The 144,179-nt window shown below is 36.2% G+C and overlaps 1 protein-coding gene across 4 annotated transcripts; it reads left to right on the top strand.

Annotated features, from left to right (window-relative positions):
- The first annotated feature begins 56,516 nt into the window (after nt 1-56,516).
- Nucleotides 56,517-140,676, top strand: LOC122027823. Of its 4 annotated transcripts, XR_006124533.1 has the most exons (13): nt 56,518-57,011; nt 57,097-57,296; nt 57,397-57,457; nt 78,043-78,091; nt 91,051-91,105; nt 94,125-94,212; nt 94,696-94,814; nt 95,787-95,912; nt 119,719-119,812; nt 119,916-120,070; nt 127,968-128,184; nt 129,456-129,512; nt 140,651-140,676. XR_006124533.1 is itself a non-coding variant. In XM_042586832.1 (11 exons), the coding sequence occupies exons 1-11, from the start codon at nt 56,768-56,770 to the stop codon at nt 128,025-128,027; spliced, it is 1,239 nt and encodes a 412-aa protein (XP_042442766.1). In that variant the 5' UTR covers nt 56,517-56,767; the 3' UTR covers nt 128,028-128,342. The 4 variants fall into 4 exon arrangements, 3 of the variants coding, with proteins under 3 accessions (XP_042442766.1, XP_042442767.1, XP_042442765.1); XM_042586832.1 differs by lacking the exons at nt 129,456-129,512; nt 140,651-140,676 and having other exon boundaries at nt 56,517-57,011; nt 95,787-95,900; nt 127,968-128,342; XM_042586833.1 differs by lacking the exons at nt 127,968-128,184; nt 129,456-129,512; nt 140,651-140,676 and adding an exon at nt 127,274-127,611 and having other exon boundaries at nt 56,517-57,011.
- Nucleotides 140,677-144,179: the final 3,503 nt, after the last annotated feature.

Below are 144,179 nucleotides of genomic sequence, written 5' to 3'. Positions count from 1 at the left end.
TAACATAGTATGTGGTGTCACATGCAGAAGATGATGTTATCAGTACCTTATAAATTATAAACAGTAGCTCACGACCAAAATGGAAAGGAACAAACCATTAGAAGGTCGTAGTGTAATTAGGTATTAGTTTATCTTGACTATATAATTACACTAGTACACTCAGAGTGTATTGAGTAGGACCATTTGAGGTCGTTTCTTTTATACTGACTTTATAAAGGAACAAAGACCTCGGTTATTATGGAAGTGTGTGCTCTTAATCCTAATATAATAACAAGCACATATATTTGATATTTATTTCTTTAATTTATCAATGGGTGAGATTTAGTTCGATGAATCAACAAGCCCGATAAGTTGGGAAATGGTATCACTTATAGTGTGTGTTGTTGATTATAGAAGGAAACAGTGTCCTAGAGATACTAGGTTGATAATGTCCTCAAGAGGAGCTCATAAGGATTGTCATGTTAAACCCTGCAGGTGGACTTAGTCCGACATGACGATAAGGTTGAGTGGTACTACTCTTGGACTAAGATATTAATTAAATGAGTTGTCAGTAACTCACTTAATTAGTGGGCATTCGATATCTTAAACATAGGGAGACTAACACACTCATAATAAGAAGGAGCCCAAAAATGTAATTTGGGATTGGTGCGGTAGTTCAATAATAATTCTCTAGTGGAATGAATTATTATTGATAAAATTAAGTTGTGTGTTCGGGGCGAACACGGGATGCTTAATTTTATCGGGAGACCAAAACCAATTCCTCCTCTCGGTCCCTATCGTAGCCTCTTAATTATAGAGTACTATACCCATTTATACCCACCTTCTTACCCATCCTATAGGGGCCGGCCAAGCTAGCTTGGAGACCAAGCTAGGGCCGGCCATGGGTATGTTCATGGGTGAATTCATGTGGTCGTCCCTATTAAAATAAAAAGGAATTTTAATTTTAAAAATTTTCTTATGTGGATAATATAATTTAAAAGAGAGTTTAAAAATTTAAATCCTTCCTTTTATAAGATTCTACAAAAGATTAAGAGAAGAGTTAAAATCTCTTTCCTTATTTGTAGATTAAAAGGTTGATTTTAATTTTGGTAAAAACTTTCCTTTTAATTATATTCATGATTTAAAAGAAAGTTTAAAAATTAAAAATTCTTTTTATTAGTTTCTACAAAAGATTAAGAAAAGATTTAATATCTTTCCTTATTTGTAGATTGAAAGGAGATTTTAATTTTTAGAGATAACTTTCCTTTTTGGAAATAATCCACATGTTTAAAAGAAAGATTTTAATTTATAAAATTTCTTTTTATTAACCAATCATGAAGGGATTAAAATTATTGGAGAAATTTTTAAAAATTTCTAGAAACAAATTAGGAAGTTTTAATTTTTGTTTTAATTAAAACTTTCCTTGTTTTGGGGAGAAGAGTGGCCGGCCATTATAATTTGAAAAGAGAAAATTATTTTAATTAAATAAATTTTCCTTTTCAATGGCAAAAGAATTAAGGAAGTTTTTATTAAATTTTCCTTATTTGCCAAGACCAAGGATTATAAAAGAGGGGGTAGAGGAGGCTTCAAGGCTAACGACTCTATTCTTTTCCTTCCTCTCTTTTCTTCCTAGGTGTGGCCGGCCCTTCCCTTTCTTTTCTTCTCCATCTTGTGGCCGAACCTCTTCATGCTCTTGGAGTTTTAATTGGTGGCCGGATTCTAGCTTGGAAAAGAAGGAGAGAAAGTTTGCATCCCTTGGAGCTTGATTGGTGGAAAAAGTTCTTCATCCTTTGGAAGTTTGTGCTTGGCCGAAACTTGAAGGAAGAAGAAGAAGGTGCTAGGTGGTTCTCGTCTCGGAAGATCATTGCCCACACAATGTCCGAGATTAGAAGAGGAATACGGTAGAAGATCAAGAGGTTTTTCTACAAGGTATAACTAGTAATTTTTCTTTCCGCATCATGCTAGTTATTTATGAAAATAATACCAAATACAAGAGGCTTACGTTCTAGAATTTCGAATATGTTTTTCGATGTTGTGTTCTTTTGTTTTTTCTTTTCCTTGTGATTTGATTGTTCTTTTTGGTTAACCTAAAGTTATTTTAGGAAATTAAATATTAGATTTCTATAAAAGGTTTTGTCTAGTCGGTGGTGGTTGCTCGCATATCCAAGAAGGCCATGTGCCTCGCCACGTCAGTACTGGGAACCAATTATGGAAATTAATATTTAATGGAATTAATAACTTAAGGTGATTTGGGTCGAACGTGTTAAGTTCCGCAGGAGATCCAAGTCAAAACCTAAAAGAACAAATAGATTAAGTTTTGAATCAAACGTGTTAAGTTCCGCAGGCGATCCAAAATTTAATTTAAAAGAACACATGGTAGCTAGGAAAAGGTTCAGACCTTTGTACAAAATTTTTGTACAGTGGAACCTCTAGGTTTTCCGAGTAGCAACCAACACCTAGACCTAGCCTTCTAGCCTCCTCCATCAGCCTTGCGTCCCTCGGATGTCTCCCCATCCTTCACGTCTTGCCTTCTGGAGCTTCCTTCGGCCTTGTCCATATTGTCGGGTCTTCCTTTGCCAAGAGGCTCCTCACCTCCGGGGCTTCATCCATTGCCAAGTCACACTTGGACTTACGTTGCTAAGACTACATGCTTGGACTTACACCGCCAAGACTCATCCTTGGACTTTCCTCCTTTGCTAAGATCACACTTGGACTTTCCTTGTTGTACATGTATCCTGCACACTCACAATGCATATCAAATACAACAATAAACCTAACTTAAACCTTTGCCCAAACATCAAAACTTAGGGCACCTAGATTGCTCCAAAAATCTCCCCCTTTTTGATGTTTGGCAACCTGTTTAAGTTAGGGAAACATAAATGCAATACATATGCAAATAAATATGCAAATCAACTCATGCATAAATAATGGAACCTAAATCCCTAGGCTCCCCCTTCACCTAAGCTCCCTCATGAGCTAGGATTTTCCGCAAAGGTAAACTTCTCCCCCTTTGCCTAAACAATCGCTCCCCCTTCACCTAAGCTCCCCCTCGAGTTAGGATTTCTTGCAAAGGTGTATAGGTTTCCCACTTAAACCTAGACTTTTCCCCCTTTTCCATACATCAAAAAGAGCTCCAACAATATCCCAATTGTTGAAAACATGTCATCCAAATTGACCCTAAACTCATGTATTTATCCCCCATGGATCTCATACATTTAAACGATTTGACACGGTCAAGAATAACATTGAAAAACACTTTTAGGTTGATATCAGTTGACTGAACTAGGTACCAGTCGACTGACCCCTTCGATTTCTACTCACAGAACCTTCTGTGTTCGAAATACACTGTTACCAGTCGACTGGTATCGGAACCAGTCGACTGCCCTCATCAAAATGAGCTTACAGAGACATTCTGTGCTAAAAAATATTGTTACCAGTCGACTGGTACTCTTTTGGGGAAAAAATCAGCCTTTTATCCACTTTCAGAAATGCGCCAAAAATTCCATAGACCTCCAAAAAATCCCAAATTTTGTGGAGAGCTCTATCTTATCCATGTCTACTTGGGAAAAATATATATATAAATATATTTATCACAGATCCCAAGATTGACACAAAATTCAAAACTAGTTAAATGGTTCAATTGAATCTTGACCTAAAGTCCTAGTTTTGGCTTCCTCTTGATGTATCTGCCCATACTAAATCATAATGCATCCCTAGCATTATTTTATATGGCATATATATATCAAAAACTAATTTTCATGTAATATGAATCCAATTCATATTTCCATGCACGAATCATATCCCAATTGTGCCAACCCACTAGGTTAGAGGCTTAAGTCTGTCTCCTAACCACTTGGCACATTTGATAACCCATCTACCATGGGTCCCAGAGGCTCTTCCTAACATTAGGAATCTTAACCTTAGTTACCTCCCTTGGTGACTCATCCACTATGGCTAGGACACTTCGGTGCACCTCGGGTGACACTTGACCTACTAAATTCACCTTCTTAACCTTTGACACCTTGTCTTTGGTTAATTTCTTCTTGTCCTTAACCTTGGACACCTCATCCTTGCCATAATTATATGCCACCCTAGCATACTCCTTTTTATTGGCCTTGGATGACTCTCCCTTATCCTTGGTCACACCTCCCTTACCAATGTCATGTGCTACCTTAACACTTGACCTCCTTTTGGTCTTGGAGGGACCTAATTTGACATTTTTAGGTCTTTGACTACCCAAATACATGTCAAGTCCTTTAGGTCCAATAATGAACCTCTCTAGGACTTTCTCCATTTCCTCAAGCTTTGCCTTCAAGACTTGATTTTCTAATTCTAGGGTTCTAACCCTAAAGTCAACATGTCCACCTTGGACATGCCTAGACCTACCCACCTTCCTAGGCATATGTCTCCCTTTCTTGGGATTAATGCTTAGGTTTTCACCCACTTTCCTTCCCTTAGGCAAAGTGGTTTGGGTCTTATTAGGTCTACCCTTAGTGTATGATTTCTTAGGATTATCTACCATGTTAACCCTATTTCTATCATTATACCTAAATCAATGATTATGCTTAGGTAAATAATCTATATTATTTCTAACAAGCATATAAGAATTGGAGATTGGATTAAACTTCAAAATAGGGATTACCTTCCCTTTTACCTTTGAAGCTCCCCCTTGACTTGTGCTCCTCTTCTTTTCCCATTTCTTCAAGTGCGTCAATTTCTTGAGCTCTCCTCTCCTTGGGCACTTTGTGTGGTAGTGACCCCACTCACCACATGTAAAGCACCTAATGTGCTTCTTCTCCTTCTTCTTCCTACAACTCACATTAGTTTCTAAATTAACTTTAGTGAGTTTAGGGTTTACCTCCTTTACCTTTTTAAGCGAAGGACACCTACTCTTGTAATACCCCATCTTACCACACTCAAAGCATTTGATGTGATCCTTTGTGCTCTTCTTGGTAGTTGAGGTGGAGGGTTGAGCCTCCAAGATCTCCTCTTCCTTGGATTGCTCTTCTTCCTCTTCACTTGAAGATGTGGACGGTTCCACTTCTTCCTCCCTTGAAGATGTGGATGATACCTCCTCATCTTCCTTCTCCTCCTCGGATGTTGAACTTGTGTCAACATTCGATTGGTCCTTCTCTTCTTGGACCAATGAGCCCTTCTCCTTGGGTTCCTTCTCTTCTTGGATTTGTGTAGGATTCTCATGAAGCGCAATTACCTTTTCCCAAAGGTCACTTGCATTCTCATATTCACCTACATTCAATATCGCATTAGGAGGTAATAAATTAATTAAAATTCTAGTTACCTCCTTGTCCGTCTCCGATTACTCCCTTTGCTCATCGGTCCAATATCGACGCCAGAGACGTTTTCCCTTCTTGTCCGTTGGATCATTAAACGGTTCCTCCAACGCAATTCATTGGTTCCAATTCATTTGAAGCCACATCTCCATGCGCTTCCTCCAATAGTCGAAGTCCTCACGCTCGTATGGAGGTGGGATTCGGATGTCTCATCCGAGAGGTCCCTCCAACTCCATCTTCTTCCTCTAGCCGCTCTCTTGGTGATTAGTCCAACAAGAGCTCAACTTGGCTCTGATACCACTTGTTGGGACCTTGACGTCCGCTAGAGGGGGGTGAATAGCGTCTCACCCAAATCGATCGCTTCCTATAATGTTAGTGCACAGTAGAAATACAAAAACAAATACTAACAAGAGAAAGCAAACCTAACACGTTGATTTAACGTGGTTCGAAGATAAAGCTCCTACTCCATGGTTGTCCGTAAGGTGGACGATCCCGATCCGTCGGTGGATGACTCCCCGGAAAACCTTCGACTAGCTCAAGCTCCTTGTCGTTGGAGAAACCTCACCACAAACACTTGAATACAAGCACACCGATCATACGAGGGCTTGGGAGACTCTAATAGGCTTTAACCAAGTCTATTTCGTCAACCATGCCCAAGCACCTCGAGCTCTATTAAATAGAGCTCGAGAGGAAAACACTAAGCTGTTTTCCCGCTACCAGTCGACTGGTGTATACACCAGTCGACTGGTCCATGAAGTCGACCGTTACCCAACGTTCGACTACCAGTCAACTGCTACAGTGTACCAGTCGACTGCTACAGTGTACCAGTCGCTTGCTGCATTAACCAGTCGACTGCTACAGTGTCGCAACAGTACTGCTACCGTAAATCCTAAAACACATAGAATTTTGCCCTGAGTACAATCACTCAGCACTCGTCCTCGCCCGACCAACCTAGACCTAGCCTTCTAGCCTCCTCCATCAGTCTTGCGTCCCTCGGATGTCTCCCCATCCTTCACGTCTTGCCTTCTGGAGCTTCCTTCGGCCTTGTCCATATTGTCGGGTCTTCCTTTGCCAAGAGGCTCCTCACCTCCGGGGCTTCATCCATTGCCAAGTCACACTTGGACTTACGTTGCCAAGACTACATGCTTGGACTTACACCGCCAAGACTCATCCTTGGACTTTCCTCCTTTTCCAAGATCACACTTGAACTTTCCTTGTCGTACGTGTATCCTGCACACTCACAATGCATATCAAATACAACAATAAACCTAACTTAAACCTTTGCCCAAACATCAAAACTTAGGACACCTAGATTACTCCAACAGAAGAAGGGCTTGGGTAGTTCTCATCTCGGTAGATCATTGCCCACACAACGTCCGAGATAAGAAGAGGAATACGGTAGAAGATCTAGAGGTCGTTGCATACAAAGAAAGGTATAACTAGTAATTCTTTTCTGCATCATACTAGTTTTTCTTTGTATAAATTCCAAACACAAGAGGCTAGAGATTCTAGATTTTCGGATTAGATATTCGAAGTTGTGTTTCTTTTGTTTTGTTTTTCGAATTTGTGATTCGATTGTTCCTTTTGGTTAAATCTAGAGTTATATAAGGAAATTAAACATTAGATTTCTTTAAAAGCCTTTGTCTAGGCGGTGGTGGATGATCCCATACCCAAGAAGGACTAGTGCCTCTTCATGCAGTCCTGGAAGCCAATTTTAGAAATTAATATTTAATTGAATTTATAACATAGGTGGATTTGGATCAATAATGTTAAGCATCGTTTGCGATCCAAGTCTAAACCATTAAGAACAGATAAGTTAAATTTGGAATCAATAATGTTAAGTTCCGTTTACGATTCCGAATTTAATTTCTAAAGAACACAATAGGTTGTTAGGAAAGATTCAGGACTTGTATAAATTTTTATACAGTGGAACCGGTACGATCTTCCTAGGACCAACCAACAATTGGTATCAGAGCTAGGGTTTACCTCTGTGTGTTTGGTTTTCAGTTTAATTATGCATATGTCATACATAATTTAAGCAGGATAATAGTAGGATGTGCTAACTCTGTGGTTGCAGGCTCCAACTATTATGGCTTATAGATATTATGTGTGATTGGACCCTTGGGCATGTCAAGGGCATTTTTGTGTGTGCATAATTGTATGTATTAAATACAGCAGGAGCTATATTTGTTTTAGTATTTTACATTTTTGTTTCGATCTAGAATACATGTACATTCCTTTATGGAATATAGGATCGATATATGTAAAATTCTATTTTTGTCGCGGATCGTATCCTTGCAAGGCGTGGTGCTATTGGAGGACCAGAAGCGTAGTGGAAAAGGAAGCTCGATGGACCCAACGGCATGAACCCTAGGCTGGCAACACGTGAAGGACAGTGATGAAAAAGGTCATAATAGTTGAAAAATTAATTTCCATATTTATTGCTTTTATTTACTGTGGTGTGTGTGATATATGCTTGCTAGGTTAAAATTCCTCACCTTAAATAACTAAGTGGGAGAGGGATTTTAAATAAATTTCATGGTCTCCATTACTTGTTTGTAAGTGATACAACAAGCTTGTGTGTTGGCTCTGAGTGTCTCCCTCCACAATGGATGGGTTTGTTACGGATCACTAGATCAAACTTCCTTTATGGATGGTTATAGGAAATTATTTAGGTGCATGTGATCTTCTCCAACTGAAGGGGCACAATCCTATTTAATAGACTAAGTATCAAGCAATAGTACACACTTAGACGCATTCAATAGTATCCTCCCTAACGGAGTCACTGCTGTTGTTTTGCGTGACCAAAGGAAAACCAACTATTAATTTTATTTGTCATAAAGTTAGGATGACAAAATAAAATTAATGGGTAAAACCTCCTCTTATAAATGTTGAATTTGTATACATCCACACTAACGTGGCATGCAATATTCCCGGTGTTTAGAGGTGTTGGTAAATTTAAATAATATTAAGGAATCAATATTATTTTAAATTTAGAGTCTTGACCAAAGTTTATTTTGTGATTCTTAGGATGACTTTCAACCCACTGTCCATTATACTGAAAGAGAACAAACTTACTGGTCCAAACTACATAGATTGGAAAAGAAACCTGGATATTGTCCTAACTGCTGAAAGCTATAAGTTTATACTGACAGAGGTATGCCCTGATGCACCTAATAGTGATTCTAGTGAAAAGGAGATTGAGTATCATAAGAAATGGGTAAAGGCAGATGAGATGGCGCGGTGTTACATTTTGGCTTCGATGTCAAATGTATTGCAACATCAGCATTAGGACTTACCAATGACTTATGATATAATGAACAATCTCAAAGAACTCTTTGGACACCAGAGTCGGACTGCTAGGCAAGAGGCAATGAGAAAGTTAATGGCAGCCGCCATGTCAGAGGGGACACCCGTAAGGGATCATATCCTCAAGATGATGACTTATCTGAATGAAATACAAATCCTTGGAGGTGAAATCGATGGGGAAACCCAGGTCAATATTATTCTCCAAACGCTACCCAGAAGATTTGAGCAGTTTCGCCTGAACTATAACATGAACAAAAGGGAGTATACGTTGGCGAAACTTCTAACAGAACTAAAGGGAGCAGAAGGTATATTTCTTCATAGTTCTCAGATTCACTATGCTGAAAATGGTTCTACTTCTAAGTCGAAAGGCAAGAAGAAGAAGAAACAGGTTGTCTCAACAAAGAAGGTGAATAAATCTCTAGGTACAAGACCAAAAGCTGGAATGAAGAAGCCGAAAGGCAAGTACTTCATCTGCAAGTAGTTAGGACATTGGAAGGCGGACTGTCCTCGTATGAAAGAGAACAATAAAGGGGTTCCAGGAAACCCGACGACTATTTGAAGGAGAAATAACAGACTACATGGGCAATGCTACTAAGGTGGCGGCTGTTGCAATGGGAGACGTCTACTTATCTTTTGATAGAAATAGAAGTTTGGTTTTAAGAAATTATCTTTATATACCCAGTTTCAGAAAGAATTTAATTTCAGTTTCTAAACTGTATTTAGATGGATATTCTGTTTCTTTTAATAACAATGTGGTTATAAAGAGAAATAGAGTTATTATCTGTTCTGGTGCATTGGTTGGTAATTTATATACTTTAAATCCATTTCTCCTACAAAGCAACAAATGGAAATTAATAACACATCTTCTAATTCAAATAAGAGAAAGGAACTTTCAGGGATGAACCAAACATATCTTTGGCATCTAAGGCTTGGTCATATTAACTTAAGTAGGATTCAAAGGCTTATAGTCAATGGACTCTTTGTTAGAGTGTATACTAAAAGCCTAGCTTTTGTAAATATTTGTTTTTGAAATAAAAGAATCACATTGGTCAAATGTCTATATTTTATTTGTTAAGTGTAGTTGTTCAATTAATTTATATTGTAGATAACATGGTGTGTGGTGTCACACACAGAAGATCATGATATCAGTTCTTTTTAAATTAAAAATAGTTGCTCATGACTAAAATAGAAAAGAACAAACCATTAGAATAGTCGTAGTGTAATTAAGTATTAGTTTATCTTAACTAATAAATTACACTTGAGTGGGACCATTTTAGGTAAGTTTTTTTTATACTAACTTAGTAAAAGAACTAGACCTTAGTTATTAAAGAAGTGTGTGCTATTAATTCTAATATAATAACAAGCACATATATTTAGTATTTATTTCTTTAACTTATCAAAGGGTGAGATTTAGCTCGATAAATCAATAAGTCCGATAAGTTGGGAAATGATATTACTTATAGTGTGTGTTGTTGATTATAGAAGGAAACTGTGTCCTAATTATCTAGGTTGAGAATGTCCCCAAGAGGAGCTCATAAGGATTGTCATTTTAAACCCTGTAGGTGGACTTAGTCCGACATGACAATAAGGTTGAGTGGTACTACTCTTGGACTTAGATATTAATTAAGTGAGTTGTCAGTAACTTACTTAATTAGTGGACATTCGTTATCTTAAACATAGGGAGACTAACACACTCATGATAAGAAGGAGCCTATAATGTAATTTGGGATTGGTGCGGTAGTATAATAATAACTCTCTAGTGGAATGAGTTATTATTGATGAACTTGAGTTGTGTGTTCGGGGCGAACACGGGATACTCAAGCTCATCAGAAGACCAAAACCAATTTCTCCTCTAGGTCCCTGTCGTAGCCTCATAAAAGCCTCAAGTCTATCCAAATAAAAGCCCTTCTTGGTGTCCAAGAAGGAGGCCGACCCAAGGCTTGGTGACCAAGCAAGGGTCGAACACCATCTCCTCTTAAGGGGTTGGCCCTTTGCTTGGTGTCCAAGCAATGAAGGGCCGACCATAATTTATCAAATAAGGAGGGGTGTTTTAAATTTTTAAAATCTTCTCTTTGTAGAAAACTATAAGTTTTAAAAGAGAAATTTTAAAATATAAAACTTTCCATATTTGAATTAGGCCACATAGTTTAATAGAGAGTTTTAAAAGTTTTAAAACTTTCCTTTTTTAACCATCCTCATAGTTTTAGAAAAAAGGAAGAGAAGTTTTAAAATTAAAGTTTTCTATTTTTGCAACCATGTTAAAAAAGGAAATTTTTAGAAGAGAAGTTTTAAATTTTAAAACATGTTTTTAATTTTTAAAACTTTCCTTTTTTTAACATCCACTTTAGGAAAGAGAGCTTGTAAAATTTTATAAGAGGATTTCTTCTTTTATAAAATTTTATAAAATTTTTCTTCCCCTTGATGATGTGGTCGGCCACCCTTGCTTGGTGCCCAAGTAAGGGGCCCACCAAATTAAATCTCCAATCAATCCATGATTGGTGATTGATTCAATCAAGAGGAAAGAAAATGAAAAATAAAAGGGGAAAAGGAAAAACAAGAAGAAGATTTTAATTTTTGTAAAAAGTCTTTCCTTATTTGCCTTGGGCAAGTATTATAAAAGAAGGGGAGGAGAGGCCACATGAGATAACAATTCTTATTCTCTTGCTTGGTGATCCTCTTGTGGCGACCCTCTCTCCCTCTCTTCTCCCTTTGCTCTCTTTTGCTCCTTGGTAGTGGTGGCCGAATACTAGAAGGAGGAGAAGCTCTTTTGGGTGATGTTCATCTTGGAGGATCATCACCCACACGATGTCCAAGGCGAGGCGAGGAATATGGCAGAAGATCTCAAGGTTATTAACATACAAAGAGAAGGTATAATTAGCAATTGTTTTCTCCATCATGCTAGTTATTTTTCTTTGTAAGAATTCCAAACACAAGAGGCATTAGATTCTAGTTTTTCGAATTTATTTCAAAGTTGTGTTTTCTTTGTTTTGTTTTTTGAATTTGTGATTTGATTGTTCCTTTTGGTTAAACCTAGAGTTATATAAGGAAATTAAATATTAGCTTTCCTTAAAAGGCTTTGCCTAGGCGGTGGTGGATGCTCCCATACCCAAGAAGGTCATGTGCCTCGCCATGTAGTCCTGGAAGCCAATTTTGGAAATTAATATTTAATGGAATTTATAACATAGGTGGATTTGGATCAATAGAGTTAAGTTTCGCTTGCGATCCAAATCTAAACCATTAAGAATAGATAAGTTAAATTTGGAATCAATGATGTTAAGTTCCGTCTGCGATTCCTAATTTAACTTCTAAAGAACACAATAGGTTATTTAGGAAAGGTTCGACACTTGTACAAAATTTTTGTACAGTAGAACCAGTACGATCTTCCTAGGACTAACCAACAATTGGTATCAGAGCTAGGGTTTACCTCTGTGTGTTTTGGTTTTCAAATTAATTATGCACATGTCATACATAATTTAGGCAGGAGAATAGTAGGATGTGCTAACTTTGAGGTTGCAGGCTCCAACTATTATGGCATATAGATATTGTGTGTGATTGGACCCTTGGACATGTCAAGGGCATTATTTTGTGTGTGCATGAGTGTATGTATTAAATACAGCAGTAGTTGTATTAGTTTTAGAATTTTACTTTTTTGTTCGATCAAGAATATATATGTACATTCCTTTATGGAATATAAGATCGATATATGTAAAATTCTATTTTTGTCGCGGATCATATCTTTGTGAGGTGTGCTGCTATTGGAGGACCAGAGGCGCAGCGGAATAAGAAGCAAGATAGATGCGACAACTCGACCCGATGGCGGTGGCTAAAGATGGCAGCAGCTAGGGTTGGAGCATATTGAAGACAGTGATGGAAAAGGCCATAATAGTTGGAAAATTAATTTCCAAATTTATTGCTTTTATTTACTGTGATGTATATGTGCATGTAATATATGCTAGCATAGGTTAAAATTCCTCACCTTAAATAACTAAGTGGGAGAGAGATTTTTAAATAAATTTTACAGTCTCCATTACTGGTTTGTAAGTGATGCAACAAGCTTGCGTGTTGGCTCTGAGTGCCTCCCTCCACAACGGATGGGTTTGTTGTGGATCACTAGATCAAACTTCCTTTATGGATGGTTATAGGAAATTATTTAGGAGCATGTGATCTTCTCCAATTGAAGGGGCACAATCTTATTTAATGGACTAAGTATCAAGTAATGGTATACACTTAGACGCATTCAATAGTATCCTCCCCAACGGAGTCACTGCTATTGTTTTGCCTGACCAAAGTAAAACCAACTATTAATTTTATTTGTCATAAAGTTAGGATGACAAGATAATAAAATTAATGGATTACATCCTCCTCTTATAAATGTTGAATTTGTATACGCCCACACTAATGTGGCATGCAATATTCACAGTGTTTTGAGGTGTTGGTAAATTTGAAATAGTATTATTTGAGGAATCAATATTATTCTAAATTTAGAGTCCTGACCAAAATTTATTTTGTGTTTCTTAGGATGACTTTCAACCCACTGGCCTTTATACTGAAAGAGAATAGACTTACTGGTCCCAACTATATAGATTGGAAAAGAAACCTAGATATTGTCTTAACTGCTGAAAGCTATAAGTTTGTACTGTCAGAGGTATGCCCAAATACACCTAATAGTGATTCTACCCCAGAGGAGATTGAGTATCATAAGAAATGGGTAAAAGCATATGAGATGGCACGATGTTACATTTTGGCTTCAATGTCAAATGTACTGCAACATCAGCATTAAGATTTAACAACTGCTTATGATATATGAACAATCTCAAAGAACTCTTCGGGCACCAGAGTCGGACTGCTAGGCAAGAGGCAATGAGAAAGTTAATGACAGCCACCATGTCGGAAGGGACACCTATAAGGGATCATATCCTCAAAATGATGGCTTATCTGAATGAAATACAAGTCCTTGGAGGAGAAATCGATGGGGAAACCCAGCTCGATATAATTCTCCAAATGCTATCCAGAAGTTTTGAGCAGTTTTGCCTGAACTATAACATGAATAAAAGGGAGTATACGATGGCGAAACTTTTGACAGAACTACAGGCAACAGAAGGAATATTTCGTCACAGTTCTCAGATTCACTATGCTGAAAATGGTTCTACTTCTAAGTCGAAAGGCAAGAAGAAGAAGAAACAGGTCTTTTCAGCAAAGAAGATGAATAAACCGCAGGGTACAGGACAGAAAGCTGGAATGAAGAAGACGAAGGGCAAGTGCTTCATCTGCAAGCAGTCAGGATATTGGAAGGTGGACTATCCTCGTAGGAATCAGAACAATAAAGGTATATCTCATTCTCTAGTAGTTGACACATGTTTAACAGTGTTATCTACCAGCACCTAGTGTGTAGATACGGGAGCCACTTATCATGTCTGCAACCCTTTGCAGGGGTTCTAGGAAACCCGACGACTATTTGAATGAGAGATAACTGTCTACATGGGTAATGCTACTAAGGTGGCAGCTGTTGCAGTGGGAGACGTCTACTTATCTTTTGATAGGAATAGAAGTTTGGTTTTAAGAAATTGTCTTTATGTACCCAATTTTAGATAGAATTTAATTTCAGTTTCTAAACTCTATTTGGATGGATATTCTGTTTCTTTTAGTAACAATGTGGTTATAAAGAGAAATAAGGTTATTATCTGTTCTGGTGCATTGATTGACAATTTATATACTTTAAATCCAATTTCTCCCACAATGCAAAATATAAAAATTAATAACACATCTTCTAACTCTAATAAGAGAAAAGAACCTTCGGAAATGAACCAAACATATCTTTGGCATCATAGGCTTGGTCATATTAACTTAAGTAAGATTCAAAGGCTTGTAGCCGATGGACTCTTGGGTTCATTAGAGTTGGAAAACTTTCCAACCTGTGAATCTTGCTTGGAAGGTAAAATGACCAAGAGACCTTTTAAGACTAAGGGGTATAGAAACAAAGATGTGTTAAAACTGGTTCATTCTGATTTGTGTGGTCCTATGTCTATCCAGGCAAGAGGTGGTTATGAATATTTCGTCTCATTTATAGACGATTATTTAAGATACGAATACATTTACTTGATGCGCTGCAAGTCTGAATGCTTTGATAAGTTCAAAGAATATAGGGTTGATGTGGAGAAATGTCTTGGTAAAAGTATCAAGACACTACGGTCTGACCGTGGTGGTGAATACCTCTTTGGAGAGTTTAGGAATTACTTATCAGAAGTTGGGATTTAATCCAATCTACATACCCAAGAATCCAAGGAATAGGAATCTTATGGAAATGGTTAGATCGATGATGAGTTATTGAATTACCAGTCGTTTTGGGATTATACCTTAGAAACAAGGAAAGTACATTCGATTCGTAGTACCTTCTCTCTTCTACTCCCATGGAATTATGGAATGGGCGAAGCCTAGTTTGAATCATATCCGAATATGGGTAGTCATGTGCTAAAGGGAGATATCGACAAGTTGGAATCATGTCAAGTTTCTTATGGGATATCCTAAGGGAACGAAAGGTGGTTTATTTTATAATCCGAAAAATCAGAAGATCATTGTTAGCACCAATGCTCGATTTTTAAAAGATGATTATGTAATGAACCATAAGCTCATGAGTAAAATTGTTCTAGAAGAAGAGAGAGAGCGCCTACTTAAGTATTAAGAGATGATAAAGACAAGAGACTACAACATGATATAAACAAAGCGGGTGTCTCAATATGGGAGGGTTGTGAGACAACACGAGAGATTCATGTTTTTGGGAGAGTTTTGACTTGATCCCGGATAAACATGAACCGATCCGGACATATGACTAAGCACTCAAGATATATGTAGTATCTTGCAAAGGAATTTTGAAATAGAGTCTATGTATTCTATTAAGGTCTGGGAGCTTCAACGATGGTGTAAAAATCGTTGGATGCAAGTGGATCTATAAAAGGAAAAGAGGGATGGAAAGGTAGAAACCTTCAAAGTAAGGCTTGTTGCGAGAAAAAGAGAATCGATTATGAGGAGACTTTTCACGTAGCTATTCAAAAGTCTATCCGATACTCTTATCCATCATGCTCATATGGATTATGAGATTTGGCAATGGATGTCAAGACAATTTTCCTTAACGGAAGTCTTGAAGAAAATATTCATATGAAGCAACAGGGATTCATTGAAAAGGCAAAGAGCATCTAGTGTGTAAGCATAGGTCCATTTATGGACTAAAGTAAGCTTCAAGATCTTGGAACATCGTTTAACGAAGTCCAATCATATGGATTTATTCGAGTATGAGTCTAGTGTATACAAGAAGTATAACGAAAACGTGGCATTTCTTGTACTATCGAGATAATATTTTATTAATTGGTAACAATGTCAAAGTTTGTTACGAACGTGGTATTGTTATCCAAACATTTTGATATGAAGGACTTAGGAGAATGTGCACACATTCTTGGATCAAAGTCATAAGGGATCGCAAGAAAAGGATGTTGTCTCTATCTCAAGCTTCATATATATAATCCTTGCTCGTTTTGTCTAACTCCAGAGAAGGTTTCTACCTTTAGGCATGGAGTAGCCTTATCTAAAGAAATGTCTTAAGACATCAAAAGAGATAGAGATGAAGGCGCCATGCGCCTTTCTCTAATGTGCAATGGTCATGACACGACACGGCATTTATCTGGCATGGTTAGCGATATCGAGAAACCCTGGACAAGGACATTAGACTCATATATTGAAGTACCTAAGAAGGACTAGAGATTATATGCTAGTTTACCAAGCAGACGATTTGCTCCCTCAGAGGTTACACGATCGGATTTAATCGTAGGGACAACAAAGTCTACATCAGCCATGTGTTTACTTTAGGAGGTGGAGTCATGGTAGCGGAAATGCGTTTAAACTCAAGCAGCAAAACCATGGAAGTCGATATGTGCAGCCAGGCAGTGCAGGATAGGCAGAACTTATGGACTTAGATATGATTCCTCGGTTCATCACAATTTATTGTGATAATAGCGCACCGAAGGAACCACGAGCCCATAAGGAAAGTAAACATATAGAGCAGTACCCACGACAGACAATCGCCGAGAGAGAGAGTTATCGCAGAGATCGATCGACCAATAACGGATCCTTTCACTAAGGCCCTCGACAATCGATTTTGACGTGGGGATGAGGATGGTGGAATATGAGCAGATGTATGTAGCGATAGTCTAGTATAAGTGGGAGATTGTTAGAGTATACTAAAAGCCTAGCTTTTGTAAACATTTATTTTTGAAATAAAAGAATCACATTGGTCAAAATGTCTACATTTTATTTGTTAAGTGTAGTTGTTCAATTAATTTATATTGTAGATAACAAGGTGTGGTGTAACACAGAATATCAGTTCTTTATAAATTATAAACAGTTGCTCACGACTAAAATGGAAAGGAACAAACCATTAGAATAGTCGTAGTATAATTAGGTATTAGTTTATCTTGACTAATAAATTACACTAGTACACTCTAAGTGTATTGAGTATGACCATTTTAGGTAAGTTTTTTTTATACTAACTTAGTAAAAGAACTAGACCTTAGTTATTATGGAAGTGTGTGCTCTTAATCCTAATATAATAACAAGCACATATATTTAGTATTTATTTCTTTAACTTATCAAAGGGTGAGATTTAGCTCGATAAATCAATAAGTCCGATAAGTTGGGAAATGATATTACTTATAGTGTGTGTTGTTGATTATAGAAGGAAACTGTGTCCTAATTATCTAGGTTGAGAAAGTCCCCAAGAGGAGCTCATAAGGATTATCATGTTAAACCCTGCAGGTTGACTTAGTTCGACATGACAATAAGGTTGAGTGGTACTACTCTTGGACTTAGATATTAATTAAGTGAGTTGACAGTAACTTACTTAATTAGTGGACATTCGTTATCTTAAACATAGGGAGACTAACACACTCATGATAAGAAGGAGCCTATAATGTAATTTGGGATTGGTGCGGTAGTACAATAATAACTCTCTAGTGGAATGAGTTATTATTGATGAACTTGAGTTGTGTGTTCGGGGCGAACACGGGATACTCAAGCTCATCAGAAGGCCAAAACCAATTTCTCCTCTAGGTCCCTGTCGTAGCCTCATAAAAGCCTCAAGTCTATCCAAATAAAAGCCCTTCTTGGTGTCCAAGAAGGAGGCCGGCCCAAGGCTTGGTGACCAAGCAAGGGTCGAACACCATCTCCTCTTAAGGGGTTGGCCCTTTGCTTGGTGTCCAAGCAATGAAGGGCCGACAACAATTTATCAAATAAGGAGGGTGTTTTAAATTTTTAAAATCTTCTCTTTGTAGAAAACTATAAGTTTTAAAAGAGAAATTTTAAAATATAAAACTTTTCATATTTGAATTAGGTCACATGGTTTAATAGAGAGTTTTAAAAGTTTTAAAACTTTCCTTTTTTAACCATCCTCATAGTTTTAGAAAAAAGGAAGAGAAGTTTTAAAATTAAAGTTTTCTATTTTTGCAACCATGTTAAAAAAGGAAATTTTTAGAAGAGAAGTTTTAAATTTTAAAACATGTTTTTAATTTTTAAAACTTTCATTTTTTAACATCCACTTTAGGAAAGAGAGCTTGTAAAATTTTATAAGAGGATTTCTTCTTTTATAAAATTTTATTAAAATTTTCTTCTCCTTGATGATGTGGTTAAAAGGGAAAATAATCAAGAGGAAAGAAAAATAAAAATAAAAGGGGAAAAGGAAAAACAAGAGGAAGATTTTAATTTTTGTAAAAAGTCTTTCCTTATTTGCGTTGGGCAAGTATTATAAAAGAAGGGGAGGAGAAGCCACATGAGATAACAATTCTTATTCTCTCTTCTCTTCTGGTCTTCTCCTTTCTCCCTTGCTTTTCTCTCTTTGGTGGTGATGGTCGAATACTAGAAGGAGGAGAAGCTCTTTTGGGTGGTGTTCATCTTGGAGGATCGTCGCCCACACGACGTCAAAGGCGAGGCGAGGATTACGGCAGAAGATCTCGAGGTTTTTAGCATACAAAGAGAAGGTATAATTAGCAATTGTTTTCCGCATCATGCTAGTTATTTTTCTTTGTAAGAATTCCAAACACAAGAGGTATTAGATTCTAGTTTTTCAGATTTGTTTTGAAGTTGTGTTTTCTTTGTTTTGTTTTTCGAATTTGTGATTCGATTGTTCCTTTTGATTAAACCTAGAGTTATATAAGGAAATTAAATATTAACTTTCCTTAAAAGGCTTTGCCTAGGCGGTGGTGGATGCTCCCATACCCAAGAAGGCCATGTGCCTCGTCATGCAGTCCTGGAAGCCAAATTTGAAAATTAATATTTAATGGAATTTATAACATAGGTGGATTTGGATCAATAGTGTTAAGTTCCGCTTGCGATCCAAATCTAAACCATTAAGAACAGATAAGTTAAATTTGGAATCAATGATGTTAAGTTTCGTCTGTGATTCCTAATTTAACTTCTAAAGAACACAATAGGTTATTTAGGAAAGGTTCGACACTTGTACAAAATTTTTGTACAGTGGAACCAGTACGATCTTCCTAGGACTAACCAACACTCTTGGGTTCATTAGTGTTGGAAAATTTTCAACATGTGAATCCTGCTTGGAAGGTAAAATGACCAAGAGACCTTTTAAGGTCAAGGGGTATAGAGCGAAAGATGTGTTAGAACTAGTTCATTCTGATTTGTGTGGTCCTATGTCTATCCAGGAAAGTGGTGGTTATATTTTGTCTCTTTCATATACGATTATTCAAGATACGGATACATTTACTTGATGCTCCGCAAGTCTGAATGCTTTGATAAGTTCAAAGAATATAGGGTCGATGTGGAGAAACATCTTGGTAAAAGTATCAAGACACTACGGTCTGACCGTGATGGTGAATACCTCTTTAGAGAGTTTAGGAATTACTTATCAGAAGCCAGGATCCAATCTCAATTGTCTGCACCTGGCACACCCCAACAGAATGGTGTGGCAGAAAGAAGGAATAGGACTCTTATGGAAATGGTTAGATCGATGATGAGTTATTCAGAGTTACCAAATTCATTTTGGGGATATGCTTTGGAAACAGCAGTGTACATTCTGAATATGGTACCTTCTAAAATAGTTCCTTCCACTCCCATGGAATTATGGAATGGGCTAAGCCTAGTCTGAGTCATATCCGGATATGGGGTAGTCCAGCACATGTGTTGAAGGGAGATACTGACAAATTGGAATCACGTGCAGAAGTTTATTTGTTTATGGGATATCCTAAGGGAACGAAAGGTGCTTTGTTTTATAATCCTAAAAATCAAAAGATCATTGTTAGCACCAATGCTCGATTTCTAGATGAAGATTATGTAATGAACCACAAGCCCATAAGTGAAATTGTTCTAGAAGAAATTAGAGAGGACGCATCTACTTTATTACCAATAGTACAAGATGAACTACCACAAGAAACTGCAACACGTGCCACAAATGATGCACAGTTACAGACAGTGCCTGGTCGTAGTGGGAGCATTGTAAAACAACCTGAGAGATTCATGTTTTTGGGAGAGACTTCGGACTTGATCCCGGGTAAACATGAACCTGATCCCCGGACATATGACGAAGCACTCCAAGATAAAGATATTGTATCTTGGCAAAAGACGATGAATTCTGAATTAGAATCTATGTATTCTAATAAGGTCTGGGAGCTTGTAGAACCACCAAATGGTGTAAAAGCCGTTGGATGCAAGTGGATCTACAAAAGGAAAAGAGGGACAGACGGGAAGGTAGAAACCTTTAAAGCAAGGCTTGTTGCGAAAGGGTATACTCAAAAAAGAGCGAATCGATTATAAGGAGATTTTTTCACCAGTAGCTATGCTTAAGTCTATCCGGATACTCTTATCTATTACCGCTCATATGGATTATGAGGTATGACAAATGGATGTCAAGACAGCTTTCCTTAATGGAAGTCTTGAAGAAAATATCCATATGAAGCAACCAGAGGGGTTTATTGAAAAAGACAAAGAGTATCTAGTGTGCAAGCTCAATCGGTCCATTTATGAACTGAAGCAAGCTTCAAGATCTTGGAACATCCGGTTTAATGAAGTAATCCATTTATATGGATTTATTCAGTGTCCGAATGAGTCTTGTGTATACAAGAAGTGTAACGAAAACTTGGTGGTATTTCTTGTATTATATATAGATAACATTTTGTTAATTGGCAACAATGTCAAAGTGTTATCGGACGTAAGGGTATGATTGTCCAAACAATTCAATATGAAGGACTTAGGAGAATGTGCACACATTCTTGGGATCAAAGTCATAAGGGATCGCAAGAAAAGGATGTTGTGCCTATCTCAAGTTTTATATATAGATACAATCCTTGCTCGTTTTAGCATGCAAATCTCCAAGAAAGGTTTCTTACCTTTTAGGCATGGAGTAGCCTTATCTAAAGAGATGTCTCCGAAGACATCAAAGGAGATAGAGGACACGAAGGCAACTCCTTATGCTTCGGCTGTGGGAAGCCTAATGTATGCAATGATGTGCACGAGACCGGATATCTGCTTTGCTGTGGGCATGGTTATCAGATATCAAAGTAACCTTGGACAAGGACATTGGACTGCTGTAAATCATATATTGAAGTACCTGAGAAGGACTAGAGATTATAGGCAAGTTTACCAAGAAGATGATTTGCTCCCTGTGGGTTACACGGATTCAAACTTCCAATCAGATAGGGATAATAGTAAGTCTACATTAGGCTATGTGTTTACTTTAGGAGGTGGAGCTATTGCATGGAGGAGTGTTAAGCAGAAATACGTTTCAAACTCAACCATGGAAGTTGAGTATGTGGTAGCCTCTAAGGCAGCCAAAGAAGTTGTATGACTCAAGAACTTCCTAATGGACTTAGATGTGATTCCTGATTTGCCCAAAATCATCACAATTTATTGTGATAATAGCGGTGCAGTTTCAAACTCAAAGGAACCACGAGCCCATAAGGCAAGTAAATATATAGAGCGCAAGTACCACCAGATATGAGACATCGTCAAGCGAGGAGAAGTTATCGTCGCCAAGATTGCATCAGCAGATAACCTGGCAGATCCTTTCACTATGACCCTTTCAGCGAAAGCTTTTGATCGGCATGGAGATGGGATGGGATTCAGATGTATGGCAGCAGATATGGCAACTTAGTCTTTTAGTATAAGTGGGAGATTGTTAGAGTGTATACTAAAAGCTTAGCTTTTGTAAACATTTATTTTGAAATAAAGAATCACATTGGTCAAAAATGTCTGCATTTATGCTAAGTGTAGTTACTCAATTAATTTATATTGTAGATAACATGGTGTGTGGTGCCACACATAGAAGATCATGTTATCAGTTCTTTATAAATTATAAACAGGAGCTCGCAACTAAGATGGAAAGGATCAAACCATTGGAATAGTCGTAGTGTAATTAGGTATTAGTTTATCTTGACTAATAAATTACACTAGTACATTATAGTGTATTGAGCAGGACCATTTAAGGTAAGTTCTTTTTATACTGACTTAATAAAAGAACAAGACCTTTGTTATTATGGAAGTATGTGCTCTTAATCCTAATATAATAACAAGCACATATATTTAGTATTTATTTCTTTAACTTATCAAAGGGTTAGATTTAGCTCGATAAATCAAAAGACCCGATAAGTTGGGAAATGATATTACTTATAGTGTGTGTTGTTGATTATAGAAGGAAACTGTGTCCTAGTAATCAAGGTTAATAATGTCCCCAAGAGGAACTCATAAGGATTGTCATGTTAAACACTGCAGGTGGACTTAGTCCGACATGATGATAAGGTTGAGTGGTACTACTCTTGGACAAAGATATTAATTGAAGTGAGTTGTCAGTAACTCATTTAATTAGTGGGCATTCAACATCTTAAACACAGGGAGATTAACACACTCATAATAAGAATGAGCGCAAAATATAATTTGGGATTGGTGCGGTAGTTCAATAATAATTCTTTAGTGGTATGAATTATTATTGATGAAATTAAGTTGAGTGTTCAGGGCGAACACGGGAAGCTTAATTTCATCGGGAGACCAAAACCAATTTCTCCTCTCGGTCCCTATCGTAGCCGCCTATTTATAAAGAATTATACCCACCTATACCCACCTTTATACCCATCCTAAGATAGACAGCCAAGCAAGCTTGGAACCCAAGCTTAGGTCGGCCAAGCAAATAGGATGAGCCAAGTTGTGTTGCCGGCCTTAGCTTGAACCCAAGCTTGGTGTGGCCGGCCACATCAAGTTAAAAGGATTTTAATTTTTAAAAAATTTTCTTATGTGGATTCCATGGTTTTAAAATAGAGAGTTTAAAATTGTAAGTCTTTCTTTTTATAGCTTTCTACAAAGGATTAAGAAAAGATTTGATATCTTTTCTTATTTGTAGATTGAAAGAAAGATTTTAATTTTCAGAAAACTTTCCCTTTTTGTAACCATGTTCATGATTTAAAAGAGAGTTTTAAAATTATAAATTCTTCCTTTTATAAGTTTCTACAAAAGATTAAGAAAATATTTGATATCTTTCCTTATTTGTAGATTGAGAGGAAGATTTTAATTTTAAGATAACTTTCATTTTTGGAAATCATCCACATATTTTAATAGAGAGATTTTAATTTATAAAATTCCTTTTATAACCAATCATGAAGGGAAAAATTATTAGAGAGACCCGATAGGGTTAGGAACCTAGAGAAGGAGAATCAAGCTTTAAGGGAAAAGCCTGATAAGTTAAAACAATTCCTTAAGAGATTCAATATTGGATCTAAGGAATTAAGTATAGTGTTGGGTAGTCTAAGACCCAACAATGATAGATCAGGTTTGGGATACCGATCTAGTCCCTCCAAGGCCAAGGAGAGATCATATGCTAGGGTGGCAAATGATCATGGCAATGGAGAGTTTTCTAAGATTAAGGGAAAGTCTTATGCTAGGGTTGCATATGACTATAGCAAGGAGAAACCAATAAATGATAAGAGAAAGTCATTTAAAGGTAAGAAGAAGTTAACCAAGGACAACGTGTCCAAGGTTAAAAATGTTAGGTTTATAGGCCAAGTGTCATCGGAGGTGCACCGATATGACCTAGCGATTGTGGATGAGTCGCCTAGGGAGGTGGTTAAGGCTAAGAGCTCTAGGGGGAGCTCTAAGAGTCAAGTTAAGACCCATGACAAATGGATCTCAGGTGGATACTACTTGGGAGTCTAAAGGAGCCATGGAGTATGCCAAATGGTTTAAAGACGGACTTGAGTCTCAAACCTAGGGATTTGACATACATGATTTGTGTTTCATGCAAGAAATATGACATTTGGGGTCATATAGCATGATAATTGATTTTGGATGTATAGATGCCATATAAACCAATGCTAGGGATGCATTGCGGGTTGGTATGGGCAAATACATCGAGAGGAAGCCAAAACTAGGACTTTAGGTCAAGGTTCAATTGAACCATTTAGCTAGTTTTGGATTTTGTGTCAATCTTGGGATTGGTGATAGATACATTTTGTAATGTATTTTTTCCAAGTAGACATGGGTAAAATGGACCTCTCCATAAAATTTTGGGATCTTTGGAGGTCTGTGGAATTTCTAGTGCATTTCTGAAGTTGGCCAGAAAAGGTTAATTTTTTCAGAAATAGGGTACCAGTCGACTGGTGCAGATATCACTCGACTGGTAACAGTGTTTTTCAACCACAAAATACTTCTGTAAGGTTGTGTCGAAGGGGGCAGTAGATTAGTACTTGGGGCAGTCGACTGATGCCAGCCTGATAGTGTTTTTCAGCGTTGTTCTTGACCATGTCAACTCGTTTAGATGTATGAGATCCATGGGAGATAATGTTGGTTACTACTCGGAAAACCCAATGGCTCCACTGTACAAAAATTTTGTACGTGATCTGAACCTTTCCTAGCTACCATGTGTTCTTTTAAGTTAAACTTGTATCTCCTGCGGAACTTAACACGTTTGATTCCAAGTTTAACTTATATGTTCTTTTAGGTTTAGATTTAGATCTCCTGCGGAACTTAACACGTTTGATCCAAATCACCTAGGTTATAAATTCAATTAAATATTAGTTTCCAAAATTAGCTTCCAGTACTACATGGCGAGGCACTTGGCCTTCTTGGATATGGGAGCAACCACCACCGACTAGACAAAGCCTTTTAAGGAAAGTTAATATTTAATTTCCTTATATAACTCTAGGTTAACCAAAAGGAACAATCAAATCACAAGGAAAAAAGAAAAAGAACACAACATCGAAATTAAATTCGAAAAACAAGAATTGAATGCCTCTTGTATTTGGTATTTATACAAAGAAAAATTAACTAGCATGATGCGGAAATTAAATACTAGTTATACCTCTTCCTTGTATGCTAAAAACCTTGAGATCTTCTGCCGTATCCCTCGCCTCCTCTTAGACGTCGTGTGGGCGACGATCCTCCAAGATGAACACCACCCAGAGAGCTTCTCCTCCTTCTCTAGAATTCGGCCACCACCACCACAAAGGAGCAAAAGAGAGAAAAGGGAAGAGAGGGAGAGGGGCCGACCACTTGATGATCTCCAACAACACAATATCAATTGTTATGTTTTTCAAGGTCTCCCCTTCCCCCCTTTTATATTAGTTTCCCAACGGAAAATTATGGAAAGAGTTTTATAAAAAATTAGACTCATTCCTATTTCCTTTTAATTTTTTCTTTTTCTTTCCTTTTAATTAATCAATCCTAGATTGATTTATTAATTAAACAACTATTTGTTGATGTTTAATTATTTGACCGGCCCCTTGCATGGGCACCAAGCAAAGTGGCCGGCCACTTATTAAAAGGGAAAGAAAGAAAAAAAAATTATAAAATTTTAAAAGAAAAAAACTTCTAATAAAATTTTACAAACTCTTTTTTTTTATAATGTGGATATTAAAAGGAAAGTTTTAAAATTTAAAACCAAGTTTTAAAATTTAAAACATCTCTAATAATATTTTTTTTAAAAGAAAGTTTTATAAATTTTACAACTCTCTTTTAAAACCTTGTGGCCTAATTTAAATTAGGGAAATTTTATAAATTTTTAAAATCTCTCTTTTTACAAATTGTAAATATCTGAGGAAATTTAAAAATTCAAAAACAACCTTCTTAATTTAAATATTGCGGTCGGCCCCCTTGCCCAAGGCAAGGGCCGGCCACTTCTAGAGAATATGTGGCCGACCATTGCTTGGTCACCAAGCAATGAACCGACTCCTTCTTGGACACCAAGATAGGCTTTTCTTTAGATGGACTTGAGGCTTTATTGAGGCTACAATAGGGACCTAGAGGAGAAATTAGTTTTGGCCTTCCGATGAGCTTGAGTATCCCGTGATCGCCCCGAACACACAACTCAAGTTTATCGATAATAACTCATTCCACTAGAGAGTTGTTACCGCACTACCGCACCAATCCCAAATTACATTATGGGCTCCTTCTTATCATGAGTGTGTTAGTCTCCCTGTGTTTAAGATTACGAATGTCCACTAATTAAGTGAGTTACTGACAACTCATTTTATTAATATCTAGCTCCAAGAGTAGTACCACTCAACTTTATTGTCATGTTAGACTAAGTCCACCTGCAGGGTTTAACATGACAATCCTTATGAGCTCCTCTTGGGGACATTCTCAACCTAGATAACTAAGACACAGATTCCTTCTATAATCAACAACACATACTATAAATAATATCATTTCCCAACTTATCGGGTATATTGATTTTGATGGATCGAAAGCGCTAGAGGGGGGGTGAATAGCGCTCGTGGCTATTTCGTTTTTCGAAATCCGTAAATCGTACGTGAAACTAATAGAGTAATAAGAAGCAGAATAAAGACAGTCAAACACAGAGACACAGGGAATTACTTCGTTCGGAGCATAAGGCGACTCCTACTCGAAGGCCCGCGATCCTTGATCGCTTCCGGTGGGCAATAACTATAATATCGTGAATAAGTACAAGGAAATAAGTACAACTGGAATTGAAATAATACCGACAACAAAATAATAACTGAAGCTTTAGGTCGTCGGCGGCTGTAATAGCACTTTAGAGTCGTTTCTTGAGCAGCACACAGCAGAAGGAAAGCTTGTTGAATCGTTGTGTTGAAGCTGCACCTCAACCCTCTTTTTATATGACATTCAGGGCGCCTGGATCCTTTCCGGACGCCTGGAGTGTGACGTGGCCAACCAACCAGGATGCTCCATGTAAAGCCCGAAAAAATTCCCGAATTTATTTTAGAAATACCCTATGATTTTTCTAGATTTTTAGGATATTTTTACATAATTTTTGGAGTACCGGAAGTAGCAAAAACAAATAAGTCGCAAAATGGTTTACGCGGGAATCGAACCCGGGACCCATCGGAGCCTACGACTTATTATGTGTTCCGGAAACCAAGTGAACCCAGCAGGGCCGTGCTGAAAGGATAGGAAATCAAATATATTTATATTTGATTTGGGAGAAATAACTATTCGATATAAATAGAAAACTTAAGTGGGATTGGTTTATTTTTTTTTGTTTGGTATTTTCTCTCCTCAACGAAGCCTTTCTCTCCCTCTTCCGTTTCTTTCTCTCGGCGCAGCAAACAAAGCAAAGGAGACCTAGGGTTCCTTCCCTAGGATCGTGTGTTCACTTTCCGGCGACAACACCAGCACGAAGTCGGTTCTTCTCCGCGAGAGGAACGCGAGGACGTAAGCGGTTCGTCGAACGGAGCAGTTTTCCGGAAAACCTAGCGGATAGAATCGTAAGAAAACCTTACGATTGAGGTAAGAAACCCCTCACCTGCAGTATAATTGCTCTCGCTTGTTAGTTTTGGCGTTAGTTCAGTAGTTCTACAGTTTTCAGTTTTAGGGTGTGCTTTTAGTGCACACCAAGTATTCGGTAGAATGCCCAGTTCAGAAGGATGCACCAGTAGGCGTCCTAACAACATGTAAAATGTATTAGAAACATTTTATTCAGCTTATTATCAGTTATTACAGATATATGGATCAGATATCCATTGGGTGGGCTCCCACAGTAGCCTCTAGGTTCAGATAACCTAGCTCTAGGTTCAGATAACCTAGAACAGCAAAGTAAAATAAAACAGTATTTAGTACTTTACTTTTGTACTTGGATCAGATATCCATGGGCTGGACTCCCACAGCCGTCCCTAGGTTCAGATAACCTAGTAACCTGGATTCTAAACTTGCAATCCCGGGTCTCGTAGGGATGCGCCAGCAAGAAGTACAGATTGCTGTGCCACAGAAGATGTTTAGTATTTTCATCTATTATTATACATATAGTTTTCCAAATATGTAATCGGTGATGGAAACACTAACTTAGTTTTAGTTTTAGTTAATTATCTCGCTTAAGTTTCATGATTTGAGTTCATGACCAGTTAGATGTATATTGATCAACATGATAGTTTACAATTAGCTTTATTGCCATGATCAGTTTCTAGTCATATGTTGTATGTCATGCCATGTTGCCATGCTCAGTTCAGTTTTCAAACAGCATGATTTAAAACCATAATCGCATCGTTGCATGTTTTTGTGAGGTAGATGGTTTCTTACTAAGCTTCTTAGCTTACAGATGCTATTTTTCTTATACTGCAGATACCGGTAAAAGAAAAGTGGACTAGCGGAGGCTGGGGGGTGATGCTACAATGATGTGTGTGTGCAAGGGGTCTGGAATAAAGATCCTTGGGATCTATACGCTTTTATTTCAGTTCTAGTACTTAACATGTCTAGTTTTATGACTTAGTCTTGTTACTAGGTGTTATAGTTTAGTAAACTATGTCTTGTTTAGTTTATCATGTTTAGAACATTAGTATTTACATGCTAGAGTATTTTTCATGTATATAGAGCTTGTGTATGTGATTTTGGCACGCGTACCTTTGGAAATCGAAATTGATTTCATTTCGGACTATCGAACTTCGGGATTGAGACCCGATCCAAATTTTCTCCCCGGATCGGCCACCGAACCGATCCAGATGGATACAGAGCTCATCAGATCGACTTCACCGACCGACCCAAAGATCGGTAAGGCATCCCAGCGCCTCTGTGCCCGGATCGGTCGCAAACCGATCCAAACACACTGATCGGTTTCCCGATCGATCCCAGCACTGATCGACTCTTGACTCAAACCGATTCACAGGCGAGCCGAATCGCAAGCAAGTTGTTCAGGATCATAGAACCGGAAGTTAGCTTTGAGTTCTAGCTCAGACGGGAGGTCAAGTATCTTCCTTAGCATATATACCCCAACCGGAAAGGTCTTGAACCCTTCCTTATAACAGCATGGGTGTACCAGTTGTCAGTTTAACAGAGTCAGTTAGTGAAACTTTATTTTACCCAGTTTAGGGCACAGTACAGCACAGTAGCTTCAGTAGTTAATGTAGCGATCCGGCTCGCAGCTTAGTACCCAGGAGTTGGGGCGTTTACAGAGTGGTATCAGAGCAAGTTCCTTACTTCCTACACACACATCAGCATTGTGCCTACAGCTTCCAAGTAAGAACATCTCTCACTCAGTTTTGTTTTCAGCTTTCATATCAGTTATATGTGCTTTCGTGTTTGCTCTCATGTTGGTAGTTAATTAATTCATGTTTACAGTGATAGTATTTAACATGTTACCAGTAGTTAACTATAACATGATAGCCTAGTTATATATATGTGTTCTCTGCTATTTAGAAAATGGCACGAGGACGCCCAAAGTAAAGCATCGGCGAGTGAGCATGAGGCAGAGGCGCCTGCCTGCTGCACCTTACAAACGACTAGTGGCTCAAATGGATTAGCTAGTCGGCCAGCGGAGATAGCTTCCTTAAAGGCTAACCAGCAGACTACTCCCCACGCTCCAAGATCGAACCTCACGACTCCAAGAATCACAGAGGTTTCAACACCACTCCGAAGCATCACGATCCTAGTAGCCCCATGGGGCTAAGAGAGAAGCTTACCTTATCCATGGCAGAGAATTAAGCCCGAGAACTTCTCAAGCACCACGAACCATGGGATGCTCTATGGTTTAAAACACCGAAAGCACGATGGAGCTTCTAGATCGCCGGAGCACGAAAATGTGAAGTGTACTCTCCGCTTAACAGAGAGCGACGCATGTGGTGGAGCGGATTAAATCGAAGTGGCCAAGAAACCGTATGACATGGGTTAACTAGAAAGAATTCTTCGAGGAATTCTTTCACATGTCACGAACCAACACTATGACGAGTTTACGCAAATTCGCGTGGCAACCTATCGCTCTGAAGCCGGAAGAAATTCAACAGTTGGCCCTGCCGCTGGTCCTAACTAGTCAACGAGAAGAAGGAACGAGTACGGTTGATGTCGAAGATGCTCGGACCAGAGATCGCAATGAATGTGGCTGGTGGCGTTCATAGGCCACAAACCACAGAGGAGCTAGTGAGTAGTGCTCGATCACCGAGCACTATCAAGACAAAGATCACCCGCAGGCGAGTTTCCACAGAGCCCAAGGGACAAGTGGCCTCCTCGCAGCAGAAACAACAGGACATAGCTCCAACCTGGAAGGGGAAACGCAAGGCGAAGACCCAAAAGGAGGACCAGTGAAAACATTCCGGACATCCCAAGTGTGCTACTTGTGGGAAACATCATCCAGTGAGTTTGCCGCAAGGGTACGCGAGGTTGTTTTGAATGTGGATGTGAAGGGCACATGGCTAAGCGGTGCCGAACAAGAATTCCTCGCTTCCTCACCGATACAAGATGGAGCTCGAGCCGGTGCACATCGAGATGTATGCTTCCTTAGATGGTCCAATCAGCATCGGCAGATTAGAAGCCCCACGCCTATCACGAATGCCGTGATTTTCTCACCGACCGAGAGGACGTGGCAAATGCCTCGACAGCTGTCACAGTCGATCAAGATTTTACAAAGATAATGCAATGTTATTCGACATCGGGCAACCCACTCTTATGTATCCAGGGCGTTTGCTGAGAAATTAGCAACACCTCCAGAGGTACTCAATAGTCAGTTTCTGACAACACTACCCTCAGGAGACATTATGGCATCTACGCACTGGCTCAGAGCAGTGTCAGTCATTATAGCAGACAGAGAACTTTTTGGTGATCTGATAGTGCTAGAAATGACTGACTACGATGTCATCCTTGGAATGGATTTTCTAATCAGATACAGCGCTTCTATAGAGTGTCATAAACAGAAGGTCGTATTCCAACCTGAAGCAGGAGTACAGTTTGAGTACATGGGAAAACCAAAGAGAAAAGCCAGGAAGTTTCTCTCAGCGTTTAAAGCACAACAGCTATTGGATTCAGGATGCATGGGATTTTTAGCAAATGTAGTCAACACCAGCCAGGACAAGAACCAACACTATCGAGGTTCGAGTTTGTGACTACCAGCAGCCTTCCTCAAGAGCTACCAGCTTAGCACAGACGCAGGTGAGATTGAATTTGAGATAGAGCTTATTCCCACAAATCCAATTTCCAAGGCACTGCATCGCATGGCTCCAGCAGAAAGGAACTTCAGAGCAATTACAGGAGCTTCTTGACAAGGGTTTCATACGCCTAGTCACTCACCATGGGGAGCACCGTGTTGTTCATGAAGAAGAAGGATGGAAGCATGCGCCTGCATAGACTACCTTGAACCGGTCACAATTAAAAAAAGGTACCCTCTCCCGTGATAGATGACTGTTTGCCGACCATAAAGGGAGCCACGTTCTCTAAAATTGACCTCGGATCGGATATCACCGAGTTAGAGTCAAGAAAGGTGATATACCTAAAACAGCTTTCAGGCAGATACGGACATTATGAGTTCGTAGTCATGTCTTTGGTGTGACAAATGCTCCAGCTACTTTCATGGACCTCATGAACGTAGTATTCAGAGAATACTTAGACAAGTTTGTCATCGTGTTCATCGATGACATTCTTATCTATTCAGCACTCAGAGGACCATGAGCATCGAAGACGATTTCGCGATCCTTCAGGTAATGTCAGTACGCCAAATTCACGAAATGTGAATTTTGGCTGAGACCAGGTAGCCTTTCTAGGTCACATCATCTCCAAGGATGGTGTTATGGTAGATCCCAAGAAGGAAGAAGCTGAAGTAATCGGAAGAGACCTGAGAACGCTAGTGAAATCGAAGCTTCGGGATTAGCGCTACAGAAATTCAGAGGACTTCTCCAGATAGCCTCCCAGCCGTGACTCTCACCGGAAGAACAAGAAATTTCATGGGATGGAGAGGATCATGAGATGAATGCCAATAACTAAAACTGACCGACTGCTCGGTTCTATTTTAGCTATACCTAAAACATGATAGCTTGACATCTGAGGACGCCTAAATTGGGATTAGGAGCAGTGCTGATGCAAAAGGCAAGGTGATCGCTTATGCCTCCAGACAACTCAAGGATTATGAGAGGAATTATCCTACTCACGACCTTGAGCTTGCAGCAATGGTGTTCGCTCTCAAGATTTGGAGACATTATTTGTCACGAGCTCGCAGCAAGTATATACGAGATCATCAAAGTCTGAAATATTTCTTTACTCAAGGATCCGAATATGCGATAATGCAGATGGTTAGAGATGGTCAAGGATTATGACATAGATATCCTCTACCATCCAGGGAAAGCTAATAAGGTAGCAGACGCACTCAGCAGGAAGTCCAGTGCTACCTTATTATCTTTAGCAGCTATGTCACCACCCCTAAGGAAGGAAATTACAGCTTTTAGTCTCGAGCTTATAGTCGAGCAACTTTCCACTATGTCCTTAGCATCTACCTTGCTTGATGATATCCAGACAGCTCAGGAGCAGGATCCTGAAATCCAGAAAATCAAGCAAGGGTTAGCAGAATCAGAAGTAGAGTGTCCGCCAGTGGGGTAGTGTACTGTGGTGACAGACTTTGTGTTCCAGATCAGGAGGAACTATGAAAACAGATTCTAGACGAGGCTCACAGGACTCCCTATGCGATGCATCCTGGTTCCACCAAAATGTATCAGGATCTAAAGAAACGATTTTGGTGGCCTGGGATGAAGCGAGATGTCGCCAGATACGTCAGCATCTGTCTAACCTGTCAGAGGGTTAAGGCAGAACATCAGCGACCAGGAGGAGTTCTGCAGCCGATCCAGATTCCAGAATGGAAGTGGGAGGATATCTCTATGGACTTCATAATGGGATTACCCAGAACCACGAATGGTTTTGATGCCATCTGGGTAATAGTCGACAGGTTGACTAAATCAGCCCACTTCTTAGCTATCAGAATATCCTATTCCATGGAGTAGCTAGCTCAATTGTATCTCAAGGAGATTGTCAGGCTGCATGGAGTCCCACGAACCATTATATCAGACAGAGACAGCAGATTTACATCACACTGTTAGTTAGAGCCCTAGAGCCAATCATTTGATGATTATATAGACTCATGTATATCATATTCTTGTATATTAATAAAGGCATTTGTTTGGTTATTATACTTATTTATATTAGTGCCAAATAGACTAAGTATAATAGCATCCTTGAGTAGAAGGTTCATACCTATATCAATCGATTAGTTGAATCGATAGTGAGATGATATAGGGAACACTACTCTAAATCATTCCTAGTCGAGTATTAGCATTCAGGGACAATGTTAATACAATAAGACTAGCATGTAGGTCAGCTCGATGACTTGATCTCACAAGTCATGGATATAGAGATATCAAGCTGACACATGGGTATGCTTTAGAGAATGTATACTGAATGACCCGCAATGAGAAAGTATCATGGATCATTATATGAGTGTTATATACTTTCTCATGTGGCTATTAGTATGACTATTAGTCCTTAGACCTGAAGTCACCATGGATCCCTACATAAGGAGTTATGTACTTTAGTTCTATTAGCCACCTGAATCGTGGACTATAAAGGCGATTCATCGTATGTAACAAATTATGCGAGGGATGTGAGTGATGTAGATGGAATCTATCCTCCCATACGGAGCGACATCGGTATTCTTGATAGAGTGAGATCACTAAGTGCATGGTCATGCCCAAATAAGTCAACATTAGATGTTGAGCTCATTTGATCGAGAGTCTACTTGGTTCAAGATTTAGATTGATTAGAGGATGACACGGTCTATGCCTCATATTGATCAATCTAGATGTTTAGGATAGAAGGGCACTTGTCATTATTTTGTGAGTAGTCACAATTGGTAGTCAGTGCGATTATTCTCATTCTTGTAACTTCGGTAGTAATGATGTTGTTGCTATACCGCTCATTACTTATGCTCCTAAATGGGTTTAGGGCATTGCCAACGTTACAAGAACCTATAGGGTCACACACTTAGGACAATTAGATGGAGATTAGGTTCATATGATGAACCAAGAGGATTAGATTCATTTGATGAATCAAATTGGATTAAGAGTAATCCTAATTGGGCTAACTTGAGTTCGACTCAAGTTGATTCATGTATTTAATGAGTCTAATTTAGATTATGACTTATTAAATCAATTTAATTTATTGAATTAGATTCATTATATTAAGTTGGCTCGAATCAAATGGTTGGATTAGATCAACCATGGTAGAGATTGGGTCAAGTTTGACTTGACTAGAGATGGAAGACCAAAGGTCAATTTTGACTTGACCTTTTGCCACCTCATTGGTGAGTTGGCATTAGGTGGACTAATGATGATATTCCACATCATCATGGATGCCACCTCATGGAAGTTACAAAGCCATTTTCTTATTAACTTCACATTAATTGCAATTAATGGGGGGTTACTCTAGATGAAAGTGGCCGGCCACTTTGTGAATGTGTGTGAATTATTTTTCATTCACTTGTGTGCATCTTCTTCCTTCTTCCTCTCAAGCTCTCCCTCTCCCTCTCCTCCTTGCTTGGCCGAATCTCACCAAGGTGCTAGCACACCTTTGTGTGAGGTTTTCTCCACCTACGTGTCCGTGTGGATACTTATAGAGGACCAGCGCTTGACGGTCTAGAGATCCGGCAACTCCTTGGACGAGCGGGATAAGCGAAAGGCACGCTTCGAAGGTATAACCCTTATCTAGTGTAGATCTAAAGGTTTTACAAACTCGTACAAGAAAAGGTTTTTCGAAAAGTTTTGTTTACGAATCTTTGCAGGAGATCGGTTTTCGCGGCCCGAAGAACCCAACAGTGGTATCGAGCCACGTGCAAAGACTTGTACGAGTTCGTTTGTATTTTTATGAAAAATATACCTTCTGTAATTTTCTGTAAAATTGAGTTTTTAGAGTTTTTATGAGTAATTTTTCCGTAGAAGCGAAGCACAAGTGTCTTCGGCTACCGGAAAGTTTTCTTTTAAACGGCTTCGTTTTGCCCCAAATCCGTTTGGGACAGCGGGGTTGGGTGCCATTAGATCGCTTAGGAGCAACTCGCGATGGTTAGATCGCGGGTAGGGGTACTGCCCCTAACCCCGCAAGGGGATTTGCTCCGCGATTGCACCCGAAATCGCTAAAAACGAACTCGCCGGGAAGATTTTTTCGAAACAGCAATGTCTCGACCCAAATCGTTTTGGGATAGTGGGTTTAGGCGCTGTTGGATCGCAAAGGAACCCTCGCGATGGTTAGATCGCGGGTAGGGGCGCTGCGCCTGGGCCCCGCAAGCGATTGCGCCCGAAACCGCTAAACGGGACCGCCGGGAAATTTTATTCGTAAAAATTTTAAAAATTAATTTTAAAATTATAGAAAAATTATGAAAATATATAATTTTGAATTATATATTAATTTTTTGATAGTCATGGCCCAAAGCCCAATATGATTGGTTGTGTTGTAATTCATAATACGGCCTGCGTGCCGTTATGTGTTTGCGAGTGTTATGCGTCGTGCCTTCTCTTATTTTCTTGTTGTAAATTAGATTTAGACTCGAATGTAACTCGAGTTTCAAATTGTAATGTACAAATTGGAGCGGTGGAGGGTCCACACGAGACGGAGTTCCGAGGCGGGCACGAGCAACACAAGGTGGTCAAAGGGAGGAGCTTGGAGAAGCTGTTGACCCTAGGTTGATCTTCTCATTAGCTTGAGAAGATCGTAGTAGGGCCATGACTAAATCACAAATAGATTAATTAGTTAATTGCTTATGTATATGATGCATGTTTAATAAGTAATTAATTAATTAGTGTCTTACGATTAGATTAGATCTAAGTCGTGCACATGATGCACCCTTGCGATTAGATTAGATCTAAGTCATGCACAAGATGCATCCTTTTCGATTAGATTAGATCTCGATCGAACCAACTCTAATGCCTAACCGTGCCGTGATACCTATCACTACCTCGATCACATGTATTGTTGAATCTGCCAAAGCAGAGCAATACATATTATCTTGGTAGGGTACGGAGGGACAATCTTGGTCCCGCCTATCAATGCATGGGTGAATACAAACTCAATTAGATTGAGTATTCCTAGTTGCTCGGTTAGATCGAGTCAACTATAGGCATTCTTCCAACGGTTGGAAAAGATAGGTCAAAATCACATCTATATTAACTCTCGGGCGTATTAGCCAAAGCTAACTCGAGTTTTAATATAAATGCGGATATTGATTTTATAAACAAGAGTTGCATAGAGATGTAATTGGTAATCGTTACCTACCGATCATACTAAACCATGGGCGTATTAGCCAAAGCTAACTCAAGGGTTAGTATGATGTGGATCTTGTCCCACAAGAATTATAGAATTCAGTGGGAGCATCATTTAATTAAAGGCCTAATTAAATGATTTTAAAAGAATATGATATTTATTTCTGCAAATTTTCTGTTGTAGATAACCATGACGTCGAATATGAACTCTTTCTCCCTGCGTTCTGTCCTTAAGAAGAACAAGCTCAACGGAGCAAATTTCCTGGACTGGTACAGGAACCTGAGAATAGTTCTCACTCAGGAACGTAAACTGTACGTTCTGGAGCAGCCCATTCCGGAGGCTCCTCCTGCCACTGCCACGCGAGCTGACTGGGATGCTTACAAGAAGCATCAAGATGACGCATTAGCTGAGCTCAGATGAAGCATCAAGATACAGTTTTCCTCAGAGTAGCTCCCATGAAGGGAGTCATGCGTTTTGGGAAGAAGGGCAAGCTAGCTCCCAGATATGTGGGACCATACCTTATCACGAAGAGAGTGGGCAAGGTAGCATATGAGCTAGAGCTACCTCAGGAGATGTCAGCTGTCCACAACGTATTTCATGTCTACATGCTGAAGAAGCATATTCCAGACGCCACCCAGGTGATTGAGCCCTAGTTGGTACAGGTCCGTGATGATCTCAGCTATGACAGTCGGCCTATTCAGATAATAGACCGAGCAGTAAAGAAATTACGGAACAAGGAAGTACCATTAGTCAAAGTCAGCTGGCAAAATCACACAGCAGCAGAGGCGACTTGGGAGACATAGACCAGCATGAGACAGAAGTACCCAGAATTGTTTTAAGTTCGGGGACGAACTTTTTATAAGGTATGGGGGATTGTAAAGCCCGAAAAAATTCCCGAATTTATTTTAGAAATACCCTATGATTTTTCTATATTTTTAGGATATTTTTACATAATTTTTGGAGTACCGGAAGTAGCAAAAACAAATAAGTCGCAAAATGGTTTACGCGGGAATCGAACCCGGGACCCATCGGAGCCTACGACTTATTATGTGTTCCGGAAACCAAGTGAACCCAGCAGGGCCGTGCTGAAAGGATAGGAAATCAAATATATTTATATTTGATTTGGGAGAAATAACTATTCGATATAAATAGAAAACTTAAGTGGGATTGGTTTATTTTTTTTTTGTTTGGTATTTTCTCTCCCTCTTCCGTTTCTTTCTCTCGGCGCAGCAAACAAAGCAAAGGAGACCTAGGGTTCCTTCCCTAGGATCGTGTGTTCACTTTCCGGCGACAACACCAGCATGAAGTCGGTTCTTCTCCGCGAGAGGAACGCGAGGACGTAAGCGGTTCATCGAAATGATCGTAAGAAAACCTTGCGATTGAGGTAAGAAACCCCTCACCTACAGTATAATTGCTCTCGCTTGTTAGTTTTGGCGTTAGTTCAGTAGTTCTACAGTTTTCAGTTTTAGGGTGTGCTTTTAGTGCACACCAAGCATTCGGTAGAATGCCCAGTTCAGAAGGATGCACCAGTAGGCGTCCTAACAGCATGTAAGATGTATTAGAAACATTTTATTCAACTTATTATCAGTTATTACAGCTATATGGATCAGATATCCATTGGGTGGGCTCTCACAGTAGCCTCTAGGTTAAGATAACCTAGCTCTAGGTTCAGATAACCAGAAAAAAGTAAAATAAAACAAGATTCAAGATTTTACTTTTGTGGCACTTGGATCAGATATCCGGGCCGGACTCCCACGTCCCTACGCTCAGATAACCTAGTAACCTCGCTGGATTCGAACTTGCAATCCCGGTCTCAGAGGGATGCGTGCAATATGCTGTGGCTCAAAGAAGATGTTTAGTATTTTCATCTATTATTATACATATAGTTTTCCAAATATGTAATCAGTGATGGAAACACTAACTTAGTTTTAGTTTCAGTTAATTATCTCAGTTAAGTTTCATGATTTAAGTTCATGACCAGTTAGATGTATATGCATGATCAGTTCAGTATTTATGCTTAGTTCAGATACAGTATGCTATGCTCAGCTTGTTTGTATGTCATGATCAGTTCAGTACATGTTGTATGCCATGCCATGTTGCCATGCTCAGTTCAGTTTTCAAACAGCATGATTTAAAACCATAATCGCATTGTTGCATGTTTTAGTGAGGTAGATGGTTTCTTACTAAGCTTCTTAGCTTACAGATGCTATTTTTCTTATACTGTAGATACCGGTAAAAGAAAAGTGGAGGCTGGGGGCGATGTTACGATGATGTGTGTGTGCAAGGGGTCTGGAATAAAGATCCTTGGGATCTATACGCTTTTATTTCAGTTCTAGTACTTAACATGTCTAGTTTTAAGACTTAGTCTTGTTACTAGGTGTTATAGTTTAGTAAACTATGTCTTGTTTAGTTTATCATGTTTAGAACATTAGTATTTACATGCTAGAGTGTTTTTCATGTATATAGAGCTTGTGTATGTGATTTTGGCACGATCGCCGGAAATCGAAATTCGATTTCATTTATTATCGAACTGATCGGCCAGACCGATCCAAAGGTTATTCTTCTTCTCGATCGGCCACCGACCGATCCGGATGGATACAATAGCTCATCAGATTCCCTCGATCGGCCACCGACCGACCCAAAGATCGAATGTAAGGCATCCCAGTCCTCTAGGTGCTCGATCGGTCTTGCCGATCGATTCTGATCGGTCCGCACCGATCCAACAGGCATGTAACAAGTTCGCCAAGCCGTGGATCAACAGCTAGTTGGGAAGTTAGCTTGGAGTTCTAGCTTAGACGGGAGGTCAAGTATCTTCCTTAGCACATATACCCCAACCGGAAAGGTCTTGAACCCTTCCTTATAACAGCATGGGTGTACCAGTTGTCAGTTTAACAGAGTCAGTTAGTGAAACTTTATTTTACCCAGTTTAGGGCACAGTACAGCACAGTAGCTTCAGTAGTTAATGTAGCGCCCGGCTCACAACTTAGTACCCGGGAGTTGGGGTGTTACACAGTGGTATCAGAGCAAGTTCCTTACTTCCTACACACACATCAGCATTGTGCCTACAGCTTCCAAGTAAGAACATGTAACGACCACCCTTCTGAATAATACATTCTCTAAGAATGACCGTTACTTAACTACCAACTTTACTTAACCGATGTGATTCTCTCTACGGGGAACGCGTCCTCACCTACTCCCCTCAGGAGAGATTACCTGATGTCAGTCCGGTCCTCTAGACCGACTGGACTTTCCTCCTAGGGTTACCACCCCCTAGGACCTAAGGTTACCGCCCCTTAGGGTTTTTCTCCGCCTAGGGTTACCGCCCCTTAGGGTTTTCCTCCACCTAGGGTTACCGCCCCCTAGGACCTAAGGTTACCACCCCTTAGGATTTTCTATTTGCCTAACCGCAGCTAGGACTTTCCTGAAACACTTATTCAGCACGTTAGATCACCACAAACCTTAACTTTGAATCCTTTGCCATTATCAAAACTCAGGTTCGATCGTCGGATGCTCCCCGCACCAACAATCTCCCCCTTTTTGATTATGGCAATCGAAATTCAAAGTTAAGTAATAATATGCAGTAAGATGTAAAGAAAGACATGGCATTACAAACTCCCCCTTAATATAACCTCCCCTTTGGATTTATTGTTCTCTTTTGAATTTCTCTACTCTCCTCCTTTGCCATATATCAAAAAATAAGCTAGTTTTGAAAAAAAAAACTTAACTTTTCAAGATAAAACTTAGCAGAGTTTGTTTGAAAAACTTAGGTACGAGGCAAAAAAAAAGGTTTAAGAGAAAAGCAACATCTTAGAATTGGTTTTAATAGCAACATTTTTGAAAATTTGCTACGGAAAATAGTTTTAAAAAAACTTTAAACCATTGATTTTGCTTGAGGAGATTATTCTTTGTGCTATGTTAAATAAGAATTCAACTCTTTTTAACTTAGTGAATTTTGAGGAGTTTCCAAAAAAATTTCAATCAACTTCAGAAATTTTCGGTTTCAAAAATTTTCCAGCTTAAAAAATTTTCAAGGAAAATTTTCAACTTAAAGAAGTTAATTGCAGCTTAAAGAATTTTCAAACAGAATTTCAACTTAACGAATTTTCGAAAAGGTTTCAACTTAAGTAATTTTCTAACAAAATTCCAAAAAGAATTTTCAAATAGAAGAGATTTGAAAGTTTTAAGTTTGAAAAAGTTTTAAGTTTGAATTTCAACTGCTTAAGAGAAATGAGTTTCAAAGATACTTAAGGCAAAGGAGAAGCGTTAACTTTAGTGTTTAATAGTTTACAAATTTTGTTTTAGTAAGGTATCAGAGCCCTAAGGTCCAAGAATGAGTCAAGATTTGGTTTTGGTCAGGTATCAGAGCCCTTAAGTACAAGCATGCTTAAACTTTAATATTGCCTCTAGAGAACATCTTGCCAAATAGCTAAGTCTAGAGTGTAATTTAATTGAGTTTAGTTAAAGAGGATTTGATTGGGTACTTAGCTTAAAGGGGTTTTACATAAGGGCTTAGTTTTAAAGGTCAGGTTATAAAGTAATTTTAATTTTAACGCTAAAAAATAGCTTGAATTTTATAAATATGTCAAAAATAGTTTTTAATTTTCAAGTCAAAATTTTTTAAAGAAAAATTAATTTTTAAAACCGACTCAAAATCACTCCCCCTTAATTAATGCCTTAATAAATTTTTGAGTTCAGGAGTTCAAGCATGAGAGGTTAAAAAATTATTTTCCTAATTTTCCATCTCACTCATTCTAGATTAACAAGCATGTTTAGCATATGAGTGAGTGTGAGATGGAGTTTACTTTAATTTACAACATTGAAAATATCAGTTAGAATTCCAAATAGGTGACCATTACTTTGAAAATTTAAAAATTAATTGAGTTTAGAATTTCAAAGAATTTAATAACTTCTTAAAAGGGTTTTCAAATTAATTTTTCAGAGGATATTTCAAATGATTTTTCAAATAATTTTTGAAATAATTTTGAAATGATTAAGTTTTGAAATTAAGTTTTAAAATAATTTTAAAATGATTTTGAAAAGATTTTTCAAATAATTTTAAAAGAATTTTAAATAATTTTTAAAGATTTTGAACTGATTTTGAAAAGGTTTTTCAAATAATTTTTAAAAAAAAATTAGAAGATTTTGAACTGATTTTGAAGAGATTTTTCAAATAATTTTGAAAAGAAGTTTTAAAAATTTTGAACTGATTTTGAAGAGATTTTTCAAATAATTTTGAAAAGAAGTTTTAAAAGTTTTGAACAACTATCAGTTTGAATTTTTAAAATTCCTTAGTCATCTCACCCATCTAAATTTTCAATCATGGAATCCTATAATTGTTGTGAGATGAATTATGGTTGAATTTAAGGGTCTGGTTTAACTTTTTATTAGATTCAGGTTTAGCTTTGGGTTCAACAAGTAAGCATTCTTTGGATAAACTTCTGGGCTATGGTAAGTCACAAGGTACTCATTAAAGTAACCATGCCTTCGAGGTTTCCCAAATAGTCCTACCCATTGAGCTTAATACTAAACCTTGGTCTAACTAGTTAGGATCCATTTAACGGTAGCTTCGGTTAGTCAACGTACTATCATCCAAAAATTTCACCAGTACTGTGCTTCAAGTTAAAATTTAACCCTTTTTAATCTATCCTTATTTACCCATCCAGGTAATCTACTCTTGTTTACCCATTTCGGGTAGATTAAGTTCGGTTACCCTGTCGGGTAAATAGATTTCGGAGTTGCCACCTATTCTGGACCCTCCTACTATTTGATTAATAATTAATTTTAAATTTTTGAATTTAAATTTTAAATTTTAATTACAAATTTTGAGTTTGAATTTTAAATTTTAATTACGAATTTTGAATTTGAATTTTAAGTTTTAATTTGAATATGAATTTTAAGTTTTAATAATTAATTTCGAATTTGAATTTTTGAATTTTAGTTATTAATTTCGAATTTTGAATTTAATTTCGAATTTTGAATTTTGAATTCTAGTAACTAATTTCGAATTTTTAATTTTGAATTTTAGTAATTAATTTCGAATTTTGAATTTTAATAATTAATAATTAATAATTAATAATAAATTTCGAATTTTGAATTTTAATTTTAATAACTAATTTCGAATTTTGAATTTAATTTTTAATTTTTAATTTAATTTTGAATTTTTAATTGATTTTTTTTTTAATTTTGAATTTAATTTTGAATATTAATTTGAATTATGTTTTTAATATTGTTTTTCTATTAGCTCCCCCCTGGATCATAGCCTCGATATGGTCTATCAAGGTAATAGACTTGATCCTTGGGGACCCAATAGAGACCATTTCCAACTTGATTAACCAAGTTGGATTTTGGCACCCATGCTTGGACAATTTTTCTATTATTTCTATTAACTAGCGATAAATATGATCTGTATTTTGTTTTAGTTTTAAATCCAAGTCCAGTTCTGTTGTAAACGGCTCGCTGTTTTCCAAGAATCAGATCCAGATTCTTGGAGCCCAAGGTGAACCGTTCCAACGTGTCCTTGAGTTCTTTAATTTGAGCTTTCAACTTCAAATTTGAACTGACTCAGTTAAAGAGCTCGAGTCAGTCGCTTCCTTAAGGGTCGTTACCTCCTTTTGGAGCGACTTAACCCGGATGTTGGATTTAGCCAACTTTTTTACTAAGTAAGGTAATAATTCATGCAAGTTATCTAATTGAAATTCTGCGAGTAGTGAACTTACAGTGGGTTTTGGTCCTTCGGAAACGAATGCAGATTCGTGGCTTTGATCAGACTCAGTCTCGCTTGTACTGGTAGAGCGAGGAAGCTCGTCGGTTCTTCTTCGTCGGACCCGGATTCATCTGATGACTCGGACCATGTTGCCTTCAGTGCTTTCTTCGTCTTGCTTGTTCCTGCAAATAACGCAACACCTTCCTCGGCCGGAATAGTATTAGTCTGCTCAAATAATTTATTTATTAAAACATGCTTACCTATTTTCGTATCAAGAATACCTTCGTGTAGCTCAATCAGATTCTCCCACAGCTCCTTAGCGCTTGAAAATGGGCCGGCGTGATTCAGTTCCTTATTCGTTAAACCACACTGAAGTGTATACATTGCTTTTGCGTTTGCTTCTACCTTTTTGATGAGGTTTGCGTCCCAGTTCTCGTACGGAAGTGGCTTGCCGACTCTTCCAATCTCCTAAATCATCTCCGGAGAAGAGCGGTGGGCGAGCAGTATTGTAGCCTTCTTGATGGGCCATTAGAAAGACAATCTTGCAAAATAAACACAATAAAACTTGTTCCAAGACTTAGTCTTAGATTAGTAGTGCGTGAGAGAAAAAATAGTAATTCAGGAATTTTGAGAAAAAATAATAAAATATTATTAAAATAATATTAAAAAAGATTACTACAAATTTTTGAAAACGTAATATTTCGCTAATTCCAACCAATGGTGAAAAGATGAAAATTAATTTTTGAAAAACAGTTTTAGAGGGAAAAAACGAAAGGCGTAAGGTTATATTTTTAACCTATATAAACGACAAAGCCACGAAAAATGCTTGAATGGTGGTTGCACTAATTCAAAGCGACCCCGCTCTGATACCAATTGATGGATCGAAAGCGCTAGAGGGGGGGTGAATAGCGCTCGTGGCTATTTCATTTTTCAAAATATCGAACGTAAACTAATAGAGTAATAAGCAGAATAAAGAAAAGCAAACACAGAAGACGCAGATGATTTACTTCCTACTCCAAGGCCCGCGATCCTTGATCGCTTCCGGTGGGCAACAACTATAATATCGTGAATAAGTACAAGGAAATAAGTACAACTGGAATTGAAATAATACCGATAACAAAATAATAATCAAGCTTTAGGTCGCAGATCAGAATAACACTTTAGAGTCGTTTCACCAAGAAGAAAGCTTGTTGAATCGCTGTGTTGAAGCCGCACCTCAACCCTCTTTTATATGACATCTGTGGCGCCTGGATCCTTTCCGGCGCTGGAGTGACGTGCCAACCAACCAGATGCTCCACGTGGCGGGCGTCGCAGGGATAAAAGTTGTCGGGCCCGGACCACCTTTTTCCAAGAGGTTCTTCACCGCAAAACAAGGTTAGTCCGAGCAAATACCGCAAGACGTGTTAGAATCGATAAAACATTGAAGAATAACCGCGCCTGATCGTCCGAGTCTCGATTAATTTCTAACCGAAACCCTAGGTCGACCCGATGCCTACTGTTAGCGCATCCTCACCTACTCCCCTCAGGAGAGATTACCTGATGCCAGTCCGGTCCTCCAGACCGACTGGACTTTCCGCCTAGGGTTACCACCCCCTAGGACCTAAGGTTACCGCCCCTTAGGGTTTTTCTCCACCTAGAGTTACCGCCCCCTAGGATCTAAGGTTACCGCCCCTTGGGGTTTTCCTCCACCTAAGGTTACCGCCCCCTAGGACCTAAGGTTACCACCCCTTAGGATTTTCCCTTTGCCTAACCGCAGCTAGGACTTTCCTGAAACACTTATTCAGCACGTTAGATCACCACAAACCTTAACTTAACCTTCACTATAAGTAATATCATTTCTCAACTTATCGGGCATATTGATTTATCGAGCTAAACCTCACCCTTTGATAAGTCAAAGAAATAAATATTAAATATACATGCTTGTTATTATATTAGGATTAAGAGCACACACTTCCATAATAACTAAGGTCTAGTTCTTTTACTAAGTCAGTACAAAAAGAACTTACCTAAATGATCCTACTCAATACACTTAAAGTGTATCAGTGTAATTTATTAGTCAAGATAAACTAATACTTAATTACACTATGTCTATTCTGATGGTTTGTTCCTTTCCATCTTAGTCGTGAGCAACTGTTTATAATTTATAGAGAACCGACAACATGATCTTCTAAGTGTGACTCCACACTCCATGTTATCTACTATATAAATCAATTGAAAAATTACATTTAACAAATAAATGTAAACATTTGACCAATGTGATTCTTTATTTCAAAATAAATGTGTACAAAAGCTAAACTTTTAAGTATACACTCCAACAATCTCCCACTTATACTAAAAGTCTAAGCTGCCATATCTGTTGCCATACATCTGATTCTCATCCCGTTATCTGCTGATGCTATCTTAGCGACGACAAATTCTCCTCGCTTGATGATGTCTCGTATCAGGTGGTACTTGCGCTCTATATGCTTACTTGCCTTATGGGCTCATGGTTCCTTCGAGTTTGCAACTGCTCCACTATTATCACAATAAATTGTGACGATCTTGGGCAAACCAGGAATCACATCTAAGTCCATTAGAAAGTTCCTGAGCCATACTGCTACTCAGCTCCATGGTTGAGTCCGAGACGCATTTCTTAACACTCCTCCATGCAATGGCTCCACCTCCCAAAGTAAACACATAGTCCGATGTAGACTTATGTCCCTATCTCGATTGAAGTCCGAATCTGTAACCCATGTGAGTAAATCAGTAAACTAGCATATAATCTCTAGTCCTTCTCGGTACTTTAATATATGCTTTACTACAGCCAATGTCCTTGTCCATGGTTACTTTGATATCTAACCATGCCAAAACAGATATCGGTCTCGTACACAACATTGCATACATAAGGCTTCCAACAGCATAGCCTTCATGTCCTCAATCTCCTTTGATGTTTTTGGAGACATCTCTTTAGATAAAGCTACTCCATGCCTAAAAGGTAAGAAACCTTTCTTGGAGTTTTGCATGCTAAAACGAGCAAGGATTGTATCTATATATAAAGCTTGGGATATGCATAACATTCTTTTCTTGCGATCCCTTATAACTTTGATCCCAAGGATGTGTGCACATTCTCCTAAGTCCTTCATATCAAATTGTTTGGACAACCATACCCTTACGTCCGATAATACCTTGCCATTGTTGTCAATTAACAAAATATCATCTATGTATAGTACAAGAAATACCACCATGTTTCCGTTACACTTCTTGTATACACAAGACTCATCCAGACACTGAATAAATCCATATGACTGGATTACTTCATTAAACCGGATGTTCCAAGATCTTGAAGCTTGCTTCAGTCCATAAATGGACCGATTAAGCTTGCACACTAGATGCTCTTTTCCCTTTTCAATGAACCCTTCTGGTTGCTTCATATGGATGTTTTCTTCAAGACTTCCATTAAGGAAAGCTGTTTTGACATCCATTTGCCAAATCTCATAATCCATATGAGCGGCAATGGATAAGAGTGTCCAGATAGACTTAAGCATAGTTACCGGTGAAAAGGTCTCCTCATAATCGATTCCCTCTTTCTAAGTGTACCCCTTCACAACAAGCCTTGCTTTGAAGGTTTCTACTTTCCTATCTGTCCCTCTTTTCCTTTTACAGATCCACTTGCATCCAATGGCTTTTACACCATCAGGTGGTTCTACAAGCTCCCAGACCTTATTAGAATACATAGATTCTATTTCGGAATTCATTTCCTTTTGCCAAGATACTGCATCTATATCTTGGAGTGCTTCATCATATGTCCGGGGATCTAGTTCATGTTTGCCTTGGATCAAGTCCGAAGACTCACCCAAAAACATGTAGGCTGCTTTACAACCCTCCCACTACGACGAGGCACCGTCTGTGGTTGTGTATCATGTGTGACACGTGTTGCAGTTTCTTGTGGTACTGAAGTAGACGTGTCCTCTCTAAGTTCTTCTAGAACAATTTTACTACTGGGCTTGTGATCCATTATATAATGTTCTTCTAAAAACTGGGCGTTGGTGCTAACAATTATCTTCTGGTCTTTAGGACTATAAAATAAACCGCCTTTCGTTCCTCTGGGATACCCCACAAACATACGAACTTCTGTACGAGATTCTAACTTATCAGCATCTTGTTTCAGCACATGTGCTGGACTACCCCAAATCCGAATATGTCTTAGACTGGGCTTCCGCCCATTCCATAATTCTGTGGGAGTAGAAGATACTGATTTAGAAGGTACTAAGTTCAGAATGTGCGCTGCTGTTTCCAGAGCGTATCCCCAAAACGAATTTGGTAATTCTGAATAACTCATCATCGATCTAACCATCTCCATAAGAGTCATATTCCTTCGTTCTGCCACACCATTCTGTTGGGGTGTACAATTGGGATTGAATCCCGGCCTCTGATAAGTAATTCCTAAACTCTCCTAAGAGGTATTCGCCACCACGATCAGACCGTAGTGTCTTGATACTTTTACCTAGACGTTTCTCCACATCAGCCTTGTACTCTTTGAACTTATCAAAGCACTCAGACTTGCGGCGCATTAGGTAAATGTATCCATATCTTGAATAATCGTCTATAAAAGAGACAAAATATTCAAAGCCACCTCTAGCCTGGATAGACATAGGACCACACAAATCAGAATGAACCAATTCTAACGAATCTTTGGCTCTATACCCCTTGGCCTTAAAAGGTCTCTTGGTCATCTTACCTTCCAAGCAGGATTCACACGTTGGAAAGTTTTCCAACTCTAATGGACCCAAGAGTCCATCGGCTACAAGCCTTTGAATCCTATTTAAGTTAATATGACCAAGCCTTAGATGCTAAAGATGTGTTTGGTTCATTTCCGAAGGTTCTTTTCTCTTATTAGAGTTAGAAGATGTGTTATTAATTTCCATATTTTACTTTATGGGAGAAATTGGATTTAAAGTATATAAATTGTCAACCAATGCACCAGAACAGATAATCACTTTATTTCTCTTTATAACCACATTGTTACTAAAGGAAACTAAATATCCATCCAAATACAGTTTAGAAACTAAAATTAAATTCTTTCTAAAACTGGGTACATAAAGACAATTCCTTAAAACCAATTTCATATTCCTATCAAATGATAAGTAGACGTCTCCCACTGCAACAGCTGCCACCTTAGTAGCATTGCCCATGTAGACAGTTATCAAAGAATTGCAGACATGATCAGTGGCTCCCGTATCTACACACCAGGTGCTGGTAGATAACACCTATAAGCATGTTTCAACTACTAGAGTATGAGATATACCTTTATTGTTCTGTTTCCTACGAGGACAGTTCCAAATGCTTAAAGCACTTGCCCTTCTTCTTTATTCCAACTTTTGTCCGCACCTGAGGTTTATTCACCTTCTTTCGAGCCATTTTGTTTCTTCTTCTTCTTGCCTTCGCTTAGAAGTAGAACCATTTTCAAAGATAGTGAATTTGAGAATGTTGACGAACCTAAAGTTCTGTCAAAAGTTCCGCCAATGAATACATCCTTTTATTCATATTATAGTTCAGGCAAAATGCTCAAAACTTCTGGGCAGGATGATGTCGACCTAGGTTTCCCATCAATTTCTCCTCCAAGAACTTGTATTTCGCTTAAGTAAGCCATCATCTTGAGAATATGATCCCTCATGGGAGTCCCTCAGTCATGGTGGCTGTCATCATTGCCCGATTCTGATATCCGAAGAGTTCCTTGAGATTGTTCATTATATCATAGGCTGTTGGTAAGTCCTAATGCTGATGTTGCAATACATTTGACATCGAAGCCAAGATGTAACACTGCGCCATCTCATCAGCTTTTACCCATTTACTATGATACTGAATCTCCTCTGGGGTAGAATCATTGCTAGGTGTTTCTGGGCATTCCTCTGACAGTACAAACTTATAACCCTCAGCAGTTAAAACAATGTCCAGGTTTCTTTTCCAATCTATATAGTTGGGACCAGTAAGTCTGTTTTCTTTTAGAATAATAGCCAGTGGGTTGAAAGTCATCCTAAGAATCACAAAATAAATTTTGGTCAGAACTCTAAATTTAGAATAATATTGATTCCTCAAACAATACTATTTTAAATTAACCAACACCTTAAAACACCGTGAATTTTGTATGCCACGATAGTGTGGACGTATACAAATTCAACATTTGTAAAAGGATGGTATATCCCATTAATTTTATTATCTTGTCAACCTAACTTTTTGACAAATAAAATTAATAGTTGGTTTCCTTCGGTCACACAAATAATAGTAGTGACTCTGATGGGGAGGATACTATTAGACGTGCCTAAGTGTATACCATTACTTGACACTAAGTCCATTAATAAGATTGTGCCTCTTCCGATGGGGAAGATCACACGCTCTTAATTAATTTCCTATAGTCATCCGAAATGGAAGTTTGGTCTAGTAATCCGCAAACAAACTCATCCGATATGGAGGAAGGCACTCAGAGCCAACGCGCAAGTTTATTTGCATCACTTACAAACCAGTAATGGAGACCGTGGAATTCACTAAAACAAATCCCTCTCCCACTTAGTTATTTAAAGTGAGGAATTTTGATGATGCTAGCCTACTAAACATGTACACTAACATTCACACACAGCACAATATAAAAGTAATAAATAGAAAAACTAATTTTTAACTATTATGACTTTTATCTATTGTTGTCCTCCGTGTGTCGTCATCCCTAGCTGCTGCCATCTTTGGCCACTTGTCGCATCCATCTTGCTCCTTGTTCCACTGCGTCTCTGGTCCTTAAAAGGTTCCACGCCTTGCAAGATTCGATCCGCGACATAAATAGAATTTTACATTTTTCGATCCTATATTCCTCGAAGGAATGTACATGTAAACTAGATCGAACATAAAATAAAATTTACATCCATCGATCCTATATTCCATAAAAGGAATGTACATGTATCTAGATTAAAAAATAAAATCCTAATAAAACTAAATATAGCTCCTGCTGTATTTTATAATACAATCATGCACACATAATAAATGTCCTTGACATGTCCAAGGGTCCAATCACACACATAATAACTATAAGCCATAATAGTTGGATCCTACATCCACAAAGTTAGCACATCCTACTATTAACCTGCCTAAATTATGTATGACATGTGCATAATTAAACTAATACCAAATACACAGAGGCAAAACCCTAGCTCTGATACCAATTGTTGGTTGCTATTCGGAAAACCCAATGGCTCCACTGTACAAAAATTTTGTACGTGATCTGAACCTTTCCTAGCTACCATGTGTTCTTTTAAGTTAAACTTGTATCTCCTGCGGAACTTAACACGTTTGATTCCAAGTTTAACTTATATGTTCTTTTAGGTTTAGATTTAGATCTCCTGTGGAACTTAACACGTTTGATACAAATCACCTAGGTTATAAATTCAATTAAATATTAGTTTCCAAAATTAGCTTCCAGTACTGCATGGCGAGGCACTTGGCCTTCTTGGATATGGGAGCAACCACCATCGACTAGACAAAGCCTTTTAAGGAAAGTTAATATTTAATTTCCTTATATAACTCTAGGTTAACCAAAAGGAACAATCAAATCACAAGGAAAAAAGAAAAAGAACACAACATCGAAATTAAATTCAAAAAATAAGAATCGAATGCCTCTTGTATTTGGTATTTATACAAAGAAAAATTAACTAGTATGATGCGGAAATTAAATACTAGTTATACCTCTTTCTTGTATGCTAAAAACCTCGAGATCTTCTGCCGTATCCCTCGCCTCCTTTTAGACGTCGTGTGGGCGACGATTCTCCTCCTCCTCTTTCTCTAGAATTCGGCCACCACCACCACAAAAGAGCAAAAGAGAGCAAAGGGAAGAGAGGGAGAGGGGCCGACCACTTGATGATCTCCAACAACACAATATCAATTGTTATATTTTTCAAGGCCTCCCCTTCCCCCCTTTTATATTAGTTTCCCAACGGAAAATTATGGAAAGAGTTTTATAAAAAATTAGACTCATTCCTATTTCCTTTTAATTTTTTCTTTTTCTTTCCTTTTAATTAATCAATCCTAGATTGATTTATTAATTAAAAAACTATTTGTTGATGTTTAATTATTTGACCGGCCCCTTACTTGGGCACCAAGCAAGGTGGTCGACCACTTATTAAAAGGGAAAGAAAGAAAAAATTTTTTTATAAAATTTTAAAAGAAGAAAACTTCTAATAAAATTTTATAAACTCTCTTTTTTTCTAATGTGGATATTAAAAGGAAAGTTTTAAAATTTAAAATCAAGTTTTAAAATTTAAAACATCTCTAATAATATTTCTTTTTAAAAGAAAGTTTTATAAATTTTACAACTCTCTTTTAAAGCCTTGTGGCCTAATTTAAATTAGGAAAATTTTATAAATTTTTAAAATCTCTCTTTTTATAAATTGTAAATATCTGAGGAAATTTAAAAATTCAAAAACAACCTTCCTAATTTAAATATTGCGGTCGACCCCCTTGCCCAAGGCAAGGGTCGACCACTTCTAGAGAATATGTGGCCGGCCATTGCTTGGTCACCAAGCAATGAACCGACTCCTTCTTGGACACCAAGATAGACTTTTCTTTGGATGTACTTGAGGCTTTATTGAGGCTACAACAAGGACCTAGAGGAGAAATTGGTTTTGGCCTTCCGATGAGCTTGAGTATCCCGTGCTCGCCCCGAACACACAACTCAAGTTCATCGATAATAACTCATTCCACTAGAGAGTTATTACCGCACTACCGCACCAATCCCAAATTACATTATGGGCTCCTTCTTATCATGAGTGTATTAGTCTCCCTGTGTTTAAGATTACGAATGTCCACTAATTAAGTGAGTTACTGACAACTCATTTAATTAATATCTAGCTCCAAGAGTAGTACCACTCAACTTTATTGTCATGTTAGACTAGGTCCACTTGTAGGGTTTAACATGACAATCCTTATGAGCTCCTCTTGGGGACATTCTCAACCTAGATAACTAGGACATAGATTCCTTCTATAATCAACAACACATACTATAAGTAATATTATTTCTCAACTTATCGGGCATATTGATTTATCGAGCTAAACCTCACCCTTTGATAAGTCAAAGAAATAAATATTAAATATACATGCTTGTTATTATATTAGGATTAAGAGCACACACTTCCATAATAATTAAGGTCTAGTTCTTTTTACTAAGTCAGTACAAAAAGAACTTACCAAAATAATCCTACTCAATACACTTAAAGTGTATCAGTGTAATTTATTAGTCAAGATAAACTAATACTTAATTACACTACGTCTATTCTGATGGTTTGTTCCTTTCCATCTTAGTCGTGAGCAACTGTTTATAATTTATAGAGAACCGACAATATGATCTTCTAAGTGTGACTCCACACTCCATGTTATCTACTATATGAATCAATTGAACAATTACATTTAACAAATAAATGTAAACATTTGACCAATGTGATTCTTTATTTCAAAATAAATGTGTACAAAAGCTAAACTTTTAAGTATACACTCCAACAGATAAATACATGAGTTTAGGGTCTGTTTGGATGATAAGTTTTCAACAATTGAGATATTGTTGGAGAACTTTTTGGATGTTAGGCAAAGGGAGAGAAGTAAGGTTTAGTTAGGAAAACCTTAAGTGTCTTTACATAGAGGGAGCCTTGTGATTGGTTCTTAAATATCCCTGTGGTAAAATCCTAGCTCATTGGGGAGCTTAGGTGTAGGGGGAGCCTTGTGATAGGTTCCAATGCATGTTGCATTTTGTTTCGGCGGATTAAGTCCAAGTGTGTAGTCTTGGCATCGTAAGTCTATTGTATTAGCATGTTTATTTGCTATTTGTTTTCCCTAACTTAAATGAATTTCCAAACACCAAAAAGGGGGAGATTGTTGGAGCAATCCCAATGGTCTGTGTGACCATGTGCTCTGGTATTTGGGCAAAAGATTTAAGTTAGGTTTACCCTTGTTATTTGATATGTGTATGTGAGTGTGCAGGTTTGCCGGATACACATGTGACTCAGGTTGATGGCTTTGGGGCCGGTGAAGGATGACATTGGGGGTGAGCCGCGGGCTTGTATGCATCCGAGGGACTGTGGACAAGGCAGCAAGGACAAGGGCCTAGGAAAATGACTTCGAGGCATACGCGAATGATGGAATTGGGGACGAGCCGCGGGCTTAGATGCATCCGGGGGACGAGAGCCAAAGGAAGTAGGCTTGAAGGCAAAAGGTCAAAGCTGCGACGAAGAGTCAAGTGAGTCGTGAGGGTCCGAGTGCGAGAGAAATGTACTTGGGATGGGAAACCCTAGGTTTAGGGTTGTACCAGTCGACTGGTACTGGGACCAGTCAACTGGTGGTGAGCACAGAGAGCTTTTGTGCCCGAACGACAAGGCACCAATCGACTGGTGCAAGGACCAGTCGACTGGTAGAGAGCTGTTGGGTTGGCACCAATCGATTGATGCAAGGACCAGTCGACTGGTAACGGGCAAATCAGCTTGCTGATTTCTTCCAAGCTCTATAAGAAGGAGCTTGGGATGGCCGGCCAAGGTGACGAAATTAGACTTGGTTAAAGTCTAATTAGTAGTCACCAAAGTGCTCAAGGTTCTCTTGTGTCTAAGTGGTCTTGGTTGGTGTTGTGGTGAGATTTCTCCACCCACAAGGAATTGCTTGAGTAGCCAGAGTTTGTCGGGGGCTAATCCATTGAAGGATTGGGATCGTCCACCTTACAGACAGCGTGGAGTAGGAGCAAGTTATCTCCGAACTACGTAAACGAACGTGTTAGCGGTTTGCATTTCCTTTCTTAGTTTTAGTCTTTCTACTTGTTTTTTGTATTTCCGCTTGTGCACTAACATTGTAGAAAGAAGCGAGTATTTGGGGGCGCCGTTTATCCAACCCCCCTTCAAGCCGGTCACCGATCCTCCTACATTTATTTGTTTAGACTAACTCCTTTTTACGAGAATTCAAAAGTTGAAAAAAAGGAGTCCGGGCGCTCGGAGTCTGGGCGCTCAGACTAGTGTCACCTGGGCAGTCTGGGCACCCGGAGTTGGTCCAGGCACCCGGACCAAAAAAGTTATCCCGAAGCTGAGTTGGAGCATGACGGCTGGCCGAATCCACGTCAATGATCTAGGCTCTCGGAAGGGGTCTAGGCGTTCGGAAGTGGATAAACTTCGTGGATGAAGTTTCGACAAGAGAATGCTACGTCAGCAATAATCCAAGTGTCTAGACGGGTTCCAGGCACTCGGAATGGTCATATATAAGGGCCTTCAACCCGTAGTTTCAGAACATCAACTACTTGCTACTCCGAAAAGGCTCTGACGATACCGAAAGGTTGCTATGAAGTTTGAAGAATGAGAGATTCTAATTTCTTTTCTATTTGTCGATGACAACTAACTTTAGTTCTTGTACTCAATATTTATAATTAATTATTCAAACTGATAGTGATTGCCAAACGAAAGCGATCGACGATCGTGGGCCTTAGAGTAGGAGTCGTTACACGGCTTCGAACCAAGTAAAACCATCTGTGTTAACATTGTTTCCTCTTTTCTTTATTCCGTTGTGTAACTGTTTTTAACTCTCAATTTTTGACTAACGCTATACACTCCCCCCCCTCTAGCGACTTTATGATCCTATACACACTAATATAAAATCATTGAGCTATAGTTTGACAAACTTTATCCCTCTCATATTTTTCCCACTTCTCATTTAGTGTTGTTCATTTTCCTTTCAATCCTCCTTTTTTTAATAACAAATTCATCCATGGAACCAATTTGTCCAACTTCATCTCCATCTATTGATTCTAATGAAGAAGTAAACTTTCTTTTAGTTCTTTTTAAGAACCAAACAACTACACAGTAAAAAAATAGAGTTACATAATATAAAGAAACAAACAACTATACAGTAAAAAAAATAAAAAAAGAAAGGGAAAATGTTTAAAATTTTAAACAAGCAATGAAGTACTAAACCAAACAAAATAGACAGTCTTACATAGAAGGATTTTTTTTGCAACAAACACTTTAGCAACCTAGATGAGAAGAAATTTTTTGCAACGAAAAACAAAGATGATGCATTTAAAAGAAATCTAACCTATAAGCAAGCAGTCAATGATGTGATGATGATAATTGATGATGATAGTTGATAAATCTTCATTTGTTCACTTTAGCTAGCATTAAGTTTTCATATTTCAAAGGGTTTAAGATAGAGAAGATAAACGATTGTTGCTGTCGCTCTAGTGGAGCCTGCAGCTGGTGGCCATGGGCACTAGACCAGTGAGAGAATAGTGTGTGCCGTTCATATACGGGGCGAACTAGGTGTGGGCAAACTACTTGATAGGCCTTGTAAATAGAGCTATCAGATGGGTCAACTCATGACGGGGCGTGCCAACCCATGACTGGTCAGCCATTTAACGGGGCGAGTTGATCTTATCATCTTGGCAGGTTGGGAAATTTCCAATCCAACCCAACTTAAGACGGGTTGCGGGTTAGGCGGATCAACCCACGAGCCTAAAAAAAATATATAAATAAAATTATATATAAAAAATAAAAATTTTAAATTTGAATTACGAATTAGATGAGTCAAACTCATGATTTAGCACACAAATGTGATGATGTTAAATATCTTCATATTCAAAGTTCAGTTGGGGTGTGAACTTCACATTCTTTATTTGATAGTTTGTTTTTCTAAGTATTTGTTTTTCTTTCTTTTGACAATTGTTCTTTATTTGCATCATATGGTCCAACCTAAGTTAAAAGTTATGTGATCTATCAAAATTTACCTAACATTTATATTATAACAACTATAATTTCATAGTTATAGGGGTATTAAAAATAAACCTGACTCGAGTCTACTAAAAAATATTAGGTTAGTGTTGAGGTTTTTGAGTTCAGGTTGGATTTGGGGTTTTGGCTTGTGTTAGGATAAGATTGGATTTGAGTTGATATGTGACTGAATTTATGAATTGTTATTTTTTGGTGGGTTAAAGCAAAATTTAGTTTAAAAATTAAGATGCTTTATGTATATAATACAAAATGTTAGTACGATAATGATGAAATACTAAAATAAAAGTAAAAAGTTATAGGAAAATAGTAAAAAAAAGTCTTTTTTAATTGAGTCCAGTTTGGTTATTCGGGGCAGTCTGGTTATCCAAGTTTGAGTTTAGGATTTTTGAGTTATGTTCATGTTTGGATTTGGTTTAGGTTGAGATTTTTTGTAATATCCCCGCTTCAATCCGACCCACTCGAATTAACATTCTTACATAACTGCTACAACTATGTGACAGCTCAGTTGTAACAACTACTAAATCATAGCTGTCACAATTATGTAGTAACTATAACTACGTAGCATCTATAGATTCATAGCTGCTACAACACGCCTCCGATTTATGATTTAGACATGAAATATAAACAAAAAATAATAATGAGAATAGTGTAATAGAGAGTTGTTGGATAATTATATATAAGATGAGACATCTTTTTGATAAAAAAAAATAAAATGGAACCTCATCGCTACAAATAAAGGATGTTTTTTTTTTTTTTTTTTTGTATTATTATTTTTTAAAAATTAATATAGAATTGTAGTAATACTATACTATTTTTTTTTAAAATTAGTATAGAAGAATAATATTGTGATACATCATAATTTATTAATTTTTGTTTGAGATCGAAATGTGGTCAATTATCTGTTTAAAAAATAACCAGTCATAAGAAAGAAAAAAAATATTCCTAAAACATCGTTACCCCCGTCTTTTCTCAACTCCACGGCGATGTCAAGAGATTACCCAATCGATGAATTTTTGGGGTCGAGACTGACAAAAGGTGGCTACCAGTTTGGGCAGAGGCAGGGAAACCTTCCGCCGTTCCGGTACGCAAGGGGAGAATTTCGAAAGTGCGGGTCGAACTTTTGGGAGAAAGGAAGGTGCGTGGTCTGGAGATTTGCCAAACAAAAGCGATACTTGGAGTCGTAAACCAGGGCCGTGCAGCGGAGTGTTGGAATGGAAAGAACAGTTATAACAACTGATACTTCGTCGGAGATCACTGGTTCGACAACGTCACCGGGTGTTGCACCGGTCGTCCTCTCCGATGATCTGGTGGAGGAGCTCCTACGCTTCACTCTCTCCCTTACTGCTTCCGGGGCAATTGTCACCCTCCCCTTCTCCCTCTCACTCTCCCCTGACTACTGCTCCCACCTCCTGCAGCCTGAACCTTCCGCCCTTCTTCCGTTTCTGCATCCGTTTGGTATATAGGTGTTTAGTTTTCCCATTCCTGAGAAATAACCTTTATCTTTGCTGCTGATTAAAGCGAGATTTGTTACTTTGGCAAGACGGTGATGGGACTAGTGGTGTGCCGGCATATCCCTTGTACAAACACTTGGCGAGAGTGATACGAAGATGCATTGACTCAGGGAATTTCATCAGATCGTTGAGCAATGCTATGCCTTCCATTCCGCTAGAAGAAAAGACAAATCTGAAAGTGAATGAATGGAATAGCCTGATCTCGAACAAGGGATCGGAACTGACCAAGGTGAGCCATGATACTGCCATATTTTGATTTCTTGTCCTTGGTATCATTACCACTCTTATCTATCGGAATTGAATTTGTTCTATTTTGACATCATTTGCAGATGCTTAGCAATGTGGACTTCGAACTCCATGTTCAAGAACCTTTCTTCTCACAGCTGAGAGGTGGCTATTTCCTTTATCCCTCGTTCCTTTTTAAACATCCTTCCCAATTTGGCCAAAGCTGGATGTCTTCCTGAAAAAGCATATAGCTGATAATGCTATTGCACTATTTCTTGTTCCAAAGCATTTAACACCACTTCCTTATACTTTTTCTACATATGTATGTGATTCTATTGCATCAGTATATAACTGATTGTGTTTCTATTGGGATGATTGGCATGATCAAACTGTGATAATAAGCTTTGTCTCTCTTGTCAACTTATGAAGGTGATTTCTTAATGCTTATTAACTAGTACCAATTGTGGTATCATAAACTAAATTTAGAAACCCATGTACTTATCTCTGACACATGGGTGGCACAGTTTATGCTCTTTAAAGAATAAATTGTTCATCCTTTGAGTAAGAATCTCCATTCTTGTATAATTGGAATGACATACAAAATCTTTAGTTATTTTCTATAATTAGTCGTCCAGTTCCATGTATTCTTGTTGAATTGCTCCCAAGTCCCAACTCCCAACACATGTAACACTCCTTAACCAAAAACTACTTGTACTTTATTTATCATCACACATTTTGATGTGATAAAAAATTATGAATCTTTCACAAGTTTATACAATATCTATATGGAGTTCTCTTGTGTTGCTGAATATCTATGCTTTTATCCTTGTGGCTCTAGTGGTTTATTCGTGTCATGATTACAAGATAATGGTCAAACTAGTTATCCTAATGACATATGAAACATTATGATAGATTGCAATGGTATAATAGATCTTTTTCTATTTATATTTACTCAACAAAATAAGATTTAACTTTTCTCAACAATTAGGAAAGTTGTTCAGAAATTTTCTGTAGAATGGTAAGTTAGGCTTCCTTAAATTTTTTCAATACCAACAAGAGGAACTAGGAAAGTGGTAGGGGAAGTTCTGGCAAGGTTTTATTTAAGTTACTTGGAAGCAATGTGTGCCTTGTAGTTTAACTAGTAACTTTTCTCTTGCAATAATTTTTGAGTATCTAATGATAGATTTGTTAATAAACAGGAACCTAGGGAGTTATTTATAAATATTTTTACTATGATAATTATATAATAGATGGGGTGACCTAGATAATATATTGATTTTTTCACTCTATTATTTCACATGGTAGAGAGCTTTATAACATGCACTAATTCCTTCTTCTTTGGTAACTTCTCTAAACCTTATGTTTTTTGGTATTTAATTGCTTGCCCGTGACATCTTCAATAATTTATGTGCCATGTCTTATGTTGAACTCTACCTTGTTTTTGCACTCATTTGTGCTTAGGCTATATCTACTATCTTATGTGATCATACAAAATGGATGAATGCCATCTTATATCTTCTTTGCATAAATAATTTCTTTATCTTAATCATACGGTTACCTTGTTGCCCATTGACAAAACATCTAGGTGTCCTCTTCCAATAACCCTATGCTTCCTTCTCATCTGATTCTGTCTGAGAGATAAAGAGATGATGATGTGCTGGTGACGATGGCTTGATCGTTGACGAAGAGAAGACCTCCTCTGAGAGGGCAATTCCTTCAGATCCTGTGCACAGACGATCTAACAAGGCGTTAGTGACCAAAGACCAGGGAAAAGATCCCTGCAAGACCTTCCGATGCTCAAGTCAGTACGATCTTCGGCGAGTGAAATGAAGAACAATAGTGGATATGCGAGAGCGTAGGTTTCAGATGCAGATGATGCGTACCTTGTCAACGGAGAGGATCCCCTTTATATACCACCTCTCACAACCTCCGTGATCCTGAGATGATATCGTGCGTCGGAGTTTGTTAGATGATGGAAAAAGTACAATCTGGATAATATGCAGTAACAGTTCGAGGAATCTTTTTTGTACTCACAGATGTAACTTTTTTGCCGTTTATGACTTATACCCTTGATAAAATTGTCGAGGGAGTATGCCGTCATAACTAACCTCCGCAAGAAGTGTCCAAGGAATATTCCCTGATCCTGTTAAAATATTGTCACTTGTTTGCTGAGTATATTTCGGTCTATTTGTTTAGTTGATGTACTCTACGCTAAATATATCTCAGCCGGTCCTTAAGCCGACCTCTTTTATTGAACCATTCAGTTGCCTTCTGTATATTTCTTTGCCCTATGTCAGATTAAGCTGCTCAATTATGTTCTGTGCAACATTAATATACTTGCTGGAGAATGGTAGAGTGTATCAGGATCTTGGGAAATTCCTTTGATAATAACATATGTTGTGTTGCAATTCCATTCGGGCGATTGATAATAACATAAATATAACTGTCGTATGCCCGATCAATCTTTGCTTGATCGGGCATATGTGCACTTTGGTCGGATGTACCTAGAAAGATTTATGAAGCTAGGGGCATTAAGTCTGAATAGTTGGTCACATATATAAAGGCTAACAAGGCTGAGTACCTTTAACTTGGCCAGTCTTTATTTGGACGATCACACATATGGGACCTGATGAGGCTGAGCGCCTTTATCTCGGCCGACCTTTATCTGGCCGGTCACATATATGGGAATTGATGAGGTTAAGTGCCTTTAAGCCTACTAGTCTTTATCTAGTTGGTCACACATATAGTAATTGATAAGGCTGAGTGTCTTTAACCTAGTTGGGCTTTATCTAGCCAATCACACATATGGGAATTGATGAGGCTAAGTGCCTTTAACTCGGCCAGTCTTTATCTGACCAGTCACACATATGGGAATTGATGAGGTTAAGTGTTTTTAACCTGACCGATCTTTATTTGGTTGGTCACACATATAGGAATTGATGAGGTTAAGTTCCTTTAACCCGGTTGGTCTTTTTTGGCTTGCCACACATATGGGAATTGATGAGGTTAAGTGCCTTTAACCCATCCGATCTTTATCTGGCTGGTCACACATATGGGAATTTTGATGAGGTAGTGCCTCATCAATTTACTTAAACCAATTTAATTAGCCGCTATGTAAGACCTCCCTAAGATCCGGCCACCCTTGAGACATTATACTCCTTGGTTCGCTCGGCTTAACAACTGACCATCTTCCCCTGGCCGAATTAAAATTCGATATGGTTAACCCAAGGATTTTAACACTGGGGAATTGATCCAGGCCAAATGAGGGGATATTATTCCTTTTAGAGTAGGACTACCATGTCATCTTGACTTTGACCGCCACGCCTCCTTCTAGGTCCATCCGTCATACCCCGTATCATCATCCATCAAATTCAAAAACAACAAAAAGATGTCTCTTATTTTTTATTTTATTTTTTGATAGAAATGGGCCCTAGGACCATATCCCACTTATGTAATTATAGATACCACTCAACCATTTGCATGATTTTTCTCTTACTTAGTGGCCTCACTTGCCCATATATTGCATTCTTCTAGATTCCCTAGCCAACCCATTTTCCTCACCATTACATGCCAATCCATTGCTAACCATTGTCTTATTTCTTATATTCTCCTACTGGACATGCAAGTTTCCTTCTCCCCAAATCTTGCACAACTTTAGGTTGTTTGTTTGCACTAAGAAACTTGGAACCCCTTCACGCCATGAGATTTCCAACCTTTGCACGCTTCTTGTATCTAAGCATCAAGCACAAAAGTTGGGTTAACTATTTTCATGAAATGCTTGTGGATCCTGTTGGTGCAATTGACCAGTTTTGATATTTGTTTGATAATATGTTTATTGGAGAAAGTTGGTCTAGTTGGATACTAGCAAAGGGAAATGAATTGGTGAGAACTCTGAGTAGGTTAATGTTGGCAAGATGCTTGGCAAACAAGTGAGAAGTCCTGATAGGTCAATGACCTAGGTTAAGACAAAGTCTAGTTAGGTAAAGGTTGACACAAAGAGAAAGTCCAAGTAGATCAAGTTTGACCGGATACTTGGCAAGGGAAAAGTCCAGAATAAGGTTGATCAGATATTTAGCAAGGGTAAGATCCATTAAGATTGACTAGATGCTTAGCATGTTAAAGTTTAAGGTTGACTAGATGTATGGCAAAGGTAAAGATCAAGTAGGTTTAGGTTGACCGGATGCTTGACATAGGGAAAATTCTAGGGAGTAAATCCTAGGGAGTGAGAAGTCTCGGAAAATTGAACTTCAAGCAAGTGTGATCGAAATAAGGTTTTCGATAGACTGTGTGTGATCAACCATACTAATGTATTTGAGCGACCGAAGCATTATATTTTGCATTATTACTTTTATTATGCTAACTCAGTTTTACGGAAAATAAGATTTTCAATCGACCGAAGGTTTATAGAAAATAGGGTTTTTAATCGACTGAACAAGGAGGTCTGGTCGATCGATAATAAGAGATAATGTCGAGCTGGATAAGATCCTTCTGATGGAAAGGAGGGGTTCAGTCGACCGAACCCATATATTAGTCGACTGAACAAAAGGAAACTCTGATCAGATAAAGAGGAGATCTAGTTTGCAAAGGAAATGCTAGATTAGTTGATCGATAGGAAAGATTGGTCGACCGATCAAGCTGATTTCACGGCGTCTCGATTCGATTAGAGGATGCAAACTCGGACATCATTGAGGTTCGGTCGATCAATCAGAGGGATAGTCGACCAATAAAGGCAGAAATCAAGCACCGAATTTGCGGGATCGGATTTGGACCAGTCGACCAATTAGGGGGATTGGTCGACCGATAAAGTCCTATAAAAGCATCTCGAAGTAGAGACTCGACATTAATCATTCTATACTTGATAAAGCTCTCAGAGATTCTGCTTATGTGATCATGGAAGCGCTAGGAGTAGCGTGCAACTTTCAGGCCTTTTGGTCCAGATCGACACAAGTTTGTTTGTATAATTTATATTACACGCATCTCATTTTATTATTTGTGATTATATTCACTTTAAGAGGTTTCTTTGCCTCTGGAAGATTTCCGAAAAGGAGAAAAAGACTTATGTTGAGTACACATGTCTTGAATGTAGCACCCCTGAGGGTATAAACTAAGTAAATTCCTTTGTTTATTATCTCTCTTTTAGTTCCTTTATATTCTGCTGTGCATACTAACTTTGATAGAAAAGAAAGAAGAAAAGTGAGCGATGTTCGCCCCCTCTATCACACTTTTTCGTCCTACAATTGGTATTAGAGCCAGACGGGCTCATCATTGGACTAACTGGGTGAGGAGCAGGCTAGACGTATCTTAATTTTTGTTATTTTTTTCCTTTTAATTCATATAAAAGTGCAGAAAATGGAACACAAAAAAATGCTTGGGCGAAACATCTACGACTCTCCACATATGAGATGAACATGTTGGGTTTTTCGGGCCGCGAAAACCGCTTTTTCACGTTGCGGAAACCCCGAAACTCCCTAGCCAACGGATCCGTGCAAAGAAAATTTTTTCGAAAAACTACGAGTACGAGTTTACCTAGATCTACACTTAGATCTACAAAGGAAAAAGGTTATACCTTTGAAGCGAAGCCCTTCACAAGCCCGCAAGTCCAAGGTACGCCGGATCTTAAGATTGTCAACGTAGACAATCCTCTAGAAGTATCCACACGAACAAGATTTGTTCTCTAACACACAAGGATGGAGAAGAGAGCACCACAAGTGTGCTAGCACTTCCTAGGGCTCTCGGGTAGGATTTAAAAGGGAGAAAAGAGAGAAAATAAGAGGAATCTCATACACTCCTCTAAGTACCCTCCTTGTGAACTTTCACTCCACCCTTTCCTCTTGAAACTCAACTCACTCACCTTCTCCTTGCTTGGAACTCACGGCAACAGCAAAGGAGGAAGAAAACCCAAGGAAGAAGATGCAATAATAACCACACTTAATTGCCACAAAATGAAAACCCATATTTCAAAAATGTGGCCGGCACATTAAATGAAAATGGGATTTGTAACCTCCTTGATGACTTGGAGATGATGTGGCAAGGCTAGTCATGCCATGTAGGATACATCAAGTCAAACTTGATGTTTCAACTTCCCATTTGGTCAAGTCAAAATTGACCAACTTCCTTGTTGAGTTGAATCCAACCTTTGATTCAAGCCAATTTCAATCTAATGAATCTCAATTCATTAATATAAATTGACTCAATGAATCAAATTTAAATTAGACTCATTCAACAATTGAATCTAATTGAGTCTAACTCAATAAGTCTAATTTGAATTAATCCGAATCCAATCTTTGGTGCATCATACGAACCTAATCCAATCGGTTCATCATACGAACCTAATCTCCATCCATTCGTTCTTCACAGTGACCCTAACAGTTCTCATAACGCCGACAATGTTTCTAAACCCTTGTAAATATAAGCAACGGCCGCGATCTAGCAATACATCATCATACCCAAGTTACAAGAACGCCGAGATCCAACATCACCACGACTACTAATCACCTCTCCCACAATATACGACAAGTGTCCTTCTATCCTAGACATCTAGATCGATCAACGCGAGGCATGATCGCGTCATCCTCTAATCAATCTAAATCTCAAACTCCAAGTAGACTCACTCAATCAAACGAGCTCAATATCCTATATCGACTCATTTGGGCATACCACCACGCACTTGCGGTCTCACTCTATCAAGAATATCGATGTCACGGGAGGGATGATCCCATCTACATCACCACATCCCTCCGCATAATTGTTACATACCCAGAATCGCCTTTATAATCTACACATGACATTCGACGAAACCAAAGTACATAACTCCTTACGTATGAACCACGTGACTTCGTGTCTAAGGACTAGTCATATTAATACCATACGAGAAAGTATACGACACTCATATAACGATCCACGATACTTTCTCACGGGGTCATTCAAGATACATTCTCCAACGATACCCACGTGTCAACTCGACATCTCCATATCCACGATCCAGATCGAATCGAGTCGATTTCACACGCTAGTCTTATCAGAACATCGTCCCCGAACGTTAATACTGACTAGAACGACATTAAAGTAGTGTTCCCTATATCATCTCACCATCGATTCAACCAATCGATCGATATAGGTAAGAAGAACCTTCTACTCAAGGACGTTATTATACTTAGTTTATTCGCACAAATACAAGTAAGTATAATAACCAAAACCAAACGCCTTTATTTATATATATGATACAACAAGTCCAAAATACAATCATCAAACGATCGGCTTGGCTCTAGCTAACAATCTCCACCACTAACGATCGATACCAGGAGCTCTAAGCCCCAACGACCTCCAACGTCGACCATCACGCTCCTGCGCCAAAGCCTCGTCAAGGATGATCATAGTTAGCCTCTAGAGATGAATCTTCACATCTCTTCTCTCGACGATCTCTCGAACGAGCCGAGCGCCGTGTTCGGTCGTCAGCGAGCGAGGTTCCTTCGTGCTGTATAGCTTCTGTCAGTCTAAGAGCTCAATGGTCAAGAATGTTAGAACCACCCCAAGTTCGAACTCATGAATCCAACGCCACGCCTTTCACGCAAAGAATATACTCGGCCTCTATCGTAATCACCATCGCATGTCTCCGTCAACTCTTCCAACACAAGATCAAACATTTACGCAAACACGAACCTCGATCGCGATCGATAATCATCCCGGTTTGCCTAGAAGCCATAGAATCACCGTAACCCTAGCTCATCATCGCTCCATATATCAAGAAATATTTTTAGTCCTTCTTAAGTACTTAAGAATATTCTCGACCTCATCCAGGACTTTCACCGGATCCTCGATCGTCATACTCGCCTCAAGCATACGAGATATCGGTCGCCCAGTACAGATAAGACGATGCGATCCCATGATCGAGGCATAAGGATCGATCCACGCGGCTTCTTCCTCTAAGAGGGACCTCGAGTCTTAAAGACTCACGCCACGCGACATCAATCCGAAATCTTCGAGTTCGTACGGCAAACCAAGGAGTACTCATACAATATATGCCACGACTTAAGCCAAGCAACTCTCAGATCTATCTCTATAGATCCGATCCCTGTAACGCGGACGCCTCACCTAAGTCCTTCATCGAGAAGCAACTCCCAGCCAGGTCTTGACAAGCAGGGACGTCCTTCCCAACGAGTAGTACGTCATCCACATACAATACGAGGAAGACAACTATGCCCCTACAACCTTCAGACACAATGCTCATCTTCATTCTCGATGAAACCAAACTTCGTTGATTAATCATCGAATCAAGATTCCAACCGAGAAGCTTCGCTTTAGTCCATAAACGGACAGCCTACTCTACTAGTCCATGGATCTAAAACCTGTCGTGTCACACATCCTCGAGTAGGTTTCATTCGTAAACGTGGTTGACATCCATCCGCCATATCTCATAGTCACGGTAGGCGCAATAGCAAGCACGATCCGAACGGACTTAAACATCGCCATCGGAGAAAATGTTTCATCATAGTCAATACCATGAATCTGCTTGAAAACCAAGCGACCCTTATAGATAAGTCCATCCACGCCGCCTTTCTCTTAAAGACCCACTTACATCCAACGGGTTTTACCCTTCGGTGGATCAACCAAAGTCCATACTGGGTCGGTATACATGGATTCCATTTCAGATCTCACGGCTCTAACCATTTCTAATCGTCTCAGCCTCACCGACAGTGGTAGGCTCATCCTCGTGAGTACGTCATCACGGTCGACAAGAGAAATGAATATATCTCAGGTCGACGACGCCCTATCGCACCTGCGAAAAGGTTGTGCTACTTGAACCGGTTCCTCAACTCTTTGTAACAACATCATCCATAACACTTTGTGGTTCCAGCTCAACTTCCATCGAGGCTTCAGGCTATTGTTCGCATCTCGATCTTCTTCAAGATCGAACGCGCTCATTAGTCTTTCTAGAAACAAAGTCCCTTCTAGAAAGACTCTTCTCCCACAACTATCTTGGCTATCGAGGAACGTATAATATCCCTTAGTTTTTGGGATATCCAACGAATAAAGATCATCGATTCGGGTCCTAACTTATTCGAGACTCGACGTCGAACGTAAGCTCACAACCCCAAATCCTCTGAAAGACACCCGGCATCTCTCCCACCCATATCCTATACGGTGTCTTTATCACTGCTTGGACGGAACTCCCTGAGTATAAAAAGTGATGATATAATTTCTCAAAGGTACGCTGAAGATCCGCCTTCATCATGATCGCACTATATCTTATAGTACCATTCCTCCTTCTGATACACTATTCCACGCTGGTGTTCCAGAGGAGTGAGTCGGATTAATCCCACACCGCCCAGTAGTCACGAAACTCACGGCTAAGGTATTCTCCATCTCGATCCGATCAAGTATCTTAATACTTTCAAGTTCCTGGTTCATCAGTTCAATCTTCGAACTTTCAAAGGATTCTGACTTAGTCATCAAGCACATAACCATATCTGTCATCAAGAAATCTGATGACGATATAACCGCTTCTAGCAAATGACATCGAAAGGGCCACATACATCACTACGATAAGTCCCAACATATCACCGCCTTCGCTACGCCCACTAAAGGAGTCTTCGTCATCTTGCCTCGTAGAATGACTCGATATCTCATAATCGATCAAATAAAACGAGCCCAAAGAACCATCCTTACGGAGTCTGATGGCCTGTCATATACGACCACAGCGCGCAGGTAGGGTGTAGGTCGTGTTCACGTCATTCGACCAACCTCTGTATTTACATGTTATGATGACCTCAAGGTCAGAATATAGAGTCCGCTCATCGAAGACGACTACAATGATAACATATCGCTTAAATAGTATTTAACAATATTCGTCTTTATCAGAACGAAAATCCTTTCTCGTCCAAACAAGAAACTGAAATTATGTTCTTAGGGCAGATACATAACAACAATCATCTAATTCTAGTACAAGCCCGTGAGGGGAGATAGATAGTAGTTCGCAGTGAGAGAACCCGCTCCATCGCCACCGTAGGTTACTCACCCTTCGCTGTGCCACGCTATTTCTCTTCAGACATTAGTAAACGAAACGCGCACATCCCAGATCTAATACCCATAATAAGAAATGAGAGGTCGACTTTATAACACGTGTAGTAAATCTTATTTCTCTTCTTAAGATCTTCCAAGTATTCTTCGAGTTCCTCTTCCGCCGCTTGTCCTCGATATAGGTGACAAAGACGTTCAACTAGGCTAGCCATCAACCTCGCTGCTCAAGCTCGTGAGTTCACGGTCGCGAGCATAAGACAGACACATCTAACGCATCTCGATGCTTTAGAAGCATCTCGGTGCCGCCGCGGTGGGGCGGCAGAGGAGCCTCCATGGGGCCGCCCCAACGCATAGTTACGCTTCGCGTGAGAACTATTTCGTGTTCCCCGCATCATGAAATTTGCTCCATCGAGCTTGTCTTCTAAGATAACGCAGAGAAGTTCGTCGTTGTGTCGACGCCATGGAAATTCTACAATAAATAAATGCAGAAATAAATATCATATTCTTTAAATCATTTAATTAGGCCTTCAACTAACGACGCTCCCACTCAATTCTATAATTCATGGGGACAAGATACTAACCTCGAGTTAGCCACATACGCCCAAGATTTAGATGTACGATCTGAGTAACGATTACCAATTACATCTCTACGCAACTCTTGTTTATAGGATCATTATCCGCAGCTATAAGTTAGCTTTGCTAATACGCCCAAGAATTAATATAAATGTGATTTATGTCCTATCTTTCCAACCGTTGGAAGAATGCCTATAGTTGTACCCGATCCAACCGAGTTAACTAGTTACTCAATCTAATTAAGTTGACTCACCCATGCGCTGATAGGACCAAGATTGTCCTCCGCATCTCTACCAAGATAATACGTGTTGCTCGCCGCGATTCAACAACACATGTGATCGAGGTAGTGATAGGTATCACGGCATTAGAGTTGACGTGATTTAATTTAATCTAAACGCCGATGTTGTATCATATACTGATAGATCTAATCTAATCGATAGGGTGCATCTTGTACACGATGTAGATCTAATCTAATCGTAAGTGCATCTTGTGCACGATTTAGATCTAATCTTAATCGTTAGGCACTAATTAATTACTTAATTAAACACGCATCACATACACAAGTAATTAACTAAATTTTGTGATTATGTCATGCCTACCACGATCTTCTCAAGCCAACGAAGAAGATCGGATGGTCAACCCAAGGTCAACCTCAAGCTCCTTCCTTCGACCACCTCGTGTCGTTGCTCGCGCCTCCTCGGAACTCCCTCGAGGTGGGACCTTCCACCGCTCAAAATTTACATTACAATTTTGAAACTCGAGTTACATAGTCTAAATCTAATTTACAACCGTAAATATAAATAGGGAGGCACGACGCAGGTCGCGTATCAAATAGCACGACAATAAATTACTACGTACCGCAGTCGTATTATAAATTACAACACAAATCCAATCATATTGGGTCTTTTTGGGCCATGACTATCACAAAAATAATATATAATTCTAAATTATATATTTTTCATAATTTTCTATAATTTTTCATAATTTTTACAATTTTATGAGTAAATTTTTCCCGGCGGTCCCGATTAGCGATTTCGGGCGCAATCGCGGAGCAAATCCCCTTGCGGGGTTAGGGGCAGTTACTCGAGATCTAACTATCGCGAGTGCTCTAAGCGATCCTACAGTGCCTTAGCCCGCTGTCCCAAAACAGTTTTGGGTGAAATATTATAAAAATCTTCTCGGTAGTCGAAGCCTACAAGTGTCTAAACACTTGTGCTTCGCTTCTACGAGAAAAATACCCTTTAAAACTATAAAAATCATGAAATTACAGAAATTCACAGAATGTTTATTTTTCATAAAAATCAAAATAAACTCGTATTCGTCTTCGCACGTGGCTCTGATACCACTGTTGGGAGATCTACAAAGGAAAAAGGTTATACCTTTGAAGCGAAGCCCTTCGCAAGCCCGCAAGTCCAAGGTACGCCGGATCTCAAGATTGTCAACGTAGACAATCCTCTAGAAGTATCCACATGAACAAGATGTGTTCTCTAACACACAAGGATGGAGAAGAGAGCACCACAAGTGTGCTAGCACTTCCTAGGGCTCTCGGGTAGGATTTAAAAGGGAGAAAAGAGAGAAAATAAGAGGAATCTTATACACTCCTCTAAGTACCCTCCTTGTGAACTTTCACTCCACCCTTTCCTCTTGAAACTCAACTCACTCACCTTCTCCTTGCTTGGAACTCACGGCAACAGCAAAGGAGGAAGAAAACCCAAGGAAGAAGATGCAATAATAACCACACTTAATTGCCACAAAATGAAAACCCACATTTCAAAAATGTGGCCGGCCACACATGTAACTCCCATTCCATTTAATGTGGCCGACCACATTAAATGAAAATGGGATTTGTAACCTCCTTGATGACTTGGAGATGATGTGGCAAGGCTAGTCATGCCATGTAGGATGAGTCATCCTTCATGAAGTGGCAATACATCAAGTCAAACTTGATGTTTCAACTTCCCATTTGGTCAAGTCAAAATTGACCAATTTTTCTTCCTTGTTGAGTTGAATCCAACCTTTGATTCAAGTCAATTTCAATCTAATGAATCTCAATTCATTAATATAAATTGACTCAATGAATCAAATTTAAATTAGACTCATTCAACAATTGAATCTAATTTAGTCTAACTCAATAAGTCTAATTTGAATTAATCCGAATCCAATCTTTGGTGCATCATATGAACCTAATCCAATTGGTTCATCATATGAACCTAATCTCCATCCACTTGTTCATTGTGACCTAATAGGTTCTCAATGTTTCTAAACTCCTTGTAAACATAAGCATCGATGGCGACATCTAGCATACATCATCTTACCCAAGTTACAAGAATCGAGATCCAATATCATCTTGCGACTACTAATTGTGACTCCTCAATATACTGACAAGTGTCCTTCTATCCTAGACATCTAGATTGATCAATGTGATGCATATCCTCTAATCAATCTAAATCTTGAACCCAGTAGACTCACTCAATCAAACGAGCTCAATATCCTATATCGACTCATTGGCGTACAGCCACGCACTGGTCTCACTCTATCAAGAATATCGACCGCCCGCATTACATAAGGATAGATCCCATCTACATCACTCACATCCTCCTCGACAATGTTACATACCCAAGAATCGCCTTTATAGTCCCGCACAACGTGACGCCGAAACCAAAGTACATAACTCCTTACAGAAACCACTGGTGACTTCAGTAAGGACTAGTAGTCATACTAATAATCAATGAAAGTATATGACACTCATATAACGATCCATGATATTTTCTCACTGGTCATTCAAGATATTCTCCAACGTACCCATTGTCAACTCGACATTCCATATCCACGACTTGGAGATCGGTCATCGGACCACGTGCTAGTTTTATTGCATTAACATTGTCCCTGAATATTAATACTTGACTAGGAATGATTAAGAGTAGTGCTCCCTATCGATTGATATAGGTAAGAACCTTCTACTCAAGGACGTTATTATACTTAGTTTATTTGGCACAAATACAAGTAAGTATAATAACCAAAAATCAAATGTCTTTATTTATATAGAATATGATACAACAAGTCCAAAATACAATCATCAAATGATTGGCTCTAGGGCTCTAGCTTACAGAACAAATTCAATTTATGGAGGTCACAGATGGAATGGTTCATATTGAGTGATGACTTTGACAACTAGGCTACATTGAAGAAATCGTTGGCTAATTTAGAATCAAATGCTCTAGAGAGTACTTGAGTCTAGCAAATGCTCTAGAGAGTTAAAGAAGAAGGTGCAAGCTAATGTGAAGGCGATAATCACAATGAAATATATCTCGGCACCTGACCAACTCAAAATAAAATTGGTCCCTTTTAAAATGCCAAGGAACTTTGGAAGAAGCTCATTGAGCTTCATGAAGGTACGCGTGATTCAAGAATAGTTAAGTGATCTATTTTTGAGTAATTGCAAAATAAAGGAGAGAGAAACTATGAGTCAACTTCATGACCATTTAAGGAGATCTTAAAAGGATTCCATGCCATAGCAGAGAGTGTAGACAACTGTTATCTCATAAGGTATGCAATGTAAGCATATCCCCTTGCATAACTTTATAGTTATTTATGGTGGATGTGTATAAGGTGTCTAGGGACTTGTAAATTTAAGCTTCATGAACCAGCTAACCTTGTTCTTAAGGCGAAGGGATTATCTTTTGTTGTAGAAAAGAAGAAATTTTGAAAAAGGAGAACAAGGTACTTTCATCCAACATAGAGCGTGGAATATACTTATAGATATAAAGAAACAAACAAATTGATGGTATATCAAAGTCAAATATGATTTTGCTGTAATAGGAATGGACATTAAAAGATGGAGTGCTTGGAGATGCACGAACAAAAAGAGAAGACTAAGGAGAAGAAAACTTTAAAAGTCATGTGGGACGATTCTTCTTCATCATAATCCGTGGATGAAGAACTTTGTGAGGTAACCTGGAACATGACATTCATGGCCATTGATGATCAAGTATTAAGTGACGAGGAACAAACTTCATCAGGTGAAGAAGCATCATCTTCATGTGAAATGTGAAGAAGGGTCTTCACGAGTTGAAAAAGTTGAGAAAGAGAATGCTCTTTTGAAGTGGATAACTTGAAGTTCATCATTATTGAGTAAAAAGGGTGCCCAATGTGTAATGCTGGGTATAAGATTGAGCACCAACTTGAGGCAATTGACTAAGGTGTCAAAGAGGGAGTTGGTGAAGGGCATATCAAACATCCAATTTCACAAAGACAATTTGTGATGTTAAATCGGTAAGCAAGCTAAGGCTACCTATAAACGGAAAAATTTGGTAAACACTCCCATGCCTCTTGAATGATTACATTTAGATTTGTTTAATAGTCATAGAGTAGCTTTAATTAATGGTAATATATATTGCTTGGTAATTATAGATTTTTTGATTGCACTAGGTTTGTTTGGATGAATTTCATGAGAGATAAGGATGAAACCTTAGAACAAATAGTTAGTTACTGCAAAAGAGTAGAGAATGGGAAGAATCTTAAAATCAACCGGATCTAGAGTGTTTATAGTGGAGAATTCGAATTCTAGAACATCAAATTTAAAAAAAATTTACAAGGAAAGAGGATATAAGTATGAGTTTTCTTATCTAGAACACTTTCACAAAATGGGGTGGTGGATAGAAAAAATTAGTGTTCTAAATGGCGGTCGAGGAGGCCGCCTAGGCGTTGCCTAGGCGGGCGGCGAACATTAACTGCACCGCCTCAAGTTGAGGTGATGCTTTAGGCAGTAACTCACATTCTTCCACCACCGCCACGTCTGGAGTCTCCGCTGCTACCGTTTCGTCACTGCGACACATCCGGATGCATGACTTGGACCTGACGATGAGTTCGGATGCGTTGCGCGAGCCCGGACGCGGCTTTTGTGCCTTGTAACACGTTCGGACGCGTCTCGCAAGCCCAGACGTGTCGCCCGAGCTTGGCAACGGGCCGGAAGCATTGCTCGGGCCCAACGATAGGGCTCGACATGTTACTCAGGCCAATGACACGTCCAAACTCGTCGTGCGGTCTCGACGATATGTCAAACTCGTCGCCCATAAACAAATACACGAGTAAGTTGTAAGTTAGGGTTTAATTAAATTACTTTATGCTAATAATTTTAATCAACTCTTAACTATGATTAGGATAATTTAAAGACTTAATTAAAACCTAATAAATTATCCTATATATATATAATTATAATTTTTTTATTTTTAAATATTTAGATTAAATATTTAACTTTTAATTAATATATTTGATTAAAAGTAAATATTATAAAGAATACTGATTATTTATAATATGATGTATAAAAAAAGTAAAAAATATTCAATTGCCTAGGCACTGCCTAAGCGGTCCTTAGGGGTTACCCGTCACCGCCTGCCGCTATTTACAACACTAGAAAAAATACACTTCAACAAAATAGGGTGGTGGATAAAATCATGCTCTACAAGAGGTTGTTAGAAAAATGTTGAATGAATATTTACTTTCTAGCTACCTTTGGCCACAGACAATTGATATCTCTTGTTATGTTCAAAATAAGATTCTCTTGCATAGGTTTCTAAGAGAGATCCCTTATGAATTGTGATTAAGGTGTTTGGTTGTAAGATATATATTTTGAATTGAAAGGACTAGCCAAGAAAATTTTCAATTGAGGCTGATGAAGGAATCCTTGTTGGATATTCTTCATCTGGTAGGGTTTATAAAGTATACAATAAGAAGACCCTCAAGGTTGAGGAATCTTCTAATGTTGTATTTGATGAAAACCCCAAGCAATTCATTGATAAAGATATCAATGATAACTTGAAAAAGGAAATTTTCTTCGGACTTGAGAAATTAAATTTAGAAGACAATGTTCAAGGGGGAGTTAGGGGAGATTCGAATATCGAAAGAAGGGAAGAAGAAAATATTGAGAATGTGGACGACACATCTCAACCACCTAGGATACTTGGGATTAATCCTACTCACCCCATCAAACAAATTTAGAGAATATTTCTCAAGGAGTAAAAGGATTAGATCCTATTTTAGGAATTAAGCGATTGCTTTGATATCCCAAATTGAGCATAAAGCAATAGATGATGCATTGTTAGATCTGGATTGGGTATTAGTCATGTATGAAGAATTGACCTAATCGGACGCAAGTTTTAAATTTGGTTCCTAGACCTAAAAAAAAATAAATCAATTTTTTCAATATTAGATGAGTTTTTAGGATAAATAAGGGAACTATAGTTAGAAATAAAACTAGATTTGTTATAGTTTCAAAGTAAAAGGATTTAATTATGATGAGAGTTACGTATCTATAGCTTGTCTTGAATCCATTTGGATACTTTTAGTGTATGTCACCCACAAAATATTTAAACTATATCAAATGAATGTGAAATTAACATACTTAACTGATTTTATTAAGGAAGGAGTTTATGTAAAACAACCACCTAAACTTGAATGTTTGAATTTTTTAAATCATGTCTACAAATTTAAGAAAGCCTTGTTAGGGGAGGAAATCCTTCAGGAGGAGTAAACTAACTTGAGAATGTGAAACTTGAACCCCATTGATGCAATTAAGAGAGGGTAAATTCAATATTGAACTTAATTTGACTGGAGACCTACTCTTGCCAAATGAAGTATCATAGAGAGTTAAGTCTGACTTTTGATTATGGTTTAAAATCTCGTACCATGTTTGTCAAAACGATGGCAATGGTTGAAACTTTTCATTTTAGTAAATCATCGAAACTCGATACCATTAAGTACCAAGATTCAAAATCTCGAATTATGTTGTAGTTTTGATCTTTGTCTGGAAAGATATTATTCCAATATCGTTTTGATCTTTAATTGGAAAGATATTATTTTAGTATTGTGCCGATGCTTTGATGTATGGTGTCGGTGATAGATTGGAGGTTAAAGGAGGAAGATAATGAACCAAAGGAAAAGACATTGTCTGTGATAAGTGGTATCGAGTTTTGGTAATTTATCAGAATAATATGTTTCAACCATTTTGCTTGACATGATACAAGATTTAAATCAAGCTCGACGTAAAATCTTTCTTTTGTTTTATCTTTTTCCTTCAACTACAATCCATTGTCAATACCATGCGTCGAAACTTCGACACGACTTGAGATTTTGAACTTTGCTTTTGATTCTTATTTATAGTACTATTTGCGATGCTTTGATCAGGTAATTGCTATCATGGGAGATAATCTTCTAGGGGAGGACCACCTCTTGGCGGAACTAACATTAAAGGATGTTTCTTTTTTGAAGAATGCCAAAGGGGGAGAATTGAAGCTAAAAATCATTGTGATTTATATTGAATGGGGCAAATGAGATTATTAGAAAATCACCATTGATATTAACACTAGAATTGTTATTTACTCTTGATCATGATAATATTGTTTTATGATAGTTTTTATTAAGACTTAACTTAAAACGGTTGCTAAACATCAAAAAGCTGAAATTGTTGATGTAACATTTGTTTGCATGTAGTTTTGATGTTTGGGCAATGCTTAAGTTAGACAATGTTATTGGTCTCATATATATGTTAAGTGTGCAGGTGTAGGTAACCTTGACATTGTTTGCAGGTGCAACTATGGAAGTTCAAGGAAACGCTTGACATAAAAGAAGTCTAAGTAGGTACTTGGCACGGAAAAACTCAAGTAGATAGCACTTGGTATGAAGAAAGTCCAAGGATATTAAATGTTAAAAACTTGGCATGATGATATCCCAGTAGGTCGACAAGGATCGAATGCTAGGCAATGAAGTCCCAAAAAGTCAACGAGGATTGAATGCTAGGTAAGACGAAAGCAACGAGCTTTCTTAGAGCGGAGAAGCCCCAAAAGCTTGGAAAGCATCTTAGCACCAAGGTAAAACTTAGTGAGGAGAGTTTATGTGAACATATACCTCAGGGAATGAAGGAGATTAGAATTAGGCATAAAATTAGCTTTAGATGTGGCTCAAGTTAATGAGCATTGATGGGTCGATTAATTGACTTGTCTATAGTACTAGTTGACTAATGATCTAATAGTAATAAGGAATTTTATAGTTAAAGTTGATCGATGCGTCACACCTTGCTAATGTAATTTCTTACACTGCAAGAGGTATTCCACTCGATGACAATATGATAAAAGGAATCTAAGAACCATATAAACAAGATAACCAAAAAAAAAAGTCCTCAAATTTATTTATTTATATCATTTTTTTTATACAACAAAAACTATACCGATAAAACAGAAAATGAAACAGAACGTAAATACAACAAGACAAAACTCAAACCAAACTAGGACTCAACAAGTCGAGATCTTTGAGCAACTATGTACAAGTTGAAGCCAACTATAATATTTAAAGGGTGCCTATGCCTACAAAATTGGAGGTCAAAGGAAAGTAGACAGAAGCACAAATGGTTAAGTTGGTAATAAGAATGTGCATGAATTTTATCTTGTTTAAGAGGTTAAGTATAATAGATCTCAATCTCTTATTACAATTTTAAGTTCTCAAGTTATACATAAATGTATATTTATAATCATCTGACATTTTTATGTCGGAATTTATAATTATAAATTATCATCAATATATAGATAAATATCATCAATGTTCTAAAATTGATAAATTAACTAAGGTGTGAATCATGGGAGCCTGTGTCCTTAGAGTGTAATAACGTCATTTGACGTTTGACCTAAAAGCCTCCTTATCGATGGAATACGACATTATATTTTCATTAGAGGCATAAATAGACAGAAAGAATGTAAGCGTTTAATGGTTGATTCAAAAATTTGAGCTATACGTTCCATTTTCACCAAGGACACAAATAGGCATAAGAATGAAGTGCTTTTGAATCAAAAGTTTGAACTATACCTTCTATTACCCATGCATCACCATAGTGTTCTTTGGTTTAGTAGTGTTGGATTAGGATAAAATGGTATTGTTCACCTTGAGTATCAAAATTCTAATAGAAATAATTTTAAGAGTCTTGTAGATTAGTTAAGTTGATGGAGAGCCTTGGTGTAACGGTAAAGTTGTTATCGTGTGATCTAGGTCATGAGTTTGAGTCTCGGAAACAATCTCTTACAAAGCAGGATAAGATTGTGTACAATAGATCCCTTCCCAGGACCCCTCATTGGTGGGAGCTTCATGCACTGGGTTGTCTTTTTTTTTGTTTTTTTTTGTTTTTTTGTAGATTAGTTAAGTTCCTTGACTAATAGATAATCCTACATCAAATTTTTGTGTTCTATTACAAGGCAATATGACTTCTTAATAAGAAATTAAAAATGTTGAATGTAGTGGGTAGATCAATTGTAAGACATAAAATAAGGCTTATGACTCTTGTCACATCACACGTGGGCTTTGTTTGGCTTAAATACTAATGATGAACTGAATATTGATCTTGCTAAATAAATCCAGATATATTCTGATAAGTAGGCACTTTGTTCATAGGTTCTAATCTAATGTTTCATGACGATAAAATCATGTAGGAAGATTGCCATTTTGTGTTATATGAGGTGTAAGGAACTCATTACGTCTCTTGTTTGTACTAATAACCAGTTAATAGTTCTAATATCCAGTCTATAATATATTTGCTTAGTATTTGAGAGGTTTGGTGAATGATATGTCTGTAACAAGCTTAGATTTTTATTACTACAAATACCATAGAGTTTGCAGGAAGTGTACACTTGTGAATGTGGATAAACATGGATATTGTTCTGCAATATTCTTTATCTAATATAGTTTAGCTAGATACGTTGATAGACTGATATCCTGCCCATTATTCACATGAAATGAATGGTGGGAAAAGAACCTTGTTTCCAACCATAAATATATTGAACATGAATTGTTTGTTTGTATCCAATTGACTATAATCTTCATATTTCATGTGCAACTTTTATATTGAAGTCTAAAAACCACTGTCTTAACCATGTCTGATTTGCAGGATTCTGATATTTTGAAGTAAACTTTTTCATAAATTAATCCTTGTCATCCTACTAAGTTTTGTACTTAACGTATCTTTGATTCCTCTAATGTTTAATGTTCTTTTTGGTTTAGCTTTGTAATGCTAGAATCCTTTTTCCTGCTTTTCTTGGGATTTTTTTTTCATTCTTTTATGTTTGTGCTATTAAAGACTTTTTAATGTCAAACTAGTTATCCTATAACATAACATTGTGCAGATGGTTTGAAAACTGTTGAAGGAAGGTGTGCTCTAGGTCTTTATAATCGGTAAGATGTTTAATAAAGTTGCATGGATTGATTCAGCTTAGCTTGATACTTATTTATTTTCTGTTCTTGTATTATTTCTAATATGCTGTTCTGCTCCTATGACTACACCTTCATTTTTAGTCAGATAGTTTATTAGGAAATGGGAGGGGAGGGGGTTCAAGATTTATGGCATAGAGGTGGGAAAGTGTAACTTTATTCTAGAGGATGTTTAGATGTTGGTGTTCATATTTGGACTAAGGTTGGGGATCTTAAGGAAAACATGATATTGATGTGACAATAGATAAAACAAGAAGCCAGAGGAAGTTAGAATTAACTCCTCACAGGTTCATTGGACATGGCTGAATTGGAAACTAATTTTTGTAATCAAATGATTGAATAGGAACATGATGGATTGTATTCCTAGTAGACGGTTGTAAATTAATTTTTTTAATGAATTAGAAATTATTGTCCAAAATTATTTGAGTAATGGAGGTGTTAGAAGAGCTATGATACGCTCAAGGAAAAATCTCAATGAGATGCTCAAGGATAGACACATAAATTTAAAGCCCACCGTTTCACTTTTTGTGGGCCCCATCATTTTATGTGTCTATCCTTGAGCATTTCATTGAGATTCTTTCCTTGAGCATAAATTTTTCATATTAGAATATGTAAATATATAGGGGCATTTATGTAATTATGATGTATATCTTTCCTATAAAAAGACTAACTCGTGGTATCCAAGACACGAGATTTTGTTTTCCTTTTAACATGGTATTAGAGCCGAGTTAAAGCAAACCCTAATTTCCTAAGAAAATCCTAATTTTTCTATCGTCATCCTCCCCATCCCCGTTCCCTTTCTCCTGCGCGTTTGTGGCGCTGCTCCATCGCGCGGACCGCTGCCGGCGCTGTGTCCTCTCATTCCTGCCGCCTCCAAGGAGATCCAAGAAATCCGCCCTTCTTCACGCGCCGCCTCCACCGCTAGCTCGCGATTCTCCTCGCCGCGCTCTCCACCACCTCGCTCTCACAGCAGCAAAATCTCCCTCCCTTGCCGTGCCTCCCTCACCGCGACAAGCTCTCAAAGGCGCCGTCGAATCTAGCTAGGGTTCGCAGCGGTTCGTAAAATCTTCTCGCAATCTTCCTCCTCTCCCGGACCCACTGCGCCGCACGGCGCATCCTGCATTCCAGCCTACTCTCCGACATCATCAGCATCTTCTCTGGCGTCCATCAGTGTCGTCCACCCGTGGCCCGTCCATCAGCGCCATCCGAAGTCCTCAGCCTTTCTTCGTAGTTCTTTCCAAACTGATCAATGGCTACATTCGGCGTCCCAAAGCCAGATATTCTCAATCTTTACCAGCCACATCACTGCACCCCTTTCTTCCGAGCAGTTGGATGGTAAGAATTACATCTCTTGGCCCTCTCACATTAAGCTTTGGCTTGCTGGACAGAGTTATGAGACATCTTGTTGGAATCCCAGGGTAGTTTTGATGTGATCAAACAAGTTCAGTTAAGTCCTGTTGGGTTTAACCTTGTGTCTAAATGTACAAGAACTTAGGAGCACAGGAAGTTGAGAAAAAGACGCAGCTAGTGAGAAGGACGACATGGGAGAAAGCCGACGGGCTCGGTGTATCTAAGGGACGAGGTGCTGCGAAAGAGTACATGGGCGGACGAGAAGGAGGTGCACGGCGTTTCCGAGGGACGAGAAGCCGGAGTGGAAGGTTGCTCGAGAAGGCCGGAAGTTGGGTTCGGGTGAGCCCTATTCTAGATGGTTGAAATTACCCAAGCGTGTGGAACCGAAGCGGAAGACCTGGACCGAGTCGAGCAGCGGAGCAAAAGAAACAAACACAAAAGTCAACAGTGTTACTTTACTGGTTCGGGCGACCGTATCAGCCAGCCATTGCGTTTACTTTGGGCAATCATTATAATATCACAAACGAGTACAAATAAATAATTACAACTGAAAATTAAACGACATAACAACGAGTTAAGTTGAAGCTCAGGGTCGTTGGGGACTTGCACATGACTTAGGGTCATCTTTTAGCGAAGAGTGAGAAGGAACACTGAGAATTGATGATCTGAGCTGCTGGTCGAATACCCTATAAAGGCTATCGGAGGTGCCTCGAGTCCTTGAGGCGCCTACGAGCCGAGTCAGCCGCTGGATTAGAACTGAAATGGTCGAGCCTTATCGAGAGCGCCTTATATCACCTTGAAGGCGCCTCGAGCCTGCACGAGGCGCCCTCCGTCGCGCCCCGCCTCATACTCGCCAGAGCACTCCGGCGCCTCAGCGCGCCTTGGTTGTTCATCGTAATCTTGCTCCTTCTCCCTGCAAAACATGTTGACATACCAACCCAACCATATCCTGCAAACAAAGTTAGTATATACGATAAACATAATAATATAAAGTTTGTGATCGGATTGTCGGTTCGACTTTGGATTTAGACGGAAACCTAAGTCGAACCGACGCGCTTCTTCTCTTCTCTTAACACTTCCTTACTACTCCACTCAAGAGTATACGATGCGGTCCTGTCCTTGTGGACTTTTCAGCTAGGTTACCACCCCTAAGACCTAGGGTTACCACCCCGGATTTTTCACCACCTAGGGTTACCCACCCTAGAATCTAAGGTTACCCCTTAGATTTCCACCACCTAGGGTTACCATCCCACTAAGTCGCCCGCCTTAGGTTTTCCTCCACCTAGGATTACCACCCCTAGACCTGGGTTACCCTCTGGTTTTTCCACTTGCAACCGCATAGACTTTCCGCAAACTCATTCGGCGTATAGATAACAAATAACCTTAACTCACTTTGCCATTATCAAAACTAAGGTTCGATCGACTTATGATCTCCCTTTTTATTATGACAACTGAAATTCAAAATTAAGAAAAGAGATACAATAAAGAAATATTATAAAGCATCTCTAGCATAAGCATAAATTTGATAAACCCTTAATAGAAGTTTATAAAAACTCTCCCTTAATAAAAACTCCTCTGAATTTAAATTTTCGAATTTTCTTTGAATTTGAATTTGAATTGAATTTTATCTACTTTCCCCCTTTGCCATATATCAAATAAGCAAAAGAGTAAAGAAAAAAATGAGAAAATGATAAATGACCTTAGCTAGTTTTGAGAAATCTTATCTTTTCAGAAATAATTTTTATCTTATCTTTCAAAAAGAAAAATAGAGATTTTAAATAAGCACTTAGCTTTTAAAGAGGGATTTTTTTTTTTAGAAAAATAAAGGATTTTTAATAGAGGGTAACCATACGTTGATAAACACTTTTTCTTTTAGAGTTAATTTTCTTGTAAACCTTTTAGCTAAGTAAAAAGTTGTCATAAATTTTGAAAGCTTTTACCTAGTTAAGTTTGAAAGCTTTTTGAAGAATACTTAGTTATATTTGAAAAACTTTGAAAAGTGAAATTTAACTGCATAATTAAATTTGAAAAACTTTTTGAAAGTGAAATTTAAAAAGCTCTGAAAAGCACTTAGCATAAAAATTTTTCTTTTTAGAAATTACTGAAAAACTTTAGTTAAGAGATAATTATTTTAACTTGAAAGATAACTTAGTTAATTTTGAAGAACTTTAGAAAAATACTTAGTTAGATTTGAAAAGCTTTAAACACATAATTAAATTTGAGAAAACTTTTGAAAGAAACTAAATTTTTGACAAGCCTTTGAAGAATACTTTAAAATGATTTTGAAAAACACTTAATTTGAAAAACTTATAAAATTTTACCTAAGGCCATTTTTAAAAAAATTGTTCCTTTACACAAATTCCTAAATTCCAAACATGAGTAAAAAATATCACTTAAAACTTAATTTTCTTAGCCGTATACATGTACAATCAGTTTACACCTGAGCGTGACTTTCATGATGTCGATTATGTGTTGGTGATCCATTAGTTTCACTAAACTGGATAACAACTTAACTCACTTATGGTATATTTAATGCCGCACTTATGTCGATGTCAATGACAAGCATTCTTAAGTCCGGTGTAGCCACGTCTGTTCTAAATATTTGCGACACAAGCAAATTAATCCTAGTGTGTAGACTCAGTCTAGGAGTACATGATTTCAGTGTAGATCTTAATCAGCTAAACCATATTTTGAAATAACTAACAAAGTTTGGAATTTTGAAAATCATTTTCCTAGGATTTTAAAAACTAAAAGCAGACGTGCATAATTTAATGAACTTAGTATAAGTATAAATAAGTGCTAATCACCTAAACATAACAACAAGCAAAATAAATCCTCCATCAAGTAAGTATGGTATATTATAAAAAGTATAATCGCAGTATGATCAGAATCAAAAGTGCGTCACAAGAGGGGTGAAAGGGGCGTATATGCAACACTCGATTCTCCGGAGAAGTGATCTCGTCCGTAGTGTCTGACAGCCCAAGACGACCGTGATGTCGACTGAGGTCCGCTGAGGGGCAAGTCTATCCTCTCGATGGATAAGGAAGTGGACCACCTACAGGATGGATCGAGGCTCTCCAATCGATCGTGAGTGAACTCAAATAACTCTTCTCCCTCGGTGGACTAGCGTCTGGCCAGCCCCCCTCGCCTGGCTGTCGCGTCCTCATTGCACATGGCTCATTCACATCTGGCGGAGGCCCACCTCTGGACCTGAGCGCGTGATATCTATACGTCTTTAATCTAAACAAACTCATCATAATACGTAAGGAGAAATCGCCCGTCACATCTACGCCTCATCGCCGAGAAGATGTGAAGTCAACGTACGACGATAGGCTGGATGGACTACTCGGGATTGAAGACTAGCGCTGAATAATGTTATAGAACGTGCGACTGAATGCTATATCTGAGATGATGTCACGTATAAAAGAAGGAATGAGAGACGATCTTGACCGAGACGTGATGGAAATCTGTGCGGGACTCTATATCGTGATGTATGTCCCAGACTGAGACCTGAGACAGACCGAGTCGAGATTCCAGTGGTCCCCCTCCCCCTAAAAAAGAGTATGTATCTAGATAATGAGGGCTCGGCTAGTGCGTCCTGGGTATGCTAAGTTCTACTGACGTAATAAGGAGTAAGCGGATGCCCTTTCCACCACGTGGAATAGATCAATCATCAACCTCTCAGGTTGTTGTGGCGAACACACATAAATTGGTTTACCTACTCATGCGGATCCTAAACCCATCCGTGATGATAAGTGGTACAATAACGTCGAATGAGTTGACATTAATTAGTGAAAAAAGGTCTACTTAAGTATCTACATTTAATCACAGAGTATGAATGCTCAATGGAACTAAAACTATGCTACATAGTGGGGAATCTAGCATCGGCAGAAGGGGCAGTGCTCGATGTGGACGCAACATTGCGTCGTTTCCTAATTTTACCCATATAAGCATAAAATAGTAAAACAAGCACAACAAACATGTATAGGATGATTTAAAATAGATTAGGGTATACCTAGGAGGCATTGTTGGGTTTAGGTGAGGAAAACTTGGGTTGAAGGCGCCTTGGAAGGAAGAAATCGCCGGTTTGGTGCGTGGAAATCGCGAGCAGAAGACGAACAGAATTAGTTCTGTTCGCTGTAAATTTTGCGGTTGAAGGCGCCTTCAACGTTTTTGAAGGCACCTTAGAGGTGTTGTTTGAGGTGCCTCGGAGATGATCCGAGGCGCCTTAAAATGGGTCTGCGGGAGTTTTCCCGCCTTTCTTGAGGGCGCATCTCTTGTGTGGGAGGCCCCTGAGGTTTTCAAAGATTTTTTTTTAAAAAAAATTTTAAATAAGTTTTAAAAAGATTTTTAAATAAGTTTTAAAAAGATTTTTAAATGAGTTTTAAAAAGATGTGTTTTAAAAAGATTTTCAAATGAGTTTTAAAAATATTTTTAAATATGTTTTTAAAAATATTTTTAAATGAGTTTTTAAAAAGATTTTTAAATAAGTTTTTTAAAAATATTTTAAAATAAGTTTTAAAAAGACTTTTAAATAAGTTTTTAAAAGATTTTTAATAAATTAATTAATTAATTGGATTAAATGAATAAGTTAATTAAATTAAGTTCAGCATAGATTAATCTCATCCGTTTTTAAGTTATCAATAAGGGAACCTTAAGTAGTTTTGTGAGATGGTTATCTTTGATTTAGATTATTTCTAAGGATTAATTTACATTTGAGTTAAACTTAGATTTTCCAATTGGTTAATTAAATATACATTTCGAAGATCGGCTCCCAGGCTGTGGCGAGACACTTGGCCTTCTTGGGTATGAGATCATCCACCACTTCTAGACAGAGCCTTTCAAAGACAATATATAGTTAATTTTCCTATTGAAACCCCTAGGTTTAACTAACCAAGTGTAAATTATGCCTTGGTGCTTAGTCTAACTTAATCTAAATATACATAATACAAGGAAAATAAATAAACAATCATCAATCAATTTTATCTATTTATTAAGATAGTTTTTCTATTGGCTCCCCTTGGATCATAGCCTCGATATGGTCTATCAAGGTAATGGACTTGATCCTTGGGAACCCAATATTGACCAAGTCCAACTTGATTAACCAAATTGGACTTAGGTACCTATGCTTGGACTATCTTTCTGTTTAGTCTGTTAATAAGCGATAAATAAGATCGGTATTTCTTTTTAGTTTTAAATCCTAGTCCGGATCGATTGTATACGACTTTTTGTTTTCCAAAAATCAAGTCAAGATTCTTGGAACCCAGTGTAAACCGTTCCAATGTAATCCGTTCCAATGTAACTTTCAAATCCTTGATTTGAATTTTCAGGCTGGAATTCTCTTCCTCAAGCTTTTGGACTTGAGTTGAGGTTCCATCGATTCCGAAGGTTGGAATTAGTCACTTTTAAGGGAGGTCACCAGTGACTGACTTGATCCAATGTTGGACTTAGCTAATTTATCGATTAAATTGTATAAACGATGTGTACTTACGAGGAGGGTTTCGATCTGCGGAAATGGATACGGATCCGTGGCTTCTCTCGAACTCGATTTCTCGTCTTTCATTGATCCGCCCTCGATTGAAAGAAAACTCCTCGCTCGAGTTCTTCGTCGTCGGACTCTTCCGGGACGACGACTCTCGCGCTGTCTGTGGCCTTTTTCCTTCTTGGCTTTTTATCTTGTCAGTGACGGCTGGACTGTGCCCCTTTCTTTGGGTCATCGCGTCACGTCTTTGAACTTTACCTTTAAGTTTGGTTGGACCTCCTGACCGGATGACCTTCTCGACATCCTTGTGACTTTCCTTCTTCTTTTAGAGCTTCCTCACCAGGCCGACGAGCGTGAGCCGCCTGCGCTGTCAGCTCGCTCAATCGGTTCCGGCTCGTTTAACTTCTCGGATTCTTTAACGCCTTCTACAACCACAAGCTACACCTTTCTCGAACGTGAGTTAATTTGTTCGAATTCAATCGCAAATAACTTATCTAACTTTATCAAGAAAGGTCCTTGAAACCTCAGCATCTACCATGGACGCCAAAGTATTTCTCGAAAACATTTAGAATACCGATTACATTGTTTTCTACCTTCCGTCCAATGCGTATGTGCTGAGTAGGTCTAGATCCGGCGTCTGAGTCAGTTCGTCGTTTTCCGCATTTTAATATTATATAGTTTATTAAGTATTAAATCTCTCTTACTTACCTCGTGTCGGACGTTCCTTCACGAAGCTCGATTAGCTTCTCCCAAAGTTCCTGCACTCGAGAACGGGCCGACGCGGTTCACTCCTCGATAGACATGGCTGCCGAGAGGCTGTCCCGTCACCTTTACCTGATAAGAGTCGTCCCAGGCCCTCGTATGATATCGTGCATGCTATTGGTAGTAAAATCCTTTTGACGATCAGAGACTTCAAAGTGAGTGGAGATATCATCATCCACCCTTCCATCAAGTTGTCTCCGTGAAGAGTGGTTGTCGATGTGCTATAACCTTCTTCGGAGAGCCATTTGAGGATCTTGCACGAAAAAACGAAAAAAAAGTATCCTGTGACTTCGATTAGATCAAAGGGGTTTAAGATAAGAGTAAAAGACGATCTCGAGTGGTGTTGCACCGACTTCGAGACGAATCCGATTACGAAAAAATAAGATCGGAAGACAACAAGAATACCGATTCCGATCGACTCCGAAAAACTGAAAAAACACCATGGAAAAAGTGCTTGATTGGTGGTTGCACCAAACTAAAGCTACCCCGCTCTGATACCAATTGTTGGATCGAGAAGCGCTGGAGGGGGGGGGGGGGGTGAAGAGCGCTCGTGGCTTTCATGCGTTTCGGATTTGAAAATCGACAAGAGTAAAGCAACGGATTAAGAAACAAACACACACAGAAGACCCAAGTGTTTTTACTTGGTTCGAAGCCTTGGGCGTGATGTGAACCCAACTAGAAAGATATCTCAAGAACCCACAACGAATTGAAAATAGAAAGAAAGAAGGTCTAAAGACGATAAGATGGATGAAAGAAACCTCGACCCAATGCTTAGAAAAGCACGAACCTTGGTATACGACGGAAGACGCCTTGATTGAGGTTGATAAGTCTTTGACGCCAGGAGATGCCTGACAAGTTCAAGTTCAATGAAGAACCAACAGAGCCCCACTCGCTTGCTTTAGATTGAAAAAATATGTCAAGATATACGTCATGTTCCCCTTTATTTATAGCTAAGGTGACAAAAACCCTAAAAGGCCAAAGAAAGCCCATTTAGTAAGGATTATGTAGAGTACTTGGCCATTTTAAGCTATGGTTTTATTACAAACCAAATAAAAAATCGAGTCTAAATTAAGCCTACATATCCCCACTACATGGATATGAGACTTAAATGCTAATTAAGCTCATCTAAGGCTTGAATTAGGTTGACTACGCCGAATGACTTGTTCTTGGTCAAACCTTCTTCAATGGTAGCTACATCTTCAATTAGTACATTAAGTGTTTCCTTCATCTTTCTAGTCTTACCTTGTAATCGGGCTCTGATAAGCAATGGAATCTTAGGCTTTGTTTCCGCCCTATCATTGTCTTTGTCTTCTTCGACTCCATCATTCCCCTTCCCCAAAGGATTCCCTCTAATCTTGATCACCTACATCAAGGGAGAAAGATCAAACATTAAATGTAGTACTACATTATACTCTGTAAGTCGAGTTCAAGCTTGTCATTATCATTGATTCTAGAAATGACTTGAAACGGACCATCTCCTCGATGCGACTTAATACGTTTAGTAGGGAATCTTTCTCTCATACGAACCGAACCAATCTCCGGGTTCAAAGATCACTTTTGCAGTAGTATATTGTTCAGTTCTCTTTTCTTTGCATCGAACTTTTTCATGCAGGTTCTCCTAACAAACTCTTTTACGGTACCATCTAAACGGCACGCCGGGGAGCGGGGCAATGACAAATCTAAAGGAGTTAAAGGGTTGAACCCATATACCACTTCAAAAGGTGAAAAATTAGTAGTAGAATGCACAGATCTATTATAAGCAAAATCAACATGTGGTAAATAATCTTGCCAACTTTTTAAATTCTTTTAAATGATAGCTCTCAATAAAGTTGATAAAGTTCGATTTCCTACCTCAGTTTGTCCATCTGTTTGTGGATGACAAGTTGTAGAAAACAAAAGCTTTGTTCCTAATTTTCCCCATAGTGTCTTCCAAAAGTAGCTTAGGAATTTTGCATCACGATCTGAAATTATGCTCTTCGGTACTCCATGAAGCTGCACGATCTCCCTAAAAAATAGATCAGCAATATGGTTAGCATCATCTGTTTTCCTACAAGGAATAAAATGAGTCATTTTAGAAAATCTGTCCACAACCACAAAAATAGAATCCATACCTCGTTTGGACCTTGGTAGTCCTAAAACAAAGTCCATGGAAATATCAACCCAAAGTTCACTAGGAATTGGTAAAGGTGTATACAGTCCATGAGATAAAGATTTAGATTTTGCTTGCCTACATGTAATACACTTCTCACAAAATTTAACTACATCTTGTTTTATGTGTGGCCAAAAGAAATGCTCTACCAACACTTCTAGAGTTTTTCTTACTCTAAAATGTCCCATTAGTCCCCCACCATGAGCTTCTTGGATTAATAATTCCCTTAATGAACAATTAGGGACACACAACCTATTCACTCTAAAAAGAAATCTCTCATGCCTATAAAACTTCCCAAACGCAGTATGTTCACAAACATCAAACATATTTCCAAAGTCAGGATCATTAGAATATAGATCTTTAATGTATTCAAATCCTAACAATTTAGTGTTCAAAGTAGAGATCAAGGTATACCTTCGAGACAAAGCATCTGCAACAATGTTTTCCCTACCTTGTTTATATTTGATCACATAAGGGAATGATTCAATAAACTCCACCCATTTTGCATGACATCTATTCAACTTACTTTGGCTCTTCAAATGCTTCAACGATTCATGGTCAGTGTGAATGACAAATTCTTTGGGCCATAAGTAATGCTGCCAAGTCTCTAAAGCCTTCACCAATGCATACATCTCCTTGTTATAAGTTGGATAGTTCAATGTTGCTCCGCTGAGTTTCTCACTAAAATAAGCAAGAGGTCGACCTTCTTGTATTAACACAACTCCAATACTTATTTCTGATGCATCACACTCAATTTCGAAAGTTTTAGCAAAGTTAGGTAATGCAAGTAATGGTGCAGAACTTAGCTTCTCCTTAAGTAAGTTGAAAGCTGAAACTTGTTCACTATCCCAATGAAATTCAACATTCTTTTTAATAACTTCAGTTAAGGGTGCAGCTATAGAACTTAAATTTTTAACAAACCTCCTATAGAAACTTGCCAATCCGTGAAAGCTACGTACCTCAGTTATCGTTTTTGGTGTTGGCCACTCACGAATTACCTTAACTTTTTCTTCATCAACTGCTATTCCCTTAGCACTAACAATATAACCAAGAAACTCTATTTGACTAGTGCAAAAAGAATATTTTTGAAGGTTAGCATACAATTTTTCATTTCGCAAAACAAGTAGAACTTTTTGTAAATGATCGACATGCTCATCTAAATTCTTACTATAATTCAAGATGTCATCAAAATATACTACAACAAAGTTTCAATATAAGCACGCAAAATATGGTTCATTAATCTCATAAAAGTACTAGGTGCATTAGTTAGCCTAAATGACATGACTAACCATTCATACAAACCATACCTAGTCTTAAAAGCAGTTTTTCATTCATCTCCCTCACGCATGCGAATTTGATGATAGCCAGACTTCAAATCAATTTTAGAGAAAATGCAAGAACCATATAGTTCATCTAGCATATCATCTAATCTAGGAATAGGATGATGATACTTTACCGTAATTTTGTTGATTGCCCGGCTATCAACGCACATTCTCCAAGTTCCATCCTTCTTAGGCACAAGCAAAACAGGAACTGAACAAGGACTCAAACTTTCTCGGACATACCCTTTTTTCATCAACTCTTCAACTTGCTTTTGAAGCTCTTTCATCTCCATAGGATTGCTCCTATAGCCTGGTCGATTAGGAATGACTGCTCCTGGGATGAAGTCAATTTGGTGCTCTATTCCCCTAAGTGGTGGCAATCCATCAGGAACTTCTTCAAAGACATCATTAAATTCCTGCAAAAGAGATTTAACAACACTAGGCAAAGAAGGGTTAATATTGTTAGTGTTGAAATAAGTCTCCTTATACAAAAGTACAATCATCGGCTGTTGAGAATAAAAAGCTCTCTTAACCTCTCTTCCGTTTGCATAAAAGCTCCCTTTTTTACTCTCTTGTTCTATTTTTTTTGTTTCTTTTTCATTTTTTTTTTCACTACTCTCATCTTTACTTTTTCTTTTCTCACACTCCTTTTCTTTTTCATTTTTTTTCTCTCACAATCTTTTCACTACTCTCTTGCTCTATTTATGCCCACAGATTTGAATTTGATAGTTTCTTTCACAAAACAATCATAAGATTTTTCTATACTTTTTTTCTACCAATTCAAAAATTCATCGCTCTCAATTTATTCTATTGAATTCAGATCCAAGGGCATAAATACATTAATGAGTCTTCTACGAGTCCATTGATTTTGATTTGAAGTATTTAGAGTTCTCTAGGTTCATTAGCTAATTTCATTCGAGATGAAATTGGTTGATGGACCTATACCATTTGAAAATTCAAAGGTTTGATATTTTTTGAATTAGGGGAGTCCTAGGAACCCATTGGTGGTGTTGGTTACTGAATATCATTGTTTTAGGCCTTATAATATGATTGTGACAAATTTTATCGAGCCATGCAAGTTTCAAAATTCACTACTCTCAATTTATACTATCGTATTCAGATTTGAGGCCATGGATATATTAGGAAGGCTCAAGGGAGTCCTAGGAATCCATCGGTGGTGTTGGTTAATGAGTATCATTGTCCTAGGTCTTATAATGAGCTTATGACAAACTTTATCAAACCTTTGTAAATTTAAAAATTCACTGTTCTCAATTTATGTTGTCAAATTCAGATTTGTGGGCACAAATATATTAAGGGAGTTTCTAGGAGTATATTGATTTTTGTTTGAAGTATTCGGAGTTCTCTATGTCCATCAGCTAGTTTCGGATGAAACGGGCTTGATGATGTGAAAGAAAGAGAAGGGGCATTTCAAGAATATGCTGCGTGATTTAGGTATTATGAAAGTTAGGCATGCAAAATGATAAATTTGAAAATTGCATGCATGGTTCACTAAAATGTTTTTTTTTTTAATTCTTTGTTAACATAATTGAAGCAATGTCAAAAAGTCTTTTAAAGACACCAACTCAGTTGTATCTTTTAAAGCATCTCCATACATTATTTAATATTGTGAGGTACCCGATCACATTCTAACCCTTATGCTAGGATTTTAGTGGGTCCAGATTTAACTGAGGATATCATAACTATATTCGTTTCTGTAAACTTATGAAATAAATAATATACTTATTCATTAACATTTTTGCTTTTATTATATTAGCGCGAAAATGAAGTTTGCTGATACAATCTTTGCAATTGTTTAAAATCTTTCTTGAAAGCTAATCTATTTTTGTATTTTGGCCAGAATCGCACCTCGTTCATTGATTCTCTTCAACAAATGTCTCTTACTTGAAGTTACGGTATGGTAACTGGTCAACTAAGTTTTTAGACTTATTCTACTCTTACTCAAGCTTGAAGGTTTCTAATAGAATTTGAAGAAATAAATATTTGATTGCAATATACGGAAATAACCAGTCCACGGATATACATAGGATGTTATAAAATCTGAAACATAAAAAATGCAAATGTGGGACTAAATCCACTAGGCCTGTAACTCTATTAAGTCTAATAATATCTTTTGATACTATCTTCCAAGCTAAAGCATAGATACTATTTATGTCTAACTTATTACATAAACTAAAGCAACTCTCATAAGCACAACATAAATTGGGCATGGTGATAGTGAAATCATTAACCTCCTACTCACATGTAGTCAAGAGTTAAATAGAGGAAGCAACAAATGATCCTTGACCTTAGATTTATAAAGCTCTAGAAATACTTGATGAAGTGCAAAAGGAAAATAAACTTGAATTAATGAGGCATGTAGTTAATTTCTTCCGACCAAGGAGTTAATGAAGCATGTAGCTAATTCCCTTCGATCTCATATAGTTAATAGTGCATGCAGACAAAGATTGCTTTGTCAAACCATCCAACAAATCGATGAGAGAGGTTAAAGAGAGAGGACATAAGGAAATTAGGGTGAAGAAAGATCTTGATATAAGTAAACAAGGAATTAAAATTTTATAAATTTTTAGATGATTAAAAAATATGAATGGATTTGAATTTAAAATTTCGATTTTGAACTGATAGGCAATTGTTCTATTTTGGGTATTGTGTAGTTTGGTATCTTTTAATTTAGGAGTATAATGGGATAATTGTATTTATTGATTTTTAGAATTTGTTTCCTAGTTTATTTAGGGTCAAAATTGCAAAGTTATTCCTTTAAGTGTATTAATTGTAGGATCAAAATAGAGGCTATATGGGTTGAATAGCCTATCCTTTAATTTGTACAAGACGGTTAGTGAGGTAAGCAAGAGACAACACAAACACAAACAAAAAACAAATATGAAGATAAGTATAGAAACAATGTAGATAAAGGTATTTACATGGTTCGATAGACCTCGGCTCATACTCTACAATTTATGACCCTTTGACGAGTCACTCTACTAAATCAATTAACTTTCTCCTTCTCGAATTTCTTTCCACTAGTTCAGTTATTATTTTGAGCTTCCAATTGACTACTCTTTGCCACACAATAGCTTTACTAATTGCATCAATCGATTGTATCTACCATCGGGTCAACTGATCTGGATTATTGTCATTGTAATAGCTAATCACTTTGCAACAACTGGACAATTACTTCAACAATTGATTCAATTATCCATCAGTTGATATACTATAGAAGCTTTGAGATCATTACTTATATCGATAAATTAATCTTTCAATTGTACAACGAAATTATTTCTTGAGTTGACTCAAATTTGTGGAGCAATTGACTTATTTGGTTGACTAGATTATAAACAGAGGTAAATGCAAACATTGTGCTCCCTTTTCATCTATCTTGACTTGACTAACCAGTTGACTCAAGCTTTAGTCAATTGTGTTACTGATTAAGCCAATTCTAATATTTAGTTCATGCTAATCTAGCCCATAATAAACCCTATTTATATTAATAATATCATCCTCAACTTTGCACAAATAAAAAACACTATGAATATCTTTCTCAGGGACTTCACATTACTAAGAAACTTTGCTTCTGGGTCTTACTCTTTTGTTAAACATCCATTCACCCTTGATATGTAACTTTTTATATTGCAATTGCAATACTTGTGTAAGTAACCTATAGCTGCACACTTGTCACACCTCATTAATAAGCATCACACATTCTAACTTAAACCCTTGTTTAAATATCAAAATCATCAGAGATATGATTACATCAATAATCTCTCCTTTTTATGTTTAACAACTCATTTAAATTTGATGATCTAACTTAGATTGTAATATAAGTGAATAAAAGTTCTTAAATGATAACTCCCCCTTAATTAAAGTTATAACTCCCCTTTAATGTATCAACATTTCTTACCTATCCTTTCATAACCTTTTCCTCCCCCTTTACCATACATCAAAATAAAATTAGGATCATGGTTTGAAATCTTGTATTATATTGAACGAAACAGTCGAAACTTATCGTGATGATAAATTACCGAAACTCAAAATTACTCGACTATTCTATCTTGTGTTGTTGTGTCAATCATGTCCATTAGTATCATGTCGATTAGTATTATGTCATACTAACATTAGTCACCATTTGACTTGCTATAAACATGTGAAGATAAATTAAAATAATTTTATTATTTTTTAGAACAAAATAATTTCAAAATTGTACCATTCCATATGGGAGTTAGGAATATAGATGTGTCCTCTTCTTATTCTCTTTTTCATCTCCTTCCGTATTTAATTCTCCACCGACACCATATATCGAAACCAAAGTTTAAAATCTCAACCCATGCTAAGGTTTAAGTCATAGACCAAAACAATATAGTTTTGGTACCGTATTGTGCCGGTTTTAGAGAGGTTTATACAGGAAAATTCTGGGAGAAGACTTAATTGCTCGGAAGTTGAATTATACCATTTGGAAATGGATATATGTAGGATGCTAGTCGAGATGGGGGCCTATTGGAGTATGTTAGAGAAGAGGAAGAGTTCTAGACAACATGAAACAGAAGGAGAAATGGGAGGAAGAGGGGACAATTATAGGTGCACCTCTGGTATGAGTTAAGAAATTACAAAGCTATGAATTAGGGTAGACAGTGACATTGCTGCTTTAATGTCATGGTTGGATAATTACACAGTACAGGACTATACTTAAAACAAGATGTTAGACTCTGAATTGTCATGACTGCTAACATAGATTGGTTTTCACTGCAACATATAATGGGTCTTTTATTCACTCTTCCATCATTGCATTACTATATTTTCTGCATATAACTCTTAATAGTATATGGTGGTTAACTTATTTTTTACTTCAACAGTATATCATACCTTTACTTTGTCATGATGGAAGAGCCTTATGATTAAAAGATGCATGTTTTTTTGCAGCATGTTAAGCATTACAATTCCTTCTCTGAAATGCTGCAAGTAGAGATTCTTGCTAATGTCCTCCCAGGGATTATGTCTGTTGAAGATGGTAATAGACTCATTCCTTATATGGATTTGTAGAAACTATGGATGTAATGGCATTTTACTTGGTCGTGCTTAATAATATCATAAATGCACCTAAGCATTGACCTTAACAAAGGATTCAAATTAATGCAACAAAATTTTGATTATAGTTGATTTTAAAGGTCATTCAACTATGGCAAGTTCAACATTCAAGTATCTTAGGTGTGAGGTTCAACTACTAGGGTAAAGCCATTTTAAGATTCTTCATAATATTGTTGAATAATTTACCATTTTTGACTTTCTGTAGTTTTCAGGATCTTTAAATATCAAGGTTTTCAGTATGCTTTTTTGTTCTAGCTTAAGATGAAGGTTTATTTGAACTTGAGTAGGTTGCAACATAACTTATAGATAGTTAATTTCAGTAACATGATGATTATCACAATTTTTTTATCTATATATTCATGAACCTATTTGACCTAATAATGGAATTCTTTCCTTTCCACTAAAGGGATCCAAGTCTACCGCAAGTTCTATACAGAAGAGAAGGAAATGTCAAATGGTGTATTGGCTATCTCTGTCAAAAGATCTGCTATTCAACCATACAATACCTTGGCCAACTTTCTTTATGTGCGTGATGGTTTGTTACTTCAATTTGAATAATTAATTAAATAAATAAAAACAATGTCAAATTGGCATAGAGTTTAGGCAGAATTTATGATGTGAACTTGTGTACATCCTAGGTAAATATAGTTTTACCCAGCCTAAGGTATCTTTGATAAAACTTTACTGTTATATAGCTGATTATAGTAGTTTCTATTATACAATATGGCATCTAAATTTGAAACCAATTGGATTCATTTTTATGCCACTAAAAAAGTAAATTTCTTCTATATTATATGGTGTATATAAGTGAAACAAGTTTATCAAATTTTTCCCGACCATACAATCTGTTCTTTCTTTATCTTTTCTTTCATCAATGTTTTGCTAGTCATTTCTGTTTCTACATTACATGTAAGAGAGGTAATATACATAACAGTGGATTCTTAGGTATTCATAAGATAATCAAGAGTATGTTGTCTTGTTGATCTCAAACGCCTTGCCACATTATCCAAATATTCAAAGGTGATATTATCGTTTATTCAAATTAATCTTTAATAATGTTGGATAAATTGGAATTTGTGGTTGGTAGTTTTGGAAACATTGGTGGGAAAATATACAATAGTTGGGATGTCATGCAAGGTTATTTCCCTGTTTTTTTTTTAATTTGATAAAAAACAATTAAAAGAAAATTAAAATAGGCATATAACCAAAAGAGAGGCCCTATTGGAGAGGTGGGGACCTTATTCTTATATCTTCCCAATCTTTTAAAATATGATGTTCAAAGGAGAGATTTCTGTTAGAATGCATAATAAAATTTCATTAAAGAAACAAAGTCCTTGGTATTTCCATGTAACTTGAAAACATATAATCTTTTGTGATGAGATGATTTTTACCTTATGTTTTTTTGCATGTCTGAGAAGGCCCATTTTGGATTATTTTCAATTTTATATGCTGGACATTAGAAATTGAAACTTATTTAGCTTTTCATTACACAATCAGGGACTTGGTTATGATGGAATAGCTAATCTTCTTGGGCTGGTGCACACTGTCGCAACAGTTCCTGATGCATTACCGCCACCAAGATCATCTTTGATATCATCATCTATGAAACCGGTGAGGCCAAATGTAAGTCAAATTTTCTTTTTCCTTTGAAATAATCTTGTTTCAGATTTGAAGCCTTGTTTTTCAGATTCACTATTAACATTCATTTTATTGAAAATGCTTTTCTAGTAGTCTGAGATATTCCAACTTGGACCTCTAATAGCAAGCATCAAATCTGGGACATACAATTTCTAAAATTCACTGGTAATCACATTCTTTTAGAACTTGAACCTAAGATTGAAGCCACTGGATCCAATGCAGATCTCAGAAGATATATGATGCAACAACAAAATTGATCTAATACCACAATTTAAAATAAGAGAAAGTGGAATATAAATTAACAAGAGAGGATTGAGTCATTTTAAAAGGCCCCCCAATATTGGTCAAGTTAGATAAGAAATAATCTATCCTAATAACTTCTAAACGAATAAATAATTCTTCAAAATAACTTGTACCATTCTCCTATTTTTGTCTTGATTGCTTTAAATGTTACTTCTTAGAAACTATTAAAATCTACCATTGATTCCTTTCCCTTCTACAGCCGTCCACGAGGGTAAACACGGAATCCTTATTGCAATGAAGGATGTAGTGGATGCAGTGGAGACATAATAACAGTAGCAAAAGATAATTAAATATAATATAATTTTTAACCATATATAATATATACTATTCTAATTAAATATGATCGAATTAAATTATTCTATATAGAAATTTAATTTAATTTTAAATTTAACAAAATAAATCCAAATAAAATCAAGTTTAAACCTACATGATCATAATCGACATCTCTAGTTAACTCCACTTAACTTTAAATAAACTTTTACCCAATTTTAATTTTTAAAATAGTAGGTAAATTGAACTTGCTTTAGTATTTAAAAATAATTTTAAATGTAAATTTGTTAAATAAGATAAAAATTAGTGTTTGAAAGATTTTTTGGTTGTTCTAATTTTAGTGTAGTCAATAGAGATCGAACAAAATAATATTAGCATGTGATAAAAAAATTAAAGAATATATTTTACTAAACTTATCTTAATTATTTGTATAAATTTTAATTCAAGCTATTATTATATCATTTTTTAAAAAAGAGAAGAAATAAATTTTATTGCTTTTATCTAAATTGTTTAACATTTGAAAACTTATAAACACTCATTCATTCAAGAATTATCATATAATATAATATATACATTATATCAGTAAATAAAATATCAGTAAATAAAATATCATCTCCTTATCTTTTACTATAAATAGAAAATTTAGGCAACACTTTTGCACATTCTCAAAAATACAATAATTACATTAATTCATGAATAAATTGAAGTTTTCAAATATATGTAATATATCTAAAGATGCCAGAACCTAAGATCATCCTTATGACTATTATATGTATTGAAACCATATCATTCCGGTCATAAACCAAAATTCCAATATAACTCAAAATTTTAAACCTGAGTCCCAATAGATGTTAATGTGATAAACGACACACTAAATCTCATTGGTGTAGGAGGTGCATTTGAATAGGAACCAAACATCTCTTTGGAAAGGAAGGAGGATATATTTTCTTTTCCATAGTTTGTGACTAAGAAGTCATATAATGATTGTCTACAAAGGATAATATACACGATATATAGTGGAAAACCATCACACTATATCTCATTATTGTAGGAGCCCAATTGAATATAAACAAAGCATTTTTACGATGGAAAGGGAAGCTTGTTTTGATCTACCCATACAATTTTAAGTACTTAGGTGAGGTTCTCATGTTAGGTGGATCCTAGTCTCTTTGTGGTGACAATACTTATGCAACTCTCACTATCTATAATAATTTACATGTTTCATCTCCACATCATGGATATATATGTCAAATGTTGGTGGACATCCATGTGGATTGTTATGCATAAACTTTGATACTTTTACAATTTTAAGTTTCATAGATTTTGTATCATCTTCATCTATGTGTATAGTTTGTTTAGATAATTAATATCTTTATTTTCATTTCTTTCTATTGAACAAACTAAGTTGTCTAAGTTAAATCTTGTGGGATCAAAAGAAGGCCAAGGGGTTGAATAGCCTTAAACAAAATTTAGATGCGACGAGAAGTGTAATTTTGTAAAAATAAAATCAATTGACAATTAATGAAATGCACAAAAGAAAAGAGAGTGGGAGACAATGCTGACTTGATTTTTATGGGATTAGGCAGCCCCTAAACTCTTGTTCCACGGCCTATGACCTTTTGGTAGATCACTTCACGAATTCCACTAGCTTTCTCCTTCTTAGAAATCCTTTGGAAGGGGAGAAACCTCTTTCAATGCTTACAAATGAGTAAAAAAACTTACAATGAACGGATGAGAGAGTTTGAGAGATTTTAATAGAGTAGCTTTGCTATAGAAGTGATTGATTTCGTAGCCAACATGCCCTATATTTATATGCCTCTCCCAAGCTTCTAAGAATCCTCTAAAATCATCAGTTCTTCTCTGCATCAGTCCACTACTTTTCAGCGTCAGTCAACTCAACTGGTTGGTAACAAGCAACTGCATTACTCATTCTCTTCAATCGACTATTTGTGTCCATAAATTGACCACTTTAACAGTAGCTTTTAGAAACAATTATTATAATGTACTTACTATTTCATTATCACTGATTAATGGTCCATAAGTTAACTGCTTATGGATAATGGTTGTTACAACAAACTAATGATTCTATTGCAATTCATTAACTCTTCTTCTATTTGACTCAAAGGACCATCAGTTGATTGCTAATATAGATGGTCAAATAGGACCTTCTTGTTGAGTAGTTAGTCGACTAACCCATCAAGTGATACATAGTAGCGGTGACTGACAAGTTGCTGACATATATGACAAGCTTAGTGTTTGGGTCATCTGCTGAGTCGACTAGAACATTAATTAAGTAAATTCCAAGGTTTTTATTTGAGCCTAATCTATTCTTCGATTTTTAAATTTACATGTGCACCCATGCTAATCGTTGCACTCTAGAACTTTTGTCTGGAGTCTTCTTTGCCTTGCTAAGCTTTTCTATGACCAATCGAGACCTCTTCTTGCAAGGCATTCGATGATCCTTGATCTGTCAAGAATTCCTCATGTTTGATATCTGATCACCATTGATTTGTTGAGACTTCCTCTTACTAGACTTCCAATCACCCTTAATATTTCGGGACTTCCTCATGCTATGCGACCTATTCCTGTATACACTTGTCACAAGCTTAACAAATATATTTTCTAACTTAACTATTTGTCACATCAACAATCTTGACCCTTTTCGATATTTGACAACCAAATTAAGTTAGATCATAAGAGTAATAAATATGAATAAGAACAATATGATGGGTATGAACATGAATATAAGAAATATAATCATGCTAGATAGGCAATGAAATTTGAGCTCCCTTTTATTGTGTCAATTTTAACTATTCTCCCTCTCAATGTATAAATATTCTCAACCATTCTCCCTCTTTGCCACACTGGACTAATTTTTGTAGTTGACGGTTCTTTTTGTAGTTGGTGTCTATCAGGTTTTAGAAAATTATAGAAAATTCTATAAATTAAAAATCTATGAAATTTTGCACACATATTTGTCTTATAATTATGTATCCAAAATATAGGTTTTTATATAATTTTTTTTTTATTTTTATGCATTTTGGTACAAAGCTTTAAATAGGTCAATTTTTTTAAAAAATGGCTTGAATTATGAATCAAGTCTATGGTATATACTTGTTCTTTTCTATTTATGTTTAGGTTGTTGAAAATATGTTTATGGGTACTTAAAAATCCCTTGTGAGGTATGCCTTTCTCGTAATGCTATTTATAGTTATCATATATGTCTAATTAATGTTGCACATATGGAGTTCTCTTCTTAGTGAAGAAAATTTGGGTTTAGGTAGTAGCTTTGTGAAGATGCCGGCAAGATTAGATTTTTGACTGAAATATGTGAATTATACATCATCTCTTGCCACATGTTCCCGTATAAAGTGGTGTCTAAATTCATTCTGCTTAGTTCTAGAGTGATGTATGAGATTTTTAGTTAAGTTAATTACACCCATATTGTCATAAATAATTTGTACATTTTTATCTACACCACAATGCTTAAGGTATGAACATCATCCATAGGATTCGGGCTAGACATCCACCTAGGGCTAGGTATGCAACTTCGGTGGATGACCGTAAGACAATGTTATTTTCTACAGCTAACATTGAGTGAGCATCCTTGGAGTTGGCACCCTCCATTTGTGCTCTTATTGAGTTTACTACCCTTTTAATTTAAGTTTGAATACCCTAGTAACTTTAAGTTAACACATTCAGGGTACCATAAGCTTACATTCATTATTTCTTTTTGTTTTCTACCCTCTTAGTATATTTTGTGAAGGTTGCAAAGGTGCCATTTTTATGCCTTAGAAAATTTACCTAAGTGAACCTAGTATAGTCATCAACAACAATATCGCATAACTTGTCTTTATCATATGATATCTTGGATAATCCTTTCACTAATTCTTCCTTAGCTAATTTTGTGATTATCTTCATGCTAACATAGCTAATCCATGGTTTAAAATTTCAAGCCGTATTGGAGTTTCAGTTTATGACCGACACGATACAATTTCGATATCGTATTGTGTCATGCCGTGCCAATATAGTTTTGATATTTTTTTAATATAACATATATTAATAAAAACATTTAACTTAAATATTTAAAAAAATATGAAAAAATAAAAAAATATGTATGATATATAAATAAATTTTATTATATATTTTTAGAATTAAAATAAATAATATATATATTAAATTATTGTTATAGTTCTATTAGGGTCTAATAAAGCTTATTTAGATTATCTCTACTATAGCTGAGAGTTAATTAAAATTATTAAACTAATTTTTAATTAAAATTAATCGCGATGACACCAACACGGTCGAGGGGGTTCCACGATGCCTCCACGAGCCATGCTGGTCTCTGTGTCATACCAGTTAGTGGGCAGAACGAAATATTTTGCCTATGCCACTAGGTACGATACAATATTTTAAACCACATAAACACTTAAAATATATAAAAATATTAAAAATATTTTTTTTTAAAAAAAAGAACAAATGGAATTGTAATACTCTCATATGATAGATAAATAAATAAACTAAATAGTTAATAGGATAATTTTATTAGGATTTAATTAAACCTATTTAGATTATCTCTATTATAATTAGGAGTTAATTAAGTTTAATAACGTAAGTTTTAATTAAAAAATTCTAGCCCTGCGTTTGTATCTCGCTACGCCTGGGGTGTCAGGAGACGAAGCACTGGAAGGTGACTTGCCTATGTAGAGTGGTATCGAGTTTTGATAATTTAGTGGAATGAAACATTTTTGTTGTGTCACCCGACATACAAGATTTCAAACCATGAGCTAATCTCCTATGTCATTGCTAATATTCTTGTTCTTTAGTAAGATCTTATTATATCTTGTTGCTTCTTTTGCCTACTAATTAAGTTCTATCTAAATTTGAATACTCAAATAGATTTTCGCTAAAATTTCAGTTTTGTATTTGGTGTCATATAGTTAACTTATGTTAAGTTATACCTCATTCCCTTAACTAGAAATATGAAATTTGAGTTTAATTCAATATCTCTTGTTCCTACAAATCTAAGTTTGTCATTGTTACCAAATGAAATACTACCTTTATTCTTATGTCTAATAGTTGAAAATTTACTAGTATCGCCTAGTCATGTGCCTTAGCAACTATTTTCAATAATTCATTGGTCCAACCTCTTTTTGCCTACAAAGATACCCAAAAAGTGTTAGGCCAAGCAGTTAATAAGTAAGTGCTTGGGAATCCAAGCTTTAACATGCCTAGATTTTGAAATAATGCAAACATAGAAGTACTAGAGCAATTAAAGAATTATAAGATTTGGGTAAAAACACTAAAAATAAGAAGAAACTCAGAACTAAACTATATATATTATTATCTAATGAATTACAGGAACATATATTTATAGTTATATGTTTACCAGAGATAAAGATAAGCTAGAGATAAAATAGGAGATAAACTAGGAAGATAAGCTAGAGATAAAATAGGAGGTGAAATAGGAAGATAAGCTAGAGATAAAATAGGAAGATAAGATAAGATATTCTATGCTCCCCCCTCAAGCGGGATGGTATATGTTATACATCCCAAGCTTGTCTATTAACCAGTCAAAAATAGGCTTAAAGAGAGCCTTTGTAAGAATTTCTACAGCCTGCTATGTGGTAGGTACGTAGGAGACTTCAATAATGCCTTCATCAATCTTCTCCTTAATGAAATGTTGGTCAGTCTCAATATGCTTCGTTCTATCATAATGAACGAGGTTGCGTGAAATTGAGATCGCAACTTTGTTATCGCACCAAATAATTTTGGAACTTTGCTTCGGTATGTGTAGTTCTTCAAGGAGTTGTTTCAACCAAAGGACTTCACATATACCAAGAGCAGCATAACGAAGCTTGGCCTCGACACTACTTCTTGCTATAATATAATGCTTCTTACTTCATTAAGTGACCATATTTCTGAACACAAAAGAACAATAACCCGAAGTGGATCTACGATCATTCGGACACCTTGCCTAATTAGTATAAACAAATAATCAACATTTCTTGTCACATTCTTTCTAAACATTAACCCTCTACTAGGGTTCCCTTTAGATACTTCAAAATTCTGTTTGCAGCATTCAAGTGACATTGATATGGTGAGTGCATAAATTGGCTAATACAACTCACTCGAAATGTGATGTCAGGTTTGGTGTGGGCAAGATGAATCAATTTGCCAACGAGTCACTGAAACATGCCTCGGTCTACTGGTGAACCTTCTGGATGAGTCAAGTTTTACATTTAGATCTATGGGAGTTTCAACAAGTTTACATCCCATTAACCTGGTGTCTCTTAGCAAGTATATTTTTGTTGTGAGACGAATATTCCTTCCTTGCTTCGAGCAACTTCCATCCAAGGAAAAATCCAAGTTTCCCAAGATCCTTCATTTCAAATGTTGTTGCAAGATGTTTCTTGATCCTTTCCATCTCTTCAAGGTTATTACCGGTGATATAATGTTTTCTACATAAGCAATCAATATGACAATCTTACCCTTTACTCTATGGTGACATAGAGTATGGTCGGTGTGACTTGCTTGTAACCAAGCTGCTGAACCATCTTGGCAAACCTGTCAAACCAAGCTTTGAGATTGCTTTAGATCGTAGAGAGCCTTCTTTAGACGACAGACTGAGGCTTCTTTATTTTTGTTGAACCCAGGTTGCAGATCCATGTACACCTCTTCTACTAGATCACCGTTGAGAAAGACATTCTTGACGTCTACTTGGTGAAGTGGTCAATCTAAGTTTGCTGCAAGAGATAGTAATACCCAAATAGTGTTGATCTTTGCCACAAGGGTGAAAGTCTCTTAGTAGTCAATTCTGTATGTTTGAGTGTACCCCTTGGCCACGAGACAGGCTTGTATCTTTCAACCGAATCATCGCTTTTGTACTTAATCGTGAAGACCCACGTGCAGCCAATCTGGTTCTTTCCTATTGTTGATTGACTATGTCTCATGTATCGTTGTTTTCCAATGCTTTGATCTCTTCATAAATTGTTGTATGCCAATGTTTGTGTTTAAGAGTCTCATCAATATTGGTTGATACTGCTGTTTCTGAGAGATTTGTTACCAAATCATGCATATGTCTAGATAGATGAGAGTATCCTAAAAAATCGGAGATAAGATGTTGAGTACATAGACGAGTACCTTTACAAAGTGCGATTGACATATCCAATTGTGGTAGCTTAGTATCATCAGGATCAGAACTTGAGTCAGACACGTGAGGCGCTGGAGATATCATATCAAACTTGGCTTCTACGTACTTTCTTCTGCTGTAAGTCATGGGAAAAAATTTAAAATTTTGGGTACTAGAGTGATATAGGGAGATATTTGAGGTGATTGTGGATTTTCTTGACTTGGAATTTCTAGATCTACAGAAGGAGGGTAATCTTGAATTTCTGAATTTTAAATTTTTGGGTCTTGTGAAAGTAAGATAGGTTTTTGATTTCGAATTTTTGGGTCTTGTGGAAGTAAGATAGGTTCCTATTTTTTCGAGTTAAGATCTCCCCCGAGCTCGATTAGGAGGTGAATTTGTTTACCAAAACTATTCCCAATTAGTTAGAGAAATATGTGGCAGAGCCAAATTTTTAATCAGAGACTCCCCCTAGGTAGAAGGCTTCAAATAAAAGGATTGGTGTTTAAAAAAGGTGATGTCTCTAGAGTAAAATATTTTCTCTTTGCAGGAGAATAACATCTATAACCCTTTTTGGTGGAAGAGTTCCCAACAAAAACGCTCTTGTGACTTCTAGGATTTAACTTAGACCTAAGATGATTATGAATATGAACGAAAACCGAACATCCAAGTATGCGTAAAGGAAGATTAGAAAAGATATGAGATTTTGGAAAACATTCTTGAAGAGTAGAAATTAGGGTTTTAAATTTTAACACCTGAGATGGTAACTGATTTATCAAATACCATCCCCCAAAAATGTTTAGGTAGATTGCTAGTAAAAAGTAGTGTGCGATCAACTTCTAGAAGATGATGATTTTTCCTTTCAGATATACTATTTTGTTGTGATGTATCGACACAAGAGCTTTGATGAATAATACACCTTTTTGAAGAAAAATCATTTATTGAGGAATGAAAATATTCGGTTCCATTATCAGTTCGAAGAATTTGGATATGAGAGTTAAATTGCGTGAGAATCATGTCATACAATTGCTCAAATATATGCGCAACTTCAAATTTTTCACATAAAGGAAAAACGTTTCGAAGCATGATATGAATGAATTGAAAAAGGAACCCAAGTGTGTTTAGCTAATTGATAGATTTCACACACAAAGTGATCTGAAGGAAGAAACAACGAAGGAAATAAACAACGCATATAAGAGAGGCTAGGATGGCCAAGGCGGTGATGGAGTAGCTTTATTTGGTGGTGGTGGTGAGAAGAGACTGAACTACAAATAACTTGACAACAGTAAGCTTGAGAGTTAGCACATAGAAAGTAGTACAATTCATCCAACTCAGCAGCACACCCAATTGTCCTCCCTGAGTTCCGATCCTGAAGAACACATGAGTTTTTGGAAAAATTAGCCACACAATTTGAATCCTAAGTCAGTTTGCTAATTGAGAGTAAGTTATATGGCAACTTGGGAACAAATAAAACTTTATGCGGCAAAAGATTGGGACTAAGAGTCACAGTTTCAATTCCCACTACTGGTGAAATAGATCCATCTGCCAAAGTAACAGTACAAGTACCAGAATATCGACTGTATGAAGAAAAATAGTACGAGTACCATACATATGCTCAGAAGCACTAGAATCAATAATCCAAGACTCTCCTGATGTGGATGACTCATTCATAGTAGACGAGGAAATACCATGAGCCATCAAGGATGTAGAGGATGAGAGCATTTGACCAATCTGATCGAGTTGGGCCTGGGTGAAGGTCAAAGATAATGAGGATATTGCATCAGATTTGGCTATAATTAGAGGCTTGGATCTACGTTGGTTGCGTGGTACCTAATCTGTGGGTTTACCATGAAGCTTCTAGTAGGTTTCTTTGGTGTGATGGGGATGGTTACAATGATCACACCAAAGAGGTTTGTAAATGCCGCGAGAGTTGTGGTATTGAGTAGCCATGGCAGATGCATCAGAATTAATGGACGAAGTAGAGGGCATGGAGGAGCCACCAAGCATGATGCAGTGGCCTTGTTCTTCACGATGGACCTCTGAAAAAATAGCATCAAGACTCGGGAGTGGTTTAATGCTTAGGATGCGACCATGAACATCATCGAGAATAGGATTGAGTCCTGTTAAAAAAATCGTAGGTCCGTTCTTTTGCAAGTAATTTGCGATAGATCTCGTTGTTGGTGGTGTCAGTCCAGGCCGACTAAGTAAAGAGATCAAGTTCCTGCTAGAGTTTAGTTAGAGAACTGAAATATTGAGTGATTGTACCATCATCTTGAAGTAGATTTCTAGAACAATGTCGCAGATTGAATATTTATGAAGAGTCTTCCAAATCCGATTAGGCCAAGTTGATTGCATCCCATATTGCTTTCGCCGTCGGATAAAGGAGATAAATCTCAGTAATGGTGTCATCCATCGAGTGTAAGAGCCATTCCATTACCATGGAGTTCTGGATGTCCCAATTAGCAAAGGAAGGGTCGGTTGAAGATGACTTGGGAATAGAACCATCGAGATAACCGAAATGTCCCTTCCCTCGAATGATAAGTTGGACGGATTTGGACCATTGAAGATAATTTTGGCTAGAGAGCTTAAAGCTACTGATTTGGAAGGGTAAAGAATTATCAGAAGTAGTGGGAGTAATTATGGGGTTTGATTGACCAACGTCCGTAAACACGTCAGAATCATTCATCCTGCTCACTCCTAAAATGAGTTTCCTCAATAAATATTTTTATTGCTCGGATACCATAAAAGCACTAAAAATAGGAAGAAACTTAAAACTAAACTATATATCTTATTATTTAATGAATTACAGGAATATATATTTATAGTTATATATTTACAAGAGATAAAGATAAGCTAGAGATAAAATAGAAGATGAAATAGGAAGATAAGCTAGAGATAAAATAGGAAAAAATAGGAAGATAAGATAAGATATTCTACATTGGGTTTGCAGAGAATTAAATCTATTCCTACTATTTTATAAGTGACCCTTTGATCACGTAACATCATATTTAGAATTTGGAACCATTAGTACACTTTTCAAGGGAACTTGCGAGATCACTAACTAAAACTTTTAAATGAATTTTCCTTAATTTAGAATTATCATCATAAATTCTCTTTAGTAACTTAAAGTTAATTCTTTCTTAATTGCCATTAGTTCTTTAGAGGGCACTTGATTCTCTCCTTAGATTTTGCAAGGACATTTGTTAAGTATATAATTGTACTGTAATTTAGAGAAATTTATTTCACTATTGTTGTTTGATAATCCTTTGTTGAAGGATGTTGCTTCATCATTATGAACTCTCATCAATTTCTTCAAAATTCATAAATGCTATATGTTCATGCCACTTTTTGTTGACTTTTAGTCTTTGGAAGATGATGAAGATGAAGTTTCATCCCAAGTATTTCAAAACATTTTTCTTCTTCTTAACATCTCGCTTTTTGAATTCAAGTACTCCAACTTATAGTATCCTTTTTCTTGTTTTGGTTCTCTTGTTTGAGTCTTCAAAAAATTTCATGTTGTCCCATTTGCTAATGTTTTTGTTCTTCATGAATCTTTTCACTAGATGTGTTGCTTCTTTTCACTGGGTATTCTACTTTAGTTGAAGAATCTTCACTTTCGGAGTTAGAGGATATCTTGTTGGATTCGGATGATGATTTAGGCTCCTTTGTAGATTCTTTTTTTGTCTATAAGAACTAGTCCTTTGTCCTTAGCAATATGGTTAGCTTGTTTCTTATGGAGCTCAAACTTATAAAATAGCTCATTAATTTTTGCATTAGATAAATCTTTTAAAACTTGATAAGCATCTACTAAAGAAGACTATAAAGAGTCCTAGGGTATGATTTTAAAACATACCTTTGAATCTCCCATACGTTTGATTTACTGATTCTCTATCCTTAAAGCTAAAACTTGATTATAGAATAAATATCTTTTTGTTATCTTATAGAAAAAAGTATTCCATTTTACCTTTTTAGTAAGAGAAATTAATATCGTCAAAGTAGGGTGGCCTCGTCATGCTAAAGCCTTTTTGTAGTGCCACAGTGATATCCTTTCTTTAGCAGCTAGTCCTTATGAAGTAGAACCTTACTCTAATATCAATTATAGGATCGAAAGACGCAACAAATAGAGTTATTTCGAAAAAAACAAACCAAGACAGTTAATGAAATGCACAAAGAAAAGAGAGTGAGAGACAATGCTAACTCATTTTTTATGTGGTTTGGCCGCCCTTTTAGTAGGTCACACCATAAATTTCACAAATTTTCTCCTTGGAAATCCTCCATTGGTGGAGAAACCTCATACAATGCTTAAATTACAAAAGAGTAAAATAAAATTACATGGAAGAGAGAGCTTGAGAATAAAGATTTTGGTAGAATAACTTTGTTGTATATTGATTGATTTCATAGCCAACATTCCCTATATTTATAAGCCTCTCCCAAGCTTTTAAGAATCATCCATTTTGCTCTACACTTTTTAGCATCAATCAACTAGTCACTAACGCACAATCGCTTTACCTGTCACTTCAGTTGCTGTTTGTATCCCAATTGACTATTTTCAATAATACCTTATTGAAACAACTATTATAACAAACTAACCATTCCATTATAATTGAATAACCATCCGTTACTTGCAATTGTTGTTACACCAAACTAACACTTCAGACACTTAAAGGACCACTAATTGATCAAATAGTATACCCTTTGGTTGAGTCATTAATCGATTAACTAGTCGACTAGCATGTTTGGCAAGATAAGGATCTCAGTCGTAGTCGACTTGACTATTAGTCAATTGGTAATTACAATCTAGTCTACTGGAGCATTGACTAAGCCAATTATAATCTTTAGTCTTAGCCTAATCTATCTCTCGATTTTCAAATTTTACATGTATGCTTATGCTTATCATTGTACAAATGAAATTTGCCAAGTCACATTCTCCATATTTTTTGCAGTCTTCTTTGCCTTGCCAAGTTTTTCCGTCAACCTTGTCTAGCCAAGACTTTCTCTTGTTAGGCATCTAATCACCCTTGATGTGCCAGGACTTCCTCTTGTCAAACATATGATCTGCCTTTATCTTACGGGACTTCCTCTTGTCAAGCATCTTGCTTGATTTGTCTAGACTTTTTTTTTTTGCTCTTCTTCTTGTTATGTAAACTGCTCTGCAAACACTTGTCACAATTTTGTCAAATATATTTTCTAATTTAACCCTTTGCCTCAAAACTGATTTTAGTCTACCCATACAATTTTAAGCTCTCAAATAAGATTCTAGTGTTAGCTGGATTCTAGTGCCTTCATGGTGACAATATTTATGCAAGTCTCACTATCTATATATTTTACTATTTTTTAATGTTTTATCTCCCCCACAATGTGTATACAAGATATGAATTAGTGTGGGAAAACTTTAATGTTTTTATCAATGTAACAAGTGATACATTGGCGAAAAATATGTGCATTTTTAAGAATAATCAATTGGAGAAAATTTAATGATTAACTAATGAAACAAAAGTAATGTTCAACAAAAGATGGTTACTTGCCTCTATAGGACTAATTGGTATCTGTGTGGGCGTTTGCTTTAATAAGTTTTGGAGTCAACTCCCAGTGGGTGTAAAATGTCTCTTTGAGTGTATGACCTTCTCCATGCAAAGGGCCACTGTGTTAGGGAAAAATGTCCATTTACTTGCCTGTATCTTAGCGTGGGGCCGGTGATACTGGGCTACTTAGGGTGAATGATATTACCTTTTGCATTAACAAAAGATGGTTATAATATCAAAGTTATTATGTATTAATCTCGAGGTTAAGGAGATGATTTCACTTGCAATGTTGAAGTTATTGCGCATTAATCTCGAAGTTAAGGAGATGATTCCACTCTTGTACTGAGATGTAGAATGGGTTGCCACTTTTATGGATAAAAGGATAGGGAGCAAAATGACTCATTAACATCAATGTCAAAGAAGGAGAAGTAAGGGAAGGAGAGAGAGTGAGATCGGGAGGGAGAACGAATGAAGATTACCTGCCAAAGGAGGGAGGATAGAGTGAGAGAGTCAATGAGAGAGATGACATGTCTCTTGTGGCATAACAAGAGATATGGTAAGAGAGCAAGTTTGCAAGGGGTCGAGGAAAGACAAATAAAGAAATGAATTAGGATATTATCCGAAAACTTTTTTAGTTAGATTGGAAAATACAATTATACTCAGTTTGAACCAAAATAAGTTTAGTTCAATTCTAAATTGTTCAAATAGAGTCCAAATTATACCAAATTTTAACCCACTCAACCCAAAAGACAAACCCCACCCAAGTTACTCAACCACACACTAATTACACTCATATTGAGTTCCTTAAAGCCTAAAATATGGTTAGTTTGGTTCACCTTAAATAACTAATCAAATTGAAGTTACATAGCAATGAAAATTTTAATTAAAAGAAAAACAGATTATAATAATAGTTCTGATAGACACTCATTTTAGATGTTCTAAATTGCCATATACTGGAATCAAAGTTTTTTTTTTAATCTTTATTAGTGTTCCCAATCGGCTACATTAAATGAAATGAAATGGGTATTATATTTCCAACATAAATTTTGTATTACAAACATTCAATATAATATGTATAGATTGTGTTTTGGACATCCTTTTTCATTTCGAAGTTATTAATGTTGAAGTTTCGATCAAAGAGTCTGCATTGCAATTCAATTGATTTAACTTTATTTTGATATATAAATGATACAAAAGAAATTAAATAAATAATAATATTTGTATCTTATCAAATGACAACAACAATTAGACGAATAGAAGCAATTGACAATATAAAACCTATTTTTTAATTGAATTCTAAAAGGAATAAAGAAATATTTCGATTTTTTTTCTTTTTTAGATGAAAATAATTATAATAAGAGATTTTGATCTCATTCTGACAAATCTCAACTTGCAAAAATATTTTTTAATACAAACATTAATTTCAGCCGACCCCATCTAGTGGGAAAAGGCTTAGTTGTTGTACAAACATTAATTTAGATGAACACATTTGACACAGGTATGCTTTCTGAATATAGAATACACATCTTATAGAGATGAAGCTGCATTTTGCATTTTCTTCAGTTAGCTAGTGAGTTCCTACTTCGTACAAAGGAAACAAGTAGAAGAAAGGATATTTAAAAATTTGTTTTGACAACCAGATATAAATGCATACATTTGATGTTAATAACTCTATAAACAAAATGATGGAGATTTTTGTAATAATTTGTAAAATCTATTACTCTCAAATACTAATGTAAAATATTTTTTAAAAATTGTTTATAGTCTTATAATTAAAAGTAAATTAGTACCGAAACTTTATTGAAGAGGGTGAATAAGTTGAGTTGTTGCAACAATGTGTGAGTGGAGTTAGTTGCAACAATGGTAAATAATACCAACAATGGGGCTTTTGCGTTGTCACTAGAGAGTGGTTAGTTAGTGGACACGTGAACTCGGAGGAAGTTGGGATTAGGCGAAGGAGAGAATGCAGATATATATAGTCACTAGGTGCCAGGAAAGAGAGATACCAAGCCTAATTGGCTAGGGGAGGCACAAGGTGTGTTTTATTGTCGTTAGTTAGGAAGGATCACACTCATTCCTAATACTGTGAAGTTTCATAAGCAAATCGTTGACTAGAAAAGTAGATGATCAATGAATGGCATGGTCACATCTTGCAATTGGAGGTGGAGAGAATAGAGCTGTTGGTTGTGCAGTGGGGTTGTGAACATAAAAAGATTGCTATCCTGAGCAACACAAAAGAAAAGATCACTAGATGTAAAAGATCTGCTTTACACTAAGAGTCCGTCAAGGTTTCAAGCTAAGGTTCTCTCTCTAGCGAGCACAAAAGGGTATTCGATCAAATGCTACAATAGTTAGAAAATTGATTTCTCTCATGGATTATGGTAGAGAGAATGACAGAAGAGAGAGAACTGGAAAGTACCAATTATTGAATCAAGAATTTCATACCATTAAATCCAATATCAAAATATCAAATACCATCTGACGCAACCCAGTACAAACAATCTCAAGTAGAGAACAATAATAACAATCAAATTTTATCCCACTAAGTGAGGTCAGTATATGGATCCTTCTATACTATTGGACTTTATCTCCTACTATATTATCATTTATATTTAAATAAATTTTATTTTATTTTATCATTGCTAACCAAGTCTTTTTTTTATCTCTTTCTCATTTGATGTACAGATTTATTATAGTTTCATATCGCTAATCAGAGCATTTATTGATCGTCAAAATACATATTTGTACCATCCTAAATGTATCTCCTGAAGTTGTCTCTCAATATATGCATCCCGACTCTATAATATTTTTATTTCTTATCATGCCCATTCTTGTATATTCGCACATTCATCTTAACATACTCACATTTCTCTCAATCTTTCCATCCTTTTGCAAAAATGATCGTAAATACTTAAAACTCTCCGTTATAGATAACTCATCATCTCCTATCTTAATAATTATCTCATTATGTTTAATATTGTTAAATTTAAATTCTCTAGCGGTCTCGTCAAGATTTAAATTTAGCATTAATTTATCTATCAAAACAATATTATATGCAAAACAACATGCGTAATGGTATCATATCTTGAATGTGTATAGTCACTTAGTCCATGATTAATGTAAAAAAATGAGGATTTAGAGTTTTCATTAATGTAACCCTATCTTTATGGGAAATGCTTCGGTTAATGTGCATTGAGTCTTCACTCTTATCATTACATTCTCATATATATACTTAATTGGTTCAATATATGCTATGCTACACATTTATCTTTTTAGAATTTTTCATATAATTTCTCTTGGAATCTATCATAAGTTTTTTATAGGTCGACGAATATCATATGTAAGTCTTGTTTCTATTCTTAATACTTTTCAATTAGTTGCACAAGAAGTATAACTTTTATCGTCGACCTTCTAGGCATAAATTATTCTTCGGCCACTGTGGTCTCTGTCCTTAGTTTTTTTTTCTTTTACTCTTTCCCAAGTTTTATGACTCATTAATTTAATACTTCTATAATTTGCACAATTTTGTACAACTCCTTTATTCTTATATAAGGAAACTAGAGTATTTACCCTCTAATAATTAAACATATTTTTTTGTTTTCAATATCAAGTTGAATAATTTTGTAAATCATTCAATACTTTGTTTCCCTAGGCACTTCCATACTTCTATCGAAATATCATCTAGTCTAACTTTATTTTCATTGTGCATCATATTTAAAATTTGTTCTGCTTCTGAAGTTTAAATTATACGATAAAAATCATTTAACCTACTTAAATTACATAAGTTAATCATCTTCAATGAATGAATCGTTACAGGGTCCGACTGTAACGTCTCGGCAAGGACCGCTACATCTCCAGAACTCGGGTGTAGTGATAAATATGCAAGAGTTCGCGTTACAGGGTCTGATTATAACGTCTTAGCAAGGACCGCTACATCTCCATGAGAACTTGGGTGTAGTGTTAAATAGGCAAGAGTTCTCACACCATAGGTTAGATAAGAACAAATTTGATAGGAAAACTAATAATCTAAGATTTGGAACATAGAACATAGGAACTCTCACTGGTAAATCAATGGAGGTAGTAGATATGATAATTAGGAGAAAAATTAGTATTTTGTGTGTACAAAAGATAAAATGGACAGGCGAGAAGGCAAAGATGATAGAGAACTCGGGTTTTAAGTTATGGTATACTGGAAAGAGTAAAGCAAGAAATGAATTGCGTATTATTGTAGATAGTTTGTTAAAGGATGAAGTTGTAGAAGTAGTTAGAAAAGGGCATAGAATTATAGCCCTTAAGATAATAGTGGCGAAAGAAACTATGAACATAATTAGCGTATATGCACCACAAGTAGGATTAGATGAAGCTACCAAATCAAGGTTTTGGGAGGACTTAGATGAAATATTACAAAATATTCCACCAAATGAAATGATTTTAATAGGAGGTGATCTAAATGGGCATATCGGAGTGAAAAATAAGGAATATGAGAGAGTACATGGGAGTTATGGGTTTGGAACGAGGAATGAGGAAGAGAAAACTATATTAGATTTTGCGATAGCATATGACCTTATATTAGCTAATACGTTTTTTAATAAAAGAGAAGAACACTTAGTCACATTCAAAAGTGGGAATAATAAATCGTAAATTGACTTTCTTATGGTTAGGAAGAAGGATAGAAAGATTTGTAAAGATTGCAAAGTCATCCCTAGAGAAAGCTTAACTACCCAACATAGGGTAGTAGTGTTGGATATATGCCTCAAACATAATATCAATAGAAAGAAAATATATACAATTCCTAGAATTAATTCCATCTCACCCTTTTCTAAATTGTCAATCAGGGAATCTTATAAGTTTTGTGAGATAGTTAATTTTATCTTCAATTTAAATTAAAATCTAAGCATTGATTTACATTTGAGTTAGACTAAGATTTAACAATTAGTTAAATAAACATCCATTTAGATAAATAATTTCTAGGCTGTGGTGAGTCAATAAGCCTTGACTTGACTTTTTAAGTTGAAAATTTTTTCCTCAAGTTGTTGGACTTGAGTTGAAGTTCCAGCTTGAACAGACTCGGTTAAGGGACTTGGGTTTGCCACTTCCTTAAGGGTTGTTGCTTTCTTTTGGAATGACTTGACCTGAATGTTAAATTTTGTCAATTTTCTAAACAGGTAAGAAATTAAATTTTGTAATCTAATTATTGATGGACTTATAGTGGAATCGTCTTCTGAGCTGGATTTGGATTCGTTGCTTTACTTTGCTCAGCTTTGTTCTCGGACTAGATTTCTTATTTAGCTCTGGTTCCGGACTCGGACTCGATTTCGACGACGTGAGTTTGTACTATTAAAGCAAGGAAGCTCGCTTGTTCGTGTTCTTCGTCAGAGTCTTCCAAGGATTCGGTCCATATTGCTTTCAAGGCCTTCCGTAGTTTGATTCGCACCTGGCTGCCTGCTCTTGCTCTTGGATTGGATCACTTTTTCTTCTTAAGTATTTTCCGAACTAGTTTGACTAGTTTGGTGGTGAGCTCCTCATTGTCTTTAGAATCCGATTCAATCTCGGATTCGGGTTCGGGTTGGTACTTAAGCTTCAGCTTCTTGTTTGTGAGTTTCCCTACAAGCAATGCAATACTTTTCTCAACCTTAGTAGTATTAGTTTGTTCGTGATTTTCGAATTCGGAAAATAACTCGTCTAATTTAATTAGTAAAAGATCCTTAGAAACTTTGTAAGTATTTACAATGGATGTCAAAGTGTTCTTTGGAAAGACATTCACTACATACCTAATGACGTCGCGGTTCTCCACTTTTTGTCTGATCGTGTGGAGGCCGTTCAGAAGATCGTAGATGCAAGTGTATAACTGGCTCGTCAATTCACCTTCTTGTATTTTTATATTATATAATTTATTTAAGATTAAGTCTCGTTTAGATACCTTTGTGTCAGAGGTCCCCTCATATAGTTCGATTAATTTTTCCTATAAGTCTTTTGCGCTCGAGAATGAGCCGACTCGGTTCAGCTCTTCTTTTGTCAAGTCACACTGTAAGGTCTGAGTAGTTTTCGCGTCGACCTCGATCTTTTTCATTAGGTGCGGGTCCCAGTTATTGCATGTCACTGGTTTTCTAGTTCCGTCGAGTGATAGTGAAAAGTTGATTTGGATGATTATCTACATTTCAACTTGCGTCTTCAAGTGGTACTCCATCTGGCCTTTCCAGTAACTGAAGTCTGCACCGGAGAAAAGAGGTGGGCGTACAGTGCTATAGCCTTCTTGGTGGACCATTAGAAGAAATTCTTGCACACAAAAAAGAACGAATGCTCCAAGACTTGGTCTTGGATTAGTAGTGCGTGATAAAAAAAAGTTAACGAACTTGAGTGATGTTGCACCAACTTCGAGAAGGAAATTTGATTGTGAAGAGAAAAAAAAATCTGATCGAAAGGGAAGATAGCATCGATTTCGATCGGCTCTGAAAAATTTAAAAATAGTACCATGAAAAAATTGCTCGAATGGTGGTTTCATTGATTTAGAGCGGCCTCGTTTTAATACCAATTATAAGATTGAAAGCACAATATAGGGGGTGAATAACGCTCGTGATTTTTTTACGTTTTTCGGAAAACACCCGGAGATAAATGCAGCGGAAATAAAGACAAACGAATACAAGCGCTAACACGTGTTGGTTTTACTTGGTTCGAAGCCTGTGACAACTCTTACTCCAAGGCCCACACTCGTTGAGTGTTTACTTTAGGCAATTCACTATCAATCCGGAGAATTACAACGACAAGGACAAGTATAATGGAATTATGAAAATTAAACCGACAACCTAGAGAGTTGGAGTTGTGAACTTTTAGTTATCGGAGTAGCGTTACGGCTTCGTAGACTTATCTTTGGAGCCGTGCGAGATCACTAGAATTGATGTGTTTAAGTTGCTATTCGAGTCCTCTTTTTATAGTTAAGTTGAACCTGATCTGATCCATTAATCTCGGTATCATTGTTTAACTTGACATTGATCGGTCGACCGATCCTCCCTGATCGGTCGATTGATCCTTCTAAATCAAGTCAGCTTCCCGTCTAGATGTTGCCGCTTGTCTTCGTTCGGTCGACTGATCCAGTCGTTCGGTTGATCGAACCTTTGATACTCCCTGGCTTATCTAGTCTGATCAACCCGGTCCGATCAACCCACTGTTTATCCATTGTTCGGTCGATTGAACCCGAGGTTCGGTCGACCGATCCTTTGGTCAAAACTTCACTGCTAATCTCTGGGGTTCGGTCGACTGATCCGGACGTTTGATCGATCGAACAAGGAAAAACCTTAAGTTGTAAAATGTTAGTCTTCCTGCAATACAGAGTTAGAATAATAAGCAAAATATAGTATTTTGACAGTCTCTGGACTGTCCGGTTCTGATTTTCGGATTTCTCGAAAATCCTAGGTCGAACCGATACTGTTTCCATAAGGGGGAACACGTCCTCACCTACTCTTCTTAGGAGAATTTACCTTTTGCCAAACTGATCCTCTAGACTATTTGGACTTTTGCTCAGTGTATGAGACATCAGAACTTTCCTCTAGAAGTCCGTCCGATCCCCGATCGTCCAGTTTTCTTCCTGGTGTCCGCGACCCCCAAGACTTTCATATAGCATCCTCGATCCTATTATTTCGCCAATGTCCTTGACCCACTAAGACTTTGCCCAATCCTCTAGACCAGGACTTCGCTGCTTAACCGCTGCTAGGACTTTCCACCTTTTGTTTAGCCTCAACTAGGACTTTCTCTTTGCCTAAGATCACTTAGGATTTTCTTGCACACTTAGTTTAACTCATTAGAATAATAAGAAGCCTTAACTTTGAACCCTTTATCATGATCAAAACTTAGGTTCGATCATCTGGTGCTTCCTGCACCAACATAGAACCTTTCCAGCAATGGCTGAAAGAGAGTCATCTACAATTTTAACTTTTTTGTTACTTGGACAAGGTCTATATGAAGAGAAAAGGTTTGACATTCTTGTCATATGATCAGTTGCACCTGAGTCAATGATCTAAGCACGATTAGAATTGACATTAAGGAAGGTTGTTGTCATGCGATTACCTATTTGAGCTATTGAACAAGAGTGCTTTTTTTGAGACTCAAGGAGTTTGTACGGTTCGTCTATTTGTTCCTTGATGAAAGGAAGTACGCTAGGAATAGATTGTCTGTCTTGATCTAAGATAATAGTCTGAAGCGCACGACCTTCACCATTAGTTCTCTTCTTCCGATTTTTGGGCTTCCCATGGATTTTCCAACATGTTTCCCGCGTGTGCCACGGAAGTTTAGAATGGTCACACCATGGCTTTCTAAAACTTTTGTCATCTTTCTTTGCTTCCTCTTGAAAACCTTTAGTAACAACGGCAGAACCTTCCAAACTTGAATTAGTAGAGACCAAGGTAGATTTGTTAAGCATAACCATTTGTCGAGCTTCTTCTCTTCAGACTTCTGAAAATACTTCACGGATTGTTGGTAGAGGTGTGTTTCCTAAGATTCGACCCCTTTATCTAAATCTTTTTTTAGTCTTGCCAAGAAAATAAACACCCAATCATTCTCTTGCCATTTCATAAAACAAACACTATCATCAACACAATTCCAAATATTATCATAGCATAGATCTAGTTCTTTGCCACAATGCCATCAATTCATTGTATTAGGAAGTCACATCACGTAACCCTTTCTTTGTTTACCATAGCCTTGATTTTAGGCTAAAAATTTGCGAAGAGTTCTCCAAATTTGAATAAGTGTCTCTAGTTGCCTCTCACACATCTTTGGCTATAGGTAGGAATATAAATGACTTTCTGATAGGGGGTTCCATGGAATTGACTAACTATGCGATAAGGAGTGAATTTTCAAATTTTCAACCTTTAAATCTGAGGTCTCTATCAGTTGGTTTTATCACTTCTACTATAACATATCCAAGTTTACCTTTCCCTTCTAAAACCAGGCACACAGTCTATGATCATTCTGTGTAGTTCTTCCCGTTAAGACGTTGAATATTGACTTGGAGTGCATTAGAGAATCTTCAATCGAATCATTGAAAGATACCAATGGGTTTAAATTTGAGTTGACAGTCATTTCTTCTCCGGACACCAACTAATCTCTACTCGTGGTGCTGGTTAAGGCAGTCTTTCATGGATGTTGATTTGTCATGGAAAAAAAAACAAACCCTAGAAGAAACCTAGGGCTATGATACTATGAAAAAAATCGGGAAGATTAAAGAAAAAAAACTAGAAGAAGAGGAATTTTTTATTATTCATTTTTAACTAGACATTGCATCAATAAATATAACATACAAAGTGCTGAAATAGGAACAAATAAAAGAAAGGAAACATAAGAAATGGAAATTACTAAAATTAATTATTTCCTGATTTCCCAAGATTCTTTCATGATTTTATGTGATTATTATCTCAAAGATTATTTCCTGATATTCAAATATTATTTCCTAATTTTATGTAATCAGGAGCTCCTAATTTTCCATCATTCTCGGTCACCGTTGCAAATGTCTTTTTTGACTTGAGGGATTAGAATATTATTATGAACAGAGCCACGTCGAGAATGTTGAAATTTCCCTCAATGCAATCACGGCACTCGCGCTCCTTAAACCATGCGGATTCAAGGACGAATTAACCACTCCCCCCTTGCTGGTTCTCATCGACTCAGGAAGTACTCATTGCTTGTTAAACTCAGCACTTGCATCTATCATGGGCTTATCTATTGACAAATGTCTTACGCTCTAGGTGGCAGTAGCTAATGGGCGGCGATTACAATCCAAGGAGTCAAATCTTGTTATGAGTTTTATCCGGGAAATAACCTAGCATTAGCATAATAGTTTGATAGATCTATTCATTGAACATTTACCTAAAAGTCAACATTGGCCGACAACCTAACGCGTAATTCTCATTTTTTTTTCATCCGAGCTTAGAATTGACATTGTCGGGTTTAATCATAAGTCGAGAAATAAACAATAATTTAAAATTTTATTATAAAAATATTAAGAGAGATTGGGGTCCCATTTAAAGGGCTATCGATTACTTTATCCAGCAAACAACTAATTCCTAAAATGATTCATTCTACTAAAGTAACTCTATATTATTATTTCATCTTGTCTTCTTTCAAAATACCTACATATTTATTAATACATGGAAATTTTAAACTTCCTATTTAAAATTTTTAAAATTAGAAACTTCCTAATTTTAAATCCGATAACTATACATACTGCACCACAATATATCATGAACTAAGAATTATTTAACAAAAAATTATTACAATAAACTTTATCACTGTACAGGCATACTAATTCTACAACTGGTACAATTGCTATGTGTTTCAAACTCACTGTACTACCTATATCTATCGATCCTTGGTTGAATGTGAAGATTTTAACCATACCAAATCCTGTGTCAACTAATGTTTGAGATAGGTAACAATTCTGGCATGTTCCTATTGTTGATATCTGCTTCAAAATGCCATGCATGGTTTTTTTTTTTCTGTTGTTACGCATTCAATTACACAACATGATGGAGCAATAGAAGTACAATTATTTACTATCTTGAAACATTTGGTGAAGGTCACTGGTTGTTTGTTAACTGATGCTGCAAAGGCATTGGCTAAGCATGTTAATAGGAGCAATAATCGATGGTGGGGTGTCTTCCATGGGAGCGGTATGGATCTCTATGCTTGCGCACCATCTTTCTCCTTTGAAGTTTAGCATGCCCACGTTCTCTTTCAATTTCTTTCTGGTTTTCTAATTCCTTTTTATTTTAGATTCCAATAAGAACAAGTTATCGTTAGCAGTGCTTCACCGTTTGTTGAATGATTGCTGTTGGATGAACATCCACTTAATTCAACCTTATGGATGTGTTTTTGAGATAAGAGTTCCTGAAGGTTTTGGTGCTCGTTGGTCTCATGATGGCTCAAAGGTATTTCTCTTGTCCTTTTTGAATATTGTCCATTTATTAGACCAAATAATCGTTGTGAGGTCTATAATATGTTTTTAAAACCGGAGGTGATTTTTAGTAGCAGTGGACTTAAAAATCTGTAAGTAGGAAAAGAGACTGATTGCCCTAACACAACAAAAGTTTTAGCTATTCTTCTACCTCTTATTGTTAGAGTTAAGAAGATGAAAGGGCATATCTTCTCCTTCATCTTCTAGCCCATTCAATTCCTCCATTAATAGAGGAAGAGGAAGAGTCATCTTCTTCTAATATATATGCGTCCAAGCCAAAGAAGACAAGGGGGGCTTGCTGTGTGCGAGGTTTGTGCAATGTCAAAAGAGAAAAGGTTCGCCCCATATGTGAGACGTCTCTGTGCAAGGTTCATCCGCATACACAAGATTATAAAAGGAGAACATCCATTAGAGAGGGATTTGACTCGTGGAATCTTGAAGAACTTTTCGATTCATTCGTGATCGTTCTTCTGACGATAAGTTATTCTTCAATATCTTCTTCGATCTTCTCTGAGTATCATTGTGAGTTTTTCATTTTGTACAAAAAGCAAAGATCAAAATCTGTGAGTTATATTTTATGTTTCATGCTATTAGAATTAACAATGGTATCAGAGCATTAGTTCTAAAAATTCATAAAACTTACCCTATGTCCATCTTGAAAGAGGGATGCTGTCAGCAACAGTGTCGCTTGCGGACAGAAATATTGTTGTGAACAGTGTTGCGTCCGGTTGAAAAAAATGCGACAGCGTCGCGATTTCCATCGAAGTTGGGTTGCGCATGGTGGAAAGTCGTTGGCGATGTTGTCTCTGGGATCGGCGAGGGCATTTGATTGCCCGAGGATGCACTCGTGGCTGCCAATGCGGTTGTGGGCCGCCTCTCGTTGTTTCTATGCAAGCATATGCCGACGACTACATTGGGCCAAGGGCGATCGGCGTTCGACGTCGGAAAGGGCAGACAACTACCCTAGGATGCTGGCGGTTGGCTACTGTTGTCTACGATTGTGTTTGTCGCGGTTTGTGAGGCGTGAAGGCGTGCGGCGAGAGCGACGAAGAAGACGAATGGTTTATTCGTGCCTGCATAGTAATTAAAGTTTTTTTTTTTGCATAAAAAAGGCAAAAGTTATCTGCAGGCACATTTTCTTTATAAAATTAAAACATAAGAAAACAAAAAAGAAAAATATTATATGGTATATATTATTTAATGATTAATTAAACTAGATATATTTTTTTATCCAAATCAGACCGTCAGATTAGGTTTTTGACCTAACCTTGGTTTAAATCATTAGTTTATTTAACCAGACCAGTTTTGGCTCAATAAGACCTAGTTCTGGTTTAAATCATTAGTTGGTTTAATCATATCAATTTGGTTCGATCAGATCAAGAGCTGGTTCAAATCATTAGTTGATTTAAACAAACTAGTTTGACCAGATTAGTTTGGTCTAATCTAACCCAATCTGTGATTTAAACCATTAGTTGGTTTAACTAAACTAATTAGATTTGTTTTAATGGGTCAGATTTAATCCAATAGACATTGGTTTGATCAAATAGACCTGAGTTTGATTAATAAGTTTGAGTTTGACTTAAATGAGTTTAGATTAATAGAATAAAGGTAAGGTAGCCCAGTCCAATTAGATTAGTTCTAAAGAGGACAATGGACAAAGTTCAAGATCTGGTTTCCTGATCGACCGGTCTAATGGGTCAGTTGACCTAGACTCTTGAAAATCGAGAAAATGTATTTTTCTTGATTAATAATGTTGGTTCTATGTCTGTATAAATTGAATTAAGCCGGTTTTGTACTAATAAGTTGATTTTGTACTGACTTATTTAATTTACAGATAACACAGACTATTACCACCTTGACTCGTCGCGAAGTGTGATGGAACTAGCTGAAAGGCGAAATTTAGGAGATTGAATATAACCCAGTTTATGGAGTCAACGAACACATTGAAAGGCTTGATTGATTGTTCTAGATACTTGAACGAGAAGAGTTTCCGGTCCTAGATAATTATAGGATCTGGGCTTTGATGCATTCATTGTCGGAGTATCCCAAGGTGGAAGCAGACTATGTATGGGGCGAATCTCATATGCACAGTTGTGTATTGAGCTACTTCACCATGTGGATCAAGAGGATCACCGAAGAGTTTGAGGAGGATTCACAAGAGGATCCGAATGTTGATCCAATAGAGAATTCTGAAGTTGCGCTACTGGAGTTTGCCTCAAATGAGTCCAGGTTCAAGGGGATTGAGTTGACAGCTGTACTGGTGTTTGTCCTAGTGAGAGTAGTGTTGATCTATCTAGTTTATTAGAGTTCTTTTATTTAGTTTTTGAGTCATGTAATAATTTCTGTCGTTATGTATGAACATAGTTATTTTATGAAAAGTTTTGTTATGTGTTAACAAACTTGATCATGATTAATTCATATTCAATTCAATGATTAGTTCATGTTTACTTTAATGATTTGTTCATTCGATGATTAACTTATTTGTAATAGTATTGATTAATGTTGATTTGATTGCACCATACAAATGATGAGTGGAAATATATTTATCAATTGATTTTGTAAATCAACTCAAATTAACATTAAGTCAATAATAAATTGCATGCATATGTGTTACATTGAATACTAAATAATATGTTTATTTATGTTAGATCATGGCAAATAAGAACATCATAGTTAAACTCAATAACAGAGAGAAATTATATGAGGATAATTATAAAATCTGACAACTCAAGATACAATATGTTCTTGAGGGAAAAGAAATTTTTGAGGCTATAACAGGTTGTGGAAGAATCTGTAGATGGTCTCACTGCACAGAATAGATGAGATCTTGATACCTATAAGGCATGGAAGAAGAACTCCATTGCTAAGGGAATATTGATTAGTTCAATGGTGGACGACCTAATTTTTGAATATGAGTCGTATCTTACGGCTCATGCAGCCTGGGTAACCCTTAAGGAGAAATACAGTGGAGTAAGTCTGAGCAAGATTCGACAGTTGACGATTAAGTTTGATAGCTATAAGAAGCGTCTGAATCTTTCAATGGTTCAACACCTCAGGGAGATATTGAACATGATTCGGGAGCTTAAAACTGCTGGTCATGAGTTGTCCGATGAACAACAAGTTCTAGCAGTTGTTCGTTCCCTTCCAGATTCTTAGGAGACCATGAAACAGACCTTAATTCATAGTGAGAGTATAAAGACTTTTATTGACATCTCACGCCATGTAGAATTAGAGGCGGAGAGAGTTGAATCCGCAAGGATTTTTGGACTAACTTATGTGGCTATTGGTTCTATTGGATCATCTGGATCCAAGAAAAAGAAACGGTTGAAGTAGGGAAAGGGAAAGAAGAAATAAGTTGCAGTTGTGGAACAAGGCCCAATCAAGAAGAAAAGAAAGAAGACTAGATTGAAATAATGTAAGTGTGTCTTATTTTCCTGAGCATTTGTTGCTAGTTCAGTGTTATTAGTTGATTCTTATTCTTTGTGGATTATAGATTCGGGAGCAACCGACCATGTAACTTGGGAGTGAGTTACATTTGTAGAGTATCGATGGACACTAGCTGACAACAAATGAATCTATGTAGGAAATAATGCAAGAGTTGAAGTCAAAGAACTCGACACTTGCAAACTCAACCTCCGTGGTAGTAGTATTTTGTTTTTACATGATGTTCTGTATGCTCTTGAAATTCAACGGAATCTTGTTTCCGTTACAAGTCTTCTTGATTTAGGTATTGTATTAATTTTTATAGTCGGAGTATTGAACTTATGATTGACTGAGTATCAATTGGATATGATTTTTTTATCAAATAGTTTTATGGTTCTTGATGTAGAACCAGATGTCAATTGTACTATTGAGGGTTATTTTTCAAACATTGTTCTAACTAGTGATACAAACATAACTAATGAGGTTTGTCATGCTAGATTAGGGTATATAAGACAAGAATGTATGAATCGGTTGACTAGAGAGAGTCTATTGGACACTCTGGCTAAGATTCACTTGTCTATATGTGAGCATTGTCTTGCTGGAAAAGTAACTAGGAAATCATTTGATAAGGTTATAAGAGCTGAATTATCATTGCAATTAATTCATTTGGATATTTGTGGTTCCATTAATGTGAAGGCTAGACATAGAGCTTCCTATTTCATTATATTTATTGATGATTTCTCTCGTTTTGGTTATGTGTATTTGATTTCTCATAAATTAAAAGCATTAGATTGCTTTAATCATTATTTGCCTTTATAGTCAATTCCATCTAGCCCATATAAACGGTGGACTGGCAGAAAATCAGATTAAGTAATCTGAGACCCTGAGATTTAGCTGCTTATGTTCATGATAGTTCTCACAAGTATGGAAAACTGGGACTTAGGGTAAGAAATGTATATTTATTAGATATCATGAGATCTCTAAAGGTTATGTTTTTATAGGTGAACAACTAGATGAAACCATCTTTGAAATAGATTTGAGATATGCGACTTTTCTCAAAACAGAATTCTCAACCAGAGGTGATGTTGATAAAATTGTTCTTTTTTTCATGAGGATGAGATATTATCAACAAGAGAGATGTCAAAAGAGATACCTGAGTCTAGTTAATCTAGTGGGAGTGATTTGCCAAATCATAAGTTGATTTCTCCACAACCCAACTTAGGAAGAAGTGTTCGTAAGATTAAATCTTGGAAATGGTCGGATATTGAGAATAAAACATTAATAACACTCTCAGTTGATGCAATGAACCTCGAACGGTTGAGGAAGCATTAAGATGCTCAGTTAGAGAAAAAAAAGTAAGTTGTAATGAATGAAGAAATGAAGTTAATGAGAAAGACTCAAGTTTGAGATTTAGTCCATCTCCTTCTGGGCCGAAGGGCTATTGGGAATAAGTTTATTTTCAAAATCAAGAGGAAAGCAGATGGATCGATTAATCGATACAAAGTTCGACTAGTTGCAAAAGGATATACCCAAATGAAGGGAAGCTGAGTACATCTTAAAAGTGAAGATCATGAAAGATTGATTAAAAAGGCTTTTGGATTGGTCTTAAGAGGTTTATATCACTAAGATGCTATAATACTTTAATATGTCAAATTGTAACATTGTATCCCAAGGCTCTTGAAGAAATAGTCGAAAAAAATTATATGTCAGTGCTATTGGTAGTTTGATGTGCACTATGTTGTGTACTTATCCTGTTATAAGTTATGTTATTGACTTAGTCGTTTCCAGTTAAACCTAGGATCGAGACACTATAAAGGGGTGAAGAGGATATTAAAATACCTTAAAAAGGACAACAGATTATTATATCCGTTTCCAAGGATCTATGATAAGCTTGAAGGGCTATACAGATGCAGATTGGGCAGGAGACCTTGATGACAGAAAATCTACATCTGACTATACCTTCTTGCTAAATGATGGCGTCATCTCATGGAATAGCAAGAAGCAGACTTATGTAGTCTTGTCAATAATGGAATCTGTGTGGCTCGACTTGTGTAGTCTTGTCGACAATACAAGTTATATGGCTAGGCTTGAGTAGCCTTGTCGACAATGGAAGCTGTGTGACTTGCATATTAGTTGTGCAATAATCTGGTTGAAAAGGTTCTTGAAGCATTTGAAGATTGTTGAGGATAGTAAGAGTCCTGTTATAGTGTACTATGACAGTCAAGTTGAGGATCCCAAATATCACAGTAAAGACAAACATATAGAATTAAGCATAATTTTATAAGGGATATTGTGGAAAAAAATGATAATTCTTGAGTATATCCCTACATGTACTATGCTTACAGATCCTTTTACTAAGCTATTGACTAAAGAGTCACTTCAAGGATATGGGAAGTCTTTGTGACTTCGTAAAATGTAACACGTAAAATATCATGATCTATTCAGTGTATATATTGCTACATTTTGGATTAAAGTCTCGATGAGTATGTGGATAGGCTAAGATTGGTCCACTCACATGGACAATTACCTCTATTTATTAAGTATAAATAGAGGTAAGACCGTTACTTATGGGACAACTTATATAGCTGTAAATAGAGACATACCTATAAGTTAAGGTCGTCTTGATAATTGTGTCAAGATGAGATTATTTATATAATGATCGGAGTAAATGTATCAATTATTTACTGAATCTGCTTAAGGCCAGATTGAAATTCATATGTTGAATAAGGTGGCAAAAGGCGAATACACTCACCCTTAGCGTCCCCACCAACCCGTCGCAGAGCCAACACGGAGGAGGAAATCATGGGCGGCTCCTAGCCTTCGAAATAGTAACTAACACATAAGGGAGACATTTACCTCGTCTTTGTCGAGATTTGAACCTCAGACCTCATGGTGGCAACACCTCATGTGCTAGCCACTAGATCGTCCTGAGGAGACTTCATATGTTGAATTCAAGATTAGATATTAGGTATGCCTTGATCGAAATATGTACGATGTTAAAATTAAAAAAAAATATGTGCTCTTTTTAGTAAAGAAAATAATATCGTCGCATGTGATTCATACTACATATGCTATGGTGACAAGAAGGGTAGTAGGAGAATGGATCCCTGCTTACCTACTATATGAGACCTTTAAGATTATAAATTAATTTCAATTTTACTTTAATTAACTATTTAGTTGTCTACTTGAAGTTATAATTCTACTACTTTAGCATGTTTCTTATTGGCTATGGATGATTCGGTCTATGGAGCATAATTAGGAAAACTACTGATTAGAATGAATAGATTCTAGTTAAAAAGGAAGATTAAATAGATTTGTATCTTTTGATGCAATTCATTGGTCGACTCATTTCTATTATGTATAGAAATGATTTGTGAATATTAAATATGAAACATGCTTTTGATATAAATGAATATTATCTAATCTGGGTAAATAGCAAGACATGGATATTTCGAAGATAATAGTTGTGCTATTGGGAGATTGGATGTTTTCTGGATAACAGATATGTACCAACAGGAGAAAGGCTATGTGCCATTATGCGAATGTCTCTGATTCGTTTTATAGAGCAGCTATGTAAGATATAACAATCTTCTTAGGAATAATTGCTCGGTGTGCTTGCTGTCGCATGAACCATTTTCCCTAAGTATAGATTGGATATTCTTATTTGACCTTTGTGATTAACTAGTATTTTGCTCTGATTTTTATGACTTGATTACAATATAGTTTATGTGACTTACATGGTCTTTGTAACTAGATGACTTTTATGAACTGACTTGGACGAGTGGAAGATGTTAGAGTTGAGAAGATGAAAGGACACCTCTTTCCCTTCATCTTTTAGCCCATTCAATTTCTTCATTAATAGAGGAAGAGAAAGAGTCATCTTCCTCTAATATATATGCATCCAAGTCAAAGAAGACAAGGGGGGGCTTGCTGTGTGCGAGGTTTGTGCAATGTCAAAAGAGAAAGGGTTCGTCTCATATGTGAAAGGTCTCTATACGATTATAAGAGGAGAACATCCATTACAAAAGGATTTAGCTCGTGGAATTTTGAAGAGCTTTTCGATTCATTCGTGATCATTCTTTCGAAAGTAAGTTATTCTTCGATATTTTCTTTGATATTCTTCTCCGAGTATTACTATGAGTTTTTTGTTTTTGTATGAAAAGTGAAGATCAAGATGTATTACGGAAATTTTATTTTATATTTCATGCGATTAGAATTAACACTTATTATATAATTAAACCTTGTTTTACTGTTTTACTTATTGTAATTTTCTATACAATTGTACCAATCCCTTTTTCATGAACGTACAATGGAAAATCTACTTATTTGTAATGTTACACGTATGGCGATAGTTGTATGATTTGTGTCATGATTATTTTTCGGCAATGCATCTGCATCTTAAGTCTCTACATTATCTTCCTCTTTTTTTTTTTGTTCTCGGGTTGCAGTTCATTGGATTTCTGGAACCGTATACTGACGACGGCTTCTCAAATCGGTGGCAACATTAAGCCTTATTTCACTATTTGGTGCTTACGCTTCAGCTTTCCAGCATCTGCGAATCATTTCTGTTTGAAATGGAAAGAGGGTTTCATTGTTAACTAGCTTGCACCTACCCGGCATGGAGCTCAGTATTTACTAAATTAGAATGGTGCATGCATTGAAGAGGTAACAGCATTGAAGGAAGGGGTAACAGTTATCGAACTAGACCTTGTTCATCTCTTTTCTCATATTTATGTACCTAGATGAATCGATAAAATGTTTTTTAAGGTTATTATCCTGAATAAAATATCTATTTATATAGGATATTGATGGAAGAAAAACTATGAGAAATGTATTTAAAATAATATAGATATGTTCTTAGGAGATGGTGATAAAAATATATATTAATCAAGAAACCAGGAGATAAAAGAAAGCAGGTTAACAATGATAAAATTAAATAATAATTATTTAAATATAGATTATATAATAGGGATTGACTCGGCCATATTTAATAGGATAAAAGTTTGATTATTATTGTTGTATAGATATAAAATGTAGAATTCTATTAAATATTTAATTAGACCCTTTTTATTTATTTATTTTATTTTGAAGGCAAATTGTATTATAAATTATAGAAAGGTGTACATCTTACCCACCTAAAAAATAGAAAATAGATGTATGTATCTTTCAAAATATCCTCTATGTTAGGGAAATCACTCTTAGACATCGTACTTGTTAAAGTAAGTAAATCATACCAGAGAGGTTTAAATACCGAGCTTTGGTCAATATGCAATCGTCTCGGAATCATTGATGGAAAACCTCCAATATCTACTTGAACGTGTCTAACTCTTGCCTGATGTGTAGTTAGTATCTGACTTTGGCCCAAAGAATCTTACTTATGATACATTCGAAGTGGATATGGTCTCGAGATTCATCTTTCTGTTTACAAATAGTTGGCCATTTGTAAGGAGTCATTATGTGAATTGGTATGTAGCCACCCATTCACAAGAAGCCATAATCTGAATTGATAGCTTCGGCAACAATTGACTACGTCTATATCTTGCTTCTTGGCTAAAAAATGTAGTCCGCCGCCCAACCACGCTATTGTTCAGATTCAAACCCTTTTTACCCTTCTTAAATGGGAATGACGTCTTAAAGTTTATTTATTTTTAAAAAATGATCCAACTCATTTTGTACCAGGCTTGAGTTAATTTACAGATTAATTTATAGTTACATTTTTTATTAAAATTAATTATTTTAGACAACGAATTTTATAGGCTCAAATGTGAATTTTTTTAGACAACTATTGTACCTAAAAGTTTACAAATATCAAAATTAATTAAACGTGTAAGTTGATTAGTAAATTAGTTTATCGTATACAAGTTCATTTTGACTTGGACCATTATCGTCATTTAACCACAGTTAAATTTTTTTTTGTTGTTTTTTTTTATAATCAGGTATCTAGTTTTGAAAGAGTTTCGCCGCTTTACCATCGCACCGTGCCTTCGGGTTAGGTAAATTTGTTGGGTTTCTTTGTATTTTAAAATGTTTATTTTGATGAAAAATATTTTGTAAGAAATTTTTATTTAGCACTAGGTATCCATCTTATGTCGATTATCTTAGGGTGACCGACTAGATCTCATATAAGTTTCCTATTGTCTATTAAGATAAATTTAAAAGTGCTCACAGTAGGTGGTCTATCAGTTTAACATTCTTAGGTCAATTATTTATTAAGAGAAATTTATATATTAATTAACTGAAGATGAGATTCAATTCTTAGATGCCTAAGAAATTAAGAAGGTATTTTGTTACTGGACCATTGTCTCGGGTAGAAATTTTCATTTTTTGAATAATGATGAAAGTGTGCAGATGACCCATTTGAGTCCACTCTTGTATTGACTTTTCCCAAACTTTCGACATACAATTAGAAGGAGTAGGGCAGTTCCCCTCTATGTAAGCTCACACAAGTGTTCCCTTGGATTTATACGGCCTCCTGCCTTTTACCAAGTTAAGGACTTGTTCTTTTGCTTCTCACTGGTTTGATAATACCAACAACTTCTTCTAATTGGAAGATAAAGTAGGGATTGACTTAACAGGAAGGTAAAATTACTCTAAATTGCTCTTCCAAGAATACGTTAGCCTAGTAGTTTAAGTTAGCACCATAAATAAAATCTCGCTCTGATACCAAGGGATAACGGGATCAAAGGGGCGAGAAATTAAAATTGCTAGAGATCATTTAGCAGATTGAAAAAAATAAGTAACTTACTTCACAGACTTTCGCTACTTCAAACTATTATAATTTCTGCAAAGGGGTGAGTCACTTCTAAGTGGATATTAGATAGTGGATATTAGACTTAATCAATGTTTTCAAAGTTAATTAATAACAACTCCTACCTTTTATAGAAATCTAAGTGGATATTAGATAGTGGTTATCCAGATATATGATTGGAGATCACATCAAATTCACCAAATTAGTTACCTTTGAAAACAACGACGAATTTAAAGTAATTGGAATAGGTAATATTGAACTTGAATTTGATTTTATTATTCGTAAAGTATTATTTGTTTAAAATTTTAAGTTTAATTTATGTACTATCAGTCAATTGTGTGATTCTTACTATAAGATTAAGTTTCTATCATCTGAATACTTAACTAAACACACAGACAACCCTAACATAAGACTAAAGGATTTAAGCAAAATAGTATCTATGCAATTAACCTAGCTAGCTCCTTATTCAAGTGTCACTTGACACAAAAAGAGAAAACCTGGCTATGACATAAAAGACTATCCCACACTCACTTTAGAAACATAACTAAATTAAATGGTCTAATTTGAAGATTACCAAAATTACTTAACTTAGAATCAATAATTTATAGTGTTTGCCAATAAGGAAAATAAACTAAGTCAACTTACAAACCAACTAATCAAGCTTAAATCAATTCAATATTTGAATTATTACACTTAGACTTATTTATCTCACATGGAATTAAATCAATAAATGAAAGCTTATACTATTTAGCAATAATTGATAATTATTCAAACTTTACCTGGATAAAATTTTTAAAAAATAAAGACGAAATATTTGAAATTTTTAGTAATTTTTTTAAACAAGTAGAAAATGAAAAAGACTTAAAAATGAAATGACTTATGAGTAATAATGGTGGTGAATTTAAGAATCATATGTTCAACAAATTTTTCATAGAGAATGGTTATCATCACGAATTATTATGTTCTAGAACACCTCAACAAAATGGAATAGTAGAAAGAAAAATGGAATCCTACACGAAGCCACTAGGACAATGTTTAATGAATATCAACTACCCAAATAATTTTGGATAGAAGCTATTAGTATAGTTTGCTACGTATAAAATAGAACAATAATAAATAAAAAACATAATAAAACCTTGTTTAAAATTTATTATAATAAAATACTTAATATTGAATATTTAAAAGTATTTGGATGTTCAATTTATATATTAAATATAAGAGAACACTTAGAAAAATTTAAGGGTTGTCTTAGAAAAATTTACCTCAAAAGTGAAAAATAAAATTTTTGTAGGATACTCCCTAAATAGTAGATGTTATAGAGTTTACAATAAAAGCACACTAAGAATTCAAAAACCAATAAATGCAAAATTTGATGAAAAGGCTAACTCTAGAGAACCTAACCTAAATCAAACTCAACATCAACCAATTTATTTTGTTAGGGATAACACTGATCAAGAGGGAGTTAGTGAAAATCTAAACTAAATAGAAGATCAAGAAGATGAGAAAAAACAACCACAAGAACAAACTGATTAAAAAACAACAAGAGTTAGTTCAAACCATCTAGTTGGTCAAATGCTAGGTGACTCATACCTAAGGGTTCAAAGTAGATCAGCCTTTAGAAACCTAAGTCAAATTGTATTAATTTCTAAAATTAAACCCAAAACAGTATAAGAATCTTTACTTGACCTAGATTGAATTATAATCATGCAAGAAGAATTGACTCAATTTGAAAAAATGATGTCTCAGACTTAGTACTTTGCCTAAAGATAAAAAATTCATAGAAACAACATGGGGTTTTATAAATAAACTAAATAAAAAGGAGAAACTGTTAGAAATAAATCTAGATTAATAGCTAAAGAGTTCAATCAAGTAGAGGGACTTGACTATGAGGAAACATATGCCCAGTAGCTAGACTTGAATTCATTATAATGTTATTGAGTTATGCAGTCCATAAAAGATTCAAACTTTACCAAATAGATGTTAAATCTTCCTTCTTGAACATACTAATCAAGGAAGAGGTCTATGTAGGTCAACCACCTAGATTTAAAAATTTAGATCATCCTGACCATTTGTTTAAACAAAAGAAAGCATTATATGGTCTAAAATAAGCACCTAGGATTTGGTATGAAAGATTATCTACTTATCTAATTTCTAAAAAATTCAACCAAGGTCGAGTTGACTCAACCCTTTTGTAAAAACCCTTAAGTAAAATATTTTTATAGCCTAAATATATGTAGATGATATAATTTTTGATTCAATAAACTCAGAATTTTTTGCAAGAATTTATAACTTTAATAGAGTAAGAATTTGAAATGAGTCTAGTAGGTAAATTAACATTTTTCTTATGTTTACAAATTAAACAAACAAATGAAGGAAATTATATTTATCAATAAAAATACACAAAAAAGTTGTTTAAAATTTCAGAATGGAAAATACTAAGGAAATAAAAAACACCAATGACAACCAATATAACTTTAGATAGTAATCCAAATGGAAAACTAGTAGATCTAAATTATTATAGAAATTTCATAGGTAGTTTGTTACCTAACTACAAGCCGACCTGATATTCTATTTATAGTTAGTATGTATGCTAGATACCAAACCCGTGCTAAGAAATCTCACTTAACTAATGTTAAATGGAGCTTTAGATATCTAAAATGTACATCTAATGTAGGAATGTAGTGCCCTAGAACAATAAATTTTAAACTTCTAGGATTTTTTAACTTAGATAATGTCAACTGTAAATTAGATAGAAAAAAATATAAGTGGTGGATGTCAACAACTTAGACCATCATTTGTCAGTTGGTTTAGTAGAAAATAATACTGTGTTACTTTATCTACTACTGAAGTAGAATATATATCAATGGGTGATTATATAGCATAATTATTATGTATGATGCATACTTTAAAAGATTTTAACTTAGAATATGATAATGGAAAAGATCTTTAATGATAACATTAGCTCAATTAGCTTAACCAAAAATTTAGTGCATCATTTAAGAACCAAACATATTGAAATTAAATACCTTTTTGTTAGGGACCATGTAGCCAAAAGAGACATTGAGCTTAATCATGTTGAGTACAAGTCAAATTTAGCTGACATGTTTACTAAACCACTTCCAAAATTTGAATTTAATAATTTATGAAGATAATTAGGAATGTGTACTACAGACTAGGACTTGTTCTAAAATCTTATGTTTTACAAAACTTATTTTTAATTAAGTTATGTTTTCAAACTTAAACTTTTAGCATGCACCTATAGTTTTATGTGGCCAAAATCTGACAAGCACATTAGGACTACCTTACTTGTGTATTCAAACACTTAGAATGGTGTGAGATGCATAGAGTCTTGTCTGGACTTCAGATGTTTATATCAGTGCATTAATATAAGTCTGAACGAAAAATATTACAATACATTGATCAAGTTAAAGTAATCCTTCTTAGTAAATGACTAGTTAGAGATATTACTTAACTTGACTAACCAAGTGAATACTACTATCTTCTGATAGTTAGGTAGTAACTAAAGGTTAGACATTTATCTAAGGACGAATTCCTAAATGATTAATTTCAAAGTAAAATTTTGTAAATGTCAAGTAAAGGGGAGGATTTTAAAAATTAATTCTTTAAAAAGACTAAAATTACCCCTTGAGGATTCTGTGAAAAATTACTTGACAGTATTTTTGATTAAATCTTACAATTTCAAAACATTATTTTGATTTTTTTTTAAAAAACTTTGGTTCCTAATTTACTTATTCTTTACTTTTAAAAGTCTTTGATAAATTTTAGATATTATTTCCTACTTAACAAATTTTTGAAATTTTTGTAAGGAAATTATTGTAACTTGATTATGGATTTGCTTAGTCTAGTTACATGTTTTGATGAATACCAAAGGGGAGGGTAAAGAGTTTAAGATAGAAAAAGATTTTAAATGATAACCCAACCAAAATAAAAATAATAATGTTAAGAAAATAAACATAATATCAATTATTTTCTCATTTCATGTTGTTATTTTTTGTATATTTTTTTTAACTTTAACCCAAGTTCTTATTACATCAAAAAGGAGAAGATTATTGGTGCAGTTAACACTAGTAATTAAACTCAGATTTTGATATATGATAAATAATTAAAGTTAAATATTATATTTTCTAATCTATTTACCAAGTATGCATAACTGATAGACCTAATGGGACATGACACCAGGCTGTCCAATTAGGTCTGGAGGACATGATAACTAGCATAAGAAGATCAGATAGGTTGATATCTGGTAGAAAGTCCAATTGGATATGCAGGATCTAACAACTGCTGGAATCTAAGTGGGGCATCTACCAGGAAGACCTGATGGGTCAAGAGATCAAGGTTAAGTAAGTTAGCAAAAGGTAAGTGGAGATAAGTGTTGCAGCGGTTAGCACTAACGGTCTAACTCAGGTTTTGATGAATGACAAATTAGGTTAAGTTAAGTTTGTCGTTGTCTAACACTCTGATCGAGTGTGCAGGCGAAGTCCAGACAGGTCGATGGGCTGACCGGATGTCTGGCACGAAGCCTAGCTAGGTCAACGGGCTGACCGGATAGCTGGCACAAAGTCCAAACGGGTCGATGGACTGACCGGACGTTTGGCACGAAGTTCAGCTAGGTTGACGGGCTGACCGGATAGCTGGCACGAAGTCCAGACGGGTCGAAGGGCTGACCGGACGTCTAGCAGGTAAGTAAAGGTAAGTCACTGGAGGGGAGTGACTGTGAGGACGCATTCCCGGGAAGGGAACTTAGGCGCCGATCCGACTTAGAACCATTTCGGAACTCTAATCAAGATCTTGACTAGATTCCAGTCTCGGAGAGACGGAATCTAATTAATACTCTTTTTGTCAAATTATAAACTGTGCTAACACTTTGTTTTACATGATATATATTGCCTCGGACTAACCTTTTCTTGCAGGAGAAGGAGTTTCTGGAGAAAGGTGGTTTGGGCGCCCGGAGGCTAGTTTTATCCCCATCGCGGCGTCGACACGTGGAGCTCGCTGGTTGGGTCGGCTACGTCACACCAGGGCGCCCCGAAGGGCTGTGGGCGCCCCGAGCATCCTATAAAAGAAGGGTCAAGGGTGGAGCTTCAATATACAACTCAGAACAAATGATCTTCTCACTTGTGCTCCTGCGACGCTGCGAAACTCCGACAACGCTCTCTTTTCTTTTGATTTCTTCCTTGTCGGTACTTTCTTATTTTTCATTAGCAACTGTACTTTCAATTGTAAAATAATTATTCGAATTGCTAGTGAATTGCTCAACGAAAGCACTCGACGAGTGTGCGCCTTGGAGTAGGAGTCGACACAGGCTCCGAACCAAGTAAAAAGAATTTGTGTTAGCCTTGTTTCTTTTCACTTATATTTTTCGCTGCGCTTAACTCTTTTCAACGAAAGTTTTTAAATCGATATTCACCCCCCTCCCCCGTCTATCAAAATTCACGATCCAACAAGTGGTATCAGAGCGGGTATCACTCTGAATTGGTGCAACCGCCAATCGAGTAAGGGGGGTTCTTTTTAAAAGAAAAATAGATATTGTTTGTCTTTAAAATAAACGCATTTCGTTTTTCCCTCCAAAACTATTTTTGAAAAATACATCGTCATCTCTTCACCATTGCTTAGTATTGACAAAATATTACATTTTCAAAATTTTGAAATAATTCTTTTTAAATATTTTATTAATATTTTATTATTTTTTTCGAAATTAGTGCAATACTATATTCTTTCTCCTGCACTGCTAATCCAAGACCAAGTCTTGAGATTTTGTCTCTGTTTCCTTGTGTGCAAGACCAATGTCTCTTCAAGAAGGACAAAACCCCCACGAACGACCACCATACGATCAAGATTTCAACTACTAGAAGCGATTAATGGAATGCTTCTTAGGAAGTCTAGATTTCGATAATGTGCTAATATTGAGAAAACCTTCACAGAACTCGAAACTGAATAAAAATGTAAGTAAAATTATTTATGGTGTTTTACCTAATAATATTTTATGCAGACTAGAAAAATACAAGAACGTATATGAGCTTTGGACCTAGTTGATCAAATTTCATGAAGAGCCAATGGAGCTCGAGGATCAAGTAAAAATCGAGTCCAAACTTGAGTCAGATCCAACATAAAAGCCTACTGAACTAGGGATTGCGTTCAAGGTTAGTAATATTTACCAAAATACCCCTGCTAAGTAGTTTAAAGAATATGCATGTTAATTTGGATATTTTTGAAAATATATGTGAAAATAGTTTAGCTGACAATACTTGCAAAAATACCCCTAGGATATTTTCTGATAAAACAAATCTAATTAATTTAGAAAATTCAAAAAATCTGAAAATAATTAATAACCTTAAAAATTCAAATTTAAACCTAAATAAATCTGAAAATTCAAATGATAATGATAATAAGGTCAATATTGATCTAGATAAAATTAATAAATTGTTTAACAATCTAGACAATATCAATCTAGAAAATCCTATCCAAATCCAAGATAATTTAATTAACAAAAAATTAAATTTTAAAGATAAGACTTATCTAATAAATTCAATTAATCATTTCAATATAAAAGGCAAAGAAAAAATAAGGATAAAATCAAACACTTTGATAAAATCAAAATAAAATCTAACAAACTTAAAATTAAATGTTAAAGACAAACCTTTAAAGAAATATAATTCAAACAATTTAATTAATTTAAATTTAAAAATTAATAAAAACTTAAACTTTAAAAATAAGCTATTAAAGAAAGATAATTCAATTAACCTAATAAAATTGAAATTGAAAGAAAATTAAAATATTAAATATACTCTTTTAAAGAAAGATAATTTAACCAATTTAATTAATTCAAAATTAAAAACTTAAATTTAAATTACAAATTAAACATTAAAACTTATCTAAAACCAACTATAATTATACAAAAATCTTAAAATAAAAAGTCAATAATTCAGGGGGAGGCTCTAGAATAGCTGGCACCTCCAAAACTAACCTACCCGAAAGGGTAACCCAAACAAATATACCCAACAGGGTAATTAGGACTAGTTAAAAAGGGACAAAGTTTAACTTGACCTATGGTACTAGTGAAGTTTTAGATGATAGTACTGTAACACCCACGGAATTATAAGTTATGGGTAGTATTTTTCATTAGAGCATAAAGATAAGAGGAAGCAAAAGAAATAATAGAAATAAAAAGAAAGAGAGGTGAAGGTTTGAACCTTGAACCTCCTACAAATCATAGAGTTAAATTGGTGTATGATAACCACTAGAATAAGGAATAATAGATGGATAGAAAGGAATGAAAAGTGTAGTTAAAGGTGAGAAGAAAGAACTAAGTAAAAGAGCAAGAGAAAACCAAGTTGCTTACCTTCTCTTCCTCTTGGTTAAGAGAGGGAGCAAGAAAAAGGCAAATTGCCTTCTCACCCTACTCCCTTCCAATTTTCGTGGGAATTAAAGAGGGAAGAAATAGAGGAGTAAGGGGAATGAATAAGGACATGATTCATTCCATGATGAATAAATAGAATTTAGAGGAGAAAAGGGAAAGAGAATTTCTAATTTTTCTTCTTCCTCCTTCTTCCTCCTTCTTCCTCCTCCCTTTTCCTTCTCCACCGAAACTTAGAGCTTTTCTCCCTCATTCTCAAAAGTCAAGTTAAGGTTTCCTCTCTAAGAAAACCTTATCTCCAAGAAGGAGTCTCAAGGTTTACCTCTTACAAGAAGAAGAAAAACAAAAAGGGAAAACTAAAAAGAGAAGTTCTTCTTCCTCCTCATAAGGGTATCATTTTCTTAAGGAACAACAAGCGAAAATTATGTAAGTTTCCCTCACATGTGATACAATAGGTCATGTGTTCTTTCATGAGGTTAGATTACTTAAAAACCTAGGTTTACTTCATGGAACTTTCGGCCAAGACAAAAAGAAAAAGAAAGACCTAGGAAATTTTAAGAGACCTAACTAGATGTGCTCAATATGTTTCTTGTAACATGTATCTTATGGTAGGAGGTTAATCTAATGTTTCTATACTGGAATGTTTGGTTAGAACTTAGATCCATGTTCTTAGACTCTCGGCCAAGTATGAATAAAAGGACTAGGTGAGCTTAGGACCCAAACTAAACACGCTCCCTTTGTTTTTATGATATGTACCCTATGATAAGAGAATTGTAACATTTCTCATACTTGTATGTTGCTTGGAATTAGGATGCCTCCCTTTCAACTTTCGGCCATGATAAGATTAAGGGCCTAGGAGAAACTTAAACCTAATCTAAGCATGCCATGATTCTTCTTAAGACAAGATAGGAAGTTAATATGATATGCTCATGCTTGTATGTTGATTTAACTTTATTTCATGCTCATGAACATTCGGCCATGGTAGGTTTTAGGGCCTAGGAGAACTTTAAACCTAAACTAAGCATGCCATGATTTTTCTTAAGACAAGATATGAAGTTAACATGACATGCTCATTCTTGTAGGTTGATTAGAACTTTATTCATGCTTATGAACTTTCGGCCACAACTAGTTTAAAGGCCTAGGAAACTAAGAACCCAACCTAACTATGCTCATGATGTTCTTGGTAATAAATACTATGAAATTTGTTTAGGGTTTCCATGCTTTTATGCCACATGAAACCTAGTTACATGATTTACAAGTTTCGGCCATAGTAAGTTATATGGTATGATATTGGTGTAGAGTTTACATGCTTGTATGTTGATTTTTAACCAAATATGATGCTTGAGGGTATTCGGCCATGACAAATTTATAAGCTTAGGAAACCTAGAACCTAAACTAAACTTGCTTATGATGTTCCTTATGATATATGGTATGATATTGGTGTAGAGTTCACATGCTTGTATGTTAATTTTTAACCAAATATGATGCTTGAGGGTATTCGGCCATGACAAATTTATAAGCTTAGGAAACCTAGAACCTAAACTAAACATGCTTATAATGTTCCTCATGATATATAATATGATATTGGTTTAGGGTTCACATGCTTGTAAGTTGATTTTTAACCCAATGTGATGCTTGATGATATTCGGCCATAACAAGTTTACAAGCTTAGGAAACCTAGAACCCAAACTAAACATGCTTATGATGTTCCTCATGATAAATGATATGATATTGGTTTAGTGTTCACATGCTTGTATGTTGCTTTTAATCCAATGTAATGCTTTATAGGATTCGGCCATGACAAGTTTCTAAGCTTAGGAAATCTAGAACCTAAACTAAACATGCTCATGATGTTCCTTATGATATATGATATGATATTGGTTTAGGGCTCACATGCTTGTATGTTGATTGTTAACCTAATTCACAATCATATGTTTCGGCCACTATATGAAAATTAGGATTAGAGACCTAATTATGATCTTCATGTGTCTCACATGCAATGCTTCATGATATGATAAAAACTTGCTATGCTTCTATGTTTACTTACGTATGCTCATGATCTACGCATGTTGATAACCCTTATGATATGCTGTGTGCCAAATTATGTATGCCATTATGATGAGCTGTATGCCCAAACTATGCATGTATTTATGATGTGCTGTGTGCTCAAATTATGCATGCTATTATGATGAGCTGTGTGCCCAAATTATACATGTATTTATGATGTGCTGTGTGCCCAAATTTATGCATGCTACTATGGTGAGCTGTGTGCCCAAATTATGCATGTTTATGATATGTCAAGAAAAAAAATGATATGCATGAAATGATAAGAACCATGATATGTATGACATGCTACTTTACTTTATATGGCTTGTACCAAGGGTGGGCTCCATAAGCGCCTCGGGGTCGATGGACTAAGAAACGGGCCTCATTAGGGATGGGCTCCTAAGTGCCCCTAGGTCGATGGACTAAGAAACGGGCCTAGTATGTATGCCTTGTAGGGTTCAAGACTTGCTACCTTGGACCTACATAGGATGCGCGCATTTATGTATGTGGTACAAGCCGGGGCCCCTCCTTATGTTGAGATTATGTTTAAGTATGTATATAATAAGTTTTCAAAAGACATGATGCATATATTTTCATGATACATGTTTTGAAAGTCATCTTGCATATACTTTATGATTTTGCCACGATACGCCATGATACTTATGATCATGTTATGCATTATGATTATGTTATGATATGCCATGATACCTTACGATTATGTTACGATATGCCATGATGTACTTTATGACATGATTTAATTTGATGCTCTTTATGAATATGACATGATATGACATGATGTTCTGTATTTTATGAAAGTTACGATATGATGCTTCTATACATGATATGATGAGTTTGTCTCCATGCTTTATGCCTTGATGATTATGTTATGCTATACGGTTTTTGTGAGTAGGAAAGGATCTTACTAAGCCATGTGCTTATAGCTTACTTTCCTTGTACCACAGATAAGAGAAAAGGCTGGACAAACTAAGGGAGCTGCAGGATGGGCAAGAAGGATGTGTGTGGTAGTGGCTCGGCTAAAAGAAAAAGACCTGTTTTTGTTTAATAAGAATTATGTCTAGCTTATGTTATTGTTTTCATGACTCCATGGCATTTAATTATGCTTATTGGTATTACGACTTAAAATCATGTTAAGCATGCTATGTGACCTTATATGCTAGGTAGTTAGTAATGGTGACTTGGAAAAGAAAAGTTTTTTTAAAGAAAATCTTATAGACAAGACTTCCGTTGTTTTAAATAAAAAAAAAATACTAGCATGCAAGTAAGTAAGTAAGTAAGTAAAGTGACTCCCCCCCCCCTTGAGCTAGGAGGGGCGGGGCGTCACAAGTACTTTAGGGAAGCTTAGTCTATGCATGTCTAGGAAGATATGACTTCGACCTGGTGCATTTGGCTAAGTGGAACTAGCCGAAGCTACCCCTTATAGATCCTAACCAGTTAGACCAAGGTTTTGTATTAAGTTCAGTGGATAGGACTATTTGGAAAACCTCGAAGGCATGGTTACTCTAAAGATGTCCAGGTGACTAACCATACCCCAGAAGTTTATCCAGAGAATGTCTGTTTGTTGCACCCAAAGCTAAATCTGAATCTAACATAAAGTTAAACTAAATCCTAAAATTGAACCTAATTCATCTCACAAAATTATAGGATTCTCTAATTGAAAAATTTAGATCGGGTGAGATAACTAAGGATTAATTTTAAAATTAAATTTTAAAATTAAATTTTAAATTAAAATATAAAATTAAATTTTGAATTAAAATTAAATTAAAGTAAAATTAAAATTAAAATTAATTATAATTAAAAATAACTTTAAACTTAAAAATTATTTTTTAAAATTAACTTAAAACTTAAAAATTATTTTTAACTTTAAACTTAAAATTAATTATAATTAAAACAAACTTTAAATTTAAAAAATATCGTAAAAATTATTTTAACTTAAAAATTATTTTAACATAAAAAATTATTTTAAAAATTATTTCAACTTAAATTTTTTTAAAAAAATTATTTTAACTTTAAAAAATCAAAAATTCTTTTTAATTTATTTTTTTTTGACTTAAAAACTTTCTAAAATTTTTTTTAAAAATTATTTTTTTTATAAAAAATCATTTTAAAAATCCTTCAAAAAAATATTTTAAAAACTTTAAAAATCATTTTAAAAATTCTTTTAACTTAAAAATTCTTTTAAAAATTCTTTTAACTTGAAAATCAATTTCTTTTAAAAATTATTTTAAAAACTTTTAAAAATCATTTTAAAAATTCTTTTAAAAATTATTTTTTTAAAATAAAAATAATTGTAAAAATTATTTTAAAAATCATTTTAAAGATTTGTTTTAACAAATTATTTCAAACTTAAATCTGAAACTCCACCTAAAATAAATTAAACTTGGTTAAACTAATTAAAATTTTAACAAATAATTAAAATTTGATTAAATAAGTAATAAGTAAATAATTAAAGTAAAATTTTTTTATACATTAACTGTACTTTAATGTACTTAATTAGCCTTATATTAATCCCACTTAAAAGGAAGGAAATAAAAAGTTAAATTATAACTAATACTTTCATTAATCAATTCAATTAATTAATACAAAGATTAAATTATTTTAAATAAGTATTAAATTATTGAATCAAGTAAAAGTTAACCAATTAGCGATAACGATTAATTATTATTGAGTTAATAAAATCTTATCTTATTCAACCTTAAATTAAAGCTTAAACGCCTGAATCTAAAATTAATTATTAATCAAACTCAAATAAACAATTATATCAAGGGTACAGAGATAATTTTTTAAATAATATAAGTGTTACTAAATTAGAAAAATGTATTAGGGCTTTGAAATTTTACACACCCAAACCTTAGCATTATATTAAGGGGAAGTAATAGAATAAGGAAGATTAATAAATTAAGGGAGAGTATTAAATTAAAGAAGTATCAAATTCAGGGGGGGTTTTTTTTTATTTTTTTTTTAAATTATCTACTTAAGTGTTTTTCAAATTTGTCTTTAAAATCTCTATAGAAAATTCTACCTCAATTTATTTAAAAAAAAATTACTTCAAAAATCTTATTTTTAGAAAATATTTTCAAAAGTTTTATTTTAAATAATTTTTGAATTCAAGTGGAGGACTTAATTATTTATTTTAAAATCAGTATTTGAAAAACGTTCTCTTATTCTAAGTCTGTTACTTTTAAAAACTAAGTTGTTTTTAAATTTTAAATGTTTTTACTTAGTTTCTTTCAAAATTAAAATTGAAAATTAAATTTTACAAACTAAATTATGTAAACTAGATTTTACAAACTTAATTTTGTAAATTGAATTCTTTTTCTTGGTTTTGAAAATCAAAGTTTACTTGCTTTTGAAAATCTAATTTGAAAGTTGAACTCTTCTCTGTTTTAAATATTTTAAAATGTTTTAAGTTTGCAAGCTGTGATTTTGAAAATTCCTCTCTAAGTTATCTTTGAAAAATTATTTTAGAAATTAAATTTCTCAAAATTAGATTTTCTTGTTTTTGAAAATTCCAGTCTACAAACTAGATTTTGGAAAATTAAGTTAATTTTGTAAAACTGCTATTTAAAAATTATACTTTCCAAAGTTATCTTTATATATTAGCTATTTTTCAAAACTTGGCTATTTTCCCAAATTAACTATTTTTCACAAAACATAGCTATTGTGTTTCAAAACTTAACCTTTAAATCTGACTTATTTTTATTTTTTTGATACACCTATTTTTGAAAACTTGCTTTATAAAATCAAGTCTTTTATGTACAGAACTTAATTTTGAAAATTTGATTTAACAACTTAGTCTTGAAAATTGAACGTTACAAACTTAGGTTTGGAAAATAGATTTCACTCGGTTTTATTTTTTTTTTTAAAAAAAACTTACTTAACTTTGAAAATTGGATTTTACTTAATTTTGAACATTGAATTTTACCTGGTTTTTGAAAACTTTACTTGTGTAAAATTATCTTTATAGAACTTATATTCGAAAGTTTCAAGTTCAAGTTTATTTTGAAAAATAAATTTTGGAACATATAAACTTATGTTTTGAAAGTTTGAAATTTTAAAACTTGGTTAACTTTAAACTTTTGAAAAATTTGCTTTAATATTGCAAAAATTATCTTTTGAAAATTAATCCGCAAACTTAATACTAGGTTATGTTGCTAAATTAGCTATCTTTCAAAACTTAGTCATTTTACAAAAGTTAAGAAATAAAGGCTAAATTGACTATGTTTTAAAATTTAAACTCCCCCAAGTCAACTTGACCTTATTTCGTGCAATGTTTACATTGGCTGTATTCTTTTATTTGCATTTTTGATCTATGTTCATGTTTGATGAATGCCAAAGGGGGAGGGATAGGTGGTTAAGTTAGTGCAACAAAATATCAAATTTAAAATCTAACTTAAAAAAAACCTATAAATGCTTGTTTTTACTTGCATATTTTTTCATTAACTTAACCAGGTTGTCATTCCATCAAAAAGG

Source organism: Zingiber officinale, chromosome 10A (assembly GCF_018446385.1).
Source record: "Zingiber officinale cultivar Zhangliang chromosome 10A, Zo_v1.1, whole genome shotgun sequence".
In the NCBI taxonomy this organism is placed as follows: Eukaryota; Viridiplantae; Streptophyta; class Magnoliopsida; order Zingiberales; family Zingiberaceae; genus Zingiber; species Zingiber officinale.
This window is presented reverse-complemented; position numbering and strand designations above follow the sequence as displayed.

Excerpts from the sequence above, each read along its gene's own strand:
- LOC122027823 (XM_042586831.1), top strand. The coding sequence starts at position 56,768 with ATGGAAAGAACAGTTATAACAACTGATACTTCGTCGGAGATCACTGGT. Across the intron at positions 78,092-91,050 it reads GCTCTAGGTCTTTATAATCG|AATCGCACCTCGTTCATTGA; the intron begins GTAAGATGTTTA and ends TATTTTGGCCAG. Across the intron at positions 119,813-119,915 it reads GGGTGTCTTCCATGGGAGCG|ATTCCAATAAGAACAAGTTA; the intron begins GTATGGATCTCT and ends TTTTTATTTTAG.